Source organism: Gopherus flavomarginatus, chromosome 14 (assembly GCF_025201925.1).
Source record: "Gopherus flavomarginatus isolate rGopFla2 chromosome 14, rGopFla2.mat.asm, whole genome shotgun sequence".
Classification (NCBI taxonomy): Eukaryota; Metazoa; Chordata; order Testudines; family Testudinidae; genus Gopherus; species Gopherus flavomarginatus.
This window is the reverse complement of record NC_066630.1, coordinates 35,013,687-35,120,655: the sequence shown is the minus strand read 5'-3', so window position 1 is coordinate 35,120,655 and position 106,969 is coordinate 35,013,687. Positions and strand designations below refer to the sequence as shown.

The window sequence follows — 106,969 nt, the reverse complement described above, 5'->3', positions numbered from 1 at the left end:
CCTAGGCTAAAGGTATTTCTAGCCTGTGTATGGAAACTTGGTGGACTGCTTGTATCATCAATCAGGATTTGAATAAGCAATTTCTCACCCTACCTAGTATTTTAGGCTGAGTTTGCGGTTTTGTTTATTTGCTAGGTGTAATCTGCTTTGATCTGTTTGCTATCATTTATAATAATTTAAAATCTATCTGTAGTTAATAAACTTGTTTTATGCTTTATCTAAACCAATGTGCCTTTAAGAAAAGTAAGTATCTGGGGAAAATCTCAGCTCTGTGAGCAAAGGCTGTTGCATATCCTTCCCACATGGAGGGAAAGGCGAACTTTAATAATGAGCTTACATTGTACAGATCTCTGGGCACTGTAAGACAGTATAATTCTGGATTTATACTCAGGGAGCTGGGAAATTGGCTGCCTGTCTTTGAGTGGCTTAGTTAAAGCACTTGGAAAACTCGGTTGGGTGTGTGACGCCACCTGTTGTCGTGTTGGGTGAGACAGCCAACTTTTCCCAGCCCTGTTATCTCCAACAAAGTAGCGTGAGCAGGGCCAGCCCAGCTGGGTGGTTAGAGGGACAATGAGGTTCCCACAGCTCCCAAACTGCACCCCAGGGGTGACAATCCCCATCACAGTGGTTATAAGCCACAACAGGGAAATCAGTGGGAGAAACTGCTCAATGTCTATACGCAAATGCTAGGAATATGAGGAATAAACAGAATAGAAATATTAGTACATAAGCTACATTTTTACTTAATTGGCATCACACAGGCTGGATGGGATAAATCTCGTGACTGGAATATCGGTATAGAGGTGTATAGCTTGTTTAGGAAGCACAGAAAGAAGGTGTTACGTTATACATGAATATATACACTTGGTCTGAGGCCCAGAAGGAAGTGGGAGGCAGACCACTTAGAGAGTCTCTGATAAAGATAAAAGGGCTAAAAATGGGGGGGGGAGGAGGAAGGGTAATGTGGCAGGAGTCTATTATAGACCACCAAATCAGGAAAGGGAGGTTGATGAGATATTGCTAAAAAAACATAACAAATACCCAAAATACACAGTGTAGTAGTAATGGGAGACTTTTAACTGCCAGGCATCTGTTGGAAACAATAAGGCAAAACACAGAATTTCCAATAAGTTCTTGGAATGTATTGGGGACAACTTTTTGTTTCAGAAGATGGAGGACGTAACCAGGGGGACAGCCATTTTAGACTTGATTCTGACCAACAGGGAGGAATCAGTAGCAAATCTGAAGGTGGAAGGCAATTTGGGCGAAAGTGATCTTGAAATGGCAGATTTCATGATTCTAAGGAAAGGAAGGAGTGAGAGCAGCAGAATAGGGACAATGGACTTCCAAAAGCAGACTTTAACAGACTCCGAGAACTGGTAGGTTAGGTTCCATGGGAAGAAAATCTAAGGGAAATAGGAGTTCAGGACAGCTGGCAGTTTCTCAAGGAGGCAATATTAAAGGCACAACTGAAAACAATCCTGAAGAAAATAGAAAGAGCAGTAAGAGGCAGTACGGGTTCATCGGGAGTGCTTTTAATTACCTGAACTGCAGGTGGAGGGATCTGCTATAGAGAAGCTCACACCAAATAGTTAAAATGAATGGGGATGGGGACAGCAACTTGTCTTGCTCGGCTTTATCAGATGCCTGCCTCTGATCAGCTGAGTTGAGGATGTTTGGGTGGATGGGGAGAGAGGGGCTTTAAAAGTGGTGTGAGGGAGGCCAAAAATGAAGCAGGTTTCTTTTTTTGTAGTAGCTGTTTATAACCCTTTTCTCTTTAATATCTGTTTCTTTATTTGCTGCTGTTTGTCTTGGGCCAAAAGATGCTCGTCCCTAAGGTAAGTGCATTAGGGGAGATGGCATGGCATGTTGTCGTAATTTGTCTTCCGGTGTGCCAAGTATATGGGGATTGGAGCTTCTGGCAGTTCTGAATCACCTAGAGGGGTCACCCCTGAGCGCCGGATAGCAGCTGGATGGCTATGCTGCAGAAAACAGCTACGTCTTAAATGTGTGTCAAAGTCCATCTCGTGCTATGCTCTCCCTGGTGCCTCTTTAGCCATGTATGTCTTTACACAAGCCTTGCACTCTCTGGCCCCCTCAGCACATTACCACTTAAGAGGTATAAATTAGCCCCTTATTTTATTTAGTTGTGTATATTTTCTGTTTGGCAAAATAGTGTGAAAAACAATCTTATTTCTCTTATCAACCAGTTCCCAAGTGCAGCCCTCTCCAGCATGTGTTGCTGCTTTGTTTCAGGAGTAGCCCTTTTGCCTGATGTGTGTGTTGCAACTCCTACAGTGCTGACCTTTTCCCAATTCCCCCTCTCTTTATAAAGCTGATCCTCCTGTCCTCCTCATCAGATATGGGGCCAAATCCTACTCTCCTTACTTCTGCAAGCAGCCCATTGACTTCACTAGACTACTTACACGACTAAGACAAGTAGAGTTAATAGATCTGGGTGCACTGTTTCCAGCAATGTGCTTCCCATCAGGAAAATCCAACTTTCTGTTACCAAGAACCATTTTACTTTTAGTTCTGAACAGATTTCATGCTGAAATGACATATAAGCAGTGTGTTCTAACTGAAAAAGGAACTAGTGATTGCTCCCATTTCAGAACTACATAAATGTTTCCTACAGCTCAGCACCATGGTCATATGGTGATTCATCATTATCAGAGCCTGGTTCAAAAGACAAAGATTCCAGCTGGCATTTTCAAAGAGAGCCTGTGCATGTTGGCTCCCAACTCCTATTGAAATTCAATGGAATTTGGGCACCTAACTTGTTTAGGCTCCTTTACAAATCCAAGCCTGCCTTCCTTATCAAGATTTTATGCTTGCCTGAGCAATCCACGAACTGTGCACAAGCATAAGCTTGCACATCTGAAGTCTTGCCTTTGGATCTGCCCGAGACTGCTCTTTAAAGTTTTTTTACTCTAGAATATGAAGACTGGCTTCAAGACACTATTTAATGTAGCAAAAGCACTTACAGATTGATGACATTTTACAGCTCTTTAGTGGAGGAATTTTTTGCTAATCTTTTATTGGAAAAGCTGTTCTTTGTAACATCATTTAGTGCTTGAAATTGAGGGTTATCACTTTTCATAAGCAGCAGTATTGCATCTTATGCACTGAGACTAATACTCTATCTGTTTATTATGGTGCGATCACATAGGCTTTTCAACCAAGTCAGAGCAAAATATCATGGTTCTGTGTGGTGGAAGCATAAATATTGAGGTAATTGCAATAAAATACAACTCCATTCCAAGTCATTCCCTTCGTGCAAACTACATTCCAAGATGCTTCAGAGTTAAATGTAATCACCTAAAATAAGGAAGAGGGGAAAGGAAAGTAGAAAAGTTGTCTTCAGTGTTGAAACAGACAGAGAGTGGATGAGATAGAGGGACTTCGATCAATCCCAAGCCACAACTGATTAACGTGATGAAATGTACACCTGTAAAAATGGCCTGCAGGAAACCTATGCATTATTTCGAGTACTCTGGTGTGACTTAAGTTGTGCATCATTCTCTGCTATACCTTAGTGAATTTCAGCCACAAAAAGAATGTGAAGCTGCTTCCCAGCTGTTAACCTAGTTCCACATCCTCAATTCAGGGGTAGGCAACCTTTCAGAAGTGGTGTGCCGAGTCTTCATTTAGTCACTAATTGAAGGTTTCGCATTCTAGTGATACAGTTTAACATTTTTAGAAGGTCTCTTTCTAGAAATCTATAATATATAATTAAACTATTGTGATATATAAAGTAAATAATGTTTTTAAAATGTTAAAGAAGCTTCATTTAAAATTAAATTAAAATGCAGAGCCCTCCCCCCCAGACCAGTGGCCAGAATCCAGGCAGTGTGAGTGCCACTGAAAATCAGCTCACGTGCCACGTTCAGCACCTGTGCCATAGGTTGCCTATCCCTGCACTAATCTATCCTTTATTCAGCAGCAAACTATTTCTCATGATAGGTCACAGCCATTTCCTCCCAGCTCATGGACTGTACTATTTTAAAGGCAGGGTGGCATTTCCCTTACAGACTTACCCCTGTTTGAAAGTGGGGTTAAAACATTAAACTTCTGCTTTTGGGTCAAAACATGTGCCCTAAATTTAATTCTTCTTTTCCCCCCAGTTCTACAGCTGTGTATATATGCACACTCAGTTTAACCATTTTAAAGCACTATGTATGATTTCAGTCTTGGAATCTACTGTAAGGGTTCTAAAGGTTCCAATCTAGATTGGAATTTCTTGAATTGATCAGTAGGGTCAGTCTCATTCCACGATTAATGCACTTAACAGAGAATTTTCTATGTTTTTGTTTGTTTGTTTTTTAAAGGCATCCCAAATGTTATGGGTAAGGCTACAATTAAGTCACGGAAGTCATGGAATCTGTGACTTCCCTTGACCTCCGTGACATTTTCTGCCCTGGGGCTGGAGCTCCCCGTCTTGGGGAATCCTGCAGCTGCCCAGCCATGGCGGTGGGGGACCTGGGAGCCCCAGCAGCAGTGGGTGCTGAACCCACCTACCCCTTTTGTCAGGGATATTTTTAGTGAAAGTCAGGAACAGGTCACAGGCTTCCGTGAATTTTTGTTTATTGCCTGTGATCTGTCCATGACTTTTACTAAAAATATCCGTGACACAAACTTAGCCTTAATTATGGGTGATGTTCAGGATGTGACATCAGTTCATAGAAGTGGAGCTTGATACTCCTGAACGGTTGGTTTCCTTGCTTCTGAGTTACCCTGAGAAAGCCAAGTCCTGAGGTTATGTCTCCACTTCAAGCTGAGGGTGTCATTCCCAGCACAGGAGACGTGCCTGCACTAGCTGGGATGGAGCTAGTGTGCTAAAAATACAAAGTAGCTGGTGTGGTAGAAGAGGCTTGCTGCTCTGAGTGTATACTTAGCATCTTGGGTGGTACGTCCTCTGGGTGGCTAGACCCTCCTATTGCTCATCCCATCACAGCTACACTGGTTTTCCTATGCCAACTGGATCAGAGCTAACATAAGTACATCTACTTGAGCTGGGACTCGCACCCCACCTCAGTGTAGACATCTAACACCTTTGCTGATGTAACTAAACAGCTTTCACTACACCAGTGTGAACTCCTAACATAGACACTATACCAGGTTAGTTTAATTCAATAAATTACCAAATTAAACAGGTTTAAGTGCTTTTTTTTAATCGGTTTAAGAGTTTTGGAATGGGAGTTTGTACAGATGTAATAAAATCAGTTTAGACTGGTGGAACAAGACCACCCCAGGCCAACCCTTGCTTGCTTTAACCCACTCCCACTTTTGTCTGTGTCGAGACTGGAGCCCCATTGTGCTAGGCACAAAGCTACTTATGCCCCATACCCAGCAGGGTTTTTCCCCCTTCTGTCATATGAGAGTTTCTGAGGCTACTGGTAGTCTCCCAGCCCCACTTCCACTGTCCTTTCCTACATCACTCTCTAGTCTCCTAAGCAGTTCTTGCTATGGCCACTCTAAGCCACTTCTACCCTACTGTCCTTTGGGATCCTACTGCCACCAGGTCCATGCTGCCCTCCTGTCTTAAAGAGGGTTGTGGGAGTGGCTCACCTGGACACTGGCAGGCTCACCTAGGGTCTGGACATCCCCCCCGAGACGTGCATCAACTTGGTTCTCCCATTGGCCTGGTGGTTGACCTTGCCAAAGGGAGACAGGAAGGAACTGTTAGACACAGTCCATGAGCCTAGTGGGGAGTGAGTTGAAGGGACAATGTTAGGCAGTATAGAACCAAAGGAGATGCTGTGAGTGAGTGGTGTTCTTCAAAGGGTTCCAGTGAAAGCAGTTCTTGTTTGTATTTCCCCAGTTGCCTTTACAGTTTGCTGCCTAAACCCAGCAGCACTTTGCTTGTGTCTGAGACTAACTCATATTTGCATTGCATTCAGCTTGCACAATGGACATAAACAGCAGAAGTAGTGAAAATCAAGTTAGATTTTACAAGTCCTGCCGTTTTTATCGTTTAATGTAGTGTTAGTAACATACTGAAGGAAGCTTGCTGGGCTGGTTTTCAAAACCTGAAGCAGATGCCAGTTGAGGTGCTCAGCTCCTCTGAAAATTGGGCCACAAAGGTTTTAAGTTTAAAAAAAAATTTTTTTTAACTGTGTTGTCCTTTTCATACTCTCCAGAGGCTGCTCTGTTCTATCTGCTTGAGACAGCCCAGCAGTTAGAAAATAGGCAATAGATGCCAAGCAGAGAATAACACCAGCTCGCTTCAGAAACTTCTCTGGCTTTCTTTTGTATGATAGCTAAGCAACCATCAACCCGACCCAGTGCTGGATCTTGGCATGCACCTCCACATCCAGTTTACAACCCTGGAGACAGGCAGACTTAGAGGTGCTGAATGTGGAGTCCAACCCCACACCACTCACTAAACAACCCAGCCTGGATACTTACGTATAGTGTGAAAACGGTTGGTCTGCGTGGATCCCTGAGACTCAGTAAAACCCTTTGTACTATATTAACTTCTGATGTTTGCCTTGGTCTCATGGAAGTCAGCTTGCATCTCTTGCTACTGTTAGAACCCCCCTCTTACCGTATTCTTCATTCCTTGCCAAGAGTCAGGCCTGGCTTCAAATGTGCAATGAAAGGCTTTGTTAGTGCATTCAGTCCATTTTCAGACACCCAAGTGGCTGTTAGTAAAACAAAGCCATGTTGCAAGTCTAATTTTGGATGGTGTTTTGGAAAAGTTTGTTGTCTTTCACCATGTGTATGTTTTTTAATTTACTCTTTGCAGTTTGTTTTGCTTGGAGAGGGAAAGTGGAAGGGTCAGTTTCTGATTCTTGTGCACATAAAGCACCTTGTGGGGGAGAGGGTTAGGGCTCCAGCACTTCAGAAGAACACCAGAAAGAAACTGGCTTCTTGGGAAACGTATGGTTAAAATGTTTAAACTTGAGTGCCTGATTATAAGCACCTGAAATCTTAAACCTAAAGAAAATGGCCTCCTTTCAGAGATGTTCAGCAACTTCCGAACTCCCCTTAGTTTCTGTGGGAGTTGTGGATGCTCAGTCAGCAGTTCTGGAAACTGAGCCAAATTAAAGCACCTAAATATGGATTTTAGGTAGATTCACTAGCTTAAAAACTTTGGGGCATGCACAGATAGATATATAAAATTCAATAGGTTTTGTAAATTTCTCCTACATTCCTCTTCTAAATTTTAGAATCTCAGCTGCCTGGCAAAGTGTCACACACTCTACTATTGATGTGTGCACCTTCAAACTAATAGATTCTCTTTACTTACCTTAGCTATGTTCTTCCAAGCCAAAAATTGGTCTCCTTTCCTAAAGCTGCTTCCATCAGTGCATTATCAGGTTCAGAGACGGGCTACTAGGATGATCCTTGGAATGGAAAACCTATCTTATGAAAGGAGACAAAGAGCTTGGCTTGTTTAGCCTAACCAAAAGAAGGTTGAGAGGGGATATGATGGCTCTTTATAAATATATCAGAGGGATTAATATTAGGGAGGGAGAGGAATTATTTAAGCTTAGTACCAATTTGGACATGAGCAAATGGATATAAACTGGACACTAGGAAGTTTAGACTTGAAATTAGACGAAGGTTTCTAACCATTAGAGGAATGAAGTTCTGGAACAGCCTTCCAAGGAGAGTAGTGGGGGCAAAAGACACATCTGGCTTCAAGACTAAGCTTAATAAGTTTATGGAGGGGATGGTATGATGGGATTGCCTAATTTTGGCAATTGATCAAAGATCAATTGCCAAGTTATCAGCAGGTAAGTATGCCCAGTGGTCTGGGATGGGATTTGGATGGGATGGGATCTGAGTTACTACAGAGAATTCTTTCCTGGGTGCTGGCTGGTGAGTCTTGCCCACATGCTCAGGGTTTAACTGATCGCCATATTTGGGGTCGGGAAGGAATTTTCCTCCAGGGCAGATTGGCAGAGGCCCTGGAGGTTTTTCACCTTCCTCTGCAGCATGGGGCACGGGTCACTTGCTGGAGGATTCTCTGCAGCTTGAGGTCTTCAAACCACAATCTGAGGACTTCAATAACTCAGACATAGGTTAGGGGTTTGTTACAGGAGTGGATGGGTGAGATTGTATGGCCTGCGTTGTGCAGGAGGTCAGACTAGATGATCATAATGGTCCCTTCTGACCTTAAAGTCTATGGTCTATGAGTCTGAGTCTATCCTTACGTGTGGACCTAGTGCCTCACATTCAGAAAAACTGGCCCCCAGATTCCTTAGTAGCAGTTCTCAACCTGAGGTCCTTAGACTGCCATGAGGGGGTAGAGCCCTTCCCGGTAGCCTGCAGGGCAAAATATTGACAGAGACAAATCATGGGGTCTGGGATCTCAGTCTGTTATGAAAGGCTCATCAGCCTGATAAAAGTAGGAGAGTTACAGCTTCAGTGGGGGTTAATAGATATGTTTTATACTGGATGACTGGATCTATTTTTGTCATGTGGGAATTTGAGACAATTACACAGGTAAGGCAATTTTTATTTTGCTATAAATTTGTATCTTGATGCTCACATTTTACAAGCATATGGACTGCTTTAAACTCAGTCTGAATGGGCGACCCAGAAAGCTTTGATAAATAAAAGGGACTTTCTGGCCCTGCTATAGATAACAGCCCTAGTGTTTAAGTGAAGAAATGAGACATTCCAAAGACTGGGAAAATGGAGGCCAGGAGAATGTACCAGTTCTACCCCTGCCAGCCCTCAGGGCATGTGTGCAGCTGCTGAATGCGAGCCTTTCTTTGTCCCAGGCAGCTCTGCCAGTCTTCTAGCGGTGTTTCCCACTCCTTTTCAGCTAGGGCCAAAACAAGACCCCTTCCGTCAAGGCTGTGCCCTAGCTCCTTCCTCTGCAAAACCCTCCTTATAATTCTGCCTCCATCATATTAGGGGGCAGGGTTTACATTGAATCGAATGGATTCTGTGCCACTACATTACAAGTGGGCTGCAGCTATGGAAACCGTGTATGAGAGGAAGGATACAGTCTACTTCTGCACCCTAGCTTGAAGGAAAGGACTGCTGGACCCTGACTAGTTATGTGGTAAGAAATCACGAGGTAAGCTAAGCACAATTTTCTTTTGTAAGCATGAAAAACTGCCATTGGAAAAAATTCGCTGTGGTATCCAAGACCACTAACAACGTCGTCAGGTTCTTTCTCTGCTCAGAAATGCAAGCGTGTATCAGTTTTACTAAACCACACACCCCATATTCATTTTGATAAGTGGACATGCACATCCATATACTGTCTTTTAATTGCAATAGAAATAATTGCCCAACTAGCAAACTGATCACCACATAAAGCATTTCTGTACGGTTCATCAATACATGCATATGGCACGTTTACCACCCTCGTGTGATGGTTTTCCAGCCAAGACTGGGACTGATTTCCAGTCTCTGCAGAACTACCGTATATTTCATCAATTTTTTTTGTGTGAACACTTTTTATACAGAAGGTATTTATTCCCAGAATTGCCAACATATCACAGAAACAGAAGGATCATAATATCATCCACAGTTGACAATTCTCCTGAAAGTACATAATTTCCCTTTCTAACCAAGAGATAACACATCACTGCACTTCATCAATAAGTGCTACAGCGCATCAATAAAGGTTAACGGACTCCCTCCCCTCCAACTGTGCAGCAGAGTGAAAGTTAGAATTGAGACCATGGTATAGCAAATGCAAAAACAAAAAAAAGCTGGTACTGTGCACTATCCTGCAGCTGTGAAAGGGACCTATGGGATAGGCCCCAAATCAGGAAAAACAGCCCTCTGCAGGACAGTCCTTACACATCGGCTTAAAGTCAATGGGATTTGAGCACGTTCTTAAATTCTCTCCTCAATAAGGGTGGATTTAAGTATATGCTTAAGACTTAGACTCAGATCGTGAAAGGTATTTAGGGGCCTCACTTCCATTGATTTCAAAGAGTTAGGTCCCTAAATTAACAATCATAGTCTCAGCTTTTCAGCTGTGCATCGGGGCCTATAACTTCCTGGATCAAAAGGCCTTTCCTAATCCTCTTTAAGAGATTCACTTCCTACTTGTGCTGGCCAGTGAGTACTTATTTTTAAGGTCACCTGTGATCAGAAAATAAAATGCTTTAAGTGCTAAAATGCTGTCCAGGCTGTGTTGAATCAAGCAATCCAGCGATCCTCTCCAAAAGTCTAAATGCTTATTCAAAAACTTTGAATGATAAATTGAATGTTACCTAATGGCAGAAAGTTGTTTGTTTTTGTTTACTTGTGTTTTGCTGCAATGTCCTGAAGAGCTTTTATTTCAAAGCCTTTGTGTCTGAAGGGTATTTTCCCCCTCCAGTGTCTGAGAATGCCCAGCTACTTCTCATATTTGACGGTGTTCAGTACACTAAGGGCCTGAATCTCTATAAACTAGTCCCGTATGTCAGTAATTTCTTCCAGATCAAAGAGCACAGTGAGAGACACATGGGGCAGAAGTATGCATTTACCATTGCTCTGCTCGCCAGCAGAGGTCTGAAAAGGGGGATCTGGACCATCAAGGTGAGAAGATGATCAGCTGTTGTCAGATGATTTTCAGCTTCCATTGACTGTAAATCAATTTACATCATAAATAGTTGAAAGCTGCCATGAACCTGCCCAACTTGTATCCTGACTCAGCATCAGTTTAGCAGGAGTTTGACTGGAGTGTTGCTATGAATGAGACATCAGTACATAGGGAGGGGCAACAATGAAACTTCTTATCCTCACCTTCAAGGCCCTTCACAGCTCTGACCCTTCCTACTTACCTGCAGGTCTCTGATCATGTTGCCCTCTCACCCATTCTCTGGTCTGCCGGCAAAGCCCGCTTCCAATTTCATCTCCTCTCCTCCTCCCATTCTGCATAGAGCCCCCTCCCTGAATTAATCCATAATGCCACTGCCCTCTTCTCCTTCACGACCCACCTCTGTTGTAACACCTCCAAGGAGCCAGCTGATGATGGTTTGGTTTGTGCATCAGTTGGGGAGAGCTGATTTTCTGTATTTTAGCTACTGCACAATTTGGTGGTTCTTGCTGGCTCTCAGTAATCCCAGACCTATGTAGCAATGATTTTTTTTTATCTTCACGATCCTTGTCCTCATCTCCCCCTTTATCCTGCTCCTTTTATGTCACATTCACTTATCATGTTAAGTCTCAAATTAGATTATAATCTCTTTGGGGCTGTCTTTTACTGTATGTTGTATAGCAGACTAGTCTTAGCTGGGGGTCTTTAAACTCTACTGCGATACTAATAAATAACAATAAATTAAATCTAGTTTTGTGAATTATTTGGAATCAGGTTAAGGGGAAAAATCCTACTGCATATAGTGTGTGCAGATGTGGAATTCTGGCAAACGTCTGCAATAGGGTGGCCTTGTCTCCTAATAGTTTGTGAGATGCGCTAAATCAGCATGTTGGGTTGCAGCCCCCCAAGGTTCTTCTGAGCTTCGTTCATCACCTACTTCTGCCATGCTTAGCCTGCTTTATCAGAAGGCTGCTGTCCGTCATTGCTTCAGGTTTTTTCCTCTTCCACTGGAAAGGCTTCTTCACCTGCTTCTTCTGGGTGCAGGAAAGCCGTGGGCTGTGAAGCAGATTCCACATTAGCCAGATTTCGGCTACTTTTAGACTGTGGACTACCATGAGATCTTTGTAAAAGCAGGGGTCAAACGTCTGCAGGTGTGGGGCAGCTGAGGGTTTCACGATGCCAAACGTCTTGAATCCTTCATGCAAAACAGGTTTGAGATTGATTCTCTGCAAGCACATACCCAAAAAGACATCGTCAATGGGGAAGAGCTCCACCTCTTTGCAAGCCTGGAAGAGCTTTTTCATGGTGCTGCTGGACAATAAGAAGCCCCCTCCCCCTGCATAGAGTGGGTATGTGCCTAGCCCATACATCGTTTCTGGGATGTAGTATTTACTCTTCTGCACCCGGATTGGGTGAGCATTGTAGATGATGTCCCCAACAAAGAGGTCTTCTGCAGGGTCATGTCTGTCGAGGAAGTCAATGATGTTCTCCACATTGACAAAAACGTCAGCATCCCCTTTAAAAATGAACTTCACACTGGAACAAAACTCGTCAGCCCAGTTCAGGAAGTGGATCTCTTTCAGGGTCAGATTGAAGAAAGTATCCAGAAAGTCCCAGAGTAAAATATCCTGGTACATCAGACTCTCCTGATGGACAAGAATCTCCCATGTTGCAAGTGCCGTCTTGTTCTTTGGTATTCCCAGGAGGAAAACTCTTTGAACCTGCACCCCGTTCACCAAACCCTCCCTGCCCCAGGTCTTACGGACAATCTCACGTCTATCAAAGTCCTCAACCACCGATTTGATGGCTATAAGCAGGAAGGGACCTTCGGGTGTTCTCAGGCATTTCTTGGGCTGGTTAATGAGAAGATCAAAGTTCCGATTGTCCTTGTTTAGAAGGTAGCGCTTGAAGTCGAAGGCAGAATGAGCCAGCGGTGGAGGAGTGGTAGTTTGGGCCTTTTTACTTGCCACCTCTGCATCTTTAGCGATAGAAATGATTCTGGGTCGGCCAAATGTCACCTCCGCTTGAGGATGCCACTTGGGGGCTTCGGGTCCTGGGAAGATCCTCTGCATTGGGGAAGGTTTCTTGTGCGTTTGCTCCTTGTTTCCTGTTGGGGAAGTATGCTCCAACTGGGAATAGAGTAAAGAGCAAAGCACTACCACCAGGAAAAGGGTGCAGATTGCATCCCCTTTGAGCTGAACTCTCATTGTCTCCACACTTCTTGTAAGGAGTGTTAAAAGCTGTGCCTGGTGAACTGCTCAAAACCCACGTCCATCTGCAAATAAACACATCATACATCAGTGCAGAGCACTTAACATCTTCAAAGCACTCTGGTAAAATATTAATTCAATAATCACAAGACACCCGGGAGGGAGGTATTAATGTTCTTGTTTTACCAGTGGCAATGCTGAGAGCCATTAAGTGCTTTACCAAGAGCTAGACAGCAAACCAGTAACTGAGCCAGAAGTTGAACTCAGGAGGGCCTGACTGCCAGTCATTTGGTCTGACCTCTAGACCATGTTGCTGTTCAAGTTACCTATGGGAAACCCAACTTTTCCGCTGATACATGATTGATTCGTGCCCCTCCAAAACCACAAAAGATCCTGCCATTGTGTCCTGGAAGAACAGAGAGCAAAACTATGATCAAAACCATTCTTCTTGTCTCCTATAAATAAAACCCTTGATAATATTAAGTGGCTTCTTTAGTTCTTAAGTCCCCTCCATGTCATTCAAAAGCAAAGACACAAATCTGGCAGCTGAAGGCAGCTTGAAGGCTTCAGCCCTGGGTGGTGGGGCTCAGATTTTGGCTTTGGCTTCAGCCCCAGCAAGTCTAATGCCAGCCCTGGCGGCCTCATTAAAACAGAGTCGTGACCCACTCTGGGGTCCCGACTCTCAGTCTGAGAACCGCTCTTCTAGTCAGTTAGATTAGTAACTAAACTGCAAGAAGAAAAATAAGAGTTACAAGGATGCAGAAAGCAATATCTAAATATAGTCCAGGGAAAGAATTGGTCATGTGTCTATAGCTGGAACAGACACAGATCCTTTTTCACTGCAGTACATATAGCCACATTGTTTCCCACAGTGGCTAAATAACTAAGTGGAACAGAAGCAAATTGATGGCAAGAGTTGTTCCAACTTATCCTTAGGAGCAATTGGTTCCCTTTCTCCCCGGAGAAGGGTGTATCTATTTATTTAAGCCCTACACACCCAGGGGGAAGTGGTGATCAGAATCTGAGAACTATCTACACCAGTGGGATTTTTTGAAAGATCATTATGATTGATACACACACTTTCACTCACACACACACAATATTAAAGTGATATCTGATTACAAATCCTGTAGTTGCCATAATTTACATTCATAGATTTTTAAGGCCAGAAGGTACCATTATGAATGATCATCTAGTCTGACCTTCTGCTTAATCAAAAATTGATGCCTGCGGGATCCCTCTAGAAACACACCCGCTCAATGATGATTCCCCATTTAACATTATATTTTGAGATCTCTCAGTTAGCCAGTTCTTAGTCCGTTTAGTGTTTGCCATGCTAATTTTGTCTCATTCTAGTTCCTTAATCAGAATGTTGTGCATACCAAGTCAAATGTCTTACAGAAGTCTATTACGTCAACATTATCTTTTATCAACCAAACTTGTAAGCGGATCAAAAACAAATGTCAATTTCATATGACAAGATTTATTTTCCACACACCCAACTAGACATCTGCAAAGTGCTCTGTGTGGGGCGAAACCTGAAATACAATTGGAAGCTGCAGCTGGTGCAGAAAGCCACAGCCCATTTGTCACCCTGTCACTGGTGATCTCACTGTCAACGTGTTACTCTAGTGCTCTGAGGTCTGCACTGGCTTCCTCTGGGTTTCCAAGGACAGTTTAAGGTGCCGGTGCTGACTTCTAAGCCTTGAAGGCCCAGATTTTTGAAGGTGCTTAGGCATTGCTACCTATTTTTAAAAAGATTTAGGCTCCAAAGTGCCTGAACCCCATTGACTGCCAATGGGATTTAAGCTCCAAAACTACTGACTTTAGAATGAGTTAAGGCTGTTAAGTGCCTTTCAGGATTGGTCCCTCTATGAGAAAATCCAAGATATATTGGCAAATGATTATGTATCTCAGATCAAGTTAAAAGCTGGCAGTGTTTTTCATAAAATCTCGTCTCCTTCCCCATTTGAGAGAGGATTTTTTTTCTTTTGTGTAAATGTCTGATCTTACATCAGCTTTCAGATTCCAGATGATAATTAAGAACTTTGGATAAAAAGCTGGCTTTTTACTCCATTTAATTTTATCGACTAGGAGTTGGAATAAAATGTGTGTGTCATGAAGCTAGAAATTTCCATGACTTACAGATTTATCCTGCCAAAACTGTGGAGTCTGGCAATAGAATCCTTGTGAAGGAGCCAAAAAAAAATCCTGGATTGTTACATGCATGGGCTGATGGCCCAGTCCTTCTCTGTGTTTTCATTTACTGAAGGAAAGGACTCTGAGATACAGCAATATAATGCTCCAATAAAACAGATTAATGCTGAATATAAACTTCTAATTTAAAAGGAATTGCTAGCCCTGATCCTATATCAAATTAGATGGACCTTTGTGTTAATATTGGATATTTTTATAGCACTCATCCTGGCCTTGGCTATTAGCCAGGAGTCAGCTCCGTTTGAATTTGTCAGTGTGGGAAAAGCTCTCTAGGTCCTGTTACTGAACTTGGCCAACAAGATGCTGATGAGTCCTGCAGATCCCTTTATATTTCTTGAGTATTCATCACCAGTCAGCATCAGGAAAAACTAGGGTGATATCAAAGCAAGCAGAAAAGCTCTACCCCTTGGTACATAGGCCTGCAGCAAGAGCGTGGCTGTGGGGTAACGGACTTCATAGTGCAATGTGCTTCCATTTTGGAAGAGCAGGTTTTGCTCTCCGGGTGCAGCGTCTCACTCCTGGGACTAGCTGAAGCTGGTAGGTTCAAGCTATGACAGTAGGGATGGTTTTGTATCACTCAGGCTGCTCTGCCAACAAAACCAGACCCCTCCAGCCCTCTGTGGCTAGCTGGAAAACCTAGAGAAGCCTGAGGGTTCATTGCCAAGTTCTGCCCAGTCAGATTTCTTGCAACCCTTCTTCCCCGAAGTGAATGTGAAATCTTGAAATAGATGGTTGGGGGTCCCACCAGACAGGCTGTTGGACCTACAGCACCCCTACCACTGCTGTGAAAAAGGCAGGGCAAGGATACCTCCTTGCCCACCCTCTTGTTGCCCCTCGGGTGGCATTGGAAGAGAATCAGCAGATCTGGTGTAGGATTTCTTGATGGCATCTCTGGGCATTTGTTTAAATGGTGTGGGGTTGGCTGTATTTCCTGCAACCAGGGAAGTGTGTTGCCTATCAGGGTGAAGTCTTAGCGCTCCCCACTGCCCCAAAATCAATGACAAAACTTTCATTGACTTCTGTGAGGCCTAGATTTCACCCTGGGAGCGCAAACTCAAGGTATAACCCTGAGGTTGGATGGTTTACGACAACTGCTGGGGAGAGTTGCTTTTCTCGCCAGAGCCAGTCACTAGGCCAGCAGCTTGTTGGCAAAAGGCATAGATGGCAATGGAGACCTGGGCCTCTGAAGTTGAGGGAGAGGACTGTACAGGTGATCTCAGAAGCTCTGCCATTCCTTAGGTCAAATGATGCAAGAAGCCACAGGATTCCAGAGGTGAACCAGTAGCTGGGAGGGGTGACAGAGCATCAAGCTTCCCCCGAGACGCAAGGGGGCTGGATGAGTTACATGGCCTTTGCTTGAATAGCAGTGAAATCAGTCTCCAGGACATCTAGCCAGCTTTGCTAGCCCAAGAGACAGAGGAGTAGGGTCTATAGAACACAACAGTCAACCCCAGTGCGAAGAGAGAACGGGAAAACCATCTAAGTGTTTGCATCAGGAGCATTTTAAAGAGCTGAGACTGGAGAGGGACGTGCATGAAGAATGATGAAGATAGAAGAAATTGAAATAATAGAATCATAGAGATGTGGGGCTGGAAGCGACCTTGAGAAATCAAGTCCAGCCCCTGTGCAGAGGCAGGACCAAGTAAACCTAATCAGTGGTTCTCAACCAGAGGTACACAGAGCTCTTCCAAGGGGTATGTCAACTCATCTAGATATTTGCCTAGTTTTACAACAGGCAGCATAAAGAGCACCAGCAAAGTCAGTACAAACTAAAATTTCATTCAGACAATGGCTTGTTTATACCGCTCTATATACTATATACCGAGATGTAAGTACAATATCTATATCCCAATCGATTTATGTTATAATTATACGGTAAAAATGAGAAAGAGAAGCAATTTTTCAGTAATAGTGTGGCTGTGACATTTCTGTATTTTTATGTCTGATTTTTTAAGCAAGTAGCTTTGAAGTGAGGTGTAATTTGGGGGTATGCAAGACAAATCAGACTCCTGAAAGGGGGAAAGGTGGAGAGACAATGACAGACCATCCCTGACATGCATTTATCCAACCTGTTCTTAAAAAGACAAATGATTCCACCTCCCTTGGAAGCCTATTCCAGAGCTTAACTACCCTTAGAGTTGGAAAGTTTTTCGTAATATCAAACATAAATCTCCCTTGCTGCAGATTAAACCCATTACGTCTTGTCCTACCTTCAGTGGGCATGGAGAACAATTGATCAGAGTCCTCTTTATAACAGTCCTTAACATATCTGAAGACTTACCAGGTTCCTCCTCAGTCATCGTTTTCTCAAGACTAAACATGCCCCTTTGTTAACCCATTCCTCATAGGTCAGGTTTTCTAAACCTTTTTATCATTTCTGCTGGTCTCTGCTGGACTCTCCAAAATGTCCACATCTTTTCCAAAGTGTGGCGCTCAGAAAGGACACAGGACACAGCACGCCAGCTGAGGCCTCACCAGTGCTGAATACAGCAGGACATTTACCTCCCAAGTCTTATATACATCACTGCTACTAATGCACCCTGGAATGATATTAGCCTGTTTCACAACTGCATTACATTGTTGACTAGTATTCAATATGTGATCCACTGTCATCCCCAAATCCTTTTCAGCAGTACTACCACCTGGCCAGCTATTCCCTATTTTGTAGTGGTGCATTTGATTTTTCCTTCCTAAGTGAAGTATTTTGCATTTATCTTTATTTAATTTCATCTGGTTTAATTCAGACCAATTCTCCAATATATCAAGGTGGTTTTGAATTCTAATCCTGTTCACAAAATGTCTGCAACCTCTACCAGCTTGGTGTTATCTGCAAATTTTATAAGCAAACTCTCCACTCCATTGCTCAAGTCATTAAAGAAAACATTGACTAGTACTCAACCCAGGTCTGTCCCCTGCAAGACCCTACGAGATACATCCTTCCAGCTAGACAGCGAACCATTGATATCCACTCTTTGAGTATGGCCTTTCAACCAGTTGTGCACCCACATTATAGTGAATTAAGCTAGACCACATTTCCCTACTTTGCTTCTGAGAACATTATATGAGACTGTGTCAAAAGACTTACTAAAATAAAGACATATCATATCTACTGCTTCCTCCTTATCCACTAGGCCAGTAACCCTGTCAAAGGAAATTAGGTTGGCCTGGCATGATTTGTTCTTGACAAGTCCATGCTGACTATTCCTTATCACTCTGTTATCCTCTAGCTGCTTACAAACTGATTGTTTAATAATTTTTTCCAATATCTTTCCAGGTATTGAAATTAGGTTGACTGGTCTATAATTCCCAGGGTCCTCTTTGTTCCCTATTTTAAAAACAGGGTGCTATGTTTGCCTTGCTCCTGTCCTCTGGGACCTCACCCATCCTCAATTATTCCTTGAAGATAATTATGAATGATTTGGAGATGGCTTCAGCTAGTTCTTTAATTACCCTCGGATGAATTTCACCAGGCCCTGCAACTTGAATATATCTAACTTATCTAAATATTCCTTAAGCTGTTCTTTTCCTTATAGAGGAGGCTTCTCTTTTAACCCTCAGTACCCACTACTGAGCCCATCCTAGTCTCCTCTGAGTCTCCAAAGCCTCTGGTTGTGGTGGGAGTGCTGTACTCCGATAGCTCCCTGGATCTACAGCAGAGCTTTGCAGTGCCACTGATTGTCAACTTCTTTCTCCTCCTACTTGGGATAGAGGAAGATGCTGCAGGTCAAATGGAGGCAGTGGGCCTCATAGTCACGAAGACACTAATACTGTGAAGAACTTGCACCGAAGGCCCAGAATAAGCACCTGGAATGCCACACCAGACGTACTGCTACCGCAGGGAGTTTGTGGGCATGGGTTAGTATGATATCGGCCTGCTTGGTTCCCTGCCTGTTGCCAGCTTGCAGGCTATGAAGCTTCTGCCTAGGAAGTCAGAGTTGTTTGTAGAGGTTTCTCTTGGCAGGTGATTTGTATGAATTACCTAGTTGATTCAGCTGTGTTCCCAACTACACAGAGGCTACTGTCATCCACCCTTCACTGCTAGGTCCTCCAACAAGGAAAAGAATATGCTACCCTGATGCATGTTGTATATATCTGCACAGGGGCAGATTAACCCTGGGCTTCTAGCAGGCTGGAAAGTGTGCTGCTAAGCACAGTAGTGTGCAGCCTGGCCGGGGCCGTCCTTAGCCATAGGCAGAACAGGCAGCCGCCTAGGGCACCACTAGGTCTGGGGGCACCGCTCTGCTGGGAGCCTGGACAGACGGGAAGCAGTGGAGCATGTAAGAGCAGGGCTGCTGGGTCCTAGAGAGAGATGAATGCAGCACAGTCTACGGGAGAGGATTGGCTGCTGGGGTCTCTGGGAAGAGGTGAGGGAAGGAACTCACCTGTAGGGTGACCAGATGTCCCGATTTTATAGGGACAGTCCCGATTTTGGGGTCTTTCCTTATATAGGCTTCTATTGCCCCTCACCCCCGTCCCGGATTTTCACACTTGCTGTATGGTCACCCTAAGTGGTGGTAATTGGTACCTATATAAGACAAAGCCCCAAATATCGGGACTCGCCCTATAATATCAGGACATCTGGATCTGGACACCCTAGCTGGAAAGCGCGTCTCTCCCCTGGGCTGGAACTGATCATTTCATCCAGGGGGAGCTGCACTGGGCAGGATGAGCTGCTGTGGCTTCATGGGTGCCACGTCCCTGAGATCAGATGCTCTGCTAATTTCACCATGGTCAGTTGGGCTGGCAGTGGTGCCCATTGGCATGTGATTGGACCTGAGGGTTTGCTGCTGCTGTTGCCACTCTGCAGCCCAAGAGGTGGAATTTGGGGTCCTGCAGTTTTCCACCTATCTCCTCCTCTACTGCAGCTGTTGGACCAGCAGGCTGGGGGGTTAGCCAAGCATGAAAGCAGTACTGTGTTTCCATTTAGGTTGTCATTTAACAAATTTGGTCCCCAAAAATGCTTGCTAACAATCCTGAATTCAATTTCAATATTTTTTTAATCAATATCTTAGCTAAAAACAGAAAATTAAGTTGACAATTATTTGTGACAAGTTTGGTATGGGGAAGGGAGTGGGCCAGTTTTCATCAGAGAAACAAAAAATGTTGACTGACTTTCCTATAGTCCTGTTACTGCTAAATAGAGCCCTCCAACAACTGTAATATGCTCATCTCCTTACTAATGTATAGAGCAGGGGTCGGCAACCTACGGCACATGTGCGGCACGCGAGCTGATTTTTGATGGCATGCAGCGGCAGGCTGAGCAGCTGAGCCCACCACTGCTCTGGGGTTCCGGCAGCTGCCCCATTGCCACCCGGGGTCCTGGCCGCTGGACCCACTCAGCACCCACTGCTGACCTGGGGACCCCCAAGGAACCCCAGGCTGACAGCAGGCCAAGAAGGCCGGCGGTTGAGATCCTGGCTGAGCCACTCAACCCGCTGTCGGCCTGGGGTTCCATTCACCCAGCTGGTAGCGGGCTGAGCAGGACTAAATTCAACGAAATAGGAAAACGAGAGCAACTAATGAGAAAGTGCAAGAACCTAGAGCAGTGGTCTCCAACCTTTTTCATCTGGTGCCTGCCAGACAAAGGACTGTGGCAGTGGACGAGCATCCGCCAAAATGCCACCTAAATTCGGCGGCATTTCAGCAGCGACGCCTCTGGATGACGCTGCTTATCGGCAGCAAGCGGCGTCATCCAGAGCATCGCCGCCGAAATGCCACCGAATTTTGCTGGCATTTCAGCAGATGCTTGTCCGCCGGCCAGTATGCAGGTGCACTGAGAGGCCCCTGTGGGCGCCATGGCACCCCTGGGCACTGCCCTGGGGACCCCTGACCTGGAAAGCCTCCTGAAGCATGGCTATCGTTTTGATTTAAATGGACTTGAACTGTATGAAGAATTGAGTATACTGTCATCCATGTTGCCACATGCAAAATCGATGATGGACATTGTACAGTTTACTCATACCAGCAAACTTGTTGACATATATCCTAATGTGTACATTGCCACTCGTATTCTACTGACAATTCCTGTAACAGTAGCATCAGGAGAATGGAGTTTCTCAAAACTAAAACTCATTAAAAACTATCTCCGCTCTACAAGGAGTCAGGAACACTTGACTGGTCTTGCTATTCTTGCAATCGAAAAAGACATCACTTTGTCTTTGTCATACGATGACACTATTCCTGATTTTGCAGCCAAAAAAGCCAGAAAGATTGCTTTTAAATAAAAACAAATCCTTGTTTCAATACCTCTTCATAGAAATTTCTAATAAAATGTTGACAAATTAAAAAAAATATATTATTTGCATCATTCTGTCAAATCAGAATTTTTTCTATAGTGCTACTTCTTTAGTGTTAGTCCATCAGCATTACAGTGTGCTTAACGACGTTAAACTGGTTTTAATAACATGCATGTGGCAAGTTTTCCACTAGTGTAAGCTTATGTTTGTGTTGCTAAGAGCAAGACAGGCACAGGGGCACCAGATTAATAATCCCACCTAAGGCACCATAAATCCTAAGGACGGCCCTGAGCCTGGCTTTAGGAAGGGACCACTGCTGCTTTGGTGGGTCCTAGGCACTGGTGAGTCTTAATTTCCTTCTAAGATTTCTAAGCAAAGCATGCATTGTTTTACAGCACATTAAACTCTGAGAGAATCAGGCTGCATTGTTTGTTGTAGCATTACATTAAAACCAGCCAGAAATGCATCCACTGGTTAGTCTCGTTCCCCTTAAGCAGCAAAGCAAAAAGCAGAACGCATGAGAGTCTGTCCCTCCACCACAAAGGGGTGGAAGAAAGTAACCCTCCTTCTCAAAGAATGGAAATACCAATAGGAGGAATTACTTCAAGCACGTTAATAAACAGCCCTGTCCAGATCCAGATGTGTAGTGGAGTTGTACTGCTGTGACTTTGTGCACTGGATGCGTGGATTCTAGTCCTGGCTCTCCCACAGATCTGCTGGGTGACCCTGAGCAAGTCGTGTGCCCTCTCGGTGTTTCACTTTCCCCCGCCTGTAAAATGGGGATAACGAGAATTATCTGCCTGTTAAAGCCGGCTGAGAATGAAAGTGCTGATTATTGTTTTGTTCACCACTTTGTGTTTGCTTTATAAGGGACCTTCCAGCTGTTAAAAGGATTGCATGTTTCTCTCATCTCAGTGCAGCAACCTGTGAGCTCTTTTGGAACTTCTGCTAAAACGCTGTTCTGTAGCTCTCTAGCAATTCTTGTTCCGTTCACTGACACTCCCTAGGCTTCTTTCAAAGGTAAACAAGGAGAGAAAAGAGGAAGCTGAATTTTTACCAGGGACAGAATGCCTCCTTTCACAACACAGAGCAGGATCCTGGCCCATTCGACACTGGAACCAACTCGCCCACCACTGAAAGTGAAGATCTGGAAAAGTCTCCATGGTAAGCTTTCTGGGCAATACCTGTGCTCCAGTCATGACTGCTATTCCACCATGTTTCTGTTATCCCTATAATATCTGGTTATGTTGGGCCCAAATCTGTTTAAAACAAACAAAATCTTCCTACAAATAAGGAACAACAGAGACCAATGTAGATTTTTATTGTGAACTGGAAGCCAGAGACTTTTTTTAAAGCCGAGAATCAGGATTTTTTTTCATTTATTTCCAGGAAGATTCTGTCTAGCCAGCCCAAGGGTCAGAAAGCTTGGTTCTGTGCCCTGCTAACCTGTGCGTGAGCAGACTATGATCAGACAGAGGTTCCAGAAAGCTTCTATCTCTTTTCAAGTGGGTGGAGTGACACGGGGGAAGGGTGGCAGGATGCTGCATCCGAGAGAGACATGATAAGCTTGTCTCCAGTTGTGCTGCATTCTATGCTGGAAGGGAGAGAGGAGAGAGTGGTTGTGCTAATGTGTTGGCACAAGCATGTGTCAAAGCAGTGACTGCTCTGTCCCCATGCACCCTGTAACAGTGGTTTCTCCTTTGCTCTGCATCACCTGGCCAGGATTCAGTCTCTCAACCCCATACCTTCCTGAGTGCAGAGTCTGTTTACTCAAACTGTGAGCAATCTCACCTGATGTGACTCTTGGACAGGTTTCAAATCATGCTTTATTTGCAGAGTATGAGAAATTTGTGGGGGTTGGAAAAGTTCCTTGCAGGAGCCAGTCTCGTTGATTTTAAAACAGCAGGTTATTCAATTCTCCTTCCACCAACATCACATCCTCCCTTCCCTCCTCTCCCTTCACTCAGAATAACTAAATAGATAAAAGGCTTGCCAGAAATAAGAACAAGCCATGGAACTATGCAACATTTCCCAGAACAGGCTGGATGGAGCCTCGCTCTGGAGCCAGAGATTCGAAGGCCAGAAGGGACCATTGTGATGATTTAGTCTGACTCTGGCCATAGAACTGCCCCAGAATAATTCCTAGAGCAGAGCTTTTAGGGAAACCTCCCATCTTTATTTCAAAATTGTCGTGGAGAATTCACCATGACCCTTGATAAATTGCTCCAATGGTTAATTATTCTCACTATTAAAAATTTACACCTTATTTCCAGTCTGAATTTTCCTAGCTTCAACTTCCAGCCATGAGGATCAAGCCATACCTTTATTGGCTCGATTGAAGAGCTCATTATTTAATTATTAGTTCCTCATCTAGATATTCATGAATGTAATCAAATCACCCCTTCACTGTGTCTTTGTTAAACTAAATAGATTGAACTCCTTGAGTCTCACTATAAAGCATGTTTTCTAATCCGTTAATCTTTCTCATGGGTTTCCTCTGAACCCTCTCCAATTTATCAATATCCTTCTTGAATTGTGGACCCCAGAACTGGATACAGTATTCCAGTATTACAGTGTACCAGTGCCAGATATAGAAGTAAAATAACCTTTCTACTCCTACTTGAGATTTTCTTGTTTATGCCTCCTGGGATCACATTAGTTCTTTTGGCCATAGCATCACACTTGGCAGCTCATGTTCAGCTGAGTAGCCGCCATGACCCCCAAATCTTTTTCTGAGTCTCTGCTTCCCAGGATAGAGCCCTTCATTCTGTTTCCAAATGTATGTTTACATTTAGCTGTATGAAGATGCATATTGTTTGCGCCCAGTTTACCAAGCGATCTAGACTGCTCGAATCAGTGACCTTTCCTCTTCGTTATTTACCACCCCTCCCCCAATTTTGTGTAATCTGCAAACTTTATCAGTAATGTTTGTTTTCTTTCAGGTCATTGATAAAGGTGTGAAATAGTGTAGAGCCAAAACCTGTCCCTGTGGGACTTCACTGAAAAACCTCCCTCTCGATGGTTCCCTGGTTTGCCTGTTGACACCTCTGAATTAACCAGATTCCCCTCCCACATTGTCAGACCACCTCATCAGCCCTGTCACCGGCCTTTATAGTTCCCACCCAACTTCGGTTTCCCCATCAACCATTGCTTCAATTCTTACCAGCAATGCCCCACAGGTGGCGTTGTTCTTCACAAGTTTTTGTACCTCCATACCTCCACACCCAAACATCCCCTCCGAGAAAAGCTTTGTGCTCCTTAGTCCTACTGGGACAGATAAGAACCCAGGAGGGTATTCCCTTGTAACCTAGTAGACAGACTTTTCATGCCATGGATGAACATAGCCATCCCATGGATCAACATAGCCATCCTTTCCCCTCCCTTTGCATTTCCAGTCTGAGGAAAGCATAGTGGCTTGGTTGAGGGAGCAACCTGAGAAGAAAAGAGGGGGGAAAAACAACACTGGTGTGATTGACACTGAGTGAGTTCAGAACAGAAGAATGAGAGAGAAACCATTCCCTCAAAAACTCCTTCTTCAACTATGTATCAGTCACCTTCTGGGGAGCAGATCAGTATAACTATGTCCTGTACCTTGAGCCCACTCTCTGATTAGACTTAAGCCTTGTCGATTCAGAGGCCACGTCTACACTACCCGCCGGATCAGCAGGTAGTAATCGATCTACCAGGGATCAATTTATCACGTCACGTCTAGATGCAATAAATTGATCCCTGAATCGACACCCGTACTCCACCTCAGCAGGAGTAATAAGCGGAGTCGATGGGGGAGCTGCAGCAGTCGACTCGCCGCCCTGAGGATGGCCAGGTAAGTCGAACTGAGATATTTCAACTTCAGCTACGTGAATAGCATAGCTGAAGTTGCATATCTTAACTCGATTTCCCCCTCACCCCCAATGTAGGCCAGCCCAGACAGTCGCACTGATTAAATTAGTTCTCACCCAGTAGAGACCCGTGTGTGGACATGCCTGTTAGGGAGCTGGTTTGGTTTACGTTAAATAGATTCCTACTGGATTCTAAATTGACTTAAGCTAAACCGCAATAATCCTGGTTTACACTGAGATAAGAGAGTCAGTAAATAGCCTGGTTCACACTGGTTTCACTACATTGTTTTTAAATCACACATTAGTTCCATTAGTGTAGTTTTGTCATCTGGATGAGGCCCATGTTTGGTCCCTTCAGAGCAGCTCTAGTTCTCAGCACAGTATTAATTCTGACATGAGTAGCTGAAACGTCTTTGGCAGGAGCAGATTTTAACTATATAATGCCAGTATTTTTTAAAAGAAAATCGATTCTATTTCTGGCCTTGACTCTCACATGCCTAGTCCCAGTATTTATTGGGTTTCTTCAGGCAAACTCACAAACCTCATCAAAGTTTATAACACAAATGGCTGTGGTGCCATGAGGACTTCTCTACATGCATGAAAGGGCGCCTCGGGAAGAGGTCTAATTGGAAGTTATACCATTACAAAGCAAAGCACTGTGGTTTGATCTCAGCTCAGTTAGGAACGAGATGCTTTGTAATACAGCCCGCTGGGAAGCCAGGCAAATGTTGTATGAAGCCCTGGCAAAGGAAACCACAAAAACAACCAGCAAACTAATTTATTAAAAAACCAGCCTCAGGAAGATCCCTAGAAGTTTATAAATCCATAAACAAACTTTGAAAATGTGCTTTGTGTAGCTGAACAGCTTTAAGCAGTTTTTCCAGTAAGCCTGGAGCCTTATCCAAAGCCCCTGGAACTCAGCGGAAAGTCTCCCATTTACTTTAGTGGGCTTTGATCAGCTCCTAGCATGATGGTCCATGAACAGATCTCCTAGGTGCTACCACAGTACAAATAATGAGTACTACTATAGTACTAGCCATGGGCACTGCTATGGCAGATAGTACTGGCACGGTGCTGTTACTATTAAGCCCCACGTGTGAGCAGGCCGGACGTTTTAAGCCTTCGGCCATGAAAGGAGATGTGGTTTGTCCAGGGTGACCCTTCTGCAGAGCTCTGGACCTTTAAAATGTACAGCTGTGGTTATTGATATTTACTATTGGTTTTGCTGTGACACCTAGAGACCATGGGGCTAGGTACTGTATATACACAGAACAAAGAGATGGTGCCTGCCCCAAAGACCTTACAAAACCCCTGTGTGAGCCGCCTCTCATTCTAGCATGCTTTAACTGACATAGTCAAGATTATTGCAGGACAGAATGCTACAATTCTCATTAGTTTGTCCATTGGCACTAATCCTATGAAGTGCAATTAATCCCATTAGTTTTCAAGCCGGTTTCTTCCTTTTTCTGGTGAGTCAGATTTCATCACAGAGCCCCTCATTTCACCTATCAGTTTTATTAGCCATTCCTTTTTAATGCCACCAATACACACATTAGATTTTGAGAAAAGCTCTAAAACGGTTTCGGAGGCTAGCTGGGTACGTTTCGGAGGCAGAGCTATCTGGCTATCTGTTTGTAGTTTCAAAATGCTGTATTCAATCAACTTATCAAATGCAAAAACTGGAAAGCAGTTGCTACCTCCAGAGACGTTTTCTGATTGCAAAATATTGTAAAATAAACCCAAAATTAAATGAGGAAAAGAACCCAAGCTTTTGGGCCCAACCCTGGAGCCCTGGATCTGCATTTGCTGAGTGCCCATGACTCCCACTGAAACTACCACAATTCAAGGTGCTTGCAAGGGATTGGTCTCACACAGATTGGCCTTGTATGAGTGAGGGTTACAGGATCAGGTGCTATTTCTGTGTCTCTGACGTGCATTCACAGGCCTTGGTCTGTAGGGGCTATTACAGTATTTCACCACACCCTGAGCAGCAGGTGCTGCCGGCCTGCCTCACTGCATGGGAAGGCTGAGGAGAGATTGTGCCTCTGAGGAGGCAGCGAAAGGTACCCCCTGGGTTTTTGTGTTTGAGACTGTTTCTTTTTCGTTTGGTGGAGGGCCACCCCTTAGGCCGACCCTCAGGGACTAAGGGAGCACAGGAAGGGGAAGGCAAGCCCCTGAGTGGGGCTGATTACCCCAGGCTCACCATCGCCAGGGGCGGAAATGCTAAATCTGGTGAAATGAAGGAGGTGCCTTGCCACACAGCTTAATATGGAATTAGGAGCCTGCCTTTAGCTTCCTGTTTTTGAAAACTTTGACCCACATGCCCCCTAAGCTCCAGAATAATGCTACAGCCTTTATAGGATAGTGAAATAAGTGTAGGAGTTTTCTTGATACTCAAAATAAGGGACAACATCTTTTAAATCTCTGTTTCTGCCCCAACAATCTGCGTCACTTGCTTTCTTTCCTTCTCCCTGTTCCTCCGATCCCCCATGAAATGGTAAATCTGGCTTTTTTTGATGATCTGCCATTGGTGAACAGCAACTAAAATTCATTTAAGTTTCTCGCATTAGCATCCTCCATAACGATGTACAACGCTATTACAATTTGTGCTGCAAATATTGCAATTTCCCTAAATACATATATAATAGTACTTTACTCTGGGAGTATGCCCCATCAATTGGAATGGGATGCTCATGAAGTAAAATACAGTGTGAGTAAGAGTATCACAGTCTGACAAAAAAGCTGTTTAAATGGTCGTATGTGACATTCTGGTAAATTCTAATGAACTATATATATATATATTTACAATGATACACAGTTTGCAAAATTATGTGTACATGGATTGAGCTCCACAGATTACACCACTGGAAACTCTGGTGAAGAGGACTGCATAAAAATTGTGAGTGCAACCCAAAAAAGAAGGTCTTGTAAGCATAACATGCCCATATTTTCACACGATTACGTTCAGAATGTAACAGCCCTTCTGGCAACTCTAAGACTCCCCATAAAGAAGACCTAATGTCTTGCCTAAAAATATCTAAAAAAATGCAAAGAAGATGCTGTTGTGAAGTAAAGCACAAGCCTATGCAAAGCTGGCCAGAGACAGTTCATTTTAACTGGCTCTGCTGCATATTAAAATGAGCTGCATAGCTTCTTTCATAAACCACTGCGGGAACAAAAAACTGTAGGACTGACTAAAATAAAAGCTTGACTATAAGAGAGTTTCCAGTTTGCATTGCCTTTAGTATAACATGTCCCCCTGATCAATCATAAATACTAGATACTTACATCCAATTTGATAGTGTAGGTCCTGTGTCCCCTCAGCAACGTTTCATCAGTGGGTTGCCAAGTAGGCACATCTGGAGACAGTTAGTGGAGACATTCCTTAGCCTCTAACTGAAACTGAGGAAATCCTTGCCGAGCAAAGCAGTGCTGAGTCTCCTGCATTTGGGGGCATTTTTGTTACGGAAGCCACCGAAATTCCTCCATGCATGTATGTGTGCTAATGTGGCTCGTGACAACACTCTACGTCTCTTCTTTCCAAACACTCTTACTGTAGTGGTGAAAGGGGCAACTGCATTAGGGAAAGGAGCTCATTTTTCCAAGTGCTTGTCATGTGATTTAGGCAGATGTCTCAGCACACAGGCTCTGGGAAGTTAGAGAGAGCTCTGAGTGCAGATGTTTGCTGGCACTGAACAGGGGTTGGCTGCTTGACTGTAAATACAGTGATAGATCACACAGCCTGTGTCAGGTCTGGAAGGCATTCCACATATGTTTCTTAGAACAATAGTGTTAATGCCTCATATAAAAGGGGCAGAAAATGTAAATTGCTGGGGATTAAAACATGGTACCAGAGTAGTGATTTCTTATTACCACTGAAAGAGCAGCAAAGAGTCCTGTGGCACCTTATAGACTAACAGACGTTTTGGAGCATGAGCTTTCGTGAGTGAATACCCACTTCGTCAGATGCATGTAGTGGAAATTTCCAGGGGCAGGTATATATATGCAGGCAAGCTAGAGATAATGAGGTAGTTCAGTCAGGGAGGATGAGGCCCTGTTCTAGCAGTTGAGGTGTGAAAACCAAGGGAGGAGAAACTGGTTCTGTAATTGGCAAGCCATTCACAGTCTTTGTTTAATCCTGAGCTGATGGTGTCAAATTTGCAGATGAACTGAAGCTCAGCAGTTTCTCTTTGAAGTCTGGTCCTGAAGTTTTTTTGCTGCAGGATGGCCACCTTAAGGTCTGCTATAGTGTGGTCAGGGAGGTTGAAGTGTTCTCCTACAGGTTTTTGTATATTGCCATTCCTAATGGTTTTTAAATGGACACAAATCAGATATTAGGAATGGCAATATACAAAAACCTGTAGGAGAACACTTCAACCTCCCTGGCCACACTATAGCAGACCTTAAGGTGGCCATCCTGCAGCAAAAAAACTTCAGGACCAGACTTCAAAGAGAAACTGCTGAGCTTCAGTTCATCTGCAAATTTGACACCATCAGCTCAGGATTAAACAAAGACTGTGAATGGCTTGCCAATTACAGAACCAGTTTCTCCTCCCTTGGTTTTCACACCTCAACTGCTAGAACAGGGCCTCATCTTCCCTGATTGAACTACCTCATTATCTCTAGCTTGCCTGCATATATATACCTGCCCCTGGAAATTTTCACTACATGCATCTGACGAAGTGGGTATTCACCCACGAAAGCTCATGCTCCAAAACGTCTGTTAGTCTATAAGGTGCCACAGGACTCTTTGCTGCTTTTACAGATCCAGACTAACATGGCTACCCCTCTGATACTTATTACCACTTAATTCTTCCCTCTGTGCTCAAGTCAAGCGAAGCGCTTTACTGAACACCGGGTCTGGTAAAAAAAACGCAATTATTTTCCATGAAAATCTTGAAGGCAACAAAGCCGTGTTCAGGTTGTTCAATATTTTTCACAGACTTTTATTTTTTTTGTCCAAATATTTTTGTATAGAATTTCTAACTTAAAATTTTCATTTAGAGTCAAGTGGATTCAAGTGAAAAATGAAAAAAAATGATGTTTGGTTTTGGTTTCTCTAGTAGGAAAAAAAAATCTGGGGGACTAAATTGAATGAGGGACCAAAAAACATGGTTTTTTCCCTTTTGATTTGAATCAAATGGAATTAAAACAAAAACATTAATTTAGAATGGCATCTACATTCAAGTAGTTACTGGTTTGCTGAATAGTCATGGGCGAGTTATAGTGCCTCCTTGTGCCTCAGTTTCCCCATCTGTAAAATGGGGATCAGAATACTGACTTCCTGTGTGGAGTGCGTTGAGATTTACTGATGAAAAGTGCTATAGAAGAGCTAGGGAATATGAGAAGTATTTATTAGTAGAATTACTTTTTCATTTTTGACAAAACGGAAAATTTTAAATGATACAATTTTTAAAAAAAATGTTCATATTGTCCAAAAAAAGCAAATTTTTGGTAAAAAAATAATGATTTTAACCAAAGCATTTTCACCAGCAATACTGACCACACAGGTGTGTAAGTGATATATCATAAACTTTTCTACTATGGACAGGTACAACTGAGCAACTTCAGCTAATATTTAGTCCCTTGAAACAGAACAGCTTATTAACAAGTAATGTGACCAACGCACCCCTCCCCCAGCCTTTACCATTACTGGCCTTATTCTTTCCCCATGGAAATCAATGGAAATCTTCCCACTGATCCCAGTGGGAGCAGAACTGAGCTGTGAGTCAGAGACAGGGCTGTGCCTAATTTTCATTTTGCCCCAGGGGATATAGTCAGCCAAGCTGGGAGTCTGCCCTGGAGTCTGATACCTGGCTGGATACTGCATTGCACTTCCAGCCTGAAGCCAGCCACTTCTGGAAGGAGGCACTACCTTCCAGACAGAGAAGCAGCTCCCTAGGTCTGCTGTTACTTTTACAATGCTCCCTCTGGGCCCCAGCCACCCAGAGTGGACACGGAAGCATGCTGTAGACTCACTGTTCCTCCCCTCCTGTGAGTTTTGGTGCCTCCCTGTCCCTTTGCTTCCTTCTGCAGGATGAAGATAAACAGGGAGCCTCCTAAATCATACCTCTCCTCTGTGGGTAGTTGCTGCTGCTGTTTTGAGACCCATGCAGTAGGGACTGGAAGGTAAGGAGAGGAACAGTGGCCAAGGTGGACCCCTCTCTCCTGACACTGCTACCTATTCATTGATTTGATGTGTCTATTTTCTTCAGCTGTTTCTTGTCACATGCTCTGAGGCAGAGACTGTCATATTTCTGTAATGTGAGCATATAGCTTCTAGCAGCATGGGGGCCTCAATCTCAGCTAGAGGATCTCAGTGCTACTGCGGTACAGATAATTAATAGTACATGGCTTTTCCGAGGCGTCCTGCAGATGGAAGACCCAGAGGAGCATTGCCTGTTGGCCAAAGGGGCAATAGATCCACCCAGAGCTTTTGATAGACAGAGGAATTTTGCGGAGCTCAGTTACTCAGCACATGGCGAGTGTGCTAACATTGACACACTGCTGGACTTGTTTAGAGGCCTCACTGGAATGAATTAGGAGAATGTGGTTTTATTAGCTGTTCGCAGATTTACTGTTTCCCATCACGTGTGTTGGGCTGTACAGGGTATTCTTTGAGCTGGCACTGGTTCTCCAACCCACTGGATGGCATCTTGTCCCTCAAGGGTCACTGGACAAGGTTGGGCAGAAGGCTCAATCTGGCATGTGAAGCTTTTAAATGAGCCAAGACCTACCCCGCCAAAAGAGAACTGAAACTGCTCATGATCAGATTTGGCTGTGTAGGAGCTGGATTTTATAATGTACTATGAGAATTAATGTATGATTTGATTTCATCCTGTCAGCCACCTTTTTTGAATAGCAGAAAGGAATGACAGACCAGAACAATCCTTCTGACTGATTATGGTCACCTTCTGTTTTAGGATAAGTTATGATGTCTACTATGGTTTCCTATATGTATTACAAATTAGGCACTCTAGTTAAATATACATTTCTTTGTTTTAAGGTTTAGTAGGCAAAAGACAGAACTCTCTATTGTGTCTATGTTAAGTAGATTAGAGAAACATTGAAGGCAAGGTTTAATTTGCAATGCCTTTGGGGATAGCTTAGTGGTTTGAGCATTGGCCTGCTAAACGCAGGGTTGTGAGTTCAGTCCTTGAGGGGGCCACTTAGGGATCTGGGGCAAAAATTGGTCCTGCTAGTGAAGCCAGCAGGCTGGACTCTACGACCTTTGAAGGTCCCTTCCAGTTCTAGGAGATTGGTATATCTCCAATGCCTTTTTGCTCAATATAAAATACTACTGTTTGTATTCTCAATGTTTGTGTGAATGAGAATGCATTCATCAGGAAAAGATAAGGTGTGAAGGCCATTGTTATAGCCAGAGTCAAGGAAGAAAAAGTAATGAGACTTAAAAGACATCAAAGAATCATCAACGCGCATCTATAATAAAGGGCAGATTGACGACCCTGAGGTAAAGGCTGGCACCCCTGAGGACAATTGATTAAATCAGAACAAAGGACAGGATGACCCTCTCGGAGCTGTATTGAAATGTTTACACCAATCAAAAAGTAACCAATCACAAACTGACACAGCAAAATCCATAGACTTCAACAAAGGAAAAAAAACTATAAGAACCAGGGTGCTTGGCCATGGGACCTTGGGTTCGTCCTGCCACACTCCAAGAGCATCGGATCGTAACTGACAAGAGCCCAGCTCCACACTCGTGCTCAATCTAACTGGCCATTAGATTGACTTGAGCTACAACAGACTGGTAATTATGAACATCACTGGCAGGATTATATGTGTGTAGGTGTGACTAAAAAGCATATGCTACCTGTTGTATTCTCAATAAATGCTGTGTATTTACCTTCCTCTATAAAGATCCCATGTGCTTTGTATGAGCATAACAGCTGATTGTCAAACGTCGCTCTTGTCCATCACTAGGGCAGAGAGTACTACACTCTGAGAGCCTCCCCTGATACAATGATCCATGGGGTTAGGATTAGAACAGGGTGATACATGGAAGAAGGATGGTCTAGTGGCTAAGGTATTGGACTGTGGAAAAATCCTGACTCCACTTAAGTCAATGGTAAAACTCCCGTTGACTTGAGTGGGAACAGGATTTCATTCCTGGGTTCAGTTTCTGGTTCTGCCAAGACTTCCTGTGTGACCTTGGGGAAGCCACTTAATCCCCTCATGCCTCAGTTTCTCATCTGTAAAACTGAGATGATCATTCCCTACCTCTCAGGGATGTTATGAGGACAAGTTCACTAATGTTTGTGAAGTGCTCAGATACTGTGGTCAACGAGGTGAGCTACTTACGTGGCCAACTTACATCATGGCATTGAAACTAAGGGAACTTTGCCTGTCTTCAAGCTTTGTAACAAACCTCAATTTCTGGTCATATTTGCTGACAGGCCAATCAGAATTATAGGTGGAACCTCTATGGAACTTGGTGCTGAAGCTTGGTTGTGATGGGAAACCGGAGCATTTAACTGGGGAGGAAGCAACCCTGCAAACCAAAAATCACTGACGTTTGCACAGCTGTCACCAGAATCCAAACCACATGGGCTTTGCACATCCCTGTTTCTGGACAGCAGGATTCTCCTTATTATATTTGTTTTACCACAGTGCTTAGGAGCCCTTGTCACAGACCAGGACCCCATTGTACTAGGTGCGGTGCTAACACAACAAAAAGTCCCTGCCCCAAAGAGCTGACAATCTAAGTATCTCCAGGATCTTTCAGGTGGATAAGTTGTCAGAGCTGGTGAAGGCAGTTATTCGCTCAGAGCTTCCCATGGTGCCCTCATTTCTTCTTACCATTGCAACATCCCATACTTGATTATATGCCTCTTTTCAATAAGTTTTATTGAGTAAGAAATGAAAGCGGAGGCAAAGAAAGCCAAACTAATGTATTTCTTTTTCTAAAGACATTGTAAAAATATTATGATATATGCAATCAATATTCACCAAAAATACATGTTTCTTTACAGAAAAAGTCAGAAAAAAATAGAACAGAATGATTTCCGATATAAAAGACAAATACTATTCAGGTTAAAGGCTGTAAGTTGGGAGCACACGCTGCAGCGTTGAAATCCCGCAGCGCTGGAGCTGCAAACTGTTAATCTCGATCTGGAGCTGAACTTCCGGGGAATCCAGAGCTGGAGTTTCAGCTTGAGATTTTCAAACCTGATGAGGGGATTGAGCCACGGAGCTCTTATTGAAATGACTAAGTGTTGCGTGACTCATTCACCTAATTGGTTTGGAAAACCTCAGCCATGGTTTAGCCCTTAGTATAGACAGGTAAAACCAACAAAGCTTGGATCCAGACCTCAACTTGCCCAAAATTTGGGCCCATTTTTAAACAAAAGACACAGGGCCAGATCCTAAATCAGTAGCTCCACTGAAGTCATAACTTCTGAGGGCCTGGCTCACGGTGAAGAAACCCTGTTCTTTCCCTTTCCAGTGTCCTTCTAATGTCTTAGTGGGTTGATGCACAAAACATTACAATTCTTTCAAAGACACATTTTTATAAGAGAGTTTCAAATTCAAGTAAACAAGCAGTTTGAGAGAATTCAAATGCTTTTCATTGCCACGTTCATGGTATCTATTTTTTACTCAAATTTTAAGTGAAATGTGTGTGAGGGTGTTGATGGGGTGGGGATTGAGGCTCAACTATTCTGGACTCCCCTTTGAAGCTGGAGAGAGACTAGTCCATCCTAGCAAGGAGGCCCATGGAATCTCAAGGTGACCCTTCCAATTTCTGTCACCTAAATGCGGATGCAGGAGGCAGCTCTGAGGTGAGTGGCACAGGTAATGTCTGAGAGATAATCCCCTCACCTCTTTCTAACCAGGGCCTCAGCTCTGGGTAGTTCAAAATCTGAGCATCCTGATTCTGATTGTTTGAATAAGCCCTCAACTGTAAACCTACCTCTCAGTAACAGTGCAAGTCTCTTGTTCTCAGCCATGTTTTCCTCTGACTTTGGTATTATTTTTACATGGTTCAATGACTCCCTGGCTATAAAACTCAGTGTTGCCAACTCTCTCAATTTTACCACAAGTCTCATGTTTGGTGTTTTTCTTAAAGCCCCAGACCCAGAATCATGTGACTATACCAGAATTCCAGCATACATTGGGGGCGGGGGAGGGGGGAAAACACAACCTCCAAACCTTAAGTTTCTAGCCCTCATGACTGCAGAGATAAGGTTAAAAATGTAAAACCCTAAAAATGCACATACCAGATGTCAAATAAAAAGAGCTCCAAATTTATTATTTTTGAAATCTCATGATTTCTGGGTCCTGAGTCATGATTTCTGAATACTTGGGACTGGCAACACTGAAAACTTTTCATTATTCTTGGAATTGTTTGCAGCTCTTGAATAATAAATCAGTCCATCATGAGTATGTGGCATGGGCTCGGACTGAGGCTGGAACGGAGTATCTTTCTGTCATCTACCATGGTTTCTAAAGCACCCACCGTAGTGTCTCCTCCAAGTGGAAGAATTAATCTAGGATGTAATTTTTCAGCAGTGCTGAATGCCAAACTCTCACTGATTTTTTTGAAAATCACACCTCTGATGACCAATTTGATATTTGCAGTGGTGTTGTAGCTGTGTAGGTCCCAGGATACTAGCGAGACAATCTTTTGAGCTTACATTAAGCTCTTCAGATCTCTGTAAGCTTGAAAGCTTGTGTCTTTCACCAGCAGCAGGTCCAATAAAAGATATTACCTCATCCACCTTGCCTCCCCGATTGATATTCTCTTTCACTACACCTTTAAACAAAGTTGGATTTACTTAAGTCATAAATTTAGTTAGACAAGGGGGTGAGGTAATATGAATAAAAGATATTACCTCATCCTCCTTGTCTGTCTAATATTGTGGGACCCACACGGCTACAACTACACTGCATATAAAAGTTACGTTTTTATGCCAAAGTGGACATGATGGCCATTTAAAACTTCATCCTCCTCTTTAACAGCCATGTAAACGCTTTAGCTCAGTTATGCCAAAACATGTCATTTAAAGCCCAGTTTGGATCAATCTCTTCTTCCCTCTGCCAGACTGAAGAGAGCCTGTTTCAAATTTGAGACATTGCAAACACTACAGAAACAATCTGTATCACAAAAAAAGCCCTGTTGGAGTTTTCCCTGGGAATTTACTTTGGCCTCTCATCTCTGTTGTTTGCTTGATATTTTGTCCATTTATTTTGTTTTTGTGTAGCTGATTAGTGCCTTTATTTCTGTGTTACATTCTGTGGCGTTCAAAATAATAGCATGTTTGACCTTGAAGGAAACCACAGGTACATCTTCACAGATTCCCATTAAGATATAGGACCAGTATCAAGGTGCAGGGAAAAATTCAGTACTGATGCCAACTATGGTGTAGTACGTCGCACAAGTGGGCATTAGATGACTGGTGTAAGTGGTAAAGAAGCATCCCACTTGTGCCTCATTGGTATTTTAAGTGTGTGCAAAAAAATGTGTGTACCTAACACACCAAAGGAGAAGAAGGAAGTTCACCAGGAAAAACAACTTGCAGGAAGATGTGTCTCTCATTAGCAATAAGTGACATGGCAGAGTTACCGGAAACAGAACTTCATTACCCTTGCTGACAGGCCACCCATACATGCTGAGGATCTAGTGTGTGTGTGCAATAGCAGCTTGGCCCCTGCTTATATTGCTGAGCCCCTGGAGCCTCACCAAACTAGGTCCCTCCTGAAACCGGACCCTGGTCCTCCAGTTCCACTCATCATACTGTAGAATGAGGTAAAGCAGCCCCACTCTTGTACTCTACACATTTCTGGTAATTTCTTTTCCTTCTGCCACCTCCTCTTCTTCCCCTTCATTGTGTAAGTTACACTCTTTTTGCACATCCATGTAAATCAAGAGTAATTCCACAGACTTCAGTGAAGTCACACTGATATAAAACAGAGGTGAGATCAGAACTGGACCGCTACTGAATGCCAAATTAATGCAGCTTACTCTGTACCATTACATCACATGATGACTTTGTCCTAGAGACTTCCATGAGAGTTGCACCTGCTGACACTAGGTCTGAATTTGGCTCAAAGTGCCAGATGACACTAAAAGTCATATAGTCAGAGCTGTGGGATAGGAGCTTAAGTAGGTGTTGGTTTGAGGCCAGAATTCACCATTTCTAGGACATGTCAGCTGATTCTAGAAGGAATGATTGATGAAAAGATGCTAAGACATATAGCCATTCCCAGTGATCCTAACCCACTGTGCATACTCCTGACAGCACCATTATGTCATGCCACTGGAAAACCCTCTTACTTCACCTCTCTGAAAGAGGACACCTGTGACTGCTATTAAAAATGATGTTATCCTGTATGCGCTGCCAAGAACTCTAACACTTAATGCAATTTTGAGAGGAAATGTGTGAGTAAGAGGGAACACACATGACTAGCACTGGCAGAGGAATAAATAGCACAGGGATGGTAAATTCATGCATGCTCCATCCCCAGATGTAAAATGGCAAGAGCAATGAAAAAAATCAGACTTAAGGTAGACTCAGGAATAGAATGGTAGATTTTTTGACTGCAGAGTGTTGGCAGGTTTTTCTCCCCAGAATGGCTAGCACTGATCTGAGTAGAAAACTGTGCATGCAGTTAAGCAAGACTACAGCCTAATAGCTTAGGAATGTTAGATTAAACAGTGACAGGACAGCATGTAAATCATCTTGTATTCTAAGAACCATTACTGGAAAACGCAATTGCAAAACAGATATTAAAAAAAGAATTTCCAGTTTGTGCTAGTTAAAATGCCCTTTGTCAGACGGCTTGTTGTAACATCAGTTCTCCTGCCAGGGACCAGCAGGACTACTGACTGTCTTAGTGGAGATGGGCCCAAAATGAGGTTCCAATCCTGCTCCCTTTGAAGCCAATCACAAAATAATGGGAGCAGCATCGTACCCTAAAATCCCATATCCAAATTGTATATTTCACACAGCCCCTTTGGGATTAACAGACCCTGCCCGTGAACGCTCATGACCTTGGGGATTCGGAATCGGATCCAAATGCACTGTCTCAGGTTCTAGTTGAATGGTCAGGCTGTTTGTTCTAGGCCAGGGGTGGCCAACCTGTGGCTCCGGAGCCACACGCGGCTCTTCAGAAGTTAACATGCAGCTCCTTGTATAGGCAACGACTCTGGGGCTGGAGCTACAGGTGCCAACATTCCAATGTGCCAGGGGATGCTCACTGCTCAACTCCTGGCTCTGCCACGGGCCCCCCACTCCATCCCTTCCCACACCCACCACTGAGCCTGCTGTGCCCTCCCTTCTCCCCCCACAGAGCCTCCTGCATGCCACAAAACAGCTGATTGGGAGGTGTGAGGAGGGAAGGGGAGGCAATGATTGGCTGGGCTCCTGGTGGGTGGGAAGCGCTGGGACCAGGGTGGGGGAACTGATGGGGGGCTGCTGACATATTACTGAGGCTCTTTGGCAATGTACATTGGTAATTTCTGGCTCCTTCTCAGGCTCGGGTTGGCCACTCCCCCCCCGTTCTAGGCACTCGGATACCACCGTGACAAACATAGTATCATTCTAGCAGGCGGGGAGCGGTATTCCTGTGAACTCTGATTTGAACCTACATCTGAATCTCAGGGCTGAGCTCTTCCTGGTCAGGGAATTTCTTTGTCTCAGCCAAAGGTTACAAGAAGTGCTTTATAGGAATAGGATAAAACATGAAATGGTTTAAAAGGACATCCGCTCTTGCCCATTGGAGAACTGCTGCCTTGAGAGGTAGAGCGAGCAACTTTACATGAATACATGCACTGGCAGATCCACTCTCCCTTCAAATCTGAAATGTCCTCCAAGGACTGTCTGCTATTCTGTGATCATTTACAGAGGGGGAGGCAAGATGGAGTCAATAAAGGGCCTACAGATAAGTAAAAACCGGCCAGGATGCCAGAAGAAACATGCCGCAGGAAAGCAAGCTGGATGATGACGTTTACATGATACGTCTGCTTATGCTCACTTATATGTTGCTGTGTACTTCCTTATAAGCTAAGGCACAAACTCTGATCTTGTTACAGCCTGGGCACACCTACTGAAGCCAGTGGGGTTGTCATGATCTAAGAGCAGAAGTTGACCCTACTTCTTTTTTTGTACTTTCCCAAACTTGACACTTGAAATCCGGAGTATATGAACCGGGCATCCCAGGCACAGCTGGTTCCTGGCTGTCTCAGAATCTCAGCATGCCCAAGAAAGATGCCATGCAAGTCCTGACTCTCCTGGTATGTGATGTCCCAGAGTGCTGCATTCTGGGGCATCTCTAGTCAAGCCAAGGCCAGTTTTTAAAGAGAGCCGGTGATGCGATGAATGGACCTTGCAGCCTACTTGGCGGCATCACTCAGCACGTGGGTAGGGGCTTGAGGTGGTTTTGATGTTGCAGTACACCTTTAAGAAGAGTTCGCCTGCTCTTCCTGCTTATTTACCACCTGCAGTTTGTTCCATTGCAGCTGTTTGCTGCATGGAGAATTGAAACTTTCTTAGAGTAACAAAGATGCCTGCAGGTGGGAAGAGAAAGGAAACAGCAGACAAGCTTTTCAGCGGGGGAGTTACTATTTTCATGAAATGTCCTTATTTGTGAAGAATAAAGGGGGGGACTACCCCTCCAAGCGTGTACTATATACAATAAGCAGAATTATTTCTAAGCACCTGTAGAATGTTTCCCAAAGGACTTTCCTGAGATCACAGTTGCTCTTTAACACTCCCCATGTTGGCATGGTCCGTACGCATGGGCTGTGGCATTGGTAGGTGCATTGCAACATGTTGTCCCAGGGGGTAGTGACTGGGAACCAGTTGGAAGCCACTCTCCTCAGGCCGTAAACAGCACTGTCTCCTGGCAATGAAATGTGTCAGTACTGTAGTAATTCAGTACCAGGCTGACTCTATAAATGCACAGCAGCTTTTCCTTGGGCATTCTCCGCTAGCAGGATACCATGGTGGTTACCTGAGCTTGGCATGCCTGGGAGGCCAGCAAGAGTCTTGGAAACTGTTTGAAACAGGCGAGATCCAAGTTCCACTGACTTCTCTATCCCTGGTCTATGATGTGTCGTTTTCACTAGGGTGGAGGCCCAGGAGTTCCTCTGCTAAGGTTATGAGACTGTTTTCCTCCAGGGCTGCAATCAGCCTCTGTAACGTGGCTCTCTTGCCCTCCGACTGGATAAACTTGAGAAGGAGCTGGTACGCTTGCTCATATAATCCCTCTCGGTCATATTCATGGGCCAAGTTGTCTATGACAGGATCCCGAAGGGCTCGGCAGTTCTTCTGCAAAGACCTACCCACCTGCTTCCATTTCTTCGACACGAGCTTGGCAAATTTTTGATGGTCATCTGGCGTGAGTGTTCTGTTGGCTTAAAGGGAACACAAAGTGCTTAACACGTTGGTGTCCCAGTTCATCAGTGCACTGGCACAACACAAGGCCATGTTAAAGGCTACATAATATTTGTGGAGCAAAGACCTCATTATGGTGAAGGCCCCCAAAGGACAAAACTTAGCACGTGTGTAATGTATTAAACTCTATCCTGGAGTTGTACCCACCCTTTGTTAGCTGGAGTTTTCACTCACTCCCGGAACAACACAGTGCCAGTTTAAATTTAAAGGATTAATTCTGCATGAAGAGGGAGTTATGCACAGAGATCTGTGCTCACTGGAAATACATCCACATCAGCATCTATGCAGAAAGGGAAGCCATGACAACTGAATGATCTGCATTAATCAATCAGCAATGCTGATACTGTGACCAACTTCCCAATACCCTCCAGGGTAAAAAGCCAGCTGATTCCAGTTACACATTTCAGATTTTGAAATCATTGCCATAGAAATTTGTTCATAACAGATTCTTACATTAGTGCTAATCCACCATTCAGTATCTGTGATCATGGGGATCTCTACAAGCACAGTGTAGAATTACTCTTAGCATTTCCTAGCAGCCTTTCGTTTGTGCCTTTGGTTGTAATAGAAAATACGAAGGGATGCTGCCGTCTGTGGCATTATTAGCAGACCTGATATAATTTGTATGTGTTTCGGATTCATCCTGAATGTTGATTTTAAATGGAGGATAAGTGTTTCGCTATCAGCAGATGAGTCATTACCATTGAGAATCGCTTCTCTCCTTGCCCAGGCTGGGAATATCAGAGGTCAAGTCCATGGTAACTTAGGCTACGTCTAGACTACCCGCCGTATCGGCGGGTTAAAATCGATTGCTCGGGGATCGATATATTGCGTCTCATCTAGACGTGATATATCGATCCCCAAAAGTGCTTATATCGATTCCGGAACTCCATCAACCCCAACGGAGTTGCAGAATCAACAGGGGGAGCCGCGGACATCGATCCCGCGCAGTGAGGACGGGTGAGTAATCCGATCTTAGATATTTGACTCCAGCTACGTTATTCACGTAGCTGAAGTTGCATATCTAAGATCAATTTCCTCCCGTAGTGTAGACCAGCCCTTAGATCTACAGGTAGTGACTATGTGAGCAGAGCAGGGTGCATGTTTTACAAAGGTGCTGAGCAGAGAAGGGTTTGAGTCCACAATTTATACTAATGAACATTCCGTGTCCATTCATTCCAAAGGACAGTGCTATCTTCACTAAGTGGCAATTTTTAATAATGATTTGTGACTGTTAAAATGTGCCATTTTCTGGTTTCGGGCATCTAGCACCCGCTATCAAGACTAGAGGATAGTGACCTATGTACAAGAGAGAGTTCGTGCTTAGGGTGACCAGACAGCAAATGTGAAAAATTAGGACAGGGGGTGGGGGGTAAAGGGAGCCTATATAAGTAAAAAAGACCCCAAAATCAGGACATCTGGTCACCCTATTTGTACTTGGTAAAGACCTTTTCAGCTTGATGTCCAAGGCAGTCATGTGTTTAGAGTGCCCCCATGAGGCCAATCCTGGCTACACATATTGTTAAGCTGTCTCACACTGGGGCGGAACTATACGTTTGTTTGATGGGGTTTACTTTTCTCTTAGCTGTTCCCCTTTACCTTATGCTGTCAGCCTTGGCCCTTTTAAAACCCTCAGGCTCTTATTTCTGATTTTTCTCTGTTCCTTTTCTAAACACTCTCAGCTTCTTTCTATAGCTGTTGACTCCTGAAATAGTGAATCAGGGAGGGCAGATCCCACTCTGCTTTTTACCTGTAAAATCCTGAGGCTAAATCATACTCAGCAATGACCCAGGTGGGCTCTGCTGTGCACCCCACAAATCCATATTGCAGTTTGATACATTCAAAAATCTCTGTGCTCAGGAGAGGGCCTAGACTGGAAGAGCGGGGGTCCAGCAGCTCTCACTTGGGGTACAGCAGCAGAGCTGTGAGGGGAGACCTGGATGGTTATCTGCCCAATCAGTGCCGTTAGCCCTTTATTTTCAGGGGCCCCAACTTCAGGCATGGGTTTGTCTCTGAAAATGGAAGCATCTTCCTCTTACTTTTCCATTCAGGGCACAGCTACACTAGTGTTTACAGCTGCACCAATGCAGCTGCGCCCCATAAGCTCTCCAATGTAGCTGCTCTAAGCCGATGGGAGAGAGCTGCTCCTGTTGGGTAAACTACTCCACCCCGTGCAAGCTGCAGTAGCTATGATGGCGGGAGAAGCTGTCCACACTGGCGCTTATGTCACGGTAACTAATGTCGCTCACAAGGGTGATTTATTCTTATTCCCAGAGCTAAGCCAGGCCACTGACTGACCAAACTTGCATGTTGCAGAGGAAAACTCCAGTCTGTTTTTCATTCAGTCTTTTTCTGCTGCTGCAAGTATGACCCGGAGTTACAGCAGTGAGGAGTTTAAAGCACCCAAGAGTCTGGGTGGGATATAAACCCTCCTGCTTCAGGGAAGGTCATGGCTGGAGATGGGACACTGGCTGGCATGGGCCAGGGCTCCAAGGTGGCACCAAGCATTCTCTTTCTTTCTGTCTCTCAGGTGCTTGGCTGCCTGATTCCTGCGCATTTGCTCAGGGTCCAGCTGATCACTATCTGGGAGACTGGGAAGGAATTTTCCCCCAACTCAGATGGGCAGTGACTGGTGGATTTTCACCTTCCTCTGCAGTAAGGATGTGCAGGTCATTTGCCAGGATTATCTGGGTATCTCTCACTGAATCATTTCCCTCCTATTGTGGGGGCCTTGGGCTCTGGTGCATCTGGGTGCCTTCTGTTCTCTGCCTGTAGCACATAATTGTCTGGTCTCCTGTGGGCTGAGATTCTTTGGTCTCATTGTAGTTATTGGATTCAGTATGCGGGTGCTGACATGTGGTACGCAGGAGGTCAGGTTAGATGACCTAGTGGTTTCTTCTGGCCTTTAACGCTATGACTATAAACCAGCCTCTCATTAATGGGATTGGGAAGAACCTTTCCCTCAAGGTAAATTATATCCCACAACTGCCTACTGTGGGGTTTCTTGCGCCTTCCTTTGAGCGTATGTCTAGGCAGCAGTCAGGAGCTGTGATTGCAGCATGAGTTAACTGAAATAACAAGAGCAGTGTAGATGCACTGGCACCAGCTAGCTGCCCAATATGTCCTGGGTTGGACTGTCCTTGAGTGGCCGGCCCATGCTGCTGTTTTTAACAAACTAGCTCCATCAAAGCTTGCTGGGTATGGCTACAATCACACCACCTGACTACAATGTAGCCATACCCTGCAGCCCCTGGTGCTGGCCACAGTCAGAAACGGAGGACTGCCTTGGTCTGAGCCAGTATGGCAACTCGTATGTTCCTATGATCACAATCTGGGAAATTCTATTCTTGACTCATCCGGAACCAGTCATTGGTTCCCTAAGCTTTTTCCTTTATGGGGTTTGAAAAGCAGAAGACCCAGGGCTTTAAGATTCTGACTGCTCGGTTCTAACCACTCACCAAATTGTTGTTCCTGAAAGATGAAGGTGGCTTCTGGAGGCAGAGAGCTCCTCCCTGAACAATAAGACAGAGATGAGGAGTTCAAAGAGTTGCAGTTGTTTGAAGGGGTCGTGTTGTTGCTCTGCTGTCGACAAGTCAGGCTCCTGAAAGATTCCTCCAGCTCTGCAATTTCCTCATCCCTCAGGCGGTCGGGCTGTAAGGCAAACAGTGCCAGTCATTGGCGGTGCATTCTCCTTCTCATGAAGTTGTCAAATCAACACCAGATGCCCTTCTGAAAGACATGCTTTGCCTAACACAAGTTACTGGGCTCAATACAGTTGTAACTGCATGAAATCTATGGCCTGATATACTGGAGGACAGACTAGATGATCTAATAGTCCCTTATGGGTTTACAGTCTATGAATTTGCTCTAAATAATCTTCATTTTAAAAGGCTCTTTTCTCCCCAAACTTTTCCCTATACTATTTTTCCACCCACACAGTTCAATAAATAAATCGTAAAGAGGAGGGAAGCTCATTACTGATAGTACCAGAACTCCAGACTCCACTGAAGTCAATGAAGCTATGTTGACTTGCACCAGCTGAGGATCTGGCTCAAAGAATAAGTGGCAGACCTGGGAAAACAGGCCAGGAATAGAGCGGGCTGCATCTCAGAATTTGTTTCATGGGTAATGTCGACACTTCAAAATTTATTTTTTGTTCTGAACCGGAACGAAACAAACATTTTTTGAAATTTGTCATGAAACAGAATTTCCAAATAATTGTGATTGAGGAAAACTTTTGTTTCAAAATGGCAAAATTTCATTTCCAAATTTATTTTAATTTATTTTTTCATTTGTATATTATTTTTTGATAATTTTCCATTATTTCATAGCATGTCAGAAGTCACGACTACTACTGACAAGTCAGGATATGTCATTCGCAGTGTGATCGTAGCCATGTTGGTCCCAGGATATGGAGACAGATGAGGAAGGTGAGGTAATATCTTTTATTGGACCAACTTCTGTTGGTGGGAGAAACAAGCTTTTATAGTCTGCAGAACTGTTCTTCAGTTCTCTTTTGTTTTCTTCAGGACCTCAACCACCGTGTCTCATGTCGTAATACCTGAAATATTCTATTTTATTTTAAAAATCATTACGGGCAGCAGCTACTTATCACTGACTGAAACATCATGTTGTCTGTTCTAGTCCAAAATGCTTCCTGTATGTATTATAATGAAACAGTGTGGCACTCTGGCAAAAAAAATCTGACCAGAGTTAACCAGGAGTTTGGACTCTCAGTGCCCTGCTTTAACCACTAGGTTACACATTAGAGTGAAGATGTGTCACTACAGGAGTCTTTCCTTTCAGCTAATGGTCCTTAGTACCACGTAGGTACAAACACACAGGTGAGAGCATGCTCTGTTGCTGGGGTTTTCAGATTCACACCAATTGAGTCAGTTTGAGTCAGGTTTGCAAGCAGAGAATGAGTCCATCTTTTCTTGGCTTATCTGCTAATTCAGCAAAAAGACTAGGAAAGGAGCAGCAGGCAAAAACTGACAGGATGCGTAATATAGCCTCTTGTTATCTCTCATAATGACATGTTTGCCTTTCATTTCCTTGCAAAAAAGCAATCCAGAGATATATCCCAAGCGCCTCCTCCCCCACCCCCCGTAGGTACAATAGGTATCTGTTTTTTGGGATAGTGAAGATGTTTAGTAGCTACCATTCTGAGCTAGTCCAAATTAAATTCCAGGTCAAACAAGCACCTAAAGGCAGCACAGAGGCAAGGAACAGGAGACAGAATACAATTATTTAATCTATTTCAGAGGCCCTATACTCTAGTGAGCTAAGAAGATCCCAAGACAGCAGCCTCTATTATCATTAGCAAGCTTTGGAAACTATTCAGGAACTCTGAGCAATCATTTGCCAGACCATTCAAGCCAGTTGCTGGTAGGACACATGTAAAACTTGCATCTCTCTCAACTGGATAGGGTCCACATCAAGGATAGCAGCCTACTACTGTTACCAGCTCAGGTTTTAGAGGTCTGTGTCCTGGTGCTGAAGGTCCCAGTTCAAACCATGTTGCCAACCTGTGATTCATAGTGGTTATGCTTGCCCCAGTTTTTAGGGGTTGTTCCAAATGCTACTTTCAAAGGAGATGTAGGGGAGCCAAAAGCAACACTGGGGAAGATGATCTAATGAGTGTAACACAGCACTGCTTGGCTTTCTTACTGATTCACTTATGTGGCAAGTCAGCCTTGTTTGTGCCTCAGTTTACCCTCCATACACAGGGTATAATAGAATTTCCTGCCTTACAGCAGTGCTGAGCTTTAATAGATGCTTGTTCAGCACTTTGAGACCCCAGGATCTAGAGAAGTGCCAAGCATTACATGCAAAATATTTAATATTCTGGCTGTCATTTATCTATCTTCGGTCCTTACCTGGCCCTCATTGCCATAATGTCTTAGCTACTCACATCCTTTCATGTATTTACCTCACGGCTCCCCTGTGTGGTTGGGCAGTGCTATTATCCCTATTGTCCAGATGGGAAACTGAGGCACAAGAGAGGCTAACAGCTAGATTTTTAAAGGTATTTACATGCCTCATGCCATTTTCAAAAGCACCTAACTTTTGAAAATGTCACTAAACTCCCATGGATTTCAATGGGAGTCAGGCACTGCTGAAAATCCCGCTAGGCACCTACCTGCATCTTTAGGTCCTAAGTATCTTTATCTATTTGGCCTTAAGTGACTTGCCCGGGATCACACAGGAAATACATGGCACAACAGGGACTTGAAGCCAGGTCTTCTATGTCCAAGCCTAGGGCCCTAACCACCGTACCATCCTTCCTTCTAATGTACCTTTTCTTTGTAGATACAGTCCAAACAGCGCTCCTCCTCGTTCAGCATGCGGTCCAGCTGCTCGCTGCCAGCCTTCAGCTCCACTTGAACAGGTACGGCTGTCATTGACAGGGTGACTTGGAGGTGATTCTGGAGAGACTCCCGGAACAACCCGGCCCGGTAGCTCCGAAGGAATTTGCGGCAGTTCTCTCGCATGCAGAATTTAAGCTGGATAATCAGGTGCGGCTCACTGCAGTGCACTTTGAGCATGTCGACGCCATGCAGGCTGCCTGTGGAATCTGGCACAAAATGGCGGACAGACTCAGTTTCTTGCCATGAAACAGATTGTCAACATGAACTCTGCCTGGGTGGTGACTCACTGTATGTCTCCTCGAACGTTTGGTGACAGACCTGTGCCTGGATAGCCTTTCTTTGTGTGTGCTTGGTTGTTTTTTTTTACTGTATTATAAATTATTCTGGGTTGGGGAGCTTATATGTGAAAGTGGGAGGAAAGAGGTAAGCTTTAACTGGCCATGTACTATGCATGCAACCCATTTGAACTGAAGTATTCAGTCCAAATTATTCCACAGCTAAATCTGTTAGAGTTCCATTAATATTGCAGTTCACAGACAGGGGGGTTAGTTGACTCCCTGCAACAGGGAGAGACCGTTCATTATATCTAATGTACAATGCAGGGTCCACTCTGGGCACCAGCACAATTACCCAGTACTAACAGCAGGGGTCAGCAGTGGGAGAAATACATTTGCTGAAAACAGAGGTGTGGCAGTCAGCCAAGAAATCCAGTGTAACAATGCTATGTGCTCAGTTTGTCCTATTTGCAGTTAAAACATCCATGTACAGCTGCACCGGGTGTCAGCAACAGGTAATTCTGCTGGTGTCACAAGCCCAACAGGAGAAACTAACTATGCTAAATGGGTGAATTAACTTTAAAATCTAACTACAGGGCAGGTAGACTTTACCTCAGAGGAGATTAAAGAGGGAGTGTTCCTCTCCCACCTGGCCAGACTGCTGTCGAGATAAAGTATAGGTGAGATACCACAGAGCATTTTACCTGTCAGCTTCCTGCTTGCAACCCCAATCCTTCTTCAGCTTTGTCTACACTAGAAAGGGTTTGCCAGTATTGCTATTCGATATGACTGCCATCCCCAGTCTAGTGTACACCAGTTCCCTGAACAAAATAAGCTATACCAGCAAAAAGACTTTGTCTACTCTAGGGCTATTGCTGGTATAGAAATGTCATTAAAAATCACCCACTGAAGTGACACTGCTGTACCGGCAAAAGTTTCTAGTACAGACCAACCCTTAGTAAGGTTCCAGTCGTGCACCTTCTGTGAAATTATCCTTTTATCCTCTTGTTCTCTCTCTTGTGTTTTGGCTTTATACATAGTAGCTGAGATTTTGGAACTGTGTCCAGATCCAGATCCCTGAGGCAGCTCTGAAAATCTCAGCCAGTGTAAATAAACCCTATATCTAAAACCTCTCTGTCTGAGGCTTTGTCTTTGCTGCAAACAGATGTATCTGTTGCACAAAGATAGCTAACTCGATGTAAAATCCTAATGCAGACAAGGCAAGGATATTTTTTACCTCAATGTAGTTAACCAAAGTCAACCCCCTCCTTCACACACCTCTCAATGTAGGGTTGAATTCAATCAGCTATATCAAGGTAACAAATATCTGTGCCAGGTCTTGGGTCAGCAGCCTATGTCAAAGTGGATCTGTTTGTGCCTCATTAGTCCAGAGCACTCAAGTTCAGCCCCGGCACTTCTAGGATCTCTTTGTTTTACGTGAACGACGAGGCTTTTGCCCTGCTGTGATGTACCGCAGAGATCCTTTATGCATTTCAGGTTGCATCACAAGGTCAAGTTTGGAACGGATGTAAGACTGGGACATCTGGGGAGAGAGGCATTTGAATTTGCTGTTATTACTAATAAATGCCCTTTGCCCTGTATCTCTGCCTTCTCATTCCATTTATCAGGAGTACAAAGAGGTTGATTCAACTGAAGTTTGCACAAGAGTTTGATCTGGGTAAAGCACATAGTATACAAACACGGAAAGTTGTAATGAACTGCGTACAAGTTATCTTTATGGCTGTTGCTTAGGAGATGACTTTGGGATTATTTGTGCTGAATACCCAGGTCTCATTCCCTGTTTAGGTCTGGCTGTACAGTGCAGAATGCAGTGCTGTTAATACAGAAATGGGCAGAGCTCTTGTTCACATCTATGGCCAGATTGACCGGTACAATGTGGCTGCTTTGCACCACCTTAGGTAATCCATAAACCTGGCCTAACCAGGCAATCGAGCCAGGTTGTTTGCTGCTCTGTATCGCCGGAGGAGCACAAAGCGTTTGGAGCATGCTAATGAATCTGGCCCGATATTGTTAGATTGGTAAAAAAACGGCAGGTTGTAGTTCTAGAAACCCAGTTAAAGGACACACTGGAGAGTGGGTTGTACAGTAAATGATTGACACTAAGATATTCATGAAATGTGATAGCTGGTTTAAATTATTGTTACCCAGGGACTCAATAGGCTGCAAAGGATCACAGCTGAGATGTTTCTGCTGTTTGTAGCGCTAGTTCTGTGTTGGTATAAATGGGCTCAACTCCACCAAAGCCAATGTAACTGTGCCCATTTACACCAGTAAAGAATTTGGCTCAATATGTTTGATAAAAGGAAGCCAATAGAAATCATCAGTCATTTGCCTCAGGTATTTTTTCACTGGTAATTTTTCCCATACCCAGAATTTCCCACACTTGACAAGTCTCGTTTTCTAATGCAGGGTGAGTGAGGTTCATCACTGGGCTGCAATTGTGAACCCAGGAATAAAAAGTCAGGTCAGCTGTTGTAGCCAGCTGCTCTGGTCTATTGCAAGGAAAAGTTAGACTGGACCAAATTCCTCTCTGTTGAAACGCCACTGACATTGGATGGGGCTAAAATTGTCCTGTCTTGGTTTCAATCATTGTTTTAAAAAAAAAAAAAATCTAGACTCTAAGCAATTTGCTAACTTTGTGATCCAAGTGTAAAAGATAATGATTGGGAACCTAAGAATAGTGGCGATCTCTTCCCTCTGGTATATCAACAGCTAAGATACTGAGAAGGGTGGTCATGAGAAAGGAAGGATGGTTTTGTAGCTTAGGCACTGGATTGGAGCTGGTTTTAGAAGAACTGGGTTCCATTCCCCACTCAGCCACAACCCTTAGGGCTCAATCCTGCAGGGTGCTCAGCTTTCTGATCCTGCTCCAGCAAAACACTTGAGCAGATGCTTAATTTTAAGCATGTGAGTAGCCCCACTGGAGTCCTAATCCCTCAGTGCATTAGTTTCCCATCTGTGAAATGGGACTAATGCGTCCTTTCTCCCACCCATTGTCTCTTGTCTATTTAGACAGTCCCTTCCCTGAAGAGCTTACAATCTCTTCCTTTGTGTCTACACAAAACATAACGCAATGGCAACCAGTCTCGTTTGGCCCTCTGAGTGCTGCTGTAGCACAAATAATTTATGACTATTATATATGGAGTGCACATATCTGTGTCTATGCCTGGTGCTATCAATGCAGAGTTCTGATTTAACCAGTGTGACCTCAGTTTTGCCTAGTGCTGCAATGAAAAGGAGAGAGGAGGATTCACTTTACTATAGGACAGTAAGTCATCCAGCAGGTACAAGGATTCTGATTGCCTTAGTGCTTGAATTCAAGCCTTGGAGAATCATGGCTTGAATTTCTCTGTAAAAGCCCTGAGAAGTCTACAGTCTTCAATGAAATTAATAGGAAAGGATGGGATATGACCCATGAAATTGCAGTTAGATACCTAAAAAAATTCCCTGTGTTATGAATGTCACCTTTCCCCAAGCACCAAATCCCTTGAAAATTAATGTAGCAAGTAAAGAAATAAGACACTGTGACATTTCTATTTGTATTCCAATGTCACGTACCTGCTAACGCCAACTTGAGGGCCTTGAACACGCTAGATTTCTGGTGGGAGCTTCCATAAAGAGAGGGCAGGACAATCTTCTCAGATGTCGACTGGAGAAATAGATAAGCGCTGCCAATCCAGAGATCAGAGCTGTCTGCCATCCTCAGCACCTAAAATGCCAGGTATGTGAGCACGGTCTGTTCTGGAGGCAGTCACGACATACACAAAGCACAACAAAGCTTGTAACAAGTCTGTTAGTCGGAGGTGGTTTTGTTGTTCTAACTGAAAACTTGTTATAAGAGAAAAAACACTAGCAATAATGAGATTGTTATTGGCAAAGCAAGTGTAGCCTTTAAGGGATTTATAATAATTATCCCTTAAAGCAAAGACTGAACATTGTGCACCAAAGAAAGAGTCATTCAATATCCTACACTGAAGTCCCCCTGATGGATAGATTTCTAGTTCAGTGACACCCTGAGTTCAAAGGTGAGAACCTGCTGAGAATTCACCAGTCAGGCCCCTAATGATCAGGTCTAATGAGCATGAGAGGTGGTTAAACCCAGCTCCTTTCTTCTCCACAAAAAAATAAAAATCCGAACGTAAAATCCTGGCTCCATTAAAGGCACTGGGCAGGATGGTCATTGATTTCATTGGGACCAGGATTTCACTTCAAGGCTTTAGATAATGCAAAGAGGAGGCTGGATTTGGTTCTTTGTACTCTCATCTCCTCCGTGACAAACCTTCATCAGTGTCGTACAGTGTCTTGAGCTCACGCTGGAGCCTGGCTCAGTGAATATAGCACACTGGGTCCTGAAGGCAAACACTGTCCGGCTTGGCTATCCCACCAAGTCAGCCAGTTTGGAGAGCCCAAGTCAGCTTTGCCCAGGGGATGAAACTGAACTGAGTTCTCTTTCAGCATGGCTGAACTCCTGGAATGGGAGGAGGACGGGAATTTACTACTTTCCAATCTCTAAATTCCCCTGCTCCTCTGTTGTGATATTCTTATATCTTAAAACATTTACCCCCAATCAGTTTCAATCAGAGAAATGTCTGATAAAAGGTCATGCAAAAAAATCTACTTAAAATAATCCTGAAATTCCCTGTGAGACTGTCACTAGGTTTGCATTTTGTAACCCTACATATGCTTCTTGCCACAGTCCTAGCTTTACAGTGTGCCCTGCTGGGAAAGCCATTCAATGTCAGCAAGCTGTGGTGGGCGGCCCAGGACTCAGTCAAGCTCTCAGAAGGTGGGCTTCTGTGAACGTGCTTCTTAAATATAAATACAAAGGAATCATCTCCAAAGCAAAACCAATTTAAGCCATGAGCAATTGCATGACTTGGAATAGGACCCAGTTGCAGACTGTATGGCTTGACTGCTGAAGACCAAACCACAACTATCAGCAACATTTTTATTAACACCAATCAGATAATATCAACCCCATGCAGAGAGGAAATTTGATGATATCTCTCCATCGTTGTCAGGCACAGTCTCCTAAGTGAACCTGTTTCAGTTAAGATGAAGAAAACTTGGCAGTCAGAAGAGTAGATGAAGTGGCCAGTTCATAGCTTCATCACGTCAGTCTGGTGTGAGATGCATGACACCTGGCAGATTTGGAAGTTCCAAGTATTGGCATGCTGAGGCCTGCTCTAACTCCAACTGAGGTCAGTGGAAATACTGCCTCCATATCAGCGGGGGGTCTAGATCAATCCCGAATGACAGAACAGGCTCCCTCCTTTTGCACAGACTGTTTTATAAATGGATGTAGTTGCAGTTCGGGATCCTGTCTCCACACTGGTGCGTTTTGATTAGCATCACCAGGATACTTAGAAACGTTCCTTTTGCATTGCATTCTATCAGCCTTCCCCAGAGATGGCTGGTAGGTCTTGTATATTTTCAAATGATAAGACTGTTTAGTCTCCCATCTTATTCATATCACTAATATAGCTTGGTTGGCTAATTCTAACATTAATATCAAACACACAAACATGGACTAAAACTTCCAAGAAAAACAATCTGCAAATCATAGGTGCTAGGGATGAAAATTCCTATCAGATCATCTAGTCCAGCCCCTGCCAATGCAGAAAGAAAGCCTCAGCTACTGGAGAGCGTGTGTATCTAATAATAACCTGATCAAGGCACACTGAACTTTTTGTTTTCTGTAGCTACTAGTTTAACTTTTTCTAACACACCAGGGATAGAACCTGGGACCACAGAGCTGGGAACTAAAGAGCCAGGCTTGCTAGCTGGGGGCTGGAACAGCATCTTATCCTCTCTGGTTTAGGTGCAGGGGGTGGGGGGGCGGAAATGTACCACACACTAATCAGTAGGGTACATGAGCTCTCCAAGGCAAGGACCATCTCTCAGCATGTGTTTGTACAGGGGGTCCCCAACTGGGGCATTCAGACACTGCTGAAATATAAATAAAAACCAGTCCTGAGATTTGTGCTGAAATATCTATTGATCTGTCTAGAGGTGCTTATCTGTGTGTATGTAGGATGGAAATTTTAGAACTGCCAGAGTGATTTAGGAGTCTAAATCCCAAGGACTTGTGTCCCTAAGTCACTTAGCTGCTTTTGAAAATGTCACCCAAAGAGAGCTTCTTAGGTAACTAGGTATATGGAAGGGGAGAGAAAAGAAGAGTGTGATTTAAACTGCAAAGAAATAGGTCACCTTCCACATAGAGTGACCAGACAGCAAAAGTGAAAAATCGGGACAGGGGTAGGGGCCTATATAAGAAAAAGACCCAAAAATCAGGACTGTCCCTATGAAATCGGGACATCTGGTCACGCTAATTCCACATGAACAAAAAAAAAAAACTAAAAAATCCCAAAACACCCAAACAAAAACACGGTGCAGAAGGGGTGTGTGGTATCCTGCCTAGAACTGAACAAGCAATAGATTTTTTGGTTCGGAGCTGAACTGGGAGTGGGGGGGAGAGAGTGAATGGCTCCATTTAAACTGAAACTGAAGTTATCTGGGGTTTCCAAATTGAAAAAAAAAATCATTTTGAGTCAACCAGTTTAGTTCAACTCCCCAAAAAAAATAGTTTGGTGTTTCTTTCTTGGTGTGTTTTACTTTTTGGTTTCGCTTTTAAAAATGAAACACATATTAATGAACCACTCTTTAAAAATAAAAAGTCAAAACATTTCATTTGAAATAGTTGAAACCAGATCTGCTGACTTTCTTTTTTAATCATATATTTTTTCCATTTTTCAGCAGTTTTACAGCTAGTCAAAAATATTCCCTCAGCTCTAATCCTGGCGCGCTCTGCTGTCGTTGAGTGAGCACGTACCCAGTTTTCTTTATGTTGGCTCTCAGCACAAGTCAGCTGATGGGATTTTTAAACTTTCTCCTAGGTTGAAAGACTGGAAGTTCCACAGGGGAATCTGGGAATTACACTGTACATGCGAAAAACAACTCTGAAGGTAAGAAGCACTTTGTCATCCCCTTGCATCTTTTTCACAGAACACACTTCCATGACCACAAAACTTATTAGCAACCGTGGGTGGGTTTCTCAAAAGCATTCCGTGTTGGCCTACTCTCAGTAAAGTCATTTTGACTTCCGCCACTGAGCTCAAACAGAAGTCAAGCCAAAACTGCGCACTCTGAAAATCCCACCCGGTAGGTACACCTGTACAATATGTAATTCATCATCTTTCCTGCCTCATCTCTTACCTTTTGCATCTGTCACCTGTCAGTTCATACTTATGAAAAAAACTAACACAGGCTGTCATTTTTAGTTTAAATATCCAAGTTAGTTACCAAACTGAAAAGCAGGGACTCAGTTCTTTGCTATAGTCAGTTTCAACAGAGACCCATTCCAGTTGTTATAACACAAGATTTTTTACCTGAATTTTGTCACACTGTGTTTCAGGACAGTAAATTATGTATCAAACTAGCTTATTTCCCTTTACTATTATTTTACATATCTGTTGTACTATTGTAGCATCTAGGAGTCCTAGTCCTGGACCAGGACCCCACTGTGCTAGGTGCTGTACAAACAGAACAAAAAGATGGTCCCTCATTAAAATGCAAACAGAAACATCATAGTTCTCCCTTTGATCTGAGAGTGAGGCCATTCACTTGGGGTAATATTCCTACTATGCGGTATAATATTCCCTGTAGCAGGATGCTCTGTTAATAGCTTTTGCACAGTGTAATAATCCTAACTTTCCATAATCCCAGCAAATGGCATAGTATCCCAACAGCTGGTATAAACAGTGAGTGGCATTTCATTTTCTAGGAGCTCTGCCAATGAAAATATTTTTAATCCTGGCTTGTTAATACACAGATTCAGGAAGGGGAAGGTAGCCATAATAACAGTTCCAGCAAACCTGTTAGGATCAGCGATACAGTGCAGATTGGTTTATTAAAATCAGTGGGATTTGGTTTACTAATATGTGAAAAAATATAGTGTGGAAATAGGGTGGAGACTTCCTTCAGTAACACATCTTGACTTTAAAAAATCTCCATGAATTCAGTGGCCCATGTGAAATGAGTGTTGGGAGTCTCAGCTTAGTTCCTAGTAAACAAATGCCTGTCTCAAAAAGCTAGGGTGACTAGATGTCCCGATTGTATAGGGACAGTCCTGATTCTGGGGTCTTTTTCTTATATAGGCTCCTATTCCCCCCCACATCCTGTCCAGATTTTTCACATTTGCTGTCTGGTCACCCTACAGAAAGCCACCCCACAGCTAGCATTGCTGGCCTGCCAGCAGGAAGCAAAGAAATGATTCATGGAGACTGAGCCCCCCACCTCTTGCTACAAACAGCTGGTGGACACACCTTAAACAGGTTCTGGGGCTGCTCCGACAAGTTTGCACTGGATTTGCTCATTCAATGCCAGTTCTGTAGAATGGACAAGATCCGGGGCTGTTAAGTTGGCCCATTTTCACCAGCATTGATTTTCCTTGACTGAAAGGGTCAGTTGCGTAAATATCACACATGTGCAATATCTGCCTGTCCCGCTTAAAAATCTCTGGGCCAAATTTCCTGCGGCTGTAAACGACTGCCACTCAATTGACTTCAACAGCATTTCACCCACTTACACCAGCAGCTAATTTGGCCCTATATTTTATAGACAACAGACACAGCACCAGAAAGACTCAAGCCCCTGTGTCAGACTGATAGATCACAAAATATTTGATCCAAAAGATGAAACTCTTTTTTTCCAAGGCCAGAAAGTTTACTGACGGGCTGGTGACCCTGGAAAACTGCTTCCTTGTTTTGATTTGGTTTTGGTTTTATTTTTTAACTTATGATTTCATGGGGGGGAAATGGAGCTAATTTTAAATTAAACAAGTTTGTAAAAACAAATTCCCCATTTGGTTTGGGTCTCGTGACAAGTTTCGCGTTGATGGAGTTTGGGGGCCGAAAGGGAAAGCTCTCTGAAGCTACAACTTTCTTGGCAGCAGATTTTTCTTTGCAGCAAGCACAGCTGATTGATCAGAGCAAAACCACATTAAATGTCACGCCCACCAAAAAAACACCCTCCTAGAACTCATAGTAATTTACCTTGTCCAGACACCCCTTCTCACGCTTTCAGATGCCCTTCACTTCCGCCTCTGAGCACAGCAGCAGGGAAAGAGTCACTAAAAATTCCTCCTGGTCATGTGGCTTTACTGAGAAGCAGCTGAAGGTGAGAAACCAGCCCTCCAGTTTGTCAATGCTGTAATCCTAATACCAGTAGCAAGGACTTTAAGACAGAAAAGGGTAAAATCTGGCATGATGGTAGGGCACTGAGGCTCAGATCAAACTGTATGTCTGAGAAAGTACATTTTCCTGTGTGCTGGGGTTGTACCTCCCCTTCAGGTTTAGGCATCAATGTTATTGGCCAGAGCACTTGCCAGTCCTATGTGCCTGGGTTAGCAGTAGAAGGCTGTAACTGAGTGCGAAAGAAGGAATTAATTGTCTGCTCTCATCAGATGACTCAGTGAACCAATCAAGTGGGTTTAGGGTTGTGAGTTTAAGGAGGTCTCTTTGCTCTGATGTGAAATGGCTTTCCATGGCGCACAGTGAATGCAGAACTGTGTGCACCAGCGTATAATCATTTATGTTCCTCATAAAAATATAACATACACGTCACACCAGGGAACTGCAGAAAAGTGCATCCCCTAGTCCTGCTCTTGGGCCCAATCATGTCCTCTTTGAAGAGCCGGAAAAAATGACCAGGATTGTGAGAAATGCAAGCCTAGTTTGGGGAAAGAAATTCCAGATGTTGAAGTTGTTTTAGTTTCAAAGGGTTTGATGCTGACCCCTTATTTTTGTCTTAATTTTTCTTGAGGTTTTTTTTAAATCCTCCCACAATTTTTGTATTAAACTGGTTATTGACATTTTTCATTTGCTCAAAACTTGGTTTTTGGTAAAATGAAGATTTTTTTATGATGTTTTGGGGAAAATATTGAAAAAGGTTCACACCTATTTTAAATGAAAATTTTCACTACAAAGTGATTTGTCAGCAAAATGTTAGCTATGTAATCAGACAGTTTCTGTCTGTCACTATATCTATTGATTCAGAGATCAAAAAGGAGTATTAACATTTAGATGAATCTTGGGTGAAATAATGTCATTGTTTAGATGTCTCTTTAAAGTTTGTGACAGACTGCCTAATAGATATATTTCCATATGTTAATCTGTGCAGCTAATTACTGGTGATGCTTAGGAAATAGGTCTACTTCAAAATCTCCAAAATTGGCTATTGTTCGCCAGAGGACTCTCAGTTGCCAAAGAAGACCTGAAACTGTATAAGAATGTCTAGGGTCCTGATCCTTTTTATCTCATATCTGCTTGATGCTTCATGCAGGGGAAGATTAAACCCAAGACTGAGATCTCTAGTCCTAATCTGGAATCACTCTGACTATGAACATTGAACTATAACCTATGGACTATTTCTGAAAGGTTTCAGAGTAGCAGCTGTGTTAGTCTGTATCTGCAAAAAGAACTGGATTACTTTGTGGCACCTTAGAGACTAACAAATTTATTTCAGCATGAGCTTTTGTGAGCTACAGGTGCATCCGAAGAAGTGAGCTGTAGCTCACGAAAGCTCATGCTGAAATAAATTTGTTAGTCTCTCAGGTGCCACAAGTACTCCTGTTCTTATTTCTGAAAGAATTCTTTGCAACTACAAAACTCACAATCTCTACTATGAATGTAATCTCAAGAACTGTACTCATGACTGTATGTATATGGATCTTTTAACCAATTCTCTTTTCTTTAATAAATTTTAGTTTAGTTAATGAGAACTGGCTGTAAGCATGTATTTGGGTAAGATCTGGAGTATTCATTAACCTGGGAGGTAATGTGTCCGATCCTTTGGGATTGGTAGAACTTTTTTATATGACGAATAAGATTTTCAATAATCCTCATCATATCTGACTTTGGTGTCAGGGTGGAGGCCTGAAGCTGTGTTACTTTAAGGGAACTGTGTTGTTGGCTTCTGGGTAACCAGTGAGGTATTATAGAAGCTGTTTTGTGGATTGTCTGCCCCATTCTTTGCCGTTCACCCTAATTGAGTAACCTCAATTGGCTCCCCTGGGGGTCTAGTCACAGTGGGATAGGAGAGAATCCTGCAGTCTCTCTCTGCATACAATTGTTTTAAGTAGTCCCCTCTGTCTTCTCCCTCGCGCACACACATTGGAGAACTAAGGAGCCAGGCAGCAGAAGATGGGTGTTGAGCCAGAGGCGGCTCTAGGCATTTTGCCGCCCCAAGCATGGCAGGCAGGCTGCCTTCGGTGGTGTGCCTGTGGGAGATCTGCCGAAGCTGCGGGACCAGCAGACCTTCCGCAGGCAAGCCGCTGAAGGTAGCCTGCCTGCCGCCCTTGCGGCGACCGGCAGAGAGCCCCCAGTGGCTTGCCACCCCAAGCGCGCGCTTGGCGTGCTGGGGCCTGGAGCCGCCCCTGTGTTCAGCACCTGATGGATTGTTCTCAATGTCATGATAGAGGAGCTTTGTTGGCCTCTTAATTCGAAGGTAAGGCTTTAGTGTTGCTGTAGTGCCAACACCATGATTCAAAAATTGAGAGTCAGACCCTAAAAAATCAGGAGTGGCTTAAAAATCATGAGTTTTTTTTTTTTTAAATACATGTTGGGTTATTTGCTTGCTGGTTGTTGGGCTTTTCCCTAAAATCACAAGGACTAGTAGCTTCCTCTTCTTTTAGCATGAAAGCTGAGATTCTAATGTCCTCATATAACCTCAGCAGCTGGGTCTTTGCTTTCAGAGCAGCACCAAATACCTCAAGAGACAGGATAAAATCACCAGTTGGCAGCTCTTGATGTATAATGAAAGAGGTTAGGGGTCTATGACAGGAGGGGCTGGGCAAGGTTCTGTGGCCTGCAATGTGCAGGAGGTCAGAGTAGATGATCATGACGATCCCTTCTGACCTTAAATCTGGGTCTTTATGAGAACTCCAGCCTGAGGCGATGACAGGATACAAGAGCATAGTTTGCTAAGGAGGGGCTAAATTCTTTTTGCCTTACTAGGCTCCAAATCCGGTAAGGTATGGAGCACCTCTTGCAAAGTGACTTCAGCTCCTATTGCCTGATGGCGTGAATGGGAGCAGAGGGGGCTCAGTACCTTTCAAGACCAGGCCCCTGACTAGTCCAGCCTTCGGCTACTGGCTAGCAGGTTGGCTCTTGCAGAGAACTCGCTCCTGTAGGACTAAGACTGTTCGTATAGACTGAAAAGATATAAGGGTACTTTGCAGGCAAGATACTGATCGCATAGTGACTGAAGCAGGAAGTTCTTTTTGAATACTTTTCCTTGCCCTAGATATCATTTAAACAATGACTGCCCAAGACATCAAGATGTCTAGCAGGGATTCAGTATCTGTGAAACATCTGCTAACGGAGATGAAGATAGACTTCCCTTAACCCAGGAAGTCAGAGAAATTAATCTGGTGGTGGTCAGGGATCTCATCTTTTCTTTCTGAAAGAAGACGGTGGCTTGGCAGATCTGTGCAGACCGGGAGCATAGTGAAAGAGAGACAGCCCCAGGAAAAGGGCTGTGAGACTCAGCAATCCAGGTATACGTATAAAAACAGTTGCCAGTGGAGGGGAGCAAAGGAACAGAGAACATTTTGAACCATCCCTAAGTGACTGGAAAGTCCCGTAGTGCAAAGCCTGAGGAGCTGGTAAGAATGTGCTGCTTGGGCTTCTTTTGAAGGATAAAGGATGGATAAGCTAGCAGCTGTTTAAATTTGTCCATGTAACTGACAAGGAGAAAAGCTCATGTCTGTTTACTGTGACTTTTATCTCAGGTATTTATCCCCCACCCTCCTTACTGAGCACCTCACAACACCCTGTGTGGTTGGGAAGTACTATTATCCTCACTGTACAGATGGGGAACTGAGACGTGCGTGTCCATCCAGGCTGCTGTCACAGGGTGCGACTGCGACATACCAGAGCTCGCTTTAATCTCGCTAGCTCAGGTTCCGAACTGGTGAAGCTGTGGCAGTGTGAGCTTCAGCGCAGGCTTTTCAAACTCACTCAGATCCCTACGTAATACTCACGGGGCCACCCCCGCTGCCAAGGCTGGGGCCTGAGCTAGCTAGATTAAAGCTCAGCTGTGCCGCCTAGCTCCGATATGCCCAGAGATTGCCGTCTGGGCATACCCCGAGGATGCGGATGCACTGCAGGTTAAGATGTAACTGTAGCACAGGAAGGTGTACTTTAATCGAGTGAGTGTAGGTAATAATAGCAATGAAGACATGGCAGCACAGATCCTGACACAGGCCAGGAACCCCAGTCTTCAGTGGTCTTGTAATCGGGCAGATAGCCTGCGCTGAAACCCATGCTTCCATATCTTCTCTGCTATTTCCCCCTCATTAGCTGGATTAAAGCTAATGAGAGTACATGCTATAATCACACCTGAAATTGAAGTGTAGACATACCCAAGTGATTCACTTAGGGTGACCAGATAGCAAATGTGAAAAATCAGGACAGGGATTGGGTGGACCAATTCCCAAATGGCCCCCTCAAGGATTGACCTCACATCCCTGGGTTTAGCAGGCCAATGCTCAAACCACTGAGTTATCCCTCCCCCGATGAAACATACTTTCAAATAAACAACAGAAGAACTAACAGATTTCTCTGCTAAGGAAAAGGAGCCTGTAGGAAATAGTCTGCCAGACAAAAATTCTCCAAGGGAAAACTTCCTGAGCTCCTGCAAGCAGTGTCCAAACACCCACAGGTGAACTACGCCCTCTTCTTAATCTACCCCAATTAAGCCCAAGAGAGAACCTTGTAAAAGTGAGCCCAGGTACACGCCCATCTTCTCTGGCTCATAGATGGCTCCTTGGCTGCTGTCTGATATGATGTAGCAGTCCAGTCTGATCTTTTCTTCACACGTCTATCTTTTTAAAACCTAAGCGTACTTGAAGGATAGGTGGCAACTACATTAATTAGCCTCAGATCATAGAAAGATGGTGCAAATTCTTGTCTCAGAACTTTCAGTCCATAGGGTAGGTTAGCCTGGCAGCAGCAGCAGCCTTGGTTTGGAGATTAAAACAAAGCACAGAAATGACCTGGTTTTTGAAAGGATTAAGCCCGTTGTGTAGGACATTGTGCTAATACAAGGCGAGGGGATTCCCAGTATACCTGTACTCCTTGACTGGATTTCTTGAGACCCGCCTTCCATAGAGTAACTCCATCCCAGGAAGAACATTCCCTCTTGGCACAAAAAAATCATTTGGAGACACTGAATAGTAGAACCGTGCAGTTCTACAACAGCTGCCATCCGAGTTGCTCAAAGCACTTTACTGTAAAGCCCTGATCCTGGGAAGCTACATATGGACACTGAGGAATGCCAAATGCGGATCCAGTTTCAGGATTGGGGCCTAAGCTTTGTTTGAGGGGTGGGTAAGTAGTATTATCCCTATTTCACAGATGGTGGCACAGAGCCGGCTCCAGCTCTGTCTCGGCCTCAAGCGGCAAAAAAAAAAAAAAAGATGAGCGGCGGCACTTTGGCGGCAGCTAAATCGCGCCGCTTCTTCGATGGCAGGTCCTCCCTTGCTTCCTCTTTGTCAGTTCAGCGGCAGCTCAAAGAGAAAGAGAGGGAATGAGGGACCCGGACGTGCCGCCCCTTTGAATTGGTCACCCCAAGCATCTGCTTCCTACGCTGGTGCCTGGAGCCGGCCCTGTGGGGGCACTATGGCACAGCCTTGCTAAGGCCCCCACTTTCAAAAGTGGCCATCTTTTCTGGGTGCCTCAGGTTTGGATGCCCCAGTTTTAGAGATCTTGGATCTGATTTTTCAAATACTGAGCATCCTACACGCCTATTGGGAAGAATTGTGGGTGCTTAGCATTTCTGAAGATCAGGTTCCTAGGCATTGAAGCTGGACACCCAAACTTATTGGGCACTTCTGAAAATATGGGTCTAATGATTTAACAATGGTCAAGCAGCAGGTGAATGTCACAGCTGGATAGAGAACCCAGGAGTTCTGTGCTTTATGCATAAGAAACAAAGAAGCTGGGCTCATGAATGAGTGGAGACTACTCGACTAGACTATTATTTCCACCTGATAACGAAAACTGAATTTTCAACAGGAGTATTGGTGACAAATATCAAACATCAACTTTCTCTTCAGAGAGTTTTGCTGAGCAGGCAAAATGCTGTGTGAAAAGACAAGAAAAAGAGAGAAAAGAAGACGCTAGTTAATGTCTGAGTCTTTAATTAGTTGATCCAAAGCTTGCCACTTTCTTTTCAGAACTAGTTATGATTTGTCTTTTTTGAGTACCTTCCTCCTGATGATCTCAAAGTGCTTAACAGATGCTATCCGATGTAGTGGGCTTTAGCCTATGAAAGCTTATGCCCAAATAAATGTGTTAGTCTCTAAGGTGCCACAAGGACTCCTCATTCTTTTTGCTGATACAGACTAATGCGGCTACCATTCTGAAACCTATTCTTATATAGCAGCCATGTGAAGGCAGCAATACAGCAGGACCCCAGTTCTAAAAACTGCTTGTGCAATGTCTGTCGTGTGAGTTCAGACAGTCAGGAGTTAAGAGGACCAGGCAGCTCCTTGAAAAAGGAGGCTCAGAGAGGAGAGCTTCAGCTGACTGACTGATTTAATGAATGACTATTGCTTTTCAGAGGGGGAAACTGAGGCACACAGCGATTAACGTCACATATGTTCCAGATTGTGAGCAACACCAGGTGGGTGAGGTAATATCTTTTGTTGGATCAGTTTCTGTGGGTGAAAGAGCGATGCTTTTCCAGCACCACAGAGCTCTTCTCTTTGAGCAGGGGGTGGGACTAGATCAGGGGTCGGCAACCTTTCAGAAGTGCTGTGCCGAGTCTTCATTTATTCACTCTAATTTAAGGTTTCATGTGCCAGTAATACATTTTAACGTTGTTAGAAGGGCTCTTTTTATAAGTCTATAATATATAACTAAACTATGGTTGTATGTAAAGTGTTTTTAAAATGTTTAAGAAGCTTCATTTAAAATTAAATTATAATGCAGAGCCCCCTGGCCAGGACCTGGGCAGTGTGAGTGCCACTGAAAATCAGTGCCATGTTCAGCACTCGTGCCATAGGTTGCCTCTCCTGGGACTAGATGACCTCCTAAGGTCCCTTCCAACCCTGATAGTCTCCAATTCACAGAAAAGCTGAGCAGGATCTGGTTCTGGTCCTGGCAAGCAGGGCCAATGGGGGCGGGGGGAAAGCCGGTACAAATTACCAGGTCTGTCCTTAGTGGGGGACCCGAAAGCGCTCTCGGCGGCCCTGCTGGCAACTCTTTCCTTCGGCAGTGAAGTGGCCCAGCCAGGGATCTCCGGCGGGTGACTCGCTGGGCGGTGGTGGGACTGTGGGCGGGCACAGGCTGCGAACCCAGCACTGCTCTGGCCGCGGGGCAAGGCAAGGGCAGGGCGATTTCCTTCCCACGCGAGAAGCCCGCCCTCCGCTCCGCCCTCTGCAAGGGAACCGGCCGGCGGGGGCAGCCAGGCGGATCCGCCCAGGCCCCGGAGCAGCTGTGACCGAGGCCGGGAGGGAGAACAGCTGCGCTTGGACGGGTAGGCGGTTCCCCTTCCCCGTGGAGGGAGGAACTGAAGCCAGGCCAGGCCCTTAGCCACTCAGTGCCCCGCGGGAACCTGCACCGACCCCCTGCTCGCTCATGGGGGGCTGGAACAAATGCATGCGGGGGGGGGGGGTCCGTCCCTGCAGGGAGAAGCTGCAGTGGCGCCGGCGGGCAAGTGCAGGGTCCCTGCCCTGCGGGGACAGCTCGTCAGGAGGGAAAAGCTGCTCCGCGTTTCGCTAGCTCAGCCGAGCGTTCATACAGCCCCGCAGCGCCTGCTTCCTGGGGCCAGCCGGGCCGGGGCGACCCGCCCCTCTGATCGGCTCCGCCTGCCGCCCTAGGGTGCGGGGCAGGGAGGCCGCCCGGCAGCTGGGAATGCTGCACAGCACAGAGATTGGCTCCTCTCGGTGGTCGTGTGGAGGGAGCAAAGCCTTGGGGGAGGGTTAGTGGCCCTCCGGAGCAAAGGTGCATCAACCAGGCTGAGCCTTCCCGAGAACAGGCCATTAACTCCTTAGACTCTGAAAGAAAGTAACGAGTAGACAGTATTGCCAGTCCCAAAATAACGAGATTATATAAAAAGAATATACTTGGTTTTTTTTTTCCTTTGCTTTCTGGTTTCTGAGTCTCTAGGAGGCACCTAGATCAGGCTTTCAAGCTTTCCTGTGCGATCATGGGGGGAGGAGAAATGTTTTGAATGAAAACTGAGATTTTCACATGACTCCAGGAGCTGGGACTTTAAGAAAACTACCACTCATGATAAAATCACAACAGTTGTGTGTAGGGGAGGTGTGATGCTGAGTAGTTTAGTACTTAGGCAAGTGCTGGAATAATGAGAGAGTTTATTAAAATCTGAGCTAGGAGTAGGATTGCTGAGGGTGAGCTGTCAGATATCATAAAGAAACATGTGCCAGAAACAGGGAAAGCAAGAAGGCATCTCCCAGGCAGGAAGCAGGAGCGCATTGCTGCGCAGTCAGTAATGGGGTGAGAGGCAGGGCATAAGCGGTGGGATATCTGACAAGACAGCATGGCTGCTGCAGTTTTGTCACCCTCAAGCATAAAATAATCATGAATGGCGTAAAAATTACAAGATTTTTTTTAAAACATATATATATATATTGGGATCTTTCTCTGGCTTCTGATTTTTTAATTTTTTATGACTAGAAATTTCCCTTTTTATTCACGTGAAAGCTGAATTTCTCACAAAATAACAACATGACTCCAGGAGCTGGAGCATCAAGAAAAGAACCACATATCACAAGACTCACAATAAAATCATGAGAATTGGCAATTCTGCTGCTGTAATCTGAAAGAGAAATAACCTGCAGATTTTAAAGACTTTAGCCTTTCATTTTAAAGTCCACCACTTTGTTGTTAAGAAAGTTGAAAAGAGTCAAATAAAAACTTACCGCTAGTAATTTTATTTGTGTAGCAGTACAGTGGCTGGACACAGAGCATATGCCAAGCAGCACTGAGAAATAATATTGCAGAGATGTACTTGTGGTTTTGTGCTTTACATTTCAGTATACTTCCCATGCATTCATTCTCTTGCATCATAATTTACACAGAAGCATAATTAAATGAAAAGGTCCCATGTCAATATGCAACACACATACATGAATGTATGATTAGTGTGATCATCACAATAAAATCCTTATACCAAACTGCCATTTCTTATATTAGCAATTGCAGCTAATAATTGCTGTGGTCAAAATCACAAATTAGTTTTCATTATAACTCCTTGTTTTGCCGTACACTGGATAATTCAACTTTTGGGTTGAAGAATCACATTTTTTGAAACGTTTCACTTTTTTTCCCAGAATTTTGAAATTTGGAATTGACAAAAAATTTCAACCAGCTTCTATGTTTGATCAAAAAATGGAGTGGATGGGGAAGGAAATTGGCCAAAGTTTGTCTAAACTTCCTTTTTTGTGTTTAAGAACATAAGAATGGCCATATTGGGTAAGACCACAAAGGTATCTAGTCCAGTACCCTGCCTTCCAATGGTAGCCAGTGCCAGATGCTTCATAGGGAATGAACAGAACAGGGCAACTTATCTAATGATCCCTCCCCTGCCATCCAATCCCAGCTTCTGGAAGTCAGAGGCTTTATCAGATCATGGGTTTGCATCCCTGATTATCTTGGCTAATAGCCATTGATGGGCCTATCCTCCATGAACTCATCTAATTGTTTTTGGAACCCAGATATACTTTTGGTCTTTACAGCATCCCCAGGCTGTGTGTTGTGTGAAGAAGTACTTCCTTTTGTTTGTTTAAACCTGCTGCCTATTAATTGGGTGACCCCTGGGTCCTCTGTTACACGAAGAGGTATATAACTATTTCTCCACACCGTTCCTGATTTTATAGACCTCTCTCGTGTCCCCCTTTAGTCATCTCTTTTCCAAGCTGAACAGCCCCAGTCTTTTTAACCTCTCCTCTCTGTTCCATCCCTCTAATAATTTTTGTTGTCCTTCTCTGTACCTTTTCCAATTCCAATCTATATTTTTGAGGTGGGGTGACCAGAACTGCAAGCAGTGTTCCAGGTATGGGCGTACCATGGATTTATATAGTGGCATTATGATATATTCTGCCTTATTATCTATCCCTTTCCTAATGGTTCTTAACATTGTTAGATTTTTTGACTGCTGCTGCAAATTGAGTGGAAGTTTTCAGAGAACTATCCACAATGTCTCCCAAGATCTCTTTCTTGAGTGGTAGCAGCTAATTTAGAATCCATCATTTTATATGTATAGTTGTGATTATGTTTTCCAATGTACTTTCCATTTATCAACACTGAATTTCATCTGTCATTTTGTTTCTCAGTCACCCAGTTTTGTGAGATCCCTTTGTAACTCTTTGCAGTCTGCTTTGAACTTAACTGTCTTGAATAATTTTGTATTGTCTGCAAACTTTGCCACCTCAGTGTTTGTTTTACACATGTCAAAATTATGGTGACGTTTTCAAAATGTAAGAAAAAATTCTGACCTTCTGTAATAGCATATCAAACTAGGGCTGGGTTGATGTGTTTCCTTTTTCTGCACCAGGTAGTCTAGGGAATTATTTGCAGTCTGGAAGGTGATTCTCAGTGCTGCTGCTGCCTGTTGGGTCAGAAAGATGCCTGCTCCAAGATCAGAATTTTGGAACTACGTCCCGGAAGAAATCCTTGTCCATATATTTTACTACCTGTCTCTCCGAGATAGATACACAGCCTTCCAAGTGTGCAAACATTGGGCCGCAGCTGTTTCCACAAGCTCCGTGTGGCATTTCACAGAGATCAGGTGAGAGGAGGTAGTTTCTGCTGTTTGTAGGTGCCTGTGCAGTCAAGCATACAGCATCTCTTATAAATCTTGCAGTACAACTTATTTTATCTTAAAGCACTGTTCTTCATTCGAAAACCGCATTGCTGATTACAGTCTATAGATGTGAATACTTATAAACCATTAGAACAACTTACCAAGGGTGATGGTGGAGTCTCCAGCATTAGCAATTTTAAAATCAAGATTGGATGTTTTTCGAAAAGATCTGCTCTAGTTTAATTAGGAATTAATACAGGGAAGTCCCATGGCCTGTGTTATACGGGTCAGACTAGATCAGTGGTTCTCAACCAAGGGTATGCAGAGATCTTCCAGGGAGTGCATCAACTCATCTAGATATTTGCCTAGTTTTACAACAGGCTACGTAGAAAGCATTAGCGAAGTCAGTACAAATTAAAATTTCATATGGACAATGACTTGTTTAAATATATAGAGATATACCTATCTCATAGAACTGGAAGGGACCCCGAAAGGTCATCAAGTCCATCCCCCAGCCTTCACTAGCAGGACCCAGTATTGATTTTTGCCCCAGATCCTAAATGGCCCCTTCAAGGATTGAGTTCACAACCCTGGGTTTAGCAGGTCAATGCTCAAACCACTGAACTATCCCTATTTACAGAGGTGGTGGAACTAGTGGTATTGGGGGTGCTGCCGCACTCTCTCACTTGAAGTGGTTTCCTTTGTATATGGGATTTACAGTTTGGTTTAATGGCTCTCAGCACCCCCACTATACTAATTGTTCCAGCACCCCTGCTTGTTTATACTCTTCTATATACCACACTTTGAAATACAAGTACAATATTTATATTCCAATTGATTTAGTTTATAATTATATGGTAAAAGTGAGCGATTCAGCAGTTTTTCAGTAACCGTGTGGTTGTGACACTTGTATTTTTATGTCTGACTTTGTAAGTAAGTAGTTTTGAAGTGAGGTGAAACTTGGGGGTATGCAAGACAAAGCAGACTCCTGAAAGGGGTACAGTAGTCTGGAAAGGTTGAGAACCACTGGGCTAGATGGTCACAATGGTCCCTTCGGGCTTTCTAATCTATGCAACTATGTAAGTAACAGTATCTCCTACAAGTAGCGGCTGTGTGTGTGGTAGAGAAAATAGGATTAGACCATTATTGTTTTTTAAAGAACGCATTAAGAATCTTAAGTCAAGGAAAGGGATAAGTTGTGGCATTAAATGTGCTTTGAAAAGTGTCAAGGAGATACCATCATCATAATCCTCACCTAGCTTTGATATAGCGCTTTTTGTCCACGGATTTACAAAGGCAGTCAGCGTCGTTATCCCCATTTTAAAGAGTGGGAAACAGAAGCCCAGAAAGGGGAAGAGACTTGCCCCGGGACAGCAGGCAGAGCTGGGAATAGCCCCTGAATTCCACTCCTGTGCCCTATAACACTAGGCCACTTTCAGGTGCAAAGGGAAAGCTTCAGCCAAGGTCACTGGAATGATTGTCATGGTGCTGTTGAAGCTGGTGATCTGAGCTCTAGTATATGAGACGGAGTGAAAAGAGAGTTTGAATGTAAGCTCCATGGGACTGGAACTCACTGCCTCTGTCTGTACATAGTAACCGAGCCCCATAACTAATTGTATTGTTGTTATCTATTTGTATTACAATAGGACCTAGTGGACCAACCAGAGATTGGGACTCCGTTGTGCCATACACGGTATAAACACATAGAGAGAGTCCGTCCTGAAGATCGTATAATCTAAATAGAACAGACAGATATGGGTTGAGAGGAGAAACAGAGGCAAAGAGCATAGAAATCACTTGTCCAGCATCACACAGCAAGTCAGTGGCTGGCTTGGGAGTAAACCCCAGGTCCTCTAACTCCCAGCCCGATGCCTGATCTTCTAAACCAAGTGAGAACAGATCTCTAAGGCAGTGGAGGAGATAGATAATAAATACATTAATAATAAAGGACAGTAATCCAAACTATAGACATTGTGTTCACTTGTTGCAGCTCCAGCAAAACAGCTAATTGTGTTCATAATGCTCTTCCAGCTGTGATTCAGAGAACGAGGAGGGCATGCTGCAGAGTTTACACCAGTTCCTGAGCCAGATCAAACACCTGAGGATTGTGTTTGATCAGTCCAAGGAGATAAATCGGAAGAACGTCACCCACATTCTAGACATGTTGGCCAGGCAGAACCACAAGCTGCAGAAGCTGTGCATCGTGTGCAAAGGGGAGAACCCTTATTTCTACTCTGGCCAGGACATCCTGCAGAGCATACGAAATATATGCCAGAGAGAAAACCAAATAGACCTTCAGCATATTGATTTCCGGAGAATGCCGTTCACCCTGGATGATGGGCTTGTTGGACTCATAGCCACCAGCAGCCCAAACCTGCGCAGCTTGTTCATCAACAACCGCACTCTGGTTTGCAACGTGAAGCCAGAAACCATCAGAGAGGTTCTTAATGTATGTCCGAAGTTGTCTACCTTGGGAGTCTACTATGCCAGCCTGTCCAATGATGTGTTTGCGGAACTGATCAAGCCAGAGAGAGAGGCTTTCACACGCTTAGATATTTTTTGTGAGCGCTTGGACAAATATATTCCAGTCATCTCTGAAGAGCTTTGGGCTGCCGTGATCCAGAAGCATCCTCAACTCTGTGTAGACCTGGAGTTTGATCACACAGTCCCTGCCTGGAAGATACCACGGATCCTAAAGCCCAATATACCCGTGGGTACTTTACAACTGAATACTTTTACGTACATGGTGAACCAGGTTAGGTTTGTCACCAGCAGTTACAGCAGGACCTTAAACAGGCTGGTGCTCCACACAACCCCCTCGGACGATTTGAACTCCTCGCTAATAGACCTGGCAAGGAAGTGTGTCAATCTAACAGAGATTCATTGTTACTGTGTGGTTAGTCAGGAAGTGGTAGATACCTTCCTCGTACACTGCCCCAGTCTGAAACGATACACTCTCAAGATTACCAAAGAACGTCACCCCTGGAAACCGACAGTAGTTCAGTGACGTACCTATTTTGACTGGAAGCCAGTTTGAAAAAAAAAAAAAAAAAGCATGTGGATACAAAGATACCAAGTGAATGGAGTTTCAGAGATTTTAGGGTATTGCCTCAAAAACCACATCCATACTACATCATCATCATCAGGAATCCTTCAAAGTCAAGGATGATTGTCTTTTCACAGATTGTCCCTTTCAAATTATCTGTGGGTCTGCTGATGGCTGATATGGCCTATTCTGGAGCCACAGACTCTGCCACATTACACACATGTTTCTGAGCAGGACGGGTGAACCTGGGGTATTGGTTCGGGCTATCGCAGACTCTTTCTGTTGCTTCCATACTACTTACATACTCATATTCAGACACACACAGGAACGTTCTCTCTCCAACCCCAGCTGGACTGCTGTAGAAAGCACAATTTGTCTTGCCTTGCTGTAGAAACGGACCATTTAGACTTAAAGACAATCTGCAAAGGGTTTTAAAAGAAAGAGGCTAGTGGTTTGTTTGTTTGTTTGTTTATTACATATAAAGAAAGCATGATATTTAAGGGTTCCCCCCCCCCACCGGCTTTTTAATTAGCTTAGAAACATCAGGAATGTCAAGTTTGCTCTTTCTGGATATTTCTGGAGGACCTTGGGAATGATGATGATGATGATTTATTTATTTACCACTTACATTGTGATAACCCCCACAGGACAAGCAGGTTGAGGCCTCATAGTATTAGGTGCTGTAGAACACCTTAAATGAAGAGGTGAGGCTGTTGAATCATTAACAAAGGCTTTATTTATCCAGAATGTTAATTAGCCATTTGAGTTAAATAGGTGCTAGCAAAAATGTACAAAAACCAAAGCGTTTTAAAGAGTGTGACTAAAAATCAATTCCCAATATTCCCTGTCTTGGCTCTTGTGCCAGCACGTCACTAGTTCTCCAGTCAGCAAACCTTCCATCCCAGACAGGGCCTGAATTTCTAATGTAAAATAAAAGCAGGGAAACAACCCTTAAAATAGTAACGCATATGCCCGATTAATCTTCTTGGCTGAGCATTCTTTTCCTTGTGCCGAAATGCAATTTCCAGATGATGGTTTGAGTATCTCATGGGAAAATCTCAAAGAAAACCATTTCTGAGCTAATTGTGCCTTCGTTATCCCTGGCATCACTTTGGAAAAGCACTAATGCTAATGACACTCACGTTCTCCTCAATCTTTTCACAAGGGAGCTTTCACCCTTCCAGGAGTGATAGTTACTTCTCACTTCAACAAAACATCCCACAATCCCACTTCTATGTGAGCGTGTGTGTGTGTGTGTGTGTGTGTGTGTGTGTGTGTGTGTTCATTCATCAGGAGAATGTGTCAGAGATCCCTGGTGTATATTGGAGAGAGATTTTTAAAGCTTGATTTGGTTTGAAATGATCTTGAGCTCTGATTACATTGTCATCAAGTGCCCAGGAAACAACATGTGTTAACACAGCAAATAAAGGTTGAGATTGTGGTGCTTTTACTTACCTGAGTGAGCAACAAGTCATGTCCCATGGAAGCCAAGGAGAGTACTCGCGTGTGTAAGTGCTCACCAACATGAATAAGGGCTTCAGAGTCTGGGGCAAATGAATCCAGCTGCTCATAACTAGCGGTGGGTGAAACACCTGGAATAATAATAAAGCAGATGGTGGTACCTGGGGTCTATCTATTTTCATCATCTCTTTTCACCCAATCCAGAGCTGTTTATCCAAAGCTCACTGAACTCTGGGATTCAGATAATGTGGGACTCAGCTTTGGTTTTGCTCAGCCTGACTAAGGTTTGGCACACTTAAAACCAGCCTTGATTTTGCCCATCGTTCAGAACAGGGAGCTCCTAACTAATGTTTAAACTCAGTACCTTCACAGTCCATTGTCAGTGCTTCCTGCCATCCTGCAAACATGCCAGCCATGTGTTTTCTTAATTCGTTCCAGTGATTTGCTAACCTCCCAGCCAAAGGTGTACAGTGTGTGTTCTCTTTGCATGACGCTGCATGTTTATTCACAGCATTGTGCGATTGGCTGCAATGCATTTTAATTCTGTGCATTGTTCTCTGGGGCTGATGATGCCGTTGCATTGTGCTGAGTTTTTAAGAGTGTGAACAGCACTGCTGATGTGACTGAGTGGGGGCCTACTTTCAGCTGGACCTGGATGAAACTAAATGGTTCAGTCTTCCTGTGACCCACATGCACGGCAAGACAGGCATATTGAAAGAGATGGAGTTAGTGTAACTAAAACATTGAAAAACGATGCAAGATTCACCCAGTTCCCTGGCAATGGATGGATACTCCAGTAATGTGCCAGCATTCCTGACTAAACTGTGGACGCTGGTGGAAGATCCTGAAACAAACCATCTAATTTGCTGGAGCACTGTAAGTAAAGCTAATACCAGAGGTCACTTAAACTGCATGGGACAGCAGGACAAAAACAAGTCCAAAGCATCTAAAAGATGATATTCTGTAGCATTTATCTAGCACTTGACATTTTCAAAGTACCTTGCCAGCGTTAGTTGGAAAAGAGTGAGTGTTCTTTAGAGAGACTTTTATAGACACACTGAATATTATGCTTGTTTGTGTTAAAGAGAGGCCAAGATTTTCCTAGTGACTAATGATTTTGGTGGTGGTGGAGGGGGGGATTCTTGATTTTTTTTTTTTTTTTTTTTTTTGGTGTCCAGCTTGACACCTTAAATGGGCCTGATTTTCTGAAAATAAGTGCCAACCCTCTGAAAATCAAGCTCCTTTAAAGGGTCTCAAGTTGGGCCCCCAAATCACTAGAGTCACTTTTACTAAGCACTTGAACTAGTATGTATGTGGACACGGTGACTTGCATATCTATTGGCAGTTTGGCTATTTTTATTTTTAATAGGTTTGTTTGTTTTATTTTCGTGATGTTTCTTACTGTTTATCGTTTGGGGCTTTTAAACGCTAAGTGCAATTAAAGGACGAACGTCGTTTGACTCTAGCATTTTGAAATCGTATTGTGCACTTGACTTTATTAACATTTGTTACAAAGAGACGTGATTTATTTTTCAGCAGAGAATTATCCAGTATGTTGTTTATAAACTCGCTTTCTACAAAAGGAACTATAATTAAAGCATACTTTAAAAAAAATATTTTGATACCAGCCTCTTTGTCATGTTTTTAGCCACGGGAGCGTTGTTCAGCACAGTTTTCATTCCAAATGCATGGGATGGGACATAAGTTGCATTTCTACCTCTAAACAGAAAGTTATATTTTGTTCATTAACCAACGCATGAATCTTGTGTTATAGGCCCATTTCCTTCATTTTATCATGGGGTTTATACATAATTCACTTTAAAGAAGAGCTTTCACAATGGAGAGAAAGTTTTAATCTAGAAATAGTCCCTTTTTCATTACACTTTTTTTTTCTGTAATTTTCCAGACCCGCTTGCATATGGTGTGTGATTATTTTTGATCTTCCCCCTGCTCCTTTCTAGCCCACCTGTTGTACTGTGACATCAGAGTGCTGAATCCGTGATACCGCAATCACGTCAATGATTACAGCCTGTAAGAGCATCAAGAGGATTTTAAATAGGGTGTTTTTTATTAAGCATGTGAATGAGTGAAACTTTCACCTTTGCATATGTTAGCGAATTCTGGCTTCTGCTAACCTATTAGTAAGTATCAACAGAGAAGTTTCTATGAATCATTTTCAGCCTATGGATTATTAGCAAATTGTTCGTTTTGACTACTCATTATTCATGGTGCCTGACGGCTCACTGAAGTCACATGATATTGCTTCCGGTCCTTAACTGGATAGCAGGGGGGATAAGTAATGGTGACTAGTGAATACACTTGTCCATACTTGAATCCTGTTATATTTTAATAAAGGGAAGCCATTTCCCAAATATTTCTCTGAACAAAAAACCCATCTGTATAAATATTTGCAAATAGAGATAATAAGGGGATCAAACATGGCTGAGTCGAACCACCAGTCAGAATTTGATTGCATGTTTCTGAACATGCATTTTCTTTGCAGTCTTGAATCAGCTGTAATTATGACTTAACTGCAATAGCTAATGGAAGCGGCTGGGTCGAGAGGCCCCATTCAGACACCGAGATCTGCCACCGCAGCAAAGAAATCATAAGGAAAATGACTAGGGCAGTAGGATCTGGCAGTATCCCATCATTGATGGACAATATGTGGCTTGTAAGAAAATAAGGCAGCATCTCTTCAAATCATTTGTGAGCCCTCTAGTGGCACTTACTTGTTCTGTGTTTTAGACGGTGCCAAAAACCAGTCCAGCCCCAGCACTGTGTATGTAGAGAGGCCTTTAGGGTGACCAAATGTCCTGATTTTATAGGGACAGTCCCAATTTTGGGGTCTTTTTCTTATATAGGCTCCTATTACCCCCCACCCCGCCCCAGTTTTTCACATTTGCTGTCTGCTCACCCTAGAGGCCTTGCATGTCAGTAAAAATGTTATTTGTGACCCAACTGTGTCCACATGGTTTCTGCATATTGTTGTTGTGTAAAAATCAAAAGACCCAATCATGGTTGTTAATAATTCTGTAGAAAATAGGTTTGGCTGTGACAAGGAAGCCCAGGTGATACCGTTAATGGTAATGCTGAACACAGTGGAAAACTGCAGCCACATCAGCACAAAGGACTGTGTGCATATTGCTTTCACAGCAGAGAATCCCAGTCCACTCCCTGGGATTTAGCTTCCCTGGTCTTCATTGCATGGATACTATTTGTGGCTTATCAACAGTTGTCTTGAAGCATAATCTAAACAAAGAGCATGGGGGCATGGAGATCTAGGGTTAGATGTAGTATCATAGAAATGTAGGGCTGGATGGGACCTCAGGAGCTCACCTCGCCCAGCCCCCGTGCTGAGATAGGACCAAGTAACCCTGTTTGTCTAAATATCAGCTCATTTCCCCATCTCTGGTATAGTGCTGTGCTTCTGGCCCACCCCCAAAATTGTGTTTCATCGGCCTATATGCGTGGGTCTGATGTAGAAGCAAGGACAAGAATAATGCAGGCGTGTTCATCAGAATGTGTTCCCCAGCTGGAAAACAGTCCAACGCAGCCTAAAAGTGTCCTGCATCCTTCGCTCCACTCAACATCCAGTGTCCTGATAGAACAGGGCGGAAGGGTGTGACATTCCCCATTTGGCAGCTGGTGGACACTACGTCAAAGACGAGACTGTCCATCCCAGTCCAGTTAGTGGCCCTGCTGATAAGAGCATGCAATCGGAGGTACGACTGTACCCTGATCTAGCTAGCTTGAATAATAATAGCGGTGAAGCTTGGGCAGCACGGGCTGTAGAAGACCACCTCTGACACTAGGTATGTACTTGAGTGGCTAGTCCAGGGCACTGTTGCTTCATTGCTATTGTATTCAAGCTCACTAATACATAGATAGCTTGGGCATGGCTACATGTAGTGCTGTCACTCCTCTGGTTATAGTGTAGACATATCGTAACGTGACTGCAATGCACTGGTGGAGGCATTGCACCCGCTTTTCATAGACATGTAGGGCTGGACGCAACCATGAGGTTATCTAGGCCAGCCTGCTGCACTGAGGCAGGATCAAGTAAACCTAGACCATCCCTGACAGGTGTTTGTCCAGCCTGTTCTTAAAAATCTCCAGTGGTGGGGATTCCGCAACCTCTCATAGACTCATAGACTCTAGGACTGGAAGGGACCTCGAGAGGTCATCGAGTCCAGTCCCCTGCCCTCATGGCAGGACCAAATACTGTCTAGACCATCCCTAATAGACATTTATCTAACCTACTCTTAAATATCTCCAGAGATGGAGATTCCACAACTTCCCTAGGCAATCTATTCCAGTGTTTAACTACCCTGACAGTTAGGAACTTTTTCCTAATGTCCAACCTAAATCTCCCTTGCTGCAGTTTAAGCCCATTGCTTCTTGTTCTATCATTGGAGGCTAAGGTGAACAAGTTTTCTCCCTCCTCCTGATGACACCCTTTTAGATACCTGAAAACTGCTATCATGTCCCCTCTCAGTCTTCTCTTTTCCAAACTAAACAAACCCAATTCCTTCAGCCTTCCTTCATAGGTCATGTTCTCAAGACCTTTAATCATTCTTGTTGCTCTTCTCTGGACCCTCTCCAATTTCTTCACATCTTTCTTGAAATGTGGTGCCCAGAACTGGACACAATACTCCAGCTGAGGCCTAACCAGCGCAGAGTAAAGTGGAAGAATGACTCCTCGTGTCTTGTTTACAAAACACCTGTTAATGCGAAGCCTATTCCAGAGCTTAACTACCCAGGCAGTTAGGAAGTTTTTCTTAATATCTAACCTAAATCTCCCTTGCTGCAGATAAAGCCCATTGCTTTTTGTCCTACCTTCAGTGGACATGGTGAGCTACTGATCCCCATCCTCTTTATGACAGACATTAACATAGTTAAAGACTGTTACCAAATCCGCCCCCCTCCCCGATCTTCTCAAGACTAAACATACCCAGTTTTTTTAACCTTTCCTCACAGGTCAGGTTTTCTAAATCTTTTTATCATTTTTGTTGCTCTCTACTGTCGCTACTGCTGCCCAGCCAGTTAGTCCCTGTTTTGTAGCTGTGCATTTGATTTGTCTTTCCTAAGTGTAGTACTTTGCACTTGTCTTTAATCTCGTTGATTTCAGACCAATTTGCAAAGGTCCTTTTGAATTCAAATCCTGTCTTCCAAAGTGCTTGCAACTCCTCCCCCACGAATTTTAGAAGAATATTCTCCACTCCATTGTGCAAGTAATTATTGAATAGTACCAGAAAGACCCTTGTAGGACCCAATTACATAAGTCTCCCTATTTTCGTAGCAAAGCGTTGATAACTATACTTTGAATATGGTGTTTCAACCAGTTGTGCACCCACCTTATAATAATTTCATTTATACCATATTTCCCTAGTTTGCATATGAGAATGTCATGTGAGACTGTGTCAAATGCCTTACTGAAATCAATATATATCATGTCTACTTCTTCCCTGCATCCACTAGGCCAGTAACCCTGTTAAAAAAGGAAATTAGGTTGATTTTGCATAATTTTTTTCCTTGACAAATCCATGCTGGTCAGTCTTTATTAACCTTTAGGTCCTTACAAATTGATTGTTTAATCATTTGCTCCAGTTTCCTTCCAGGCATTGAAGTTAGGCTGACTGGTCTGTAATTCCCTGAGTCCTCTTTGTTTTCCTGTTTAAAGATAGTTTGTCTTTCTCCAGTCTTCTGACACCTCACCAAGTTCTTGAAGGTAAACCTCTAGCGGTTCCGAGATCGCTTCAGTTAGTCCCTTCAGTGCCCTAGGATGAATTTCATCAGGCCCTGCTGACTTGCATAATCCCATTTACCTAAATATTCTTTAATCTGATGAAGCCATATTGGCCTCTTACTATTCTTGCTATCTTTCCTTTGCATGGTATAGTTTGCTGTTGTACCTTTAATATTGTCTGTTTGAAAAACTCCCTGCTCTCCTGAACTCCTTTTTCCATTAGATTTTTTTCCCCATGGGACCTTACTTACCAGTTCTCTGAGTTTGTTTAAATTTGCCTTTTGGAAATCTATTGTCCATATTCTGCTGCTCGTTTCCTAAAAATCATGACATTTATCATTTCATGATCCCTTTCACCCTAGCTGTCTTCAACCTTCTGATTTGCAACCAGTTCCTCTGTGAGTCAGAATCAAGTCCAAAATGGCACCCCGGTTACTTCCTCCACCTTCTCACTGGCTGGCATATACACTCAACTTTGCGTCCCAGCATGCATGGCTTTGCCATAGTCACATCTGCGCAGAAAGGGAGCCTTAAAGTCACAGTCCCATAGAAGCAATCTGTCTGGGTTTAACTGCCATGAAGTAATAATATATAACTTTTCCTCAGTCCATCTCAAAGCACCTTAGAAAAGAAGTCCATATCATTATCTCCATTTTGCAGTTGGGGAAACTGAGGCACAGAGCAGGGAAGTGACTTGCCCAGGGTCACCCTGCAAGCTAGTGGCAGAGCCCAGAATAGAGCTTAAATAATAATAATAATAATTGGAGATATACCAATCTCCTAGAACTGGAAGGGACCTTGAAAGGTCATTGATGCCAGCCCCCTGCCTTCACTAGCAGGACCAATTTTTGCCCCAGATCCCTAAGCGGCCCCCTCAAGGATTGGACTCACAACCCTGGGTTTACCAGGCCAATGCTCAAACCACTGAGCTATCCCTCCCCCCCTTAGGTTTCCTGAGTTCAGTATCCTACCCATTGGATCACACTGCTACCCCATACTCGCCCGCCATTGCATCTCAACCTCATTGTATCTGATCACCTTGACAGTCATGGCTCTAAGTAATTAACTCCACCTGGCCATCTCCCATTTCACTAGCTTGCACGTGTCTCTGGGGATTCCAGAACTACCGTGTGAATTTTTTCTTTTCTTCCTATCTTCTCTGCAGAATGGCACCAGCTTCCACGTTTTCGATCAAGGTCAGTTTGCCAAGGAGGTGCTGCCTAAGTATTTCAAACACAACAACATGGCCAGCTTCGTCCGGCAGCTGAACATGTGTAAGTAAAACTCTAGTGCCGGAGTGCACTATAATGGAGACATCCTCTGGGAAAGAAGGGAACAAAATAAGCATAAGAATAACAAATACATTTAAGTATAAGAGCCAAGACCCAAATATGAGACTCAGCATTCCACAGAGGCTCAAATGAAGGACACAAGAAAAATGATATGGATTAAATTCTTTTTCTTAAATAATTTTGCCATCATATTAAGATTTAGCATTTCTGCAGCAACTAATATACAATAATATAAATGAGATGGTGCCAATTGTGTGTGGCCTGAATTATGTGTCTAAATGAAGACCTTCCCTTGTCAAGACAGAAGGTTGTGCAATACGGATAAAGAATTGTTATAGAAGGCTGCAGATTGATTAAAAGCTTCTGATGAATTCATAGGTCATGAGAAAGGCTTGTTACCAGAACACAGAAATGAGATTTCCTTGTGCTGTATTCATAGTTGAGCACACAGATTGTAAACAAACAAAGTTTCCATTCCAAAGTTTTCGGCTTACGGTCAGTCTGATGACACATAATTTGTCATTTGTTTTATATATCATGTTATATCAGAATTTTCACAAACCCTATTGATATTCTTGCCCTGCAACAGAATCTTAAAAGCACAATCTTCACCCATGCCCAGGGTTTTCTTGTACTGAGAACAGTTCTCCTCCGTCATTAGTAGGAGATCATTTTTGTTAGAAAACCAGTTTTTATATACCCCTTGACTGGTCACTTAATGCATTTTCCCCTGTGTTATATAGTATATTATGGCATAGCTCATAGTTTAGGCCAATATCCGAGAGGCCCAGGTATGGTTTAGATCAGTGAACACAAGCATCCAAGGAAAGATTTTCAGAGGCACTGAAACTTGCTCCGGGGGCCCCGGAAAACTCTCGCGGAGCCCGGGCCCCCAAAGCTTTTTCCGCTCCGGGTCTTCGGCAGCAATTCGGTGGCAGGGGGTCCTTCCGCTCCAGGACCTGCCGCCGAAGTGTCCTGAAGACTCGTGGCAGGAGGTCCTTCCACCCCGGGACTCACTGCCGAAGTGCCGTCTTCGGTGGCAATTCAGCAGCGAGAAGACCCCAGGCCCCCTGAATCCTCTGGGCAGCCCTGCTTTCATAAGTTACTAAGCAAGCCCCGAGGTGCCAGGGCTATGAACTGCCAAGCGTAAAGGTGCCAGGGCTCAGCCCCAGAAAGCCCTGGCACAAATTAAGCACTGGGTATATGGCAGAGGGAGAGGGAAGTGAGGGAAGGCAGAAAACAAACTGAGAACAGGCACAAAAGAGAGAGCGAGCGAGAGATCCAAAAGGACCAGCTGAAAGCTGACCCTGGAAGAAACCTGGAGAGAGGTTTATAGGTCTAGGGTGCAGGCTGAAATGGATGCTCTTGGTCCTGTGAGTAAAAGAAGCTGTGTCCTGCCATTTGATTCCTGCTGTATTTGGAGACATGGGACTTTGCACATTCTGTGTAAATAAAACTGCACCAGCTTACCTTCAATTTCAGCTGCAACACCCACAGAGCCTCAAACAGTGACTAGCTGCTAGCACACTATCACATGCTTTCTTTATTTTTAGTACATCTGAAAGATATTAATATTTTGAAGCACCGGTTGAAGTTTCAACAGCACTTCACGTGCCCCATTCCTAAAAACCCTCAAGCAACTACAGAACACGTGATATGTGTCATTAGAGTGTTTTTTGGGTAACAAAATATCCCAGTAGTAGGTGCTGGATTTAGGGAGTGAAATTCAACACCTCGGCACTGCGTATGTCCTATTTTGAGGACTTACATAGAATGTCAGAGGTGCTTAGCCCTCTGCCTGGGTGATGAACTCCAGCCTTAATTACGCTTTTATTTTTCACAAAAGTGTTACAAAGTAAAGGTGGGCTGTGGATGTTTACATGAGGATTAGAAATGGCCCTTTCAGCTGTAGGCCAGCAGTTTAAATGCAGCCTAGGTCAAAAAATTGTTTCTATCCAAGATTTGTTCTGTAGCCCATGTGGAGTGAGTGCTTATGGGCAAGTTGGTAAAAACAAGGGTCACCATCATTACAGCTAGGACTGATTAGCAGCCGCGGTCAGCAGAGAGGTGCCGGGTTGAATTGGTTGTAGAGACTGTACTACCATTTCAGCATCAGGTGCCTCCAGTTTGGGGTTTGAGGCATATTTGGCTAGACAAATTAGCATCTCTGGCCCATCTCTGCCACTGGCATGTTCAGGACCATGTGAGCTAACCAGTGAAGGATTCGCTCCTTGCAGCCTATTTGCAATATCTAAGACAACACTCAGGCAGAAATTAGGAGCAGGGAAAAGGAAACGATACTTGAAAATCAGTGGGTACTGTGGGGAAGGCTAATTCAAACATTGGGCTTCTTTGTTCTTCCCAATCTATATGCTACACATGGTTCTCACCAGTTCTGTTTACGTTTAGATGGCTTCAGGAAAGTGGTCAATATAGAGCAGGGTGGCCTTGTCAAGCCTGAATGGGATGACACCGAGTTCCAGCATCTTTATTTCCTACAAGGCCACGAACACCTCTTGGAACACATCAAAAGGAAGGTGGGAATTGAGTGAGAGCTGCACCTCTTCTCTTGGGGTGCTGATGTGCATAGGGTCTAAGGGTGTCATTAGAGGAATGGGCAGGGTGATGGAAGGCTGCTAGAAAGCTTGCATCATTAGCTAACCTCACTTCCTAGAATAGCTGACATTAGGGATGTAGAAGGCCTAGGTAGACCAGCTAGTTCATCTCCTTAGTGCTAGTGCTGGATTGATCCTTGAAGTACCATTTTTGTCCAGTTCAGTTTTAAATAACTCCAGTGATGGGTCTTTCACCACAGCTGCTAGGATGCTAGTCCCTAGCCTAATAGACCTCACTATTAAAGAATTTTTCATGCTCTTCAGCCTCTGTTTACTTTCCAGTGCCCCTGGCTATGACCCTTTGGGGCCACCCCGGACTCTTAAAACTGTGTCTCCTGTTCCAATATATCATCGCTTTATAGCCCAGGTTGTAACTGATACTCCTGCTTAGACACCATTGCAAAGTTCTTATCCCTGTGCATAACGTCTTGCAGTAGTAAATTCTGCCGCATGTGCTCTTCTCAGGTATCTATTGTGAAAAATGAGGAAACGAAGATGCGCCAGGAGGATCTCAGCAGGTTGCTCTATGAAGTCCAGATTCTGAGAAGTCAGCAGGAGAACATGGAGTGTCAAATGCAGGACATGAAGCAGTGAGTTGATCACATTCACATTGCTCCTACGAGTCTGCTTCATGACATAGTTGTAAACCCTGGGGAGTATTTGTAAGACCTGTAGGACTCTGGGAATTGTATCATGCACATCCAGTACAATCTTTAAAATGAATCCTTTCTGTGCTATAAACATTTGTTTTATATCCAATGAAGTACTGGGTTTTGGTCTTCCTTTCCAGTTTGAATTTATAAAAGGAATTTAAAAATTGCATTCAATGAATTAAAATCACATACCACAAATAATGAGAAGTGAATAGTCAACATGAGCAGACTGCAAACTGCCCACAGGCTGAAAAATTGTACTTGCAAACTATTCCACAAATACCTACAAATAATGGTATCAGAATACAGTCACAAATGAGTGGTGGGCAAATAGGGCTGTATTCGCTGGCTGTTTTTTCCCAATGAATTACTCAACCAGCTCTGTCTATAACTTGTCTTGTGCCAAGTTCTAAGGCACTGAGAATTATGGCTGTTCTGAGACCACTGCACAATGAAGGCACAGAAGCATCCGCAAAGGATGGAGCCTCCGTGCTGTATTCACTAGTTCTTAGTGTTAAAATGAAGACCTTTGAGGCCAAATTTTCAAGAAACCCTATAAAACTGCTCACATAAAACCTGTGGTTGCATTCAAGCTATGTGTGTATGTGGACAATTTGATTTGCAGACACAATTTGAGAGGTCCTTTTGAAATATGACCCTTCAATAATATCGTCTCATTGGGGTTGGGAGGGATTGAATTTACAGGAGTGCCATTTCAGTTGAAAAGGAAAGAAGTATAGTATTGCCAACCCAAACCAGTAAGAAATCACAAATGATTTTGGATTCTTTTTATTTGCCTTACGTTTGTTGAACCTTTTGGGGGTTGTATTTTCAAGCTTTCTCTGCAATCAGGAAGGCCAACTACTTAGTTTAAATATATATAATATGAAGGTTGAGACGCTCAGATAATCACGTCTCCAGCATCTGGGGTTTTAAGAAAAGATAAAAATCTCACACAGTCGGCCACGGCAGCGAATGCCAGGCCTGTGGGTGGGGATGTCTGTGTGCTCAGGGGATGTTACTGTTTCCCTTTCAGACAAAATGAAGTCCTGTGGCGGGAAGTTGTATCTCTCAGGCAGAATCATTCTCAGCAACAGAAAGTGATCAACAAGGTAGCGATCAGACCAGATCGGCTCAGATAACCGTAAAGTTGTATTGAACTGTGTTATACAGCCTATCAAAAAGATGTAGTGAAGTCTGCCTATTCCTGTCCAGAGCCTACATTATATTTTGTTCAGTCTCTGTCATTGCTATGTATATATTTTCCCTCTTTCCTAATTGCATTGCACATGGCTCCCCTGAGTGCTAAGAGGAGCTCTGCGTGACAGGCGGAGAATTGTATCACCTTTGGCCATATCTGGTTTTTCAGCCATGCAGCCCTGGGATAGCATTAGGGGAGCTCAGACTCAGCATCTAGCTCTGTACCCATGTATAAAGAAGGGTAAAATCCTTAAGCAGATGGATTTGTATTGCTCCTTAGTGATCACAGTAACTTTAGGCTGCACTGTATGTAGGGGAGTCATGGGTGCTTTGAGCCTGGTCCTGCTTACATTGAAGTCAGGGGAAAAGCTCTCACTGGTTTCAATGGGAGCAAGATGGATCATTTTATGCATTTTCTATTTTGTGTGGAGATAGTCCTCATCATTAATAACTTGGGCTATGGGTGTCGACTACAGACTTTGGGGCTTGCCCAGATTTCTCCCTAGCTCTTTGTGCAAGTCGCAGTAAAATTGTCATGATGCCTGTACATTCCCTAGATCGTGCAGCCCTTCCTCCCATCGGTGAGTGCTCATGCCTATAAGTAGTGCCACTGAGGTCAGTGAGCGAAGTGGGACTCACCAAGGGAGAAAAGGTTGCACTACCCAGCCTGAAGCATAAGATCCTTGAGACTGCCCCCGCTGAAGTCAATGCTAAGAACAGGGAATATGACAGATACTGCAGGAATGTTATCTCCTTGGATAGGCAGAACTGTATGGTTTCTAACTCCAGTCGCTGCACTGCAATGCTGTGCTTGTCCTTCTCAGACTTCTCAGTTAAAAACTGCATCAGCTTTTCTGTTGAGTGGTTCACATTACATTTTATGCACAGTCTGAGAGATGGGAAGGTCACGTTTTTCCATAGATTTCATAGAATCCAGGCCCAGATGGAGCCCTGATGCATCAGTGAGAAAGCCGTGAAAGGATGCAAAGAGCCTCCCCATCCCTTGTGCTTGCAGACACAGCTGCAGTCTCTGTGTCTCTCAGTGTGATTTCTGAGGTGCACCAGCTGTCCCTCCTCCACACTGGACAGCAGAACTGGCCTGTTACACCAGGGAGTGTAGGGGTGGCTGCTTCCCAGTCTGCCAGGCAGCTCCATGATGAGTTCTCCACAGTTATCTGGCTGGTAGGGGGAATTATTGGGTGAAATTCTAGAGTCTGAGTTATTGAGGAGGTCAAACTGGATGATCACAATGGTCCCATCTGGCCTTGAAAATCTATGAATTCCTCCTGGAGCTTCCCCAGGGGATGGGAGGCTCCACAAAGCTCCCACCATGGGGCTGCATGTAAGTGGCACAGCGAAGCCCACAATGATTCCCTTTCCACCAAAGAGGAGTCACGCTCTGATTCTAACACGATGGCAAGGTAGAAGCTCCACACACACTGTAGTTGCATTTTCGCTGCTCTCTTTCTTGTACTGCAAGAAACAGGCAAGCGATGGATGCAAGACATGATGCTAGTACACAGTTTGCACCTGGTCTGCGGTGAAAGTGTTGCATTAGGTTTGAGTCAACTGTCCTGCGATGAAGGATTTCTCACTACGAACGCATTCTTGCGTTATGGTTGGTGTCCTGAGCAAAACAGGGTTAAAAATCCAGCAGAAATGGCTAAGACACTCAGTCCAGGACCACCCGTGGGTGTGTAAATAGCCCATTACCTTATATACAGATTGATTCTGGTCAAGCAGATCTGTGTGCACTGATGCACACGGAATTTTGTGCTTGTTTGCACGCATATCTCCAGATATGATGGGGCTAGTTGGGGACTGTGTATGCACATGCTGCGCTAGCTAGTCCTGTTCGTGCGCACCTGGCAGTGAAAGAATGTGCACAGTTCCATGCACGGAAACACTGCCTGAAAATCAGGCCCATGAGTTTTAACTATGCAAATTGCTCCTGAACCTTTTCAGGCTAGATCATTTCATACATTCTGATTCGGATATTCCACTCCATAGTAGGAGAAACTTTCTAACTCTAAGGGTAATTCCAGTTTTGGAATAGGCGTCCAAGGGAGGCTGGGGAATCCTTGTCATTGGAGGTTTTAGAGAGCAGGTTTGACAACACCTGTCAGCAACGGTCTGCTTGGTCCTACCTCAGCAGAGGACCCTTCCAGGCCACCATTTCTATGATTCTATATTCTGCATGGCAGATCCCATGTCTTTGAGGTTTCGGTAAAACGGGGGAATGTACATGATAAGAAAGGTGCTCTGGAGCGTGGAATGCTGGACCACTGCTGATTAACACCTGACTTTGATCTCCCCTAACAGCTGATTCAGTTTCTGTTCGGCCAGCTCCAATCAAACCCCAGCAGCGCTGGAATAAAGAGAAAACTGTACGTACCCTGGTGTGGCGCGCACACGGACAGATAATGCTCACGCTTCATTAAAAACACCAGCTCAGCTCAGAGTGGGGTGGGAAGTCACCTGACTCGGGCACCATGGTGATAACAAATGAATGGGGCAGAACTGCTGAGTCAGACCTGCTGACACTCCTCATTCAGTGGCCTTTAGAGAACCAGCATGTCAGCTTGCTCTGACCTTTATTTTAGTAATACAGAGTGAGCCGAAAGAGGGACAACTGAACTAGCTGCGGGCTTGATCTGGCTTCCTTTGAAGCCTATGGACGTTTTCCCATTTGAAATCAACGGGAGCAGAATTGGGCCCTAGCTAACTAAAATAACCAATTAATTAAAATAGGGTCACTGAACTTGGATGCATATAAAATAGTTCAGGTTGCACTTAGGATTCTGCTTCTACAACTAAAATCTTAAGGGTAAATTACTGTTGTGTGGAAGTCATTGATGGCATGTACATCTTGTGAGACATGCTCTTTATTATTGTAATAGATGCTTGGGAATAAGCCTATGTTAGGGTAAAATTCGCCCCTGTGCAGAGCGTCAAATTCAGGCTTTATCTTGAGGTTTTAAACTGGCTGCGTGCTGGCCCTCGGCACAGAGGGTGAATTTCATTCAAAGTGCTTGGCTACCACAGTGATGGGCTGATATGATAGATGTGGCCTGATTTCACTCTAACTTAAACCAGCATAAATCTGGAGTAGCTCCACTGAAGTCAGTTATGGTACACCACTGTATCAGGGGAGTAAGTGAGAGGAGAACCTGGTGTACTGATTCTTGGCTCTGAGTGTTAGTTGAGAACTCACCCCTTATTGAGCACTTCTGTAACTTGCATGTCTGTGCTCTCTGCCTCCATGTAAAGACTGTGTAAGATTAGAGATGGGCCTGAGTTATCAAGTTTGGATCCAGACCCAAATACAAACTTCTCCAAGTTCATGGGTAGGTGGATCCTATCTTCCAGTTTGAGCTCATCTCTATTTATGATCTATGGTAGCTGCACTGACAGTGTTCAGACACGAGAGGAAGCACTTCCGTGTATCAGGATGAATTGAAGGAACTAGGAATGATCTTTTCTGGCTCATGGCAAGGAGAATACCAAGCACATGTGAAGGGGCTCTGCTCTCTGCTTTGTAGCTTGCTGTGGTTCTTAAATGAAAGCATCTTGTTAAAAAAGGTCATTGTCTTTGAATGTGTCATGGACTGGCCTTGTGGTTAGAGCCAAGATCCAGGAGCCAGAGCCGAGGATCAGGACCCAAGGGTCCGGAGCCAAGTTGGGAAGCAGGGCTGGAGCAGAGCAGGAGCAAGGAAGCCACAGGACTGAGAACAAAGCAGGAAAAGTGGTGGAGCAAGTTGGGAACAAGGCAGGCACAGGAACGATTGCAGATGTGGGCATAAGCATTGGACACCACTGCCCAAGTCCTGGCAATGCAGCTCAGCCACTCAAGCAGTCTCTCCGATGAAGGGTTCGAGCTGCCATTAGCTAGCAGTAAGGTCATGGAGTCTGTCTAAGAATTAATAAAATATTGAGCACTGAGGTAAGCACTGCCTGCCTGCTTCCATGTTGTATGCAGTGTAGTGGTGGGCATGTTGGTCCTGTGATATTAGAGGGACAAGATGGGTGAGGTAATGTCTTTTATTGGACAACTTCTATTGGTCAGAGAGAGACAAGCTTTCAAACTTGCACGGAGCTCTTCTTCAGGTCTGGGAAACTGATTGCCTGTGCTACGCCAAGCCTAGGCAAAGCACAGAGGCTGTAGCATCATTAAAGTCAGGCAATGACCATAACCTTTAGAAGATGGTAGTCCTCTCTGGTTTGAAAATAATTTTACTTACAAAACTTACACAGTTTAGATAGTGCATTTCCATGCACTAAGATAAAAAGACACTTGTTTATTGCTAGGTGTAATGGGTGCAAGCCTGTAGGCCTCCTGTGTTTCTGAGCTCTACTTGACTAACCAATCAGCTGATCTAGGAGAACTAGAGCCAATTTCTCTTTAAAACAAGAAAATGAGAGGGAGAAGCTGGGCAAATGTTGAGTTTTGCTGTTTGTCTGTTTGTTTTTGTTATAAATATTAGCAATGATGAGGAAACTCAATGAAAAGAGGATGCAGAAAGAATGGGCTAACCTATAAAGTTAGACCTATAGGTCAGTTCATTGTTAGGAGGATTTGTAACCCCTTGCAAGCTCAGCTGTCTGCCATTCGGCATCAGGTTCTGTTTTTCGAGGAGATTAATATGCTTGGCTGCTTTTTTAAAAATAACGTGCTAAGGTTTCCTGAAATAGTCAGTTTCCTGGATACCAATTCAAAACGTTCCCCATTGTTCTTTCCAGAGTAAAACAGCTGGACTCCACCTAAGAAATCTTTCCACTCGGACTTCCAGCTATCCATTGCCCTCTTTCTCATTTATTATTTGTTACTATTATCAAGCACTGACAATGCGGCCAACACAGTATAAGACAGAACAAAGACATTCCCTGCCCCATGGCACTTGCGATCTAAAGAAAGGCACAGAGGCTCGTAGGAGAGGAAGGATGGACGGCCTTGTTGTTAGGTTAGTGGTCAGTGACTTGGTTTCTAGCTCTGTCACAAACATCCTGTGTGGCCTTAAGCAAGTTACTTAATTTCTCTGTGTTTCAGTTCCCCATCTGCAAAATGAGGGTACTACTTCCCCATTTCACAGTGGTAATGTGAGGCTAAATAAGTGTGGGGTGCTCAAGTGTTATGGTGATGAAGGCCATATCTTAGTACCCAAGAGAGATCAATTATGGCCAAAATTTTCAAAAGGGTCTAGTGGTTTTGGTTGCCTGAGTTTTCAAGGTCCCAGCTTGAGACCCCTTAAAGGGACCTGATTTTCAGACAATGGGGGCTCAGCATTTTGTACTACTCAAGTCCTGATAAGGTATTGCATTTCCCCCACCCGTTGCAAAATCGAGAGCTCCATAATCACTTGTCACTTTTTAAATCATTCCTGAGTGTCATCTGGACTCAGGGGCTAGGTACTGTGCATCGTATAAAATGGAAGCTTAACTGAGGATGGAGGAACAGCAATTGGCATTAACCCTCAGTCCTCCAAAATTAAGGTTGCGATTTACCTGGAAAGTTGCATTCCCATATATTCTATTCATTTTCTGTATTCCATTCATTAATAAATACTTTATTTCCGATCAGACTTCTACCTTTCTAGTGAAATTTGTATGTAATACTGATTGGATTGCCATGAAATTTAGACTACAGTCTAACTGAGCTGAAATTTGGTTTATTGAAATACTTGGGCATTGGGTTATGTTGCATGTTTGGGCAGAATGGGGGTGAGATTCCAAAACAGAGCACAGAATGTAGAAGAGACAACTGGATCTAACAGGCAAATTGCAGAAATTCACACAAAGATGAATGGAGAAAAGATTTTCTTTTCAAACCTCTGGTGAAAAGGCGAAAGCTGCTCTTGGGAAGGTCTCTACTGGATGATGGGGTCTCACTGGAACCTGGTAGCTTGACAGGGCTTTCACTAAGAATGAACTTCCCTTTAATAGTGTGGCTGAGATAATAGGTTTTCTCTAGTATTAGTCATATAACCCCTCCCAGCACTTAATTTAAATTATTAAAAGAATAAAGATTGCAGCCTCTGCAAAGGAAAATCAATGGGATGGATGCTTTAGTGGTCCAAGCCTCAGGTTTGAAGTACTAGACTTAGACCTCTGTGGAACTGCAACTTCTAATCCTGGTGGGAGTTTTTCAGATTTTCTGTCTTCTGTGGGCTATAGAGTTCTGTGTCATTTACCATGTGTGGATCTTTCAGATAAGACCTGGAAAACCAAGGTCCTGCGTCCTCTGCATGGACATGAAAGGTCCCGTGTGCTTGGTGATCTATCCAAAGCTGCTCTTACACTGTATCTTTTCACTTTACCGTCCATGACACAAGACAGGAAAGCAACTGACAGCAGAAGAAAATGACACACACATTGAGAAGCTGCCAGCTGATGCCAGCCACTGATTCAGATGTTTCTTGCACTCATACTTACATGGCAGACAGTTAATACAAGTCTGAGATAAAACATCTTTTCTCCTTCTCTCCACAGACCTCTGATGTTAGATGATGGAAGCTCAGCACCACAAGTGTCCAAGTTCAACCGACATCTGTCTGTGGACCCTCTTCATGATTCCTATTTCATTCAGTCGGTAGGTTCGTTTTCAAACACAGACCCTTGTTTCATTCCTTCTTTTTGTCATGGTGTCATTGTGAAAAAGGTGACATTTCTGTGCATGAACTATTAGCACAGGTAACTCTTTTAAAAGAGAGCAAATGTTTAAAAGTGACCCAATGTGGCAAAAATGTATCGTGGAGAGAGAGATTTGCAAAGTTACATTTTATTTATCTGAATATTTACTACTCTGCAGTGAAAGAGGGCTCATCCCGCTCTCTGGCTTCCCTTCCCTGCTGTTCTCTGATTGGAAGAGAGTATGAAGGGGCTCTGGCTGGAGTAGGGGAGAGAGATTCTGGCCGCTGTTTCCTGGTTACTACTCACAGGCCCATGTGATCAGGGAGGGAGATACAGCTGGAGCACAACCCGGTGTCATTCTAGCCAGGTGTTTGGTCATGGGTGGCCTAGGGGGGACTATGTTCTGGGCTACATCTCTATGGTTGGGGTCCTTCCAGCTGGGAATCTATCCTTAACAACCTGGGGTGGCACCTAAATGACTAAGGAGCACAAGTCCCCAAATCCCACCTCTGGACTGTGAGTATAAAGATCCCACATAAAATGTCCCTACATATAGACATGCAGCCCGTAGCCTCTTCCTAGCTCTCCAAGGCAGGAGCAGTTCAGAGAGCAGCTAGAAACAGAGGCCCTCCTGGCCAGATGAGAAGACAACAGCCCTGCATGGTCCATAGCATCATAGCTCTTGTGATTGCTTTGGTCACCCTGCCCAGTGCAGAACAGATGCCATAGATGCCATTTGTTTAAACAAGGTGATTCCCAGGCACTGGGTTCTGTAAGCAAAGACTATATGTAACTGGAGAGAGAAAGGGTTACGCTGAGTTGTTGGGACATAGAAATAAGGTCCTGGTTGCTTGCAGTGATTTAAAGGTCTCGTGGATCCTTCAACCAAGGGGAAGTTAAGGAGTCTTGGAAAATTTAAATATATTCTAATCTCATTCTGCCTACATTAAAATCCCTCTGGAGTTGTCATTCCAATTGGCATAGGGTGTATTGTAGTAGGCCTGTGGGTGGGGGAGGGGATTGAGGTGATTACGATGCTGTATGCACTTTCCTCAATGAGTATTCCACCATCTACCTCATTGACTGCAAGAGAATTGCTCCAGTGAGTGACAGAAGCAGGGATTTGCCCATAGGGCCCAATCCTGTAAGCTGTTACTACCAGAGAGAGTGCTTAGTACCAAATGTAGTTCCATTGAATTCAATGGGGCTATGCCCAGTAGTAGGGACTAGATTTTGCCACTTAGCTACCCCCCCTCCCCCCGTAGGAGTGGTGTAGTTGCACCACCTCAGGGGGTGCTCCAGGAGATTGAATGCTGCTGAGTCCCACAAGGCAATGTGTGGAAGTTCAAGGAGTTTGGTGGAGATGAGCCAGAATCCCTGTCATAAGCAAGTAACCCATCTCTGCCCCTAGCTAAGCCAATGTATAACTGACCTAACACACTTCTTTAATTCTTCTTGCTGTATCACAAACTGACCATTTTGTATTTTCTTTTGCAGCCATCTACAGAACCTGCCTCGTGCTTAACCAGTCCTGCTATTGCTGGAGGGCCAGTCATATCAGATGTTACTGAAGCATCACCACCGAACGTCGCATCGCTTCAATCTCCTCCAGAGGGTGACAGGTAAAGAACGTTATTGTGATCGTAAACCATGGGTGTGTCTGTACTTTGGGCTGTGGGTGTAATTCCTAGCTCAGGGAGACATACCCACGCTAGCTAGTGTGTTAAAAATAGTCTAGCCATAGCAGTGTGACCCATCCAGGACACTAGACATATACTCGAGTGGCTAGCCCCTCTCACCACTGCGGCTGCACTCTCTTTTTAGCACACTAGCTCCATGAAAGCTAGAGTGGGTATGTCTCCTTGAGCTGAGAATTACACACCTCGCTCAAAAGATAGAGACACCCTTAGAGATCTGTGCCAGGACGCAAATAATTACATCAGAATATTGTGTAGGCCTAATTCTACTGTGGCATGTGCACCTCAGTCAATACTACATGCCTCACGTATTTACAGAGTGGCTGTGTGTTTTATCTAGTTTGCAACTTTCCATGTGTAGGTAATTTTAAAAAACAGGTTGTGACTCTGCATGCACACAGATTGCAATAATCAGTCATAGGTTTTGTGCTGGGAGCTACCACACACTTCCTTGAAAAGTTATCCAGAACATTTTACTGATACTTTCTCCTCAAGAAAATGGAAGTCTCAGTCTTAATCAGAGGGTAAAAGATCTGGATTTTTTTGTTTTATTTTGAGACAGAGAGAAAAAGAAAGCGAGAGCTTCTATTTGGTTTTGATGAGGAAGAACTAAATGAGGAAGAACTAAACTGAACATCGTCCTTATAACCAGAAAATAGAGAAGACTGCCATAAGTGCTATACAAATTTTAGGTCAATGTGCAAAGATTTCAGAAAGTTACAACATTCAAATACACAGAGATATTTCAGAGTTAGACTATGTAGCTTCTCTCTTCCTATTGTCCATTTTAGACATTCAGAGGCTTTATATTACAGTGACGAAATTATAAGCTATAATTATGTCCATGCAAACTGAATGGAATGGTGAAAGCTCTATAATCAATCTCTCTGGCTTATAGACAAGGCAGCTACTCTCTAGAAAAGACCTATGCATGCTGATTGAACTGTCTTATCCCTAAAATTAGTTAGAAGCAGGTTAAGTGTTCCAGGTAAGATCTGTTCCCTAAAACCAGTTTTCGGTATATAACAATGCTGCTTATTCTTGAGTGCCATCTATTGGCACTTTATTAATAAACTATCTACGTATATAGGGACAGCTCTTTTGTAGAGAAGTCTCATAACAAGGCAGAGATATAATGAATACATGATGGTGTGGTGCATGGTAAAGATTTTATTAGCATGAGCTTTTGATGGGTAGTAACATCCCACCCCATCACATATGTTGTACGTGCCAGATGTGTTACAGCAGCAAGTTGTGGAGTCCTGATCACTTTTTGTTAGTGTTCATTTTTGTATCCCTTTGCCTATAGAGCTAGTCGCCTTAGTTACTTTGAGTCCAGCTGTGCAGGGTTTATAAAAAACTTCTAAAAATGGCACATAGCAGTTTTTTACTCATAAAAATGTCACTATTTGAAAGTCTAGTGGCTTATATCCTTTAAGGGCTAGAATTGAAGGCTGGTCCCACTGGAAAAGGGGAAATCTTCCATTCCCAATAGGATAACGTTTCTATCTGAGACTTTCAAATCAGCTATGGGATTTGGATGACCTAGTGGGAATTTTAATGAGAATGGGTGTCTCAATCCTTTAGTCAGTTTTGAAAACCTGCATCTCCATTTCTAATCTTGCAGGGCCTCAAGATAATGAACAGGGCCACTTTTACTCATAGAAAACCTGTCTTTGGGCTGTGTCTGAATCTTGCCCACATCCTGGGCCTCAGATAGGGGTTAGATTGGAGGAAGTTACACAATAGGGAGGAGAAGAGGGAAATATTTCTCTGGCAGGTTAATTTAAAGAAACAGGGCTATTGTTTGAAGTTTCCCAGGGAGTTGGAATGTTAGATTGAGTGCTGAGGATATGGGCAGAGTGCAGGTGAGGTGGTCCAAAGAGTATGATAAATATATGTACCATGTGGATGCCACCTTCTCTGCATATGTAAAATACCTGATGGGACATATTCACCTCTGGCATTACTCTGGAATGGAATTATGCCAGCAGAAAATGTGGCCCAATATTCCTATTTTCAACTATAATAACAATAATAATTATAATTAATAACAACCTTAATGCAGGACACTCCGTGGAGATTAATGACCTGCTGATGTTAATGACCCTTTTGTGCACCTTGAACCAAGAATTCCTGCACCCAATGTCTCATGCATTTGTTGCTGCCCTGACACACTCCTGCTTTCAGCCTTGCCCTCATGATTTGTAATCAGTTGGGACAGACATCAATGCTCCAGGGGATCCTTTATACTTTGGAAACCCCGAATGCTGTGAAGACAACCTTAGAAACAACAGTCTTAACCACTTGCATGAAAATTCCTGCTGACTGAGGTAGACGTTTGTTTCCCTTGGAGTCCCCCAAGCCATGAACCTGGGGAGGCAGGGGAGGACTGCCTTTGTTAATGAAACAGAAAATGCCCAGGGCCAGTCCGCCCCTGGCCTAGCACTAGCCTCATGCCCCAATTGCATGGCTACTATCCCTGACTGCCACTGACTCCCCCAACACATGCCCTGTGCAGCCTTTGAATGGAATTCAAATGGAATTTGAATGGAATTATGCCAGCAGAAAATGTGGCCCAATATTCCTATTTTCAACTATAATAACAATAATAATTATAATTAATAACAACCTTAATGCAGGACACTCCGTGGAGATTAATGACCCGCTGATGTTAATGACCCTCTTGTGCACCTTGAACCAAGAATTCCTTCTAGCTGGTCCTACATCTCCAGGAAATGTGCTGCGCCTTGATCACACTTGCTTCTAGGTAACACCCAGTAGCAGCAGCATTCCAGATGGGAGCTTAACACAGTATGAATAACGCGGCAGACTCCAGGATTCCTTTAATCCATTTAGCAGTGTGGTCTCAGTGTCTGATATAGAACTGAAATGTAAAACACACAGCCTCACAGAAAGAGTCACATAACCAGGGTGGCAGCACTGGTCAGGACCACCAGGGTGGATGCCCTGTGGTATTTCCCACGTGTGAGAGGTTAAATGAAATGTCAATGCCCTTCCCTTGATCTGACAGTTGAAATCTAAGACTTCCCAGTTGGTGTTTTCCTTCTGGCACAGCACGTGTTGCATGTGGTTGTGCCTTTGACAGTTCTTGCTGATTAAAAGAGGCCACCCCATTTTCTCCTGGCAGAGGAAATAAGAGCCATGTGCATGCACAAGAAGGAAAAATCTCTGAGAAAAGCCAGTCCTTATTCCGAAGCCCACTGAAGTCAATGGGAGTCTTTCTACTGACTTCAGTAGGCCCAAAATTAAAATATTAAACTTGGGTGTAGACAGAGTTCATATGTGCAGCTGGCCGCAGTGGAGGATAAACACTGCATGGCAGTTGGATCAAAAGCAGAAACAGCCCTTTTGCCACTACTGCCCTTCCCATTCATGCGAATAGCAAAGCCCTTGGTGCACGTATGTGTGAGTGTGGTACTAAAACTTTTCTTTGGTTCAGGGAAAAATGCCACATGCTGATCAAGGAAGAACCAGTTAGCCCTGGAGTGAAAGCCACATCTGAGCCAGATGTCTCTCTGCCTGGCTGTACTGCCTGTGCTGAACCCCCTGTGTTACCAGTTGCAATGATTCAGTCTGTTTTAGAAGGCAAAGGGAGCTGCGGGGCGCCCCAGTCTGCAAGTTCACAGCAACCCGAAAGAAGAGGCAGAAGGGCACCTCTAGACAGGTGAGGGGAGGACAGCAGCTATGCACATTCAACCGCATTGCACATGAGGGTTGCCACCTGTCCAGGTTTTCCCAGGATTATCCTGGGAGAACTGTACGGCAGCTCAGTACATGCTGCCAGCTGTCCAGTTTGATGGGCTCAGGATTATCCCGGATGTCCTGTTTTTTTTGTACCTCAGAGGTGGCAACCCAATTACACAGAATGGCTTGTGGCTGGCTAACATCTTGTCTGCTAATAACATCTGTAGTGATGCAAGTTCCATGCTGCAAAGGGCTTAAGGGCCAGCGTACAGTGCTGAAACCAGTGGAACATGGCACTGGCTGCACACAGCATGCTGTGCCCATTGTATCCTCTTGTGTCATACTAGGGAATATAGCTGATAAGAGATGACAAGAAACCTCCATCAGACACAGGTTTAGATCACGGGAAGAATGTTTCATTAGCAAAGAGCTGCCAGTTACGTCTTCCTCTTTTTTCCTCCCTTCTCCAGCTCTGTGAACTCATGTGGGTTCTTCTCCCTTCAGTTTGCACTCCTTTCATCTCCTCATCTATCACATTCCTGATGGCCAGGAACATCTCTCCATGCTCTGGCACACAAGTCAATGCTCACAAGTCAATAACTGATCCAACCCTAGGTCATTATTCAGGTTATTCCTTTGGATACCATGCACTCAGGCCACATGTTTTTGGGAAGATCACTTCATCCACTGACTCTTGCCACAGACTGTGTTTGTGGGTAGCCACAAGCCTTCAGGCAGACTGAGTGTTTTAATTCCTGACCATCTTTGACTAAAGCTCAAGCCTGTCATGCAAGGGACCAAAGATTTATTCATTGGTCTTTTATCCTTTGTTTGGAAGAGATTATTAAAATCTAGGCACTGTTACTCAAAAGTAGTTTTTACATTATAAATAATTGGGTTTTGAAACACATTTTGAAACAATGAAGTGTCAAGCCAAATTGTTAGTGGGGGTGGAAAACAAAGAGTTGTGTGCTAATGAACCCAAGAGGTCCTGGTATAGGCGAATGCAGTTCTGCTCCTGAACTCTGAAGGATCACTGAGAATCTTGGAGCCATTGCAGATAAATATACTAGGACCTGTAAGATACACAGAGACTGGTATCCTGCTGAGAAGGCATTTTAGCACAACTCTTCCTGGCTCAGCCAGAGGGGATGTCCTGCATAACTCCCTTGAAAGAGCTGCTGTATATTGTCTGTAAGGGTCTCTGGCTTGAATCTCAGCAGCAAGGATGCTATGTTGGGAAACACAGCATGTTCAACCAGCAGAAGGAGAACCGCCCTGCCTGACACATCTGACCACCACATGGTAGACAGAGCAGTAAGAAATGAACAGAAAGGCATAGGGGTTTTGAATGAATCTGAGAAGACTTGGGCAGCCCCAGAGAAGGAAGTTCTTACCACATCTTGGGCTGGATGAAAACTCTCGTGGGAAAGGGGAAGAGAGAAGGTTAAGTGAATCCCGGTTGTAACTCGCTGACTTCAGTAGAGCCTCAGGGAGAGAAATTGGACCCACTGCTGCAAACAAGGGTCTACATAAAATCTGAGGGCACTCACCCTGTCCTTGTATTGATCACATTTTAACACATCCTGCTAACTCCATAGTTCCTCTTAATATATAGTCCCCGATTAGCCCTCAGATAAGGCTGCTGTTGGAGATTACATTAGCCTCCAATATAAAATCAAGGTTAGAGTTTGGTTCAGAATGTTTTCAGTGAAGATGTTTACCCTCTTAAATATCGGTAACGATTGTAGTATAACTCCACTCTTCAAACCCTAATGATGCATGAGTCTACTCTACAATTTAGATACAATGTACAGTGGAGACATTTTAGAGACAGAACTATCCTATTGTTCCTCTCAATATTTTTTGCCTGCCACAAAATGTGTACCTAACCTAATTATGCCATTTGGCCTATGTGCTTTCTTGCTATGTCCCCTTATTTCAACTAGCTACTGGAACTTTGTTCCCTCTTGTAACCTGTTTGGTTCATTTTCCCTCTAATTAGACTATATTGCAGCCTATTTGTCTTCCCTTTTCTATGATATACACATGAGCACACTGACACAAACTAATAATTCAGGCAATTTTTTTCAAAGGTGACCATTTAAGGGTTCGGGCATCTGTTTATGGTGGCACCCATGGAAATCTCGTTTATGGTGCCTGCTGACAGGGCAGGAGTGGCTGCAAACTTGGACCTTTCTGTATGCTCTCTTATGGAAAAGTCTGATAGAATTTAAGAGAAAATGGTGGAGGGAACACAATTTTATAGAATTTAATAGAAAATCAAATCTCTGCTGTAGAATTCTATGGGATAATTACAAATGTCTATAAAAAGAACTCATTTTCTTTTACACGTTGTAGGTTTGTAGAGTGGTTTCTCTAGAACCCTGTTGATTTTAAACCCTATAGTATTCTACAAAACTTTTGCATAAGGGTTCATAATAATTCATCAGCTGTATTACTATTCTTACAAATCGTGTTCATTGGTGCCTGAGAGCTGACCGAGAATGGGGCTCCATTCTGGTAGGCCCTGTTCAAACACAGATGATCTCTGCCCTGAAGAGCTTACAATCTAAACAGACAAGACAGGCACACGTGGTGGGGGAAGGAGTAGAAGACACCAGCAGAGTAAACAATGTGATGGTGGCCAATGTCATGTAAATGACATGATTTTTTTTGAGGGAGAGGATAATTAGAAGGGGGATCAGCTAAAGGGAAAGAGAAGGGAGGATGGGGCAGGGAAAGAGAAGCTAGGAGGGCAGGTGTGGAGTGAAGCAGTCCCTGATTTTGGCTGCTTTTTACGATTCCCTCCCTAGCAGGGAGTCACTCTTCTGTTAGCTTGTAAAACTCTTTCTATAATGGGCTCTTTCCCTAAATGCCATTTAATCACAGGAGTTAAAGCTTCTTGGATCAGATTAACTGAGCCTGGTATAGAAAGGTGTGCAATGTTCCAACTTCAGATCTAGAGGGGATCCATCCGGGGGGGAAGGGGAGGAGGGGAGAGAGGTATAACCACCTGCTCCTCCCTCAGAATTTCCTCCAGGGAGGGTAGCTTTAATTCTGCCAGAGACTCCATAGGAGCCCAGTCTTTGGGAGCCACGGAGAGGATATGACCAATTAATATATTCCCAGACACATGGGCCCCTTAGAAGGCATACAGCAGGCTCCACTGCTTAGTATCACAATAGTCTTCTCCCCATTCTGGTGGGTCATGCTCCTGGGGTTAGTCCATAAAAGCTGGTGTAACCTAGGGCTGAGTATGGCCCGTAGGGTTGCCAGGTAAAATGTGGGCATATGCTTTACCTTGGGAAGTTAATAAATTGTATTTTCTATATAAATGTGTCTATTTCATAACGATGACACATTTTCCTTTTCTCTTTCCTTAGAGCAGAAATTTCTGACCCAATGGATGGCACTGATTTGAGTTTAGAAGGCCTGCAGCTGCTGCTGAGGAGCCAGCAATATAATCTGGAACCTGCCAGCGTTTTGGATGTGAGTGTTAAGAGCACACTTTTGAGTGTGACAATCACTTTGATTGCTCCTAGAAAAACTGTGAACAACGTAGCATATTCTTGTGCACCATCTACTGGCATCTTATCTATTAACTATCTATGTATATACAGATGTCTCCTCTGTAGAGTATTCTCGTAACAGTAAGTTTGAGCAGCTTCAGACTTTGTCAAGCATTTTCATTTCTTGTGAAGGCAAATATACTTAGGTCTTATACCCCAGGATCACACAACACAATCCATTTGGCTAAGACAAGGTCATAAGATCTAAAATAGTTTTAACATTCTCACTCTTACATAAAAATAGTTTTAATACTATTCTCTAGTGGTCCAGTTAATATTTTTCATAGTATTCTGCATCCTATATGGTCCCGCCTCATCCAGATTATGTCTGGACCTATTAAATCTTCACCTTTTCCTCCAGTTCTTAGAAGTGCTGCTGAGGCCACGTTATCCCTACCAAGGTCTTCACCTGTCTGGGACTCCTGGGACATTTTAAATTGCAAATTGGCAATAGAGTTTCATCCATACCTTGTATATTTTATGTTTTATTCCAGTGTTCAAATAGCTCCATATATAGGGAAAGAATATATTTGTCAAAAAAGAGTTGATCTCTTAGATGCTTCATATTTATCCTTATAATAAACATGTTTGGATAATTAAGAATGGGAGATCAAAATAGGACAGCTTTATTCTCTTAGGGCCAAATCTTGAGAGGTGCTAGAACCTGTGACTTCCTTTGACTTTAATGGAAAGATTCAGTGATCATTGTTTATTCTTCTTATTGTTCCTTGGTAGGAGTTTTTCTGCTAATAATACAACTTCTTTCTTCTCTCTCTGGGTGAATCAGAACATAGTATTAATGGCCTGATTTTCAAAAAAGCTTAGCATCCTAAATTGAGTGTCACATCGGGAGCAGCTGGATGCTGGCCTCTTCTGAAAATCTTGCCCTCAGCTACAAAGTCTTAAGACAGTCCTTCACAAAAGAATATGAATCATAAAGCCATTATAGAATCCTTTTACTTTCTACCAGGAAAATAAATGTCTCATTTCCAATAGGTCTTTAATCCAAATCTTTCAGTGAGTGAGTGGAATCTGACTGACATGGAAGCCAATTTTTCACCGGTAAGGGATGCGTATTTGTGTCTGTGTGAAAACAATACTATAGATATGAAACAGCATTTCTTATGAACAGAGCTGGTACATTAGTGGAGAATGAATAATTGTTTTATGGGGAGCAGGAGGAGAATTTTACAGTGGGTAAGCATTCATCAGGGATGAAACTGAGAGCACCAATACTCTTCACATGTGACCCAAACTAGACTTGGGACCTCTATTTCCCACTCTAAAGAAACCCGAGCTTATTTGGAGGACTGGTTGGGATAATGAAAATGCAATTTGCTGGAATCTGAGTTGCCTTTTATGTGGTCTTCAGTTGAAACCAGCTGCCCAAGTACCAGTCTTTGAGTTGACCCTTCACCCACTGTTAATTAAATTTTAGTTTGGAAAACTGATTTAAGTACAACATATTCTAAAAGGAAGAAAAATAATATCTCAAATGCATAGAGTGCCATGTGTGTGAAAGTGCTTTAGAAAATATGTGTATGAAATGGCGCCCTCCCTGAGGTGTAATAATTCCATTGTTTAAAAGCACACAGCCATGTAACGCAACCATTTAGGAAAGAAAATGAAGAGTATATATACAGTTGAAACTGTGGGGGAATGTGATTAGGCAGGGGGATACTGGAATTTGACACTGGGGATAATATCACTAAAGTAATATTACACACAGGTAGAAATGTAACAGTCAGAGGAAGTTTCACTACTGGGGTTTCTTCTCCTACTTGAGACCACGGGCAGCATTTCAGAGCTACAGTATCACCTTCCAGACAAGTTTTATCTGCAGAGTTGCAGGTCAGGTTGTTTTGTCTCCTCAGAGAGCCAGAGGGCAGGATTTCGCTCCTCTGTGTCAGTGCTGCTAAGGCGGCAATATTCCATCATTATAACATCAGTGTTGTTGGCTGGCTTTTGTTTTTTCTTTCATAATTGGCCATTTTCTGAGGTAAATTTTTTTCCCCTGGCTGTCAGGAGGGAAATAGAGCCTCTGAAGGCCCAGTTGGTAATGCAAAGGCTCAACAGGAGTGGGAGCTTGCTTTCAAAATGGAGGACTCTGTATAAGAGCAAACGCCAACAGATACTCCTAGGTTGCAGAAGAAGGCTGTGTCCTTAGTAATTCAATCCTTCAGCTCAACAGGATTTCCCAGTATCTTAGGCAGCCTCCTAGGGTGACGCCCAGAGCATACAAAAGAGCATGTAATCATATGACCAGTTTTATGCCAGAGTGACAGTGTAAGCAAGTACAAAATCTAGTCAAAGTACCTTCAAGCACATAGATGGGGTCTTGGGATACATCAGCCCCCCCCCGATCTACTATTCTGTGGGCTGCTGAGCAGTGAAGTCACTAGGAGTTGACAGGGCATTATTCACCTCACAGGATAGCTCCAAAAGAGAAGAAATTCAAAGTTAGGCCTCCAACAACAACTTTAACTCTTCTCTTGGCACCTTCCAGCCTTGCAACTTAGAAAATGTGAGAGGACTCCTAGAATTGTTTGGGTTTTTTTGGTTAGAAATTTGAAAAACCTCTGTTTGATGGCATGTTATATTTGGCTTTCGATAAGGACCCTTAGTTAGATGGTATAGTGTGATTAAGAGAAAGATTCCTGTTATCTTAGCTGCTGGCTCTATGAACCCAGCTAGTCATGCTTGGTTGCACAGGAATTTTAACCCCTCATTTTTCACCTTCCAAAGTTAGCCTGAAAAGAGTGGGATTGGGCAAAGTAATCCCACCTTCCCACCCCAATTGGCTGTAAGCAGCAATCACAGGTTGGCCCCATGTTCCACATGGAATAGAGAGGCAGAGGAGAGAGAAAGCAACCACAGGTAATTTTTTTTATTTAAAGCTTCCTCAAGGACATCTCATATTTGGTGCTGGGTAGCTCTCCAGGTGCGGAAGCCAAACCTGAGATAACCTAAGATTTACGTAGACTGGAGCATGGCAATTTACTAACAATTCCTCTTGTGTTCATAATTTTGCTTACTAGAACAGAGGCCAGCTCAATGGACTAGGAGGACAGTGATGATAAATTCTATGTGTTATCATTTGCTATATGAATAAAGCACTGATCTTCACAAACAGCCTAGTTCTAACCATCTCCCTGTCTTTGTATAATTGTACATTGTAGTTTGTATTTTTGCATCAAGATGCAGCAACTCACAGTGGATCTGGAGAAGAATGTAAATGAGCTGTCTCCCAAAGTGTTAAATCCTCACTTTAACACCACCTGCTCAGGTACCAGCAATAACTGTTCATGCAAACAAAGGAATGGGAATTCAGTAATTAACTAATGGTTAAGCATTTTAAATGGCTAGATGAAATGTCCAGTACTGATCCTTTAGCAGACCACAGGCTTTTTGTACTAGTGCACCTTTTGTGTTTCAGTTTAGTGATTGTTACTCAATGATCTTTTCAAGAGTAACTGTTTAAGATAGCTTCCATATGGAGCAGGCTGTATTGGAGATGTGCCCAGATTTAAATATGACTAACCTCTATCTATTTCTGCTAAAATCTATGGTGAGAGGAGATGGATGAGCTAATGTCTTTTATTGGACCAACTGAAGAATAGCTCTGTGTAAGCTTGTCTCTCTCACCAACAGAGTTTGGTGAAAGAAAAGATATAACCCATCTTGTCCATCTAGCATCCTGGAACTAACAAGGCGACAATAACACTGTGGTGTCTGTCAGAATGTAGCCAGTCTCCTTTTGATTGTTCATTGCCATCTAATTGCTATGTGGTGACTTAGTGAAATGTTGATAGTCTCAATCTCCTTTGTCCTCTTGATCTACTAGAGATATGTCCCTATTTTTAAAATAAATACCACTCATTTAAACCCTTGTTAGCACTCTCAGCAGAGAGGCCAACATCTGAATGAGTATGGAAATTAAGTTCTGTTTTACCCCTGTGGTCTTCTCAGACTACAGTTGAGTCACATTGGTTCAGCAGTGTCACGATGCTTGCATTACTGCTGTCTGTGCTGTACCATTGGTCTTGTCTGCCTGGGAAAGTTTATTGATATAATTATACCAGTATAACCCCCTCAAGGGGACACTCATATTCTGGAATTAGAGTGGTGTTTTTTTTTAATGTAGTTAAAATTCCTTCCCTAATATCATAAGTTAAATCAAAATAAAGGCACTCTTTGAACAGAATCGGTGTCCACATAGAGCGGCTATACCAGTATAACGATATTGGTTTAAATTCACACCTTATGTTATATTGAAAAATCTTCCCCATGCAAACAAGGCCTTACGCTCTGTCTAAAGTAGAAAGAGGTTTTTGAAATGTGTTTAAAACACCACTTAGGACCTAAAGTAGACAGGATTTTAAAAATGTATTAGCTGGTCGGCCATGAGACCATGCTAGGTGCCCAGTGGTACGTGAAATATGTTAACTGGCATATGTTAGCTAGCGTGTTTTAAAACCATCTGTTTCCTTGCTCTAAACAGAGCCTTCCAGCTTTCTGGTAGTGTCCCCCACCATGTATCAAAGCTGTTGTGTATAGACCAATGACTTTAGTCTCAGCCAAGGAGCTTCCATGAGCAACAAATTCATTAAAAAACAGATGTATTGAAGACAGAATTCCTTGGCACTGTAGGTGATGTTGCATGAAACATGCATGTCTGTACTGGTAAGGCCTGGTGATTCGAGTCTCTTCTTTGCAAGGTCCCTATTATACAAGTAGCAACATGAGGATAGTAGGGGTGAAATAAGGGAGAAATTGGAACTGTGGGTGCCTCCAGCGGCAGTGGTGGAAAAAGGCTGAAAGCACATGTATAAGTGGGGAAGAGCAGCTGCTCTTACCCAGTCCTCAAAGGCCTCAGGCCATTTGCCTTTTTCCATTTCCTTATTCCCACACATCTCAGCTATTGAAGTATGATCCAAAGTCAGCTGAAGCCAATGGAAAGACTCTCACTGACTTTAATGGGCTTTTGGACTGTCCCAATTCCAATCCTGAGTTTCCAAGCACTTCTGGCAAAGTCCTGAACTCCTTCAATTCCTATTGGAGTTCAGCACTTCCTAGGATCCAGCGCTTAGTTAATAAAGACCAGTAGTTTGCCTGCTGGTCACCATGTTTTCCATTTTCTGTCTGCATTCCTAGGGAAAGATGTCATTCTTGAATGCACCCAGCAGTTTCCCATTGAGCGTGAAGCAGGCTTCGGGAGCAACATTGTAAACCTACCTGAAAGTTCAGCTCTTTATATTCCATCTGAAAATATGGCTTCCTATCTATCCTCTGTGGGTCTCCAAGGAGATATTCCATTAAACCTGAACTCTCCAACTGAAAGTAACTAGTGATCTATTTAGCTTTACAAGACAATTGTGCCTTTTACTCCCTTACAAAACATCTACAGTTTTGATTGTAAAGAAACAACAGTGACTTAGAAACACATGAAAGAGTGGTTGTTGCTTTTTTTTGAATTGATGGAAAATTCAGCCACCATAACTGTTTGCACTGCCCAATGTTTTTCAGTGTTTACCCAGGACAAATTTTACAATGGGCAGTCTTCTTCCAAGAAACAAACTGCAGTCGTTGCTCACTCCCGTGGGGCGCAAGGGTTTGTTATTTCCTTTACTCACAAAAGCAGTACATTTTCTTAATTTTTTATACTCTGTAAGAAAAGCGTCTAAGATTTTAATAGTAGAGTAAATGCTAAAACTGTGTCATGGACATTGGAAAATAAATCCGCACTGGCTAATGTAATATAAAGACAGATGCATGAATTCCAATGGAGCAGCAAAGAACAGTGTATATGTGCATGGGATGGGGTCTTGTGAATGCCTAGTTACAGGAAATCAGTTCTGCAACTGGTCCACCCCCTAAAAGTGTTTTCTTTTTTACCCATTTCCTTCTTTTGATATGATGAGATATACTTGTAACTCTCCCTTATCCTCACAGTTTTTCTGAATTTGCACATCCCTCAGTTGACATCAGTCTGTGCAGGAGATAGAACTTTTTCTGAAGGCCCATCCTAGACTGTGAAAGAAACTCCCATAGAAACTAAGGACCATCTTAAACCATGCCACCTTCCATTCAAAGTGCAAGATACACTTCTTTGACCTGTCTTCTCCAACATCAACACTGAGCAGCATGGACATTTAAATTTTTTTAAAAAAACTCTACCAAACCACAGCACTCCACTGCATACAGAATTTTCCCCCCAGGAAGAGGATGAGAAAGAATGAACCACATGTGACGGATGTTAGTCACATCACTTAATGCAATTCTGGAAGGTGCTCAGATACTACTATGATGAGGGGAGTATAATAACCTATACAGAATAGTAGATAAAATAGGACAAAGGGCTGGATATAATTTTGGTTTTCAGTGGTGTTTCAATACCTTGCATGCTTATCTAGTCTAATCTGCTGTGTGTTCGCATTGACCTGGAGGTTATTATGAGTCCCCTGAATAAGATTTCGCTAGCCTGTTGCTTTATTCATATACACAAATGAGAGGACCCAGATTTCTTTAATGGGATCCTGATTGAGTGAGACTTTCAGTGCAAATACCTACTTGGGGGAGAGGAGGGCTGAGAGGTACAGTTTACTCTGCCCACTAGCTTTTCTTCTATTCTTTGTGCAACTTAAACCAGCCTCCAAACCTTGAATCAACCTTCTCTTTTGTGTGGTTTCTGAAGACTATGTTTCTCAACAAAACAGAGCTTTGTTTTTTATACTGTAGTTCTAGTGTTACACAAGGGATTTAGTACGGAGAATCGGAAGTTTACTGTGTATCAGTTATTTCAGATTTTTCTAAATAAGTTGCATTTCCCTAGAGAAATTACTAACCCAAATACCTAGCAATTCAGACTTAATTTAGGCCTTCAAGCTGAAACAGAAAGGAAAGGCATAAGCCATGCCAATGTCAAATGAAAAAAGAACCCTGCCTACTCTTACTGCCATGACGATCCATGGTATTGAACCATGTTTCTGAGCAATTTGAATGGTCAAGTGGCATCCATCCCAAAATATTTATTGAGATAAAGTATAACTGCAGTCAAATTATTCTTAATGGGAAAAACACCTCAAATTTTAAATGAACTTCCTCTCAGAGCCATTTCCTCCATCTATTTATCAATAAATAAAGAGCTAAAAGAGTTGAGAAACATTGTGCTGGTTAACAAATTTTGGCTATCTGATTTAATACTGTGGGTGCTACCATTGTGAGTTTCACTTAGTACCTCTATCCACTATCCCACAAGGTACAGTCCTTTAAGAAATGATAATGTAGCAGCATTTTCATAAATTCCATCCAGTATTTCTATGCTTGTGACTAAGGGAAGCCCATGGCAGTCCCCACCGGTTTGGTATTTAGAAAATATACCCCAGATGGACCTGGTATCCCTATATGATTCAAGTAAAGATGGTTCTTTGATTATCTGTGCGTCATTTTCAGCAGTGAACTGAGTTGAAATTTATTGAGTTGATTTTTATTCCATTTACTTATTTTCTTTTATTAGAAAACTTAAAATCAGCTGGAGGTCTTGTTCCATCTGACAAACTTCTGGTTTCCTTATTCAAGGACTATTTAATTGCCTGGATCTTTACACGCAACTTCCATTGAAATTGGTCTTTGTGTGGCAGTCTAAAGCCCTTATTCAGTGAGGTAATTAAGCATATTTTGTATTTAAACCACCTGAGTAATCCTAATGAAGTTGATGGGACTATCACATGTTTAAAGTTAGACATGTGCTTAAGTACCTTTCTGAACCAGAATCCATTTGCAGTAGGAAAATGAACCATATTAGGATAGCTACTTGCAAATAGGAATAGACTAAACACAATCCAAAAGAATGAGCAATTCCAAACAGCCCTTATATAAACAGTTAGATTCCAGCCTTCATACTGCCAAACATTATACTGCAACCACTGCCAGCTGCTACTCTGGGAAGAGTCTCTCTTTTTCTTTAGCCCTCTCGCTCTATTCTAGGCATTAGAATGGAAATTCATGGTAGAAAGGAACCCCTAGGAACATTTTTCTGAAATCTCCCCTGTAAGGAAGCGTGACTGTATTTCCTGGCTTTTTATACTTTGTTAACTTTACTTGAAGTTGATGCATTGAGACTACATTTTTGCACTATGCTGTACATTTGTAAAGTTTTACAGAGAACATTAATTAAATACATTTCCTTTTTCTCATTAAGTCCTGCTTTGGCATCTCTCCATTCTCCCTTCCCTCTTCATTTATAAGTGGTTATGACTTCCTATTTCAAGGGGCTTGCGTGTGGGATAGGACCAACTGCACTGAAGTCTAATTGTTATTTTTCAAACAGACAATTGGCTCCACAACTCTTTAAATAATAAGTAAATGAGAAAAGAATATTAACACAAAGCTAGTAAACCCGGGTGAATTTTTCAAACTAAGACCCTTTTC

At 43.6% G+C, this 106,969-nt stretch overlaps 4 protein-coding genes across 6 annotated transcripts; 2 read left to right on the top strand and 2 right to left on the bottom strand.

Moving 5' to 3' along the window:
* Positions 1–9,268: 9,268 nt before the first annotated feature.
* On the bottom strand, positions 9,269–28,537 carry B3GNT9 (UDP-GlcNAc:betaGal beta-1,3-N-acetylglucosaminyltransferase 9). Its single transcript, XM_050922784.1, has 2 exons — positions 28,292–28,537; positions 9,269–12,776 (listed from the first exon to the last, which is right to left on the bottom strand). The coding sequence occupies exon 2, from the start codon at positions 12,706–12,708 to the stop codon at positions 11,431–11,433; it is 1,278 nt and encodes a 425-aa protein (XP_050778741.1). The 5' UTR covers positions 12,709–12,776; positions 28,292–28,537; the 3' UTR covers positions 9,269–11,430.
* Positions 28,538–33,901: 5,364 nt separating this feature from the next.
* On the bottom strand, positions 33,902–56,425 carry TRADD (TNFRSF1A associated via death domain). Its single transcript, XM_050922799.1, has 5 exons — positions 56,140–56,425; positions 50,645–50,795; positions 46,719–46,996; positions 43,878–44,070; positions 33,902–40,379 (listed from the first exon to the last, which is right to left on the bottom strand). The coding sequence occupies exons 2-5, from the start codon at positions 50,784–50,786 to the stop codon at positions 40,069–40,071; spliced, it is 924 nt and encodes a 307-aa protein (XP_050778756.1). The 5' UTR covers positions 50,787–50,795; positions 56,140–56,425; the 3' UTR covers positions 33,902–40,068.
* A 7,109-nt stretch (positions 56,426–63,534) lies between these two features.
* FBXL8 (F-box and leucine rich repeat protein 8) lies at positions 63,535–69,995 on the top strand. 3 transcript variants are annotated; one of them, XM_050922795.1, is made up of 3 exons: positions 63,535–63,628; positions 66,675–66,904; positions 68,951–69,995. In XM_050922795.1, exons 2-3 carry the CDS (start codon positions 66,741–66,743, stop codon positions 69,924–69,926), a joined length of 1,140 nt encoding a protein of 379 aa, XP_050778752.1. In that variant the 5' UTR covers positions 63,535–63,628; positions 66,675–66,740; the 3' UTR covers positions 69,927–69,995. The 3 variants fall into 3 exon arrangements, with proteins under 3 accessions (XP_050778752.1, XP_050778751.1, XP_050778753.1); XM_050922794.1 differs by having other exon boundaries at positions 66,671–66,904; XM_050922796.1 differs by lacking the exon at positions 63,535–63,628 and adding an exon at positions 65,861–65,954 and having other exon boundaries at positions 66,671–66,904.
* Positions 69,996–71,232: 1,237 nt separating this feature from the next.
* On the top strand, positions 71,233–104,160 carry HSF4 (heat shock transcription factor 4). The gene is made up of 13 exons (XM_050922783.1): positions 71,233–72,302; positions 78,341–78,449; positions 80,877–81,004; positions 81,548–81,672; positions 82,772–82,847; positions 85,258–85,322; positions 89,422–89,521; positions 91,060–91,184; positions 94,723–94,947; positions 98,354–98,459; positions 99,536–99,601; positions 101,738–101,825; positions 103,694–104,160. The coding sequence occupies exons 1-13, from the start codon at positions 72,180–72,182 to the stop codon at positions 103,885–103,887; spliced, it is 1,530 nt and encodes a 509-aa protein (XP_050778740.1). The 5' UTR covers positions 71,233–72,179; the 3' UTR covers positions 103,888–104,160.
* The last annotated feature ends 2,809 nt before the right edge of the window (positions 104,161–106,969 follow it).

Coding starts and splice junctions, on each gene's coding strand:
- B3GNT9 (XM_050922784.1), bottom strand. CDS start 12,708: ATGAGAGTTCAGCTCAAAGGGGATGCAATCTGCACCCTTTTCCTGGTG.
- TRADD (XM_050922799.1), bottom strand. CDS start 50,786: ATGGCAGACAGCTCTGATCTCTGGATTGGCAGCGCTTATCTATTTCTC. Junction 46,997..50,644: donor CCTCAAGTTGGCGTTAGCAG/GTACGTGACATT, acceptor ATTTTGTGCCAG/ATTCCACAGGCAGCCTGCAT. Junction 40,380..43,877: donor CTTTCAGGAACAACAATTTG/GTGAGTGGTTAG, acceptor GTTCCCTTTAAG/CCAACAGAACACTCACGCCA.
- FBXL8 (XM_050922795.1), top strand. CDS start 66,741: ATGCCTGCTCCAAGATCAGAATTTTGGAACTACGTCCCGGAAGAAATC. Junction 66,905..68,950: donor TGGCATTTCACAGAGATCAG/GTGAGAGGAGGT, acceptor ATGCTCTTCCAG/CTGTGATTCAGAGAACGAGG.
- HSF4 (XM_050922783.1), top strand. CDS start 72,180: ATGCAAGATTCACCCAGTTCCCTGGCAATGGATGGATACTCCAGTAAT. Junction 81,005..81,547: donor TGGAACACATCAAAAGGAAG/GTGGGAATTGAG, acceptor TGCTCTTCTCAG/GTATCTATTGTGAAAAATGA. Junction 85,323..89,421: donor GCTGGAATAAAGAGAAAACT/GTACGTACCCTG, acceptor TTCTCTCCACAG/ACCTCTGATGTTAGATGATG.